At 41.9% G+C, this 143,613-nt stretch overlaps 2 protein-coding genes across 10 annotated transcripts in view; one reads left to right on the forward strand and one right to left on the reverse strand.

Moving 5' to 3' along the window:
• Positions 1-48,851: 48,851 nt before the first annotated feature.
• RMDN2 (regulator of microtubule dynamics 2) lies at positions 48,852-120,938 on the forward strand. Of its 9 annotated transcripts, none has more exons than XM_082745721.1 (13): positions 48,852-49,185; positions 50,987-51,101; positions 56,455-56,922; positions 78,471-78,645; positions 79,634-79,736; positions 83,415-83,475; positions 90,034-90,109; positions 91,157-91,234; positions 96,421-96,519; positions 101,447-101,500; positions 101,972-102,052; positions 112,532-112,581; positions 113,900-120,938. In XM_082745721.1, the coding sequence occupies exons 3-13, from the start codon at positions 56,471-56,473 to the stop codon at positions 113,931-113,933; spliced, it is 1,263 nt and encodes a 420-aa protein (XP_082601847.1). In that variant the 5' UTR covers positions 48,852-49,185; positions 50,987-51,101; positions 56,455-56,470; the 3' UTR covers positions 113,934-120,938. The 9 variants fall into 9 exon arrangements, with proteins under 9 accessions (XP_082601847.1, XP_082601853.1, XP_082601854.1 ...); XM_082745723.1 differs by lacking the exon at positions 48,852-49,185 and adding an exon at positions 49,253-49,418; XM_082745725.1 differs by lacking the exon at positions 48,852-49,185 and adding an exon at positions 49,261-49,430.
• Positions 120,939-142,457: 21,519 nt separating this feature from the next.
• Positions 142,458-143,613, reverse strand: part of CYP1B1 (cytochrome P450 family 1 subfamily B member 1) — a 9,001-nt gene continuing 7,845 nt past the window's right edge. The window contains exon 3 of the mRNA XM_082745718.1: positions 142,458-143,613. This exon is cut by the window's right edge and continues 2,679 nt beyond it. The gene's annotated coding sequence lies outside the window, so the exon portion shown is untranslated.

Raw genomic sequence — 143,613 nt, forward strand, 5'->3', positions numbered from 1 at the left:
GGAACAGAGAAGAGAGCCCAGATATGGACCCTCAACTTTATGGTCAACAAATCTTTGACAAAGGAAGAAAAAGTATACAGTGGAAAAAAGACAGTCTCTCCATTCCCATCTCAGATGAAAAGCCTCAAGTTTAGCAAGCTTAAGGAAATTGCCCAAATTATTTGTATGAGGCAATGCCAGGATTTAAGGCTAAGTCAGCTTGATATCCAAGCCAATACTTAAAGCCATGATGGTATACTATCAGTGGCTGGATTCTTTCTGATACACCGCAACCCAGCTAACATTTCAGCTGAGAGGAGATTAAGTGGGGAGGCTGACTTAAGGAGACCAAAGTAAAAATGGCTTCGGAAGAGTAGACCTTTGCTACTTACAGTGGCCCAAGACCAAGAGTATCACATCCTGATGCAGAGCTCAGGCCCACCCCGGACCTGCAGACTCAGAGTCAGCATATTGACAAGTTCCTGGGAGAGTCATGAGCATATCGAAGGGTAAGAAGAACTCAGTGATATCAGAGAAGCTCTAAATAAATTTTCTAGGAAAATTAGTCTATAGCTGTAATAGGGGGGAAATGTGAGATTGTAGAGGATAAGATGGTAGCTTATTTATTTTTTAATCACCAGTGCTTATAGAAAAGGAAGTACATGACGGATTTATTGAATAAATGAGTGGGTAAAACAAGGGATTAAGGCATTTCGTTGTAGACACATCACATGACATGCATTAGTAGGTCTGGGTTTGGGTCCTGGCCCTACCTCTTCCAATACTGGGCAGGTCACCATTGCTCTATGACTCACATTCTCCAATTAGAGGCAAAATATAACAAAAGCAAAATAAAACAATAGCTCTCCACAGGCCTAGGAAGACCTGGCCATGTAGCACAACGTGGGATAATCCGAAGGCCATTCTCACTCCAGAGCCTGTGTGGCCTGCTGAGGTCATCATCAGCCTGCATAGCAACATGACCTCCCCCTCTGGCCAGCCACTCCTGCTTCCTTCCTCTCCCTTCAACAGGTGTTTGTTCCAAAAACAAACTCCCAAATAAACATCCGGCATGTTAAATTTCATCGCAGAGTGTGCTTCACTGGGAATCCAAGCCATGACACCCATTAAAGGAAAAGGCAGTCATCATCCAAGCATCCAAGCACTTGCTGGGTTGGGGAAGAGCAGAAGCTTATATCCTCCAGCATTTATAATATAGCTTGAAATTGTGAACCATAACTTGTATATGCTGTAGCATTGTCATAAACTTACACATTCTCCCATATTGTGATACTATTCATAGTAGCTTGCTGTGGTGGTATTTTTTTATTTTTGCCATTTGGGGATTTTGGACCTTTGTTGTGTTTTAGCTCGAATTGGTGAAACCAAGACACAAAACAGTGGTGACTTGCTCAAGATTGGAAGAGGTAGAGTCAGAACTCAAGTGCAGGCCTCCTAATCATCCTGTATCTAGTGACATAGAATAGTGGGTAGGCAGGGGTAACTGGGGTGAATGTGGCTTCCTTAGCCTTCCACATGGAGAAGATGTACAAAACCTTGCTGTCAGCAGTTTAGAAAAAGATTCACCCTTGTGTCATCCAATTCTATCATAAGTCCTTGTTATCCAGGCAAAGGGTCATTGGAATAATTTGGTGGAGTTAACCTTGGTCATAAGATTGGTAGCCTAGGGGCAGTGCACCAAGAGTAAAGGGTAGCAAGCATTGATGACCCTGAACCACCAAGCCTCAAGACTCAAGGGCCCTTGAAAGAAGGCCCCATGCCCTTTAACCTTGTGCTTCCCCACTTTTGGTCAAGTTTGGTGAAGTTCATGCTGGGTAAATGTCTGCTTAATGTTTGGGCAGATAGGCAGGAGATCAGCGGTGACTACTTCCTGTCTTCGAGCCTACTAAATGATGATTCAAAAGAGGCAAAGGAATTGCATTTTGCTATAGACTGAAAACCCTCTAAGCACAGCTCCTGAGAGGCTCAGCCCTCCTGACCCCAAGAGGCTCATGACATTCCTGCCATGTCCCCGACCCCTTCCCATGCCTCTTATGACCATAGCAGCCTGCGCCATGTGGTTCAGAACTGAATTACAGAGAGCCTTATCCTGCTTACATCAGCATGCAAATCTTACGGCCAGGAGACGGCAACCCCAGGAATCCAGTTGGCCTGCTGTGGATTAGAGAGCTCTTGTCCATCCTGTGCCTCCTGCCTGGGAGGTGGGAGCAGCTGGGGGCTGTCCTTCTGGATCTCAGCTAGCTTTCCTTGGCAGGAACCATGCCTATTGTTGGAGCTGCTGGGCTGCTCAAGGGCAAGAGCCACAGAGGGAGCTCCCAAGGTTCACATTCGATGCCAAGGTCACGAGGGCTGGGAGAGTCAACCCCCAACTTGGACCCCAAAGCCGCATTTTCACCTGAACCTTCATTATACAAATGAGGTACCTTCTAGTCAAGTCTTGTGGGCCAAACTACAAAAGGAAGGGAAAGAAATAACGCAGTGGAGCAGACGGCCAGGAATGGTGTTTCAACTCTGGCCCGTGTTGTTCAGCACCTGCTGCTCCTGGGACATCTCCTGGACACATGGTGGGGTAGGATGGTGGGTAGCCTATCTGAGGGTGGGAGGCACAGAGAGGAAAATGTTCACCTTGGATCAAGGGACAGCAGATGGCACAGCCAGGGTAGCAAATATATTTCCTCCTTCAGAGTCTGAAACATAAAAACAAACCTGTTGGACAAAAACCCTCCATGTTTTCTAGACTCTGCTGTCAGGAACTTCCAGCCAACAGAGCACTGTGGAAGGCAGGTCAGGTGCTGCAGCTGGAAGGTCAGGATGGCCCATCAGCAAAGCTTTCCTTCCTCTGAGTCCACACTGCCAGCAAGGCCCTGCTGAGCCCTCGTCCTCTTGCTGCTCCCTCCCTGGGGGCCCAGCTTAATGTCCCCACCCCTGGACCACTGCTCTGCATGGACGCTGTGGAGAGAATTTATGGATAAGTCTTTACTTTCCCTGGAGCAGAGAGAGGTCCAGGTAAATTCAGGGACTTCGCCAAGTGCTGTGGTCAGGGGTTGCAAAGTCTGCCAGGAGACCCCAACAGCCACCTAAGCCATCAGGAGATGTACAGTTGCAGCAAAGGCTAGCCTGCCATCTTGGGCCCAGGGGGTCTAGGAAAGTTCCAACTCATTTCCTAAAATAAGAATGACATTTAGTAAGGCAGTCTGGGAATGGAAAACAAGTGGTGAGAACCTCCTCCCCACTTGTCCACAGGGAGTCTCTCAAAGCCTGGTGACCTACAGAGAGTAGGACAAGAACACAGCCCATAGGAAAACTGCTCTGCTCATCTCTCCACGTAGCCCTGTTCTTCCCCTCCTCTGCTCCAAACCCCCAACCCAGCCAGGCTCAGAGGAGGTCACAGGACACTTTTGACCATGATCCCAGCAATGGGAGTGATGGCCAGTCCCGGGAACACCTGGGAGGCCAACCTCAGACGTATGCAGAGGGGGTTAGGGCGAGCACAATGGCAGCTGCCTGGAGGCCAGTTTCTCCATGCGGTACTCTCTTCTAGGATTGCTGCACGTTCTTCCTATCTGGTCTGCTGGTCACCACTCCCATCTTCTCCAACCCCATCTCCACATCAGCCAGAAGGAGCATTTCCAGGTGCAAGTCCAACATTGCTACTCAGTTGAAACCTATGATGGTTTCCCAGAGTCCTCTGACTCAGCCTGAACCCCAGCTTGACTTTGAAACCCTCGTGCCCAATCCCCTAGCTCTCTCAGGTGTTCCTGCCCACAGCTGCCCCTCACACCCCAGGCTCCAGGCTCACCCAGCTCACTCAAGCTGCACACAGGAAGAAGGCTGGTGGGTGGGTTTGCAGTAGTTCAATCAAATTATGTGCTGGAAAATAGCCTGATGGGTCGTCCAGTGCGATGGACTGGAGCCAGCCAAGGTTTCCTCAAATTCTTTCAAGAGGTTGTGCTTCTTATCTCAGGGAAACAACCATTTCTTGGGAACCCAAGGAGACAGAGAAGAGAAACTGTGCTCCACACAAACATCCTCACAGAGCTTGGGGGCTGAGGCAGGGGGCTCACCCAGGACACCTGGCAAGACAGGAAGATGGCAGAAGAGATGAGAGGCATTTGCCAGGGGGGCTGTGATCCAACATACTGTGTCTCTTCCCAGTGGGCTTCAGGACAGATGGAGTATTGGTCTGCTTCCTGCCCCCCACCCTTCCTAACCTACTGATCACCATGAAACAAACCAGGACACCAGCACCTGTTTGTCTTTGAACCGCCATATAAAAATATGCATGTAGCTTGTTTTAAGACCAGACAGCTGATAATTGATTCACAAATCGAAATTCCACTTTAAATTCTACCACAAATGAAAATCACTGGCCAGTATTGCCTGAGCCTAGATCCCTGACACCAGATGAAAGCCTAACCCACCTTAATTTCCTTGTTGGCACCGATAACTTAAAAGACTCCTCTTTTATCGTAGACTATGAGATCAAATTAGAATTCATGAAGCTACACATGTCTTTTCCCAATGCTTTTAATAAAGATAAACACTCTCATTGTCAGAAATTAAACAAAATGAATTTTAGGGAATATAAGTCTGTCCTGCCTTTGAGGAGGGAGTGAGCAGAGGAATGAGCAGAGAGAGAACCTGCGGCTTTTCCTTTCCAGGCTGTGGGGCACGATCAGCTCAGCCAGTCCTTGGGCCATGCCTCTTGCTCGTCCTGCATTCCCCAGTTTCCAGGCTAGTGGGAATTCCTAATTTGGAAATCAGCACAGAGCAAACCCTGAAAGGACTTGGGTGTCCTGCCATGAACTCCCTGAGAGCCCGTGGCCGTGGTTACATAACACACACCTCATTTAACCCCTCCAAAAGCTTCCCAGAGCTCCCAAGCTGAGTGGGGAGATGAGGCTCCGGGCCCCCATTCACTGACACTGTAACACCCACACGCTGCCTTTCTGCAACGTAGACATTCCGTCCCAGGCCTGCCCTCTGAAGCCCTTTCCACCTTCCCCGAGCTCCCATCCGGAGGTGGTGTCTGGAATGTCACCTCCGGCCAGCCCTGGAAGGAAGGGGATTTCTTTGCCTTTGCTTTGACCCTGGTATCCACACAGGGCTACGCTCATCAAAGGTAGATAAGCAGTCTCTGGGTGAAGACAGAGAGTGAGCAAAGGAGAGACAAGGAGGTGGAGGAGAGCTGAAGAAAGGAAATTTGTAACTTATCTTGTGTTCATTTGGAACCCTTTCGGGGGCTCTCGAATCCCAGTGCAGGCAGGTCAGTGTCCATGGAGGGGTGACGAGTAACCCTCCCGGCTCCTGCCTGGGGATCTGACTTCATCCATCAGACATCTCCACCAGAAGTAGCAGGCGAGTAGTGGGGTTGTTGGTCACAGCAGACGTGATCCAAAATTTATTTTGTATTTACTTATAAATGCTGTTTTAACATTCACGGAAATTTTAAACAAGAGTATAAATCATTCCTGATCCCCAAAACACAACAGATTTTACTCTTGCCTAGTCCTTCTGATTGGCTTTGGTTTAAGTGTTTTATTTTGGGATTGGACTGAGGGCAGCAAATTCCTGTCCAAATCAACAGAGATTCTTGTGGCCAGGATGTGCTCATGTGTTATGATTTTCTACCTCTTTCAGCTGGAGAGCTCCTGGTGGGGATAGGGGACATAACTTCTACTTTGGTATCTCAGCATTTTGCCCCACACACTGTACTTACTTAGTAGGTGCTCACTAAATATTTGTTACATGAATGGGCACATTGCCTCAATACCATGACCTTGACAGAAGTGTACGTTTAAATCAGGAGAGGAGCAACTTATTATTATTATTTTAATCTTGAATAAATTAAATATTCTCTGAAAACAGAAAGCAGGGGCCAGAGTAGAGCATCAGAATGTCACCCAGAGGCACTAAGGTCAAAGTTAGAAGGGAACACAGTGTATTGAGTCTTATGGGAGGAATGACAGAAATGGGAAAATGAAACCAACAAGCTGAACACAAAAGCAGGACGGGGAGACAGGGGATTAATGCTCTGGGACAGGTAGCTGACAACCAGGTCAGTGAACTGACGGGGTCTGCCAGGGGCATCACTGTGTTGGCACCCCACATCCATTGTAGGGGATAAATGTGGAGGATTCTAGAAAGCTCACCAGGCTGAATAGTACCTGCTGCTCACACATCTCATGCCGCTTAAGTAGAAATTCTGCTTTTGAGGGTAGAGTCGTAGTTACCGATGGGGAAATTACTCTCTAGATAAGAGTAGCAATGACCATGGGCTCATGACATCATTACTTATGGATCACACAGACGAAAATCTTTCATCAAATGTGATGGAATTTCCATCCCATTCCACAAATTGGATAAAACTATGCCTCTTTCATTATCACTTATATTGCCTATTTTCCAAGATATCCTTACATTTATACCCCCAGTGTAGTCTAATTCCACACTGGAAATCTAAATGTCTTGATTGAAGCTTTGGAAAATTCTAAGAAGGGTGCTATTGACCACCAGATCAGGCACAGAATAACCATTTCTTTAGTGACAGGATTATGGTCTCCTTTTCTGGAGACATGAACCTCCTCCATAGGGCAGGGACCCCTTGCATGACACTGGAGTAATTCCTGGAGAAGGCACCTGGGCTTTGAGCTGGCCTGTGGCTTGAGCTGGCCTACAGAGCAGTACTGTCTGTCCTCCCCCTGGACAAACTGAGCTCATGCTTACCTCCCAGTCCTGAGCTTCTCTAGTAATCCTTGACCAAATCTGGATTTGGGAGTTCTGGGATTCTGTTAAATCTTGTTTAAGAAAAACAAACAAACAAATAAATAAATACATGGTATCATGATATAAAAACTTCTTTACAGGGTCAGGTAATCTGTCTGTGAAGACGTGTGGTATTAAGAGTCAATCCCACATGATGGATAAAGTGGAATGTGAATTTCCAGATTGTAAATGAGTTAGGTAATGACACTCAGGAAGTCATAAATATCTGTGGGTTCATTACAAAGTGCACATTTTGGAAACGCTTCCAACAAATCAACCTTGCTTAAATATCATCCATCTCTTAGAACTCTCTTATGCCATCAGCCTGATCCTGTGGAATACTTCTTCCTGCTATCTCTCACGCCCTTCTCTTCCTTGGCCCTCTGCCATTATCCTAGCTCAAGTCCTTATATCACCACACCGCTGGGTCATTGCAGCAACCTCCTCATCACTCTGCCTGGTCCCAGCTGCTCTCTGCCTCTCATCCATTCTGCACACCCGGCTCAGGGCTCAATTTCTCCTCACATCATCACTTTCAGCATGCTGTCGCTCTACTCAGAAATTTCTGACTGTTTCCTATGGCCTTCTGAGCGAAGGCTAGAGATCCATAGTTTGCTAGTCAAGGTCCTCCAGGTTCCAGCTGACCTGTCAGAAGTTCTCTCTCTCTAAAACCACCAGCCAGCGGGAGGTGCCCACTGTCTCTTCCCAGCAAGCCTGTGCCTCTCTGTGCTTTGGTCCCTGTGGCCAACCTCCACCCAGATTGTCCCTAGAGAGCCCTTTCCCTTCTTCTCTGCCTATTCAAACACAACTTTCTACAAACTTCCTACAATATAGGTGATAATGGAAAACCCAAACTATCTATAAACCCAAACTCCCTAAAGTTTTTCTCAACTTCTCCAGTCCATCTTGGTCTAATTGAGTAGCCTTCTTTCAATCCTTATTCTATTTAAATAGAAGCTTTCTAGAGATGCAGAGTAACTTGAATCAAAAGAGGGGGGAGAGGAATTTCAGGTCCCAATACCTATGGTAGCCGAGCTACTTTGGGTCAGAGGATCATATAGATGAACACACTCTCACCCTTCACTATGTCCACGTTGCCTCTTAGCTCAGAAAGGTGGCAAGGAAGCTTGTGCTGGCTGGTTCAATTTGGCCAAGGCCAGGAGACCCCCTCCCCGGCCCTGCTCCCTATAGATGGGGTCCACACTTGCCCTCTCCTTTGTTATGCTCCACTGGTTAATGTTAAAACCACATACTGTTCCTCACTTGTTTTGAGGCAAAGGAAAAGAAAGGAGATGGAAGCAGATCCAAAAGGAGATATTCATTTTTATTCATTTCTATTCCACTGTATCTGTGAAAGTCACTTCGGAAGACAGAAACCACTCTAGATACTTCAACTGGTGAACTGGTTACAGGTCCTAGAGATACTCACAGCTGCAGTAATCCAGGACCCCCACTAGAACTGGAGGATCAGCAGGACAGAGGCCATAACCAGGCCAGAAACCAGGGCTCCCTGGCTAGGACTGTTTGGTGGGAGCGGGGGCCATGGAGAGAGGTGCTTCCTTGGAGGACCAAGGGCCAGAGGGAGGGAAAAATGTGAGAAGTGGCCTCCAGTCTTCTCTTCCAACCCCCCTAGTCCCCCCCCCCCGACGGTGCCTCTGCTGGTCGAGACCGCCTGCAAACTGGAGGGTGGGGAGCCTGGGGAGAGTGGGGTGGACCTGAACACACTGGCAGCTGGGTGGCAACAGCTCTGCACGACCTCACCCCTCCACGACTCCACACTACCACACCACAGCCTCCACACCACGCTCCTCACACCTCCTCACACCTGTCAGTTCCACACTTCCCTACTGCGGGACACTCACTCCCTTCCAGATGATCCTCAGACATCTCTGTGATGCCCTTACAACTTTGACCTCTGCTGTCCCACCCCTGGCCTTGCCCCCACCTTCCCCACCCCTGGGCTCCTGCCTGCACTCCCCTGCTGAGCTCCAAGGGAAGAAATCCCGCAGAGTGGAGCTCACTGGAGCCACCAGACAGGGACCATGGAAGCTCCGCGTGGGTCTCATGGCTACTGGAGGCTCCTTTGAACCCCTTGCTTGGGTTGATTTCTGGCCTCTCTGATCTTGGTTTGCCCAAACCTTTCCCCAAGCCCCCAACCAAAGCTCTCTCCAGGCTTGCTTCCCACTTTCCTGAGACACCTGAAGCCATGAGTAGGACCTTTCTCTATGTCTCTCCCCTCAACTGTGCTCCATCTTCCTTTCTCCTTGGACCCACACCTTAGAAGGAGCTCTTGTCTGTCTCCACCCAAGCTCTTGACCCTGTTTCCTCCTGTCTCCTCTGCACTTGGCTTCAGGCATCGTCCCTTCTATTTTTCTGCTTTATATCTTCCTTCTCTCTGTCTGTAGGTCAGCACGGGTGCTTTCTTACAAAACAGCAACAAACACAGAGAGTCCTTTGACCCCTTTCATCCCTTCAAACAAATTTTCTAACTTTCTCTTTAACTTCAAATTTATTGAATGAGCAAGGTTAACCCATGATCTCTTTTTCATGTCTTCGAGATTGTCCATTCCTGTGGCTTTTATTCATCTTCTCCTCAGACTGCCTCAGCAGCACTGGGCTCCATTGACAATCTCCCTTACCCCCACCCTTTTCTAAAGTCCCTTCCCCTACTTTCTCTGAAGCTGCCCACGCTTTGCTCTCCTCCTCTCTCACTCTCTCTGACAAGTTTGTCTCACTCCTCCTGTACAAACATATGGGTGCTTGCTTGGTCTCTGTCCTCAGTTCCCATCATGCTTACCCTATCCTCTGCCCTTGGGTCATGTCCTCCCAGCTCCACTGCTGTCTTCAGATGGTTTTCAAATCAGTCTCTTGGGTCTAAATCTCTGGAACATAAGCTTGTCCCAGTTTTTCAACCATCTCTGCAAATCTGAATATCTTTGGCTGCCATAAACTCACTATGTCCCAAATTACTCTTATTTCTTCCTATAAGCCTTCAATCATCCCATTGACTTTACACTTTTCTCAATATTCTACCTCAACACTTTAATAAGGTCTTTGACTTACCCCTCCCCACACCCAGTCACCAAGCCAAGGAAATCCTATGCCTCTTTCATGTCTCTATCAGCCTTATCTTTGAACAAGCCCTTATATCTAAAAATATATATATTCTGAAACATTTCATACACATGAGCATAAGTGATGACTATTGTGTGCTGAGGTATCCAGAAGATCACGGTGAAATCACAGGAGAACCACTGTATATTTTAAATGTTTAAGAGACACCACATAATCCATTACTTTGAAGTTATTGGGACCTAACTACTTAAAAACAAAGCTATTAGGTATTTGGTTTTGTCTCAAGACACTGAAAAATTCAGTGAGACACTAAGAGTACTCTGAGCTGAGAGAATTTGTGAAACTCTAGTACCTAGGGTTTCAAAGAAAAATTGATTGACCAGCTATGTGCCTATAAAACAGCACAAGGCACAAAGCATTTAACTACTGTTTGAATGAGGCAAGGAGAGGAAACAAGATGGTGGCACAGGAGGCTCCTGGGCAACCTCCCCCAACAGATACACCGAATGTACAGCTGTATTTGGAGCAATTCTCTCTGACAGAAATCCAGAAACTAACTGAATGACTCCTACACACCACATGACAGAAAATGCCCACATCAAAATGGATAGGAGACACCAGCACATACCTTCACCACAAACCCAAACCCTGGCATATTGTCATATAATCAGGAGGATCCTCAACTCCTAGCTTCTCCCTGAGGGAGTAAAGGATTTGGACCCCACATCTAGTACCACATCTTTCAAGGTTCCCACCAGAGAGATGGGCCCCCAGACACCAATGAAAAGCCAATGGCGCTTGTATTCATGACACCCACAGGATCCTAGAAAACAAAGAAGCGTTTCTTCACAGGCACGTGAGCACTCGCTGAGGTTGTCAGCTCAGAGCCCAGCACTGAGGGAGCAGGCAAAAAAGCCTATTGCCCAATCTTTCCTTGTGAGGGGTTGATTGCCTGCTTTACAACCGATGATCTGAGGATCCAGTTTCTAATCCACATGCATCTCAGGGCGAGCTACAGCCCTCCCAGGAACCCAGGGAAGCCATTGGGCACTTCCTTCACCTTCTCTCTCTGCTCATCCCAACTGTAGCAACCAGATTGCCAACATTTCTCTGGCAAGCTCTTGCCCCGAGGCCCCTGCTTTTGTGGCTGCTCTTCAGGGATACTATATCGTATAATTATAATTTGCTAAGAGAGTTGAACTGAAGGGTTCTTGACGAAAAAGAGGAAGAAGGGAATATGTGAGATGCCTGATGTGCTAACACATCTGATGGTGGGAATCCTCTTGCAATGTATGTGTGTAGCAAATACCAGATTATGTTTTTTTAAAGATTACATACAGGTCTGTTTATTAATTATAACTCAATAAATTTGAAAAATAAAAATAAATAAATTAAATAAATTAAAAATAATAATAATAATAATAAAATTTAAAAATAAAACAAAATTAATAAATATATAAAATAAAATAAATACAGTTGAAGCCTAGTGGAACCTTGACTCTATGTCCTCCTCCCGTTTTTCTGTTCATCCTTCCTAGAAGTAACTACTTTCCTGAATTTTTGCACTTGTAATTACCTAGTTTTGCTTTGTCATTTTTATTGCAGATGATTGTGTTCCTAAAACACATACATATATGTGCATGTTGTTTAAATTTGCAGGTTAACCTTTAACATGTTTTCCACCAAATGCTAACTGATCTCCTCGCTGATTTTCCCACCTCTTCAGATTCCCTATTGCCATTCTTTGTACGTCTTCTTTTCTTTCCTTTCCTTTTTTTTTTTAAGGTTTATTTATTTATTTGAGAGAGAGAAAAAGAGTGTGTGTGTGCAAGGGGCAAAGGAAGAGGGAGGGACTCCCCTACCCCTACCCCTGCACCCGTGGCAGGGCTCAAACCCCAGGCCCTGAGGTCATGACCTGAGCTGCAATCAAGAGCTGGGTGCTTAACCGACTGAGCCACCTGGGGCCCCCGATGCTATGTACTTCTTTTCTTTAGTCTCTGACCAGTTCACGTCAGTGCTCAACAACCTTCAAAGACTCCCTCCTTCACCACCGAATCAATTCCCTTCCCAAACTTAATATACTGAGCTTTGCCAGTCACATAATTTCTCTGAGCCTCAGTTTCTTAATCTGTAAAATGGGAATGAAAATCCTTACCTTGCAGGGTTGTTCCAAAGACCCGATGAACCAGTTACGTAAAGCACAGCCCTGGGGCCTGACGCAGAGCCTGTAGGAGCACCATACACTGGAACTAATCTTTTTTTTATTACACCTCCCTGAGCTGTTCTTTTTTTTTTTTTTAATGATTATTATTATGCCTTTCTGAACAGTTCCCCCAAGCCATTGTACAGAGCCCCCCACATAGTGAACGCTCAGGAAATGGTTGTTGAATGTGAAATAAACCAGTCTCAGGCAACTCACACACAAGCTGATAATGCCCAGGGTGGTCAGGACTCCTCTTTTTATGGGTCGAGCTCCAACGGGAGGTTGGTATAGTCTACGCTGAGAGGAAGGAGGACGATGATGATTGCTCATGCTAAGCAGCGTAAATAAGATGTTACGAATCTTTAAAACATTTTCAGTAGCAGCCTGTGGGTATGAAGTTGGGCTGGGCTCCCCCCCACCCCCCGAGCTGGCTTTTGTCAAGCCTTAGTTGGCTGCCCTCAGAGCAGAGCTGCTGTCTTGGGAAGACCGCAGGATTAGCTCCTACCCCAGCTGAAGGGCGGGAACCCACTCCTCTGACGTGCACGGTTGCCTCAGGACCTGGAATCCATTCTTTGCTCAGTTGCCAAAGGACTATTTTAGGTCCTGTCGAGTTGGCAGGAGTCCCCGGTACGCCCATGTCTCTGTGTGTGAACTGCTGTCACTCGCCTCTTCCCCTCAGGATTTTCAAAGAGGATGGAAGAAATTAATGGCTATAAATGACGGAGGCCCTCTAGTTATGATTTTATTTACGCATAATTTTGACAGGTTGTCTCCTTATTGAGAAATGGCATGTTTTCTACCCTTTGAGGAAAATTTGTTCTCATTAATCTGAGAAATGGTACTATTCATGTTGCTGGTGTAGAGAAAGAGTAATCAGTCTTGGCAAAAAAACATCCCAAGAGGCCTGTGGTCCCTACAGAACCACCCATCTTTAATTTGGTTTGTTTCCCCGGAAGTCCTCAGCCTGGCCTCTCCATCAGCACTGCCTCACCTTCAGACTCGCAACAGAAAGTCACTATTTGTTTTCAAAGGAGAGCCATGTTTGAAAAACTGCACCTCCTGGAAAACAGAAAAGCTTGCATACACGTGCAGTTATTTGAACTTAACTGTATACAAATATATTTCTGTATATCCTAGCAACAAAACAGAACCGTGTTCTGTGAGAAAGAAAAAAAAAAAAAAGAGTAGTGTTCTGTGATGAGAAATGTATATTAACTACGCAAAAAATGATTAAAGTTTATCTGTCTTCTATCTTGGGTAGCACAGAGCAACTTACCAAATGTCAATGGTTATGCTAACATTTACTTTAGCAAAGAGATAATTACAAAGGCTGAAAAGCCTATTGAGCCCATCAGATTGTCCACACATCAGCCAGTTTTCATCCAAACCAGTTTATAATCTAAAACAGGGAAGTCTTTACTTTAGATGTAACCAAGGTCATGACCTTTTGTTTTTTGTTCTGACTGAAGGTTCTGCAGTCTGAGTGACCCCAAGCAAGCTTCGCTTGTCTCTGAGCTTTCGAATGCGTCTCTGCTGCTAATGTTAGCTGGGCGAAAGTAAGAGCCAACCGATGGTTCTAGTTGTAATTGCCACGAATGGGAAATGTCTCTGTGGGGGCAGACAGGGCCTCTGGTGCATTACAGCCCAGAGGAGTTGTAAAGGACATTTGCATGGCCAATTCACAGGGTCCTAAAGAGGTAGTCCCCATTTTTGTGTATCTTGTTTGAAAGTCCAAGTAACTCACAAAATGACCCTTTTCTTAGAGATCTTAGTTACGATCTGCGATTTGGCACTGGTTTGAAACTTCTTGCTTGCTGACTTCTGTGAAAAAGCAATTGTGTATCACACCGATGCATCTCAGCATACACAAGCGTGGAAAGGGTGGCAAGCCCAGCCACGTTCTCTTCCCAATGGCGCTCAGCTCGGAGGTGCTTTGTCTTAATTTCAGATAGAACCTCATTGGGCAGTGGTCTCTACCACCAACGCTTTGCCCTGCCCACTCTTGGATTACTAAGTAAATAATTGCCTACAGCAGCTGGACAGCTTCTTCTCTATAGCAATTTTTAAAGCAATTTTTTTAAATTTTAAAAATTTTTTTAAAGCAATTCTTTTGTATGACTAAAAATCCCATGTAAAATAATAGCTCCTACTCACCCATTCCATAATCTCCAACCTCATTGAAGCCTATCGAGAACATGACATAGGTTTGCTATGCAATCATGAGAAGTTTCAGGTTTGAATGCTCAGGCTTTCGGCCAAATCTTCCTTTCCAGACAGGGCAGGTGGTGGTCCCAACCTTCTTCTTTTCACCACTGCATCATTTATCCATTCACCTGACAATTATCAAGAGGCTCCTGTCTGCTGGACACCACACTGGGCTTTGTCAACCTCAAAATAAAAAAGACTCTCAAAGGACAAAGTGACTTGGCAAGCAAGTCATTGCCACAGAATCACATCAGGCACTCGGAGGAGGGACTCATCGCCTTGCTTGAAGGATCAAAGAAGGTTCCACAAGGAGGTGATGTTTGTGCTTGATTCTGCAATAGTTTGCCTAGAAAAAGAGAAGGAGGGAAGGACTTTGAAGTTAAAAAATATATCAGCATGAAAATGTAGGGGTAATATGAGGAGGATTTGGTGATATAAAGTGGGGAGTGACACATACACGCACGCGTATATAATCCACTGTCTACTATATACCAAGCATTGAGCCAAGTGCATTTGTATGCATTAGCTCATTTAATTATAAGACAACGCCATGAACTAGGACTTCTTAAATCTCCATTTTTACCAATGAAGAAGGTTAGTAATTGTTGTTACCCAAGGTCCTATGGCTCATCAGGTGTTGCTAACACCATAGCTTTTGCTCTTAGTGACCATCCAAGCAGGTTCAGACAAGGGGATAAAGGTCCTTCCGAGCCATATAAGGCCTAGGGTCTTTATCCCAATGGCAACCGGACACCATTAATGTGTTTACAATAGGGCATCAAAGTCCTGTGGCTAAGTTTCAGAAAGATAATGACACAGCAGGAATATGGAGGAAGGGGTGGAGTGGGAAGAGGCCAGAGACAGGGAAACCAATTAGGAAAGCATGAAAATGGTCTAGGTCAGGACTGGTGGAAACTTGAATGAAGGCAGGAGTGAGAGAGCAGCAGAGGTGGAGGTATGAGATCATTCAGAAATAAGAGCGAAAGGACAAATGTAGAGTGCTGGATGGCCAGGGTTACCAGATTCTTTGTTGCAAACCACAGAAGCTATGTATTTGGTCTGGTTTAAGAAAAAAATGAATTCGCTAAATCATAGAGCTGATGGAGTCTCTGGGAGGGTCAGAGAATCAGAGCTGCAAGTTTTGCAATGAGAAAGGCCCCTGAATTACATTAGACCACTCTCACAGAAACCCTGCTATCCTGCCACCACTGGGCTTAAGGACTTGGACATCTAGGTATCCGTTTCCTATTGCTGCCATAACCAATCGCCATACACGTGGTAGTTGAAGATGATGCACATTTTTTCTATTGCAGTTCTGGAAGTCAGAAGTCTGAAGCAGGTCTCACCGGGCTTAAATCAAGGCACTCGCATCCCCTTGGCTTATGTCACCATCTTCTATCTTCAAAGGCAGCAGAACCACGCCCGCAAGCCTGTCTCTCTCTCTCATTTCTGCTTCTATTGCCATATCTCCTTCCCTCACTCTGCTCTTGTCATCACATCGTCTTCTCTGACTCTGACCCTCCTGCCTCCTCCTTACGAGGACTCTACAGAGTACCTCAGGTCCACCCAGATAATCCAGGGTAACTCGCCATCTCAAGGTCCTGAGTCAGTCACACCTGCTGCATGGATTCATGCTCAGGCTCTAAAGATTCAGACGTGAACATCCTCAGAAGGCTGTTATCCTGCCTACTATAGCCGTTCATCTTTCAATTTCTGGGTTCTAGCAAAGGACCTCGTAAGCCCTGTCTGTGAAATGCTGGATATCACCGCATCTGCCCTTACCCAGAAGGCTTCAGTGCCGTCCTTCTTCCCGTCTGTAGGTCGCAAATCACAGTCGCCTGGGTTGTATGCGATCAGAGGGGTTTGGATCACATGCCCAAACCTTAGCTGCAGGGAGAGCTTACAAAGCAAGCTCTGACTTCCTCCTTAGGGATCATCAGGCTCCGAAGAGTGGGTGTCCTGAAGTTGCTGGGTGGTCATAAATTTGGCAGATAATGACTAAGCCTGGTCAGACCTCAGGCTGCGGCATGGGTTTTGTTGCCAGGATCACACAGAAGAGGAGCATCTGCAAAGGGGAACCAGGACAGTAGGGTTGGTGAGGGAGCCTGACACCATGACTCAGGAGTATTTGTAGACTTGGGGACATATGGAGAGTCTTCAAAGGCATGTGTGCCTGGGGTTTCCTAACAGTGAAGGAAGGGCTTGCACGGGAAAGAGAGATCAGACTTGTGTGTCTCCAAAAGGCTAGGACTACGGGGAGATACACTAGCAACGTGTTCTGCCTGTCAACCAGCACGCTCCAGAGACCTCGATGGGCAATGGGTTTGCTGCCACTTCAATTTTGAGGCAGAAGCGAGATGATAAGATTTGGGGGCACAAAGAGGGCATTCAAATATCAGATGAAAATTGCATTAGATAACTTCTAAGTTTTTATCATTTTGTTCTTACCCAATAACCCAGTTATTGGGGGGTAACTAAGGGTTAAATCATAATTTTACATGGAAATAGTATTTTTAAGAACAAAATGCTTGATTTTTAAACTCTCGCCCTTATATTTAATTTTCTGATTCCCAATTCCTCACTTTTTTTTTTTTTTAACAGTAAGTAACATTTTAAAACAGTATAGCTTGTTCCCACCCTGACTCCAAAGTCTGGTTTTTATCTCAGGCCTGCTGCCGTGTTGGAGGACTTGACATGCCTTTTGTGTTCTGTAATGTCTTCATCTGAACAACAGGCCTGCTAAGGTTGATCCCCCAGCACAGATGCCAAACGTTGACCGGTTAGAAGTTGATGAATGTACATAGGAACTAAGTGGTTCCAATCAGCTTTCTTTTTCTATGTATGCAATTCCCTGTCTGCATTCCAAGCTTGGTAGAGAAGCGCTGGTCAGCTGCCCCAGTTTATCACCTCCATGGAGAGATGGCGAGGCAGTCATTGGGCTGAGAGCAAAGGCCATCCTTCTTCCCAAATGGCTCACAGGGCCACACATGGCCACCCACCCACAAAATGTGTTTTTGGAAAGTTACTTTGCAAAACCGAATCTAAAGGAAGGAACCGCACACGTTTCTAAGCTACAAGTCAAGATGTTTTTGCTTGGATTTAACTTAACCTTCTTTTGTCCTAATCCAAACCCCACATTGCTTAATATGTCACAGATTTCCCCAGTGACCCAAGCACCATTAGTTGCAGACCCCCCCCTTTTTTTAAATAGTAAAAGCAAAATACCATAATGGGTAGGTTTGCAGATTACATGCTTCAGTTTCTGAATCTGTCATGGACCTAGTGTGCAAAGAGTAGGGTGTGTGTGTGTGTGTGTGTGCGCACGCGATGGTAATGAGAATAGAGAATGAGGATATAAGAAGCAGCAGAAATTTTTAAAAAAATTCTTAGTGCTTTGTTGGTCTTCTTCACCCTAAGTAACAGAAATTATGTGGCATATCTATAGGCATTTTCCTCCCTTTATTCTTAGAAAGCATTCCTTCTGGGTTGCTTTGTTTCAGTCCTGAGCAGGCAGCTATGCCAGAACAGGGGGAATCTTCAGGAGCAGGTGTTGCAATCAAATAAAATTTATAACAAAAGACTCTCTGGCAGATAGTCACGATATAGATAATACTTGCCTGCGCAGTGATTAGCTAGAAATGCTAAGCAGCGATTCTCCTAAATGACTGTAATTAGTAATCTTTTAACACAGCTAAACCAGCTCACACTGTCTCTTCTTAGCAGGTCTCTAGAATCTATAAATAGAACATAGGAAGCATTCCTTCGGAATCATATGTGGCCCGATTCAGCCTCAGAGAGCCCCTTCCTTTCCTCTTTCTCCCCTCCCCACTCCCTCTCTCTCTCCTCCCTCCACCCGTCCCTCTCTGGCAGATAGTCCAGCCCAGACGCCACTTTCACTATTGTTTTCTCTCTTTCTCTTTAAAAGAGAAAAATTTTGCCTCTCCCCCTCCCCCCACCACCAAATGCTGGAGTTCCATATGTCGGTGTCCTGGTCAGCAAAAAAGCGGTTTTGCTCCTGTGTGGGAAAAAACCCAGTTCTTCCCTACTGATGTTTCTTCCCTGCATGTCTCCCTGACTTTAACACAGAGAACACTTCATTTCTGGTCACCAAATGTGTGAAGGTTTTTTCCCCCACACCAGACAATTTGTGGCATCAGCTGGGTGTCCTACAATGTCACTCTGTTCTGATACTCTCTACCTACAAGTGTGGTTTCTAGCCACATCAGACTAGACTGGCTTGCTTTTGCTTTAGGAGCAAAGGAAGGAGAAACAGGCCAGAAGAGGGGGCCAGGAGCATCCACCACCAAGAAGAGGAATGATAACAAATAGACTGTTTAAACTTCATGATTGCCAACACTTTCAATATAGTATCTGATGTTCAGTCAATGCATATTAATGGAAGGCCACCTTTCTGCCTCCACTGTTCTGGACTCTCTGGAGAGAAGAAAGGGCAAAGTCCCTGACCTAGTAAAACTTCTATTCTAGCAAAGGAGATAAGCAATAGACAAATAAACACAGTAGAAAACCAGCTAATGCAAGAGTATGTCATCCTTTTTTGGCCACCCAGCATCTGAAACTCCATCTTATCTGGACATTCTTTTTTTTTTTAAGATTTTATTTATTTATTTGACAGACAGAGATCTCAAGTAGGTGGAGAGGCAGGCAGAGAGAGAGAAAGGAGGAAGCAGGCTCCCCACTGAGCAGAGAGCTTGATGTGGGGCTCTATCCCAGGACCCTGGGATCATGACCTGAGCAGAAAGCAGGGGCTTTAACCCACTGAGCCACCCAGGTGCCCCTATCTGGACATTCTGTACCTTATGGACTCTTGGGATGCAGAGCCCATGGCCTGCCACATAGAAAGAGAACTCTCCAGACAGTAGTTTGATCAGCCTCCCTTGTAAAAAGAGCTAAGACCCATGGTCAAGGCTTGGCCAATCAGACACACCAGCCCATACTTCAGGTCAGGAGTCAATGATTCAAGGACACAGGGCCTGCTGAAAATCCTCGCTGGTGGTGGCCCCATCTGCAGGAGGAGGAAGATTGCAGTGGGTGCAGCAGAGCTAGTGTCTGGGACAGTGGCGCTGGTGACATTCCTTTGGCAGCAGGGAGACGGAGTTCTAACAAACTGGTGTGACTTACGCATTGCTCTTGGCTGTGAACCACTCCGCCTTCCTAACCATTCCTTGAGCTTCTATTAACAAATCCTTCTTCTCCTTAAACTAGCTTTCACCTAAGGACAGGTAACTCCTAACACAAAGAGTCATAAGTGACAAAAGCAAAGGCAGATGAGGGACAGGGAGTGATGGGAAGCTATTTTACTTAAGGAGTCGAATGAGCCTCTCTGTACTTTTAAGACCAAAGTCATGTGAAGAACTGGGGAAAGAGAACCCCAGAGAGAGAACAGCAGGGCAAAGCTGAGGCAGTAACAAGGTTGTGAGTCTGAGGAATGACAAGAAGGTCAGCGTGACTAGAGCAAGATATGAACTGAAGTCAAAAGGCCACACAAGGGCCAGAGCCGGCAAAGCTGTCTAAAGCATTGCACGGAGTTTGAACTTTATTCCATGTGTGAGGGAAGCCCCTGAGAGTTCCGAGCAGAGGGGGGTGACATGACAGGTCAGTGTGCCTGCTGTAGAGAGAACTGCCTGTAGCAGGACATAAGTAGAAGCAAAAAGACAGCGACTGTCGAGGTCCAGGAGCAAGGTGGTAGGGCTAGGTGTCCATCGAGCCCAGAGTGTTTGAGGGCGGAGGGACAAGGTCAGAGGAGGGAGGCATTTTGAAGGTAGAGCTGACAGGCTTGTGGATTAGAGGCAGACTTTGAAGAAAAGAGAGGAGTCAAGGATGACTGCAAGGTTTTGGAACTGAGCCACTTACTGAAGTGGGCAAGATTACAAGAAAGGCCAGCTGGAGCACAGGGAGGGTGGGAACAAGAGTTCCGCTTTATGTTCTGTAATGTCATGTGTAATGCTACGTGGTCTCTTTAATTTTGGATGAACTATAGTTCATTTCTCCAGCCCCCTGTTGTTCATCCTTTGGGTTGTTTCCAGAAATTTCCCCATATCAAAATGCTGTTCTAGCAAAGCTTTTTATAATGAGTGTGATTATGTTTCTAGAAGTGAAATTTCTGGGTCAAAGGATGGCTTAAGGCTTTTGATACATATTGTCGGGTTGTCCTCAGGAAAATCACAGCTAGTTACATTCTATCAGCAACATATAAGTATGTCAGTTCCCTCACGTCTTATCAATGCTGACAATATTTTAGAAAAAAAGTTGTAATTTGACAAGGCCCAAATCACATTTTATTGTTGTAACTTGTATTTCTTTGATGGCAAATGAGGCCAAATGCTTTTAATAGACATATTGGCTATTCTTTCTTTTGTGAATCATTTGCCTTTGCAATTTTTAACTGAGATTCTGCTTTTTTGTTCTTTATTTGTAAATGCTATTTATATATTAGAGATAGGAAAATTTGATTTGTCATTTAATTGGAAATTGTTTTCCTGATTTGTCATTTGCTTTTAATTGTAGTTTATGGAGACGTCTGTGTGGCTCAGTCAGTTAATCATCTACCTTCAGCTCAGGTCATGATCCCAGTGTCCTGGGATCGAGTCCCACCTTGGGCTCCTTACTCAGCAGGGAGTCTGCTTCTCCCTCTGCAGACTCTGCCTGTTCTGCCTGTAGCTTTCCATGCTTCTGCTCTCTCTCTCTCTCTCTGACATATAAATAAATAAAATCTTAAAAAAATAAAAATCTTTTAAAAAATAAATAAATATAGTTTACGTTTAATTTTTAAAATGTACATGTCACACCTCTTTGAGAAGTTGATTCTAAGGTATTTTATATTTTATATTTATATTTTATATTTAAAACAAATGATGCCATAGATGGCACCTTTTTCATTATATTTTGAATTTTTTAGAACAAGTGCAGGGTTTCAATGTATGCATATTTATTTTCTAACTGACTCTTACCTGATGTCTCTTTCATATTATTTTCTTTTAGATTCTCTTTGGCTTGCAGTATTGACAATTATATCATCTACAAGTAATAATTTTCATCGTCTTTTCTTCTACCCTCTCCCTTCATTGTATTTAATCCGCTGGAACTTCCCCTTCATTGTCAAAATAGCATCACAATGGCTCCCTCCTTCCATTCTTTCTCACCTTCAACATAAAGGCCCCTATTTTTTCACTATTGCATAGGATGTCAACTGTTGGGTCTACATCAATGCTCCATTGCTCGTGAAAAGTAGTCTTCTAAAAAAGAGCGAGAGCTCAGCTTTAGATCCAGTTAGTGTGAAACATCTCGTAGGCATCCCAGTGGGACGTAGAGTCAGCCTTTAGCTATAAGACTCTGGAGGCCAGAGACAAAGTAGGAGCTGGAACGAAGCATGAAGGATTCCTCAGGACACAGAGGGAATTGTTGGCCATGAAACTCAGTGTCCTCATCCCAAGGTGAGTGTGGTGGGAGAGGAGAGTCCTCAGGACAGGTCTGGGGACCCACGGGGAAGAGACGACACAGAGGGAGCGGATCGAGCAAGGGGACTGTGAGAAAACAGGAAGAAAACCTAGACTGCGATATCCTGGAAGCCAGGAGAAGAAAAAGATTCACAAGGACTCTAGGGTGTTCTGGGGGATGCTCACAACCGGCAGGTAAAGGGACCGAGGCTCAGAGACCCTGGGCCACTCTGTTTCCGGGCTCCTTTTGGAGGCTCCGACTCCAGAACGTGCTTCAGTCTGCACAGGGCAGGAGCAGTGTGACCACACACCATGCCCGCCCCCTCTCGCTCTGAAAAGAGCCCTTTGTAACTTCTTTTAAGAAGGAAACACCTCCATCAGGGGAGGAACATTATTTGCTTCCTGTTAGAACAGACTCTTACTTAGGATCAAGTTCCATGCCAGCCCCATGCCCATGGGGAACAATGAAGCAAAGAGCAAGAAGGGACCCTTTGGGGGGGAGGTGGGCAGTTTAGCAGGGAAGGTTCTGGAGAATTCAGAGCATGGGGGAACTGGAGACCCTCAAACCCAGCCTCTCTTAACTAGAAATTCTCCCCTTGCCTCCACCAGTCCAAACTCTTGAAAAGCCTGAGAAGTGTCATAAATGCACTCAGTCTGGGTGTTCAGTGGGTGGGTTCCTTTGACTCTCAGCGGCTGCCAGCGCTCTTCAGGGAAGGTCAAAGTGGGTCGGTCTTTCACGCATTCAGCAGCTCCTTACTGAGCACCTATTTTGCGCTGGGCTCTGTGCCAAGCATGAGGACACAGCAGGACAAAAGACAGGCTCGAGTCACATCCCCCAAGAACTTTGAGTCTAGTGGAGGAAATAAAGAATCCCAGAAACAGCTTTCTAATCACAAATGCGGGAAGGTTCTACAAGAATATGACCCAGGGTGGGGAGTAAGATGGAGGCCAGGCAGGGAGTCCCTTCTGAGGAAGTGATAGAATCTGTAAAAGCAAGAACAATCTGCCCCCTGTGCTTTAGAAGCCAGCCAGACACTGTTTGCCCTTGGCCAGAATGCTTTGTGTCCCCAAAGCCCAGATAGAATAGTGGAGGTTGGAGATGGGGCACTTAACTCCTGGCAGGACCTGAGAGGCTGCATCTAGCCGCCAGGAGTCCCTGGTGTGGAGGATGTCTCTTCTAGGGAAAGCAGCTTGAGGCCCAGGAGCCAGGACCAAGAGATGCCCAGAGCTTCTGAAGCAGAAATGATAATACCATCATTCACAAATATCTGTGAACGTTTTGTTAAGAGAAGAACAAGAGGGGGACGCCTGGGTGGCTCAGTCAGTTAAGCATCTGACTCTTGATTTCGGCTCAGGTTGTGATCTCAGCCTCATGAGACAGAGGCCCCCATCATGCTCTCTTGTGCATTTTCTCAAATAAATAAATAAATCTTTAAAAAAAAAAAGGAACAAAGGATACTATGGTAATTTTATTTTTAATGTTTTCAGGAATCTCCATAGTATTTTCCATAATGGCTGCACTAATTTACATCCCTCCCAGCAGTGCGCACAGGGTCCCTTTTCTCCACATCCTTGACAACACATGCTATCTTTTCTCTTTGTGATCATAGCTACCCTGACAGGTGTGAGGGGATATCTCCTTGTGGTTTTTATTTGCATTTCTCTGATGATTAAAGACGCTGAGAACCTGTTAGCGATTTGAATTTCTTCTTTGAGAAGTGTCTATTTTTTTTTTATATGTCAAAGAATGTTCATTAAGCTATTTTTTTTAAGATTTTATTTATTTATTTTACAGAGATCACAAGTAGTCAGAGAGGCAGGCGCCGGGGGTTGGGGGGGAGCAGGCTCCCTGCTGAGCAGAGAGCCCGATGCAGGGCTTGATCCCAGGGCCCTGAGATCATGACCTGAGCCGAAGGCAGAGGCTTAACCACTGAACCACCCAGGTGCCCCTCATTGAGCTATTTTTAAAAAAGAAAAAGAGCAGAGGGAATGTCTATGCCTCATGTGAAAGTCGAGGGAGAAATCCCACATAGGCTTCTGTAGGGCTGTGATCTTCTCTACACCCCTGCTTTGCCTGTGCCCCACAAACATACATCTCACAGGCACACACACCCATTGCCTCCACACATGGGCACGTGTACACCTGCAGAGGGAAAGATAGTGAAAGTTGGGAGGAAAGTATAGACTATTCCAATAAACAGATATCCTTTGGATTCACAGTTCTTTCATTTAATTTTCTGGATCAATGAATATTAACCTAAACATTCCATTTATGGTTGAAAATACCTTAGCCCCTGGTCTTCCATGAATCTACATGGAAGTCTACTAAATTGTTCATGGACCAATGAGGAAATTCAACACTCAAGTCTTTTTTTTTTTTTTATTTATTTGACATTGAGATCACAAGTAGGCAGAGAGGCAAGCAGGAAGCAGGCTCCCCACTGAGCAAAGAGCCTGATGCAGGGCTCTAACCCAGGACCCGAGCCAAAAGCAGAGACTTTAACCCACTGAGCTACCCAAGCATCCCTCAAGTCTTTTATTCTACATTTCAGTGTCACTGTGTGAAGATGGTGCCTGTAGGAGGTTGGGTTGAGTGCACGGAAAAGATCAATGAAGGCTTATTGGGATATTGAACGTGATCATTCTCAAGGCGTTTACTGGCTTCCATCCAGTCAACTGTCCTGTGAATTAGATAAGAAATATTTCAGTTTTCAAGATGAGGAAACTTACGTCCAAGATGTTAACTTGCCTGCAGGTCATCTAATTAAATTGTCTTGTTTTGTTTTTCATCTTGACCACCGTATTCCTCTGTACTGTCTTCAGCACTCTGAAAGTCATATAAATATATATACATATACATACACATATACATATATATATATTTAACTGCATTTATAGTTGTCTTAATATTCATGTCTTCCTAAAATTATGGTGCAGACAATAAAATCTGACAAGTAACTCTAGATTTATTGTTTGTCTGGATAATTAAATTTTACTACATTTTGTTTTAATCCTGTTAATGAAATTTTGCAAGTAGCCATGGCCCCTAGAGTCCCAAATTAAATACACATGGATCACGTACACATTCAGCTCAGTTACATGGCAGTTCCAAATTCTTAATTTCAACCTTTCGTTGTTATGAAAATCTTAGTTTCTTTTTTTTATATTTTTATCTATATTTTTTATATTTTTTTATATTTTATATTTTTTAAATATGCCTTTCAGGTGTATAGATAGATAGATAGATAGATAGATAGATAGATAGATAGATAGATAGATATGCCTTTCAGGTTTTGTTTGTTTGTTTTGTTTTGTTTTAATGGCTAAGGAAGGGAGTGGGGGTGGCCGCATCTTGGTCTCTTTTGACAATCATCAGCGCCATCTACTGTCAAGAAATAAAATCACAAAAGGTTGCAACAACTTGTCCAGGAAAATAAGAGGTTGTTATGTAGTATGGGAAAGACAACTTTGTACCCTTGGGGACTTAACTAATATAAGGACCACATGTCCTCACAGCATTTTACTCAGACCTCTCTGTTACTATTAACTCACTGTGTTATCAAAGTTTTTTTTTTTTTACAAAGCTTCTTTCTTTCTGGGAGAGAAATCCTCAAAGGCAGAACTCAAGCTTGTTAAATGAATGAAGGGATGGAAGAAAAATGGTAACATATTATGTCTCCCAGGTCAAAGAGATGATGCCGCCACAAGGTCTTTGAGGACAGAGCCCTTAAGTTCTACCCACTCCAGCAACAGTGATCACTCACTTAGTTTACCGGCTTGAATTGAGTTGTCCTTAAAGGATGAACCACTGTAAAGTGCCATCCTTCCCCCTTTATGATAACAAAGTCCAGGCAGAGTTTCTTTTAATTCAAATGCCTTCTGCAGGGAAAGTGAGAGGATTTTACTGAGATTCAAACATACCAACAATTAGAAACCAATAAAATGCAGATATGAATCACAAAATTGTGTTGCTAAAGTTGCTTTTAAAGTTGCTTTTTAGTTCAGCCACTCGTGGGTTAAAAGAAGAAACCTACCACCCAGAAACTCTTTGAGTACTGAGTGAGATAACAGGCACAGAGCATCAGGGCAGTGCTTACTGGCTTCATCCTTTCTCCTACAAGTCCATTTCCTGAGTACCTACTATGTGTCTGATAAGACAATGTTAGGGGCACTGATGGTAGATGGTAAACAAAACAGGTAAAATCCTCCCTTCATGAAGCTGACACATGAGCTGAGGAAAAGGGTGCAGGGGGCGGGGAGCATAGCAAGCAGAGATTCTGACGAATAAGCAAACGATAGTGCCATGGAGCAAAGCAAAGGGGACAGGAAACAGCGAGCTGGGAAGGGCCGGTTCAGATGGAACAGCCACTGTAGGCCTCTCCAAGCTGTGACACTTGAGCAAAGAGCTGATGCAGTGAGAGAGGGCACCATGACAGTATCTGGGGAAAAGCGTTTCAGAGAGGACAGGAAGATAAAGGCTCCCCAAGCTGGAAGTGTGCCTGGCTCTGGAAATGCCAACAGGCGTTCTTTCCCACCTCCCATTCCACACCTGAGTCCTTTGGTTTTCCTGATGTGGCTCCCGTGATCCCACTGACCTAGGGTGCTAAGTATTGGCCATGTCTGGGTAGGGACACCATCGACACATACCCAGCCTTCATGGTGTGCCTCCAAGGCTGTAAAGAAAAGTAGCCAAGGTGAAGCTCTCTGTGGCAAGACCATTCCTGCTTCATGATTGTGTGATGTCGTAAAGGATGACTGGGTTTCCAGGCCAGACCACAGGACCCAACTAACATCTAAAGTGGATGGAATGTGGGGCCTCTGTAATGGAACACAGTGGAAAACAACTCTGTTAGCGGTGGATAACACAATGTTCTACATTCCATTTCAGCTCCAACAGTCTATAATTCTAACATATAAAAGGAGGAAAGGGAAAACTCATTACCTGTACTAGGGCTTGAGCGAGTCTTTGTGGGTTGACCTGGAGAACCACAAACACTTAAAACATTCTCTCTACAGAAAAATGAGTTCTGGGTTTCCAAGGCTAGGCTTCCGGACATTCCACACACAGACCATTCATGAAATGGAGACTCCCCCCAGGGCGGATGAGAGTGTCCCTGGAGGCAATGGGCAGGAAGAGGTTCCAGAACAAAGCCCAGAACCACGGTAGCTGCAGCATTATGGGATAACACTCAAGATGAACCCAAAGAGAGTCCTCGGAGGGGCACCAGCCGCAGCATTACATGGCTATGGGGTCACCATGGAAAACCAGGAAAATGGGGTCTGTAGAGTATGCAGCAAAAACTGGCCAACTCCTGGGGCTCTGTAAAGAACCCTAAAAATGTTAATGCACTTTTCTATGTTTTGGGGTATATGTGTCATTTTCTCTGGGCAACCTGAGGTATCATCTGTCTCTAAGATTAAAACTATTACAGCAGGAATGCAAAGTGGGGGGGAAATCCGATATTTTGAATAATAGCTTTTGTTATTCAAAATAGGATTTTGTAGCAACACACTAAGCTTAAAACCCAGGCTTACGTTGGAGAGAGAGAAAGTTTGTTCCTCATTCTTTTATTTCCTTCTTTGACATATGAAAACCCATATAGACCATAAAAGCCCATAAAAGGAAATAAAAAAGAGGTGAAAGGAAAGTCTGTCTCTAGACCCAGGCATGGGTGAGAAAGGGAAAGAAGCTGATCGATTAGGTTAGACAAGCTTCTTCATACTCACTTGGAACCAAGAAGCTTACACAAGTGATGGTGAATCAGTTGGTTCACTGCTTTATTCATCAAGGAAATCTTCAAAATCCTTAAAAATTGGGCTGAACTATGCAATATGCTTACTGGAGACCAGTAAAAACAGAATGACGTCCAGGTTTGGGACTTTCAGTTCAAATCATTCTCTTTATTAGGTGCTAATATGGATGCTGATCTTTAACAAGTACAATTGTTTCCTGATGAGGCGGGATGGTGGTGCAGGCAGGGGTGTGGGGAGAGCTCTACGGACTCTGGAATACTCGCCCTATGACAGGAGCTCATAGTGTTTCTGCAAGTAAGAAGCCACCTCAGTCCCAGCTTTTGTAGGTGTGAACCAGACAGTCATCTTGCTTATTTGTTTGACGTCTTCAATATTTTTTACAGTCACAATATTTCCATGCAGAGCTCCAAGCCCGCTCTTCCATGTTAGATAAGACCAAAGGGCACACGCACAAATTAGGGGCTTGCAATCCAGTTTCTACGTACTGTGGTGACATTATTTATTAGTGAGGTGACGATGGTCTTGGCATGGCCTCCCGAAGAAGTTAATACACTCCCTGTGTTCGGTAGAATGTTTTGAATTTTTCCACTGCAAAGAGGTCCTCACATAGGAAATCCATCGATATGGTAATCCATATCTGTCATCAAAGTGCTTTTAAATATTACACAGTTCAGAAGAAAGGAAATACTAGAATTTTTTTTCATTTTTAATTAAATGTACTCATATTTAATATTCAAAATATACATGGAAGGTACATATAATTCATAACTAAAATACCTATCCTGGGGGCATGGGCTCCAGCAGTTTGTGCTAATTGGGATGCACACTCCATAGTTTGGAGTCCACTGGATTACAAGATAAAAAGATCAGGCTATTTTAGCCTGATGCAATTAAACACCTGATTTCTTGAGTTCCCCCTTGTACTGATTCCTTGTGGTTATGTCCTGCCACAGATGGATATCTACATAGAAAGAGAATGCGGAAGATACAGACCAAATATTTTCAGACCAGTGACTGTGACTTCTTATGCTGAGGTACTAAAGTACTTTCTGAGTATGATTTAGTTTGCCATGTAGATTAATGACAGGGAAAAGAGGTCAAGAGTCCAGCCCATTGAAAACCCAGCTGCTGACATTTTGCTGTTCACTCCAGTCTCCGGAAGCTAGTCTCCCACCTGTGTTAATTTCTCAGAGCCGGAGGAATCTGAAGCCTTCCTTGTGGGGATCCTGGGATGAGGTGACCCAGGCACGAGAGATCCTGCAAGATCTTCCAGCCCCTAAAGGCCATCTTTTAAACCAATGGTTTCCATGCTGTGCTCCCAGAGCCCTGCCCTTCCCCATGCTCTCCATCCTACCCCACCCCCACCTCCCAGGTCTGCCCTAATCTATCGCATATTTTCAGCTCTGGCATAAGATCTACTCCTGAGAAAATCTGGAAAACTACTGCCCTACCCACCTGCCACCCTTTGTATCTGCTCTCAGTGCTGAGTTCCCTGGTTTCACCTAATTCCACCTGTAAATCTACAGACACCTCTTTTCTTCAATGAGTATGCCTTTACCAAGGCTCCATTTGTCTGTCTCCATTTCAGGCTGGGGCTCCCTGCTGCGGGTGCTCCCGGGGCCAAACCCTCCTGCCCTCCTCCCGACTCTGCCCCTTCAGAATTCCTGGATGCCTTCAGACAACACCTCTGTCCGCTCCCACCTGCAGCCTCCTAAAAGCCAGAGGCTCTCTGGTCCTCCAAATCTCCTGTAGAATCAAGCCCAATCGATACAGTAACAGCTTCATGAAGTCGCACTGATGTCAATTACTGATGAGGGAACAGGAGGAAGTATTAGGAAATCAAATCAAAGGCAACAGTAACAAGACTTTAATTGATTAGATAAAGGGTTGTCCCAGCATAGCATCTGGTTTCCAGTTGCCATGGAAACCAGGCACTCTGCAGTTAACCATGGGTTTTTTGTTTTTTGTTTTTGTTTTTGTGTTTATTTGACAGATCACAAGAGGCAGGCAGAGAGAGAGGAGGAAGCAGGCTCCCCACTGAGCAGAGAGCCCAATGTGGGGCTCGATTCCAGGACCCTGAGATCATGACCTGAGTGGAAGGCAGAGGCTTTAACCCACTGAGCCACCCAGGTGCCCCAGTCCTCCATGTTTTGAAGCCCAGAAGATTGGGGACGATTGGCTGGAGTGATTATATCAAAGAGACCATTGCTGGGAATGGTCTAGTTATTGAATTTGCTCATGGGGGAAGCCGAAGGGGTAGACTAGATGATGTCTCAATCGCTGGGCTGGTATTCAGCCTGTGTGTCCCTCTAAGAGCATTCCAGACCTTAATATGTTGAAATACCTTCCTACTGGTGGGTGGATGGCTGCTGGCGTCCTTCCCTGAAGGTTCCCCTGCCACCTCCCTACCCTAACTGTCCAGACCCTTCTGCCCTTTCTCATTCCTCCCAGATCTCCCATAACCTGGCAACAAAAGGCTAAAGCTTGACTCAGCAGGGGACTGCCAGACCCAACCCAGCCCTGGACACTTGGTAAGTCCCTGCCACGCGCACCCTGCTCAGGCCCCAGCCACCCGGCATCCAGCCTCCTGAGTTTCCATTCCATTGTGAAATGGAATATGGGGGTGCCTTCCATGGAGGGTTTGGCTGGATGGGAAGATAAAGGCTTGCTCAGGCCTGAAATTGCCCAAACTGTGTCTCGTTCTCTACACCGGTGCACTGCTCAGGCAAGGCCTGGCAAGGCCAGGGAAAGGCACTATCGGCAGGGACAGACATGGAGTCTGCAGCCGAGGAGAGGTGACCACATCCGATCTGGACAACTCATGGCTCGGTGAGATGTCCCTCTGTGAGGGCTGAGTTTAAGCTGCTTGCTCAGACGTAGCTGACCCTGGCCGCGGCCAGTGCATTGCAAACTACTGGAGATAAAGGAAAGGTTTGCATCAAAATTCAAGCTGCGAAAAGGGATTTGAAGCTTCAGTCCACAGAAACAAACCTGAAGACTCAGAGAATTAACTGGATGCACTTTTCCTTCCTTTTACATCCTCCTTGTGTTGATGGCTAAACCCTTGCTTGATTTCTCAATGTTGTACAACGCTTTGCAGTCTGCACACAACTCTCATGGGTACAACTGTATTCACGTCTTACAACAACCACACGCAGGGCCGTAATGATGATTACTCATCTTACAAACAAGGAAACCAAGGAATCTCAGAGACTTGCAATAACCTGCCCGCCCCCACTCCTTTTGAAGCCAGGCCTTCGGACTTTGAGTCCCATGTTTCCTGTTATAATGGGCTGTTTCTTAAAGTCCTTTGAAGACAGGACCCTCTTCTGTTTGACTTAGGGGGAAACTGCCCCATAAAGCTTAGTGATGTCTGTTCATCTCTTTCTTCCCTCTTTCCTCCCCTCCCTCTTACCTTCCTTTCTTTTCCTTTTTTCCTTCATCTTCCTTTCTTCCTTTATCTTCCTTCCTTCCTTTCTTTCTAGACCTTCTTCCTTTCTTTCCTTTCTAGACATTCTTCCTTCCTAGACTGACTTTCTTCCTTCCTTCCTTCCTTGCTTTACTTATTTGTCAGAGAGAGTGTGAGCACAAGCAGGGGGAGCAGCAGGCAGAGGGAGAAGCAGGCTCCCGGCCAGGCAAGGAGCTGGATGCGGGACTTGATCCCAGGACCCTGGGATCATGACCTGAGCTAAAGACAGACACTTAACCCACTGAACCACCCAGGCGTCCCTGTCTGTTCATTTCTCAGACAGCGAGAGGAAGTGGAGTTTGTAAGGAAATGTAAGAGAGTCTCAGGAGCTTGCTGCTTTTTCAGTCAAATGATACACAGACTTGTGAGATTCCTGATAAAAAATATGGGAATCCATCCTTCTTGTGTTGTAAGAACTTACTGATTTCTCTACAGATAAGTACAGTTCATTGCAATGTTGCCTTTTGAACAGCAAGTGAAATAAACACAAAACCCAGCAGTAGGAAATTCACCTGTTGGATGTGAACCCATAAACAAGGAGAAAGAGCAGGACGGCAGGTTTAGTTCATGGGGAAGAAGATTTGGAAGGAATGATTTGGAAAGAATGCAGAAGAATAGCATACTCTGATGGAAGCGTGGGGAGAGACAACAAATTCAGGTGACGCAAGTTTGCTAAGCCTGCTAAGGGAAGGAAGCAGGAGAAGCCTTCAGACATTCTCACATTTGTCCTCACCTGTCTGGGTTTTCTGTGTGGATTTTCTCCTGTAGAAGAAGAGACTGAATAACTTCTCGTGTAGTTTCATGGTTTTATGACCACTTTGCCTGCTGTATGTGTCAGGAGGTGGAGACATTTCTGTTCCTTCAGGGGCTGGTAGGTGAATTTCTCTTCACAGGAGGCCCATCCTTGTTGGGGAAATATTCAGTGCAGCCACTTGGAGCGGATGAGTCTGGGGTGGGTGTGGGGGGACTGGAGCCAAGGCCATGAGGCCACAGGGGAAGGGCAGGCAGTGAATGAGATGGGACTGTCTGCTCCCCAAAGAGGGAGGCAGGTGGAGTTAGGAAGTGGGGTGAGAGGAAGAGGAGAAATGAAGATATAGGCGATGTTAGGCTGTGGGCTATGGCATCCAATGACCCGCTTGACTTCTCTCTGACACCATTAACTTCTAGACATGATTGAGTAGAAGGACGAGTTACAGAATCCTCAAAGGGCTTGAGTTTCCAGGTTGAAGGAAGACAAAACAGAGGAACATTTGTGAATGTAGGAGCTCCACTAAACCCCCAGAGCAGAGGTGGTCCTAGCTGACAGCTGGGTTCCATAGTTCATCCCTTTAAGACATTTTTTTATGTATATCTGAACCAGTACACATTGTGTGCTTTGCTAGTTTTCAAATTTGGGGTGAGCTGGTACCAGGTATCTTTTTGGTTCTCCTCAACTCAAGGCACCATGATTCTTTTTATGCTCTAAATTATAGTTTCTGAGATTCTGGTCTTTGAAGGCCCTCCAGGTGGTCTGCGGTTGCCCAAATGCAATGAGTAGGTTTTGTTCGAAGAGTATTTTCTGCTAGAGATTTGAACTCTCTGTAAAAAGGGTATAGAAATAGATATTTGATGATTACAACCACAAAGATGGTCACTTGCTAAGCAGACACTTCATATGGTGCGGCTGTGGTGGTGGTGGTGGTGGTGGTGGTGGTGGTGGTGGTGGGATGTGTGTGTGTGTGTGTGTGTGTGTTCCATGGTTGCAAGCAGAATTTTTGAGGTGGGTGGTCCAAGGGATTCTTGCAATGTGGTTCATAGTCTAAAATCTCACTTTGGATGAAGTGAAGCCAAACACTTTTAAGACACCAAGAAATCAAACCACCTTGTTTGAGAATCTTTAAAATAGGTATTTGAAACTGATACTTCAACTGCGAAAATATCTTGACCCTAAACCTTTGAAATTTCATTTCTGACCATAATGGAGGGCTATCTTAGCCACAAAACCCTCATATCCAATTTTATTTCTAGTAGTATAAGTAGCTACTCAGCTTTGAAGTTTAGTGCCGAGCCATATTTTAGGGGATGGTTTGGGAAGAGATTGGCTAGGAAATCCAACCTCAGAAAAGGTCTTTTGCAAACCTTCATTAATCTTTACCTATCTTCCAGCTTCATTTAAAAGAATAGTATTCTACCCATGGGTTCAAAACCATGGCAAGAATACAGACCATTCAGACAGCAAGAACTAGTGGCAGTAGAGTTTTATTTAATACCCAGATCATAAAATAGAGACACAGCTATAAGGATGATGAAAGAAAAACACCAAGGACACCTTCAACAAACAAGGTGAAAAGGAATTCCCAGGATTCCATATCTTCAGGTGATGGCTGGGTGTGCCAAAACGTGAGACAGCAGCAAGGCTTGAGAGAGGGAAGAAAGATTAGAAAGATCTATGAGCCAGAGGATCTATAAATTACCAGTCTACCTCACCCTTGAAAGAAGGGAGCCACGCTAGGAGGACCTCAGTGAGCAAACTGAACATCATCCAGTAAAAAAGGCTCCAGTCAGTAAGATGGTGGCTGGGCTGGGCTAGGCAGGGCTGCCATGGTGGTCTGGATCACAACCCCACAGACACACCCATGTTCTGGTCCCTGGAACCTGTGAATGTGTTTCCTTACATGGCAAGAGTGATTTAGTAGATGTAATTAAGTTAAGGATCTTGCGACGGGGAGGTTTTCCCAAACTATGCAGGTGGGCACAATATAATCACAAGGGCCCTTATGGGAGGAAGGCAGGAGGATCACAGTCAGAAAGGAGGTATGACAACAGAAACAGAGGGTGGAGTGACACATTTTGAAGATGGAGGAAGGGACCACAAGTCAAGAAAGCAGGTCGCTTCTGGAGGCCCAAAAATGTAAGGAAGTGGACTCTCCCTCAGAGTCTCCAGAGGGAGTGGGGCAGTGCCAATACCTTGATTTTAAACAAGTGGAACATATTTTAGCTACTGGGTCACCTGGGTGGCTCAGTGGATTAAGCCTCTGCCTTTGGCTCAGGTCACGGTCTCAGGGTCCTGGGATCAAGCCCTGAATCAGGGTCTCTGCTCAGCAGGGAGCCTGCTTCCCCCTCCCCCTCTGCCTGCTTCTCTGCCTACTTGTGATCTCTCTTTCTCTGTGTCAAACAAATAAATAAAATCTTTTTTAAAAAAATTGTAAGCTACTAAGTTTGCACTATTAGCCACCAAGTTTATGGTGATCTGTTACAGCAGTAATAGGAAACTAATACAGTGGAAACCACGTCACCCGGAATCCCTGTTCCTGTGTGTCCCAGTTAGAGTTGGCCAAAGGAGAAACTTCGACAAGATTTGGGAAGTGGGAGCCATTTCTCTCTGACAGTCTTTGTGGTAGGGTACCCCGTAGGGTCCATCCAGGTTGGCCTCTCTCTCCTGTGCTACGTGTCTAGCTCTTCCAGATGACAGGCCCTGCTGAGCCAAGACAGCCCCAGGCCTCACACCAGATGCTTGGCTGTGAACCCACAGAGGCCATAGCTACACCGAAGCAAGAGCTTCCTAGAGAACCCCCTACCAGTTCCTCTTCATGGCCCCACTTCAGCATGGACCCCTGGTTTTTCCGATTCCATTGCATTCTCTTAATAATGTTGGTGTTGGATCTCCAAGTTATTCTACCACTTGCTCTGCAATGAGTGGATTTTTTTTATTGTCCTGCAGCCTCAACAATACTTAATACAGGCTGATTCATTCTGAACAATGTCCGTAAGCTATGGGCTGCTGTCTCCGTGTAACTTGACTTTGTATTTTCCTATTAACTAACGAGGTTGGGCCTCTTTCAGTATTTTTTTTTTAAAGATTTTATTTATTTATTTACAGACAGAGATCGCAAGTAGGCAGAGAGGCAGGCAGAGAGAGAAGAGGAAGCAGGTTCCCTGCTGAGCAGAGCGCCCCATGCGGGGCTCGATCCCAGGACCCTGAGATCATGACCTGAGCCGAAGGCAGAGGCTTTAACTCACTGAGCCACCCAGGCGCCCCCCTCTTTCAGTATTTTTAATGGCTTTCTGGATCTCCTTGTTTCTGAAGCATGTCTGACTTCGTTTTTCTATCAGGTTGTCTCCCTTTTTCTTAATGATTCATGGTACTTTGTATACTCTAGATATTAGTCCTTTATCGGTATTCCGGATTGCAAACATCTCCTCCCAGGATATGGTTTGCCTTTTCTCTATCTTTAAAGATGTATCAGTCTTTTTTTTTTTTTTAATGGTTGGTGCTTATTATGCACGCTTAAACCCAGCAATTCTACTTCTGGATCTATGCCCTAGAAAAACTCTCACACAATTCTCCAGGTACAGGAATATTCACAGAAATTTAGAGGGAGAAGCCCAGAAGCTCTGTAAGTGTCCATCAAGAGGATATATGGGGGCGCCTTGCTGGCTCAGTTGCTAGAGTGTGTGACTCTTGACCTGGGGTTGTTTGAGCCTCACACTAGGGGTAGAGTCAACCGGAGGGGGGGGGGGGCGGCAGAGAGAGAGAAGATGAATCCAGGTGCACGTGTCCGTACACAGTAATGAAGTACAAACCCATGTGTCCACATGGATTTGTCTCAAAATCCTACTGTTAACTGGGGAAAAAAAAATCCTTTTATTAAAAATTCAAAATCAGCCCAAGTTAAATAATATATTATTTAGGGGTTTAAAAAAAAAAATACCAGAAACCCAGAGGTGTTAAGCTCTAAAGAGAAGGAAGAGGGCGATTCCTACAAACCTCAGGATCATGGTTACCTCTGGAGGGAGGGAGGGAACGCGAGGTGAGACTGGCACACAGGGCTCTCTAAGGGGCTTACCCTACGTTTCAACCTACCTATGCAGTGTGGGCACAGCCCTTTCCCTTATTCTTCTTCGTTGAAATGAACATATGTTTTAGACCGTCATTGTTACGCGATCTATTTTCTCCATAAAACATTTGAACAGGTATGATTCTCCGAACAATCATATTTGTCGACCTGGATTAAGGTGGCTGAAGGTAAGAGAAGATTTGGGATCCTTTAAAATGCCACCAATGGGGGCGCCTGGGTGGCTCAGTGGGTTAAGCCGCTGCCTTCGGCTCAGGTCATGATCTCAGGGTCCTGGGATCGAGTCCCTCATCGGGCTCTCTGCTCGGCAGGGAGCCTGCTTCCCTCTCTCTCTCTGCCTGCCTCTCCGACTACTTGTGATTTCTCTCTGTCAAATAAATAAATAAAATCTTTAAAATGCCACCAATGGAGTTGCCTCATCAGAGTCAGGCGGGCCGCGCGTTAAAACTGCCACGTGCCACCTCCACCCCCACCCCCAGCTACTGAATCAAAGTGCCCAGTGTGAGGCGGAGGAATCTGTGTCCCTTTGCCCAGGTTTGGGAGCTCCCAGACCCTCCAACCTTTACGCAGCCTCAAGAGTGGCTCCCTACTGCCCTCTCGTGGCCAGTTTAACTAGATGCCAAAAACAGCATCTAGGACCCACTAGCTCTTCTAGTATTTCCATGTGAAGTCCCAGTGCTCTAGCCTGGCTCATTGCCTCGAACTTAATCCAGGCTCCTCCTGACAGAGAGGATCTCGTGGACCCAAAGACCCCTCCTGCCTGCTCCAGACCCTCTTGCGGCTTGGTCCTCCCTGCCCCGGGAGATGCCCCGACTCTGTAAACTGCCTCCTCACCGGGACTCACCACCTGCACACACCTGCCCAAAGGAGCGGCTCTCCTTTTCTGCCTGAACACACATCTGGTCTATCTAGACCACACCCTGATCCTGGACTCTCCTGCGCGATGCTGCCCTGCCCTTTGGCTGCCACAAGGGCAAAGCTATTAAGAGGATAAAAATCAAAAGCCACAGAGAAATGCAGCTCCGGCGCAGGTGAATGCTCTGAGGCTCCACTGAGCACTCTGGGGTGCTTGGGGCTTCTTCTCTGCCCCTGTCCGCCATCTTCCTTTTTCTCTCTTCCTTCCTCAGTCAGAGTTTCTGATTCCTGACATCAAGCTTGACATAGGCAGGTTCATTCAGAAAAATCACAGAACTGGTGTCATTCAAAGGAAGAGCCTGGCCCAGACCCCAGGAGGCAGGATCCAAGTGTGTAGAGTCCTTGGTGTAATGTAATGATTAAAAATGAATTTAGAATAGAAATTGGATTGGAATCTCTGCCTGCTTATATTCTTGGTAGTCTTGGGACATTGTTTTACCATCTCTAAACCTCAATTTCCTCTGCTGGATAAAAAGGATAATAATATTTAACTTGAAATTTGTTGTGATTATTGAAGGAGACAGAGTATGAAAAAAAAACGCTTATCTCTTTTTATACACAAGGAAGTACTAAAGAAATATACTCGTTGTTATTTATTATGAAGTCCAGGCCTGCTGGGACTCAAAGGGCTGTATCTTAGAAGCAGAGTTATTTGGAGCCTTTAGAAGCCTCTGTTGCCCAAAGGCTCCACTTGGAACAGCCTGGAAAAGGGTCCAGTGTGACTCTCCTGCTTATTTCCTCCAAACCCCATCAGGGCCCTGGCCCAGCCGCTGGATTCATGCCCTCAGCCCAGGGACTACTGGCCCTTCCTCTCCATCAGTCAGGTGGACCACAACCCTACTCCCTCGGGAGAAGGAACCCCCTTTCTCTCTGCTCTCCTGCTGGCTTGCTCCCTCCCCTTCCCGCCATCTCCTCACCAACGCTATCCCCACAGCCATCTGTTGTCATTCAGTCTGCTCCTTTGCCCCTCCCCTCCACCTCCCACCCCCCTCACGACCTCCAACCCCACTCCCCCAAGCCCCTACCCTCACCCCCACCTTGCTTACTCAGTGCTCTCTTCCCCCTGCCTCCCCCAGTCAGGTCTCTGGGGTGAGGAGCACTGGAGCCTCCTTGGGCTGCTCCTACTTAAAGGCTGCAGCCCCAGGTCTGTGAGATGGCCCATCCCTAGGGATGACAGAATTGACTAGAACGCACAGCCTAAGCAGCCTCTGCCTGGCTCACAGGGAATGTCTCCTTAAGTCATCCCTCTGTTCTCTAGGACACAGAGCTGGGCGTTTTACTGTGAACACCGTGAGCACACTCACCTTGCTTCTAACCACAAAATAAACTCTGTATTCACCGTTAGACATCGAGGACACCAGAACCTTCATGGCAACCACAAGCCCTGAGTTACGGGTCCAGCTTGGCACTTACGGGCTACGTGGGGCTGCTAAGTTACTTTCCCCTCCCTGGGTTCCTCACCTGACCAATGAGGGGGGTGGGCCGGATGGTCTCAGAGGCCGCTTCCAGCTCCAGTGGGTCGCAGCAGGCTCACCAAGGCACAGTTAGTCACACTTGCTCTTTCTGGGGCTCCATCCTTCTGAGAAGCTCCTGCATTCGGACCAGACGGTTCTGTCTGCTTTGGTCCTCCATGCAACTTCAAGGCTAGGTCATTGACTGACCGATGACACAGATCCTTTAAGGTGACTTGCTCGAAGCCACAAAGTAAATCGATGTTTGAGGCAGAACAGCCACTCAGCTCTCCCTCCCAGCTTTACCCCATCAAGCCAGCCCAAGGCTGCAAACAAGCCCTGCTGCCACCCCCCCCAAACTCCTCCTAGCTCTACATCCACACAAAACTTCTTTCTCACCTAAATCTTACCCTTCAGCATGGTGTGTATTTAACATAGATGAACACAGACGGTCATCATTCAAAACTCTTTCTTTAACCTGCATGAAAGAACATTTAGAAATTGTGAAACTGTATCCATCTGCTTTTTCTTTCTATGCTTTGTTTTTGAAAACACAAGAACTTCAGTTTCCATACACAGCCCCACGCCATTCAGGGCCTGGTGGCGCGGATTTGTTGGGGGGACTCGGTGTTCATTTCAGAAGCCGAATGCTTTATAGGCACAGGTCGCTGGTACAAAACCCCACACAGACTCAGCCGAGGATTAAATCCCCACAGAGACGTCAGGCTCCCAGGAAGAAAACCACTGAAACCAAACATTTTTTTTTTTCCCCAAGGCAACATTATCTTATCTCTGACTCTGTTCCCTTATCTAAGAAGAGAGGATCAAATTCTTCCTGCTTTCCCCCAGCAGTGCCTGCACTGTGGGAAGTAAGGCTGATTTCTCATTTTTCCTCTATGATAATGGCAGCAGGCACACTGTGCGAAGGGGAAGTTGGGATTTGGAAAATCTCGGGGTCAGGAACTCTCTCTTTAGATACCCGTGCTTTATCGTGTTACCACTATTTTTATGAAAAGACTGGTTTGTCTCAGAAAGTTCTGCGGCCCCACCCAGGTAGGAGGGAGGGCAGGGGTTTCTAAAACCCCCCCGAGGATGCAGTGCGGGGAGGTGGGGACCAGTGTGGTGGCAGGGCCAGAGAGCACGAAACACTTATGGTTGGGCTCCAAAAGAAACAAAATGCTAGACCTTGAAACCAAAGGCCAGGGACACCAGCAGCTGAAGGCGGAGCCTGCACTCAAGGATGGGGTGGAAGTAGGGTTTGGGGCGGGAGGGGGGGAACCAGCTCCCTGGCATAAGAAGCAAATGGGAACGGAGCATGGCCAGGCTGGTGAGCTGCCAGGATGACACATGAACCTTCCCAGGAGCTTAGCTCGCCCTCCGGGAGGAGGAGAGAAAGTGCATCAGAGTGGAAGATTCCCACACTTAAAATGTAGAAGTAGCTGAGTTACCTTGAATAGGCGATTTTGATCTCTTCCATGGCGTTGCTAGCCAGGACGAAAAGATCCTCCCCCAGAGTTCAACTACAAGTGCATTTCTGCATACATGAATCTTACAACTGAAAGTCTCATCTGCTCTATCAGCAACATTTTGTATTACTAAAGGATGTCATAGTAGATCTGTGTAAGAAGGCACTGACCCCTAACTCCCACACAGTTTGTGGAGGTAAAAGCCAGAATCTATTTTTCTCTTTTTAAAGGGCCATTAGACACAGAGCACCTCCCCAAATGTTTCACGTCCATCTGGAAATTTGTTTATATGGGTCCAAAGGAGAAACAGTAAAAGCTGTTTTTGTATGAATGCAAATATATTTAGACACAACAAAGCTGCCTCTTGATCTTCTATATTTTTAGACCTCCGTTTCTGGCAACATAACATGCTGGAACACATTCTCCTTTTCATACAGGCATTGATCCTTCAAATGTGAAAGCTCGTTAGCAGGAGAGCAGGCTCACGGTCAGGTGCCCTGTTCCCTAAAGTCAGTTAACTGGTCAGCATTACTCTCAGGAGATAGGGAATATCTGGGCCTGAGCCATTTTACTATAAAGCCAGGTTAGAAATCTGACTCATGGGGCACCTGGGTGGCTCAGTGGGTCAAGCCTCTGCCTTCGGCTCAGATCATGATCTTAGGGTCCTGGGATCAAGGCCCACCTCGGGCTCTCTGCTCATCGGGGAGCCTTCTTCCCCCTCTCTCTCTGCTTGCTGTTCTGCTTACCTGTGATCACTCTCTGTGTGTCAAATAAATAAATAAATAAATAAAAAGAGAGAAAGAAATCTGACTCACTTGTAGTGAAATGTCTAAAGAGAAACACAAGATATGTTCTTGAAGGAATTTTGTTTGCTCGCCCACAAGCTTCTTTGCACAATAGCTTTCCTATGTTGACTGTTTGATGGACTCCACCAGCCACAGCAGAGAGTAAATGGCAGTTACTTGTTTTTCTAAGGCAGCTCCCTTTCAGCAATGTCATGGGTATGAGCAGCTATCGCCATAAGACATGAGGAATATCTGGGGAAATTTTCCTTAATCATAAAAAGAAAGAGATGCAGGAGGATAGCCTCCTTCTTCCCTCCTGCGTTCAGAAGCAGTTGTGAGAGGGCATGATTCCTGGTGCTGTGGCAGCCATCTTGCCACCATGAGGATGCCAACCTAGGATGAAAGTCAATATGTTGTGGATTGCAGCCTGGAAATATGGAAAGTACCTGGCTCCTAATGATACTGTTGAAATGCTGAATCAGTCAGGCCTCCAGACTTTTTGAGATGTGGGATAAGCAAAACCTTAAGTGTTTAAGACACATCAAGTTGGTTTTCTATTACTTGCAGCCAAGCAAGACATTAAAAGTCATAGGAAAGAGAAATAATTTCCATAAGCTGCGAAAAGAGAATAAAAATATTTTAGTTTGTGTTCTAATTTTCCTGCTGTGATCCTCTGGATTTAGTATAAGAGTCCTCTTCCCATTCCCCTCCAAAGGGAAATGCTTCGTTCTCTCTGGGGGTCCACAAGCCCAACTCCCAGCTCCCCTGTCATCTCAGTACCAACCTCCTTAGTGCTTTGCCTCGCATTCTGGATCTGTTCTTGATGGAGTTTTCTCGGGCACTCTGTGGAGCTTTTAGGTGACTCTGGCATAGTGCCATGACAGACCAAAGAATGACTCCCTTGCTATCCTGGATATTTGGCTATTACAAACATACGTGAACATGAAGTGGAGAGCTTTGGTACTATTTTTTGTGACCTGTCTCCACCTAGATTTTCATTCTTTGTTTTCTTCTTCCTTCCACAACTTTTAAGCTGCCCATGTTTTCCCTTTAATGATCTAATTGATGATGTCAGAAAGTGAGTCTAAAAAGTGCCTTAAGCCATAGAGTACAGAATAAACAAAAAATACCAAGAGTTATATTCCCTATGAGTTGGAATCTTGAGAATGGTAACAAATGTGGACCTTTTTATCCTCTCTTCTCTTTGCACTCACTCTTTCTCTCACTCACAGGAGAAACTGTGAGAAGAACGTCTAATGAAGTATTCGATTTCCCAAATCTGAATTTCATTTGGTTTCTTTTGCATAAAACACCAAAAATGAATAAAGAACAGATTTAACAGCGGTTTCTCCAGTGTAAGGCTGCCTGACCTCATTTTTACTTTAGAAATTCAGCAGATCACCATCCCTACCGCTACAAGCAATGTTTCTCAAAGGGTGGTCCGTGGGACATCAGGTCAGAATAATATTTTGAAATGGAAATTCGTGGGTCCCATCTCAGAGCTAAGAATCTGAAGTTTTGATGGTCATAGAATCTATAAAATAAGCAAGCAACCCAGTTAGTATATATGCACATAAATATCCCAGTCTTTCAGTATAACATTTTAATTACAAATGCTACCTAAAAGATTGAGTGGCCTTTGCGAAGCAGAAACCAGGGACAGTAAACCTTGTTGAAGTATACATGTATTTAGAAAGAATTACAAACACTGGATAGTATAATTCTGATGAGAAAAGTAGTTTGATAAACAGAGTTAGTTTTAGGCAAAATCTGGGTCTCTGAGGTAAGGTAAAAAAAATTCCATTTAATTTTGAAAACTTGAGTTTTCCTTTCTCAGCATCCCTCCAATTCCATATTCCGCAACCAAATGGGTCTTTCTTTTCTGTAGCCCATCTTACCTGACATTAACCAATTAAAATAAAAAAAATTTTTAAAGCAATCATGTAGGCTGGGGACAAATGTGCAAACTTGTCAAAACTTCAGGTTGAAAAGTAAAGAATTCAGGGATGCCTGAGTGGCTCTGTTGGTTAAGCCACTACCTTCGGCTCAGGTCATGATCCTGGAATTTCGGGATCGAGTCCCACATCAGGCTCCTAGCCACTTGGGGAGTCTGCTTCTCCCCTCTCATGCTCTCTCTCCCTCTCTCAAATAAATAAATACAATCTTTAAAAAGAAAGAAAGAAAGAAAGAAAGAAAGAAAGAAAGAAAGAAAGAAAGAAAGAAAAGTAAAGAATTCAGATGTCGAGGTGTTTTAATGTATCCGTCAATCTATTCATTCAAGATGTATATTAGTGAATGTCAAATATTGAGGATAGAAAATGAATAAGACATGGCCCATTATTTTAAGAAAAATTATCTAAACTTAGAAATTAAGAAGTCCCATCACATTCTTTTGATGTTTGCCTGCCCATGGAGTATTTAATTCTTTGGGAAAATGTGCGTGTGTCTGACTGGGGCCACTCACTGTTAAGTGAGATTCCGTGATGGGTAACTTGTAGATCTACCAGCACCTGGTGGGTGGAGATTAGGAATATGCTGGAGAGCCTACAACAAATAATTCTCTAGTGCCAAAGGTCAGCAGGACTGAAGTTGAAAAACCCTGTTCCAAAGAGCTCCAACGGCAGTAATTTGGGACATCAGGAGACCTTTGTCCCCTTCGTGAGAGCAGTGTTAGGGTTTTCCTCGAGGGGCTGATAAATGGTTGGGGAAGCAGGAAGACAAGTCTGTGAATTTCTGGTTGTGCTGGGTGTGAGATAAGGCAGACACCAGCGGGTGGGCAGGATGAGGGCGTTATTTTAGGAAGGGTAATTGATGCTAGTCAAGTATTTAAAAATATTTGGATCAACTGAAATTTTCATTTTTCCTTTAGATATTTGATGCCTTTTAAGCCCTAACCTGGGCCACAGTGGCAATTACAGCATGTTGGTGAAAGATCTTCAGTTTTTACACATTAAAAAGGGGAGAAAATAATACTGCTTATTTTTGGTCATGTCTTCACAATCACAAATATTTAGCAAAGGTAAAAACTGTAAGTGCCTTTATGGCAAAAGTTAGATTCTCTCAGTTAAATTTATTTTTAATTGCTGTCACTCTGTAAAGCCATATTGCATTTTTCTATGTGACTATCTACATGATTAAAATTAGTTTAGCAGGATTTCATTTGTTAAATACAGACACCCTTTGAGTTACACTTTTTATACCATGAGTGACTAGTCAGTCATTACATCTAGAAGAAAAGTTCCTTCTGTCTGAGAAATGGGAGGTTTCCACTACAGAAAAAATAAATGTCATTACTGTTGGAATTGTCTTTTTATTTTATCTTATCTTGATTCTTTTTGAGGAGCATGGAATAGTTGTTTTGCCTCAGTTGAGAAACAAAGACTCCTTGGCTGAATGGACAGTTCTTTCCTTGCTAGAAAACTCAGCAGAGGCTGTGGAAGAATTATTTTTTTTTAATTAGTTGGTAAGCAGATGCCATAGCTGGAAGATGGGGTGTCTCTTTTCATTGGACAGCTATTAGCTGCTGCAATTGGCAGGGACAAGTCCTTTTTTTTTTTTTCTTTTACGCCCCTAAGTGGAAATAGCTAGGGCCAGAGCTAAAGGTGGGTGATATCCTGACATCAACAGTTCTGAGTGAAAATTCAGCTGAAACCATGTAGTATGTTTTCGTATTTTGTAGATTATGAAGGATTTTATGGGGTTACTTAAAAAACAAACCACAGGGGTGCCTAGGTGGGTCAGTGGGTTAAGCCTCTGCCTTTGGCTTCAGTCATGATCTCAGGGTCCTGGGATCAAGCCCCGCATCAGGCTCTCTGCTTACCAGGGAGCCTGCTTCCCCCTGCCTCTCTGCATACTTGTGATCTCTCTGCCAAATAAATAAATAAAATCTTTAAAAAAAAAAAAAAAGAGGAAAGAAAGAAAGAAAACAAACCACAATTTATAATGTGATTTTCATAAGATATATATTCCAAGTTCCAAACAAACCTCAATTATTTTAGATCCTAATACTTACGGGTTAGTCACTTGCTTTAGGAATCAAGCTTTCTTCTAAAATCATTACAGTGGTGAATTGCAATGTTCATCTTTGTCTAGATTCACTTTTGTATGTGTCTTAATTGTAATAATGAGAGTATAATCTTTATAAAATGGAAAAAGTTTTAACGATGGATGGTGAATTAATGTGTCTCTATTACGGCACAAGGGTGTTTTCTTCTTATAGATTTATTTGCATACAAGAGGCGGTCTCTACTGAACAATTTTTTGAAAGAGATCTGCTCCTAAGGAGAAACTACTTCTCTTTAAATAGTCTGAGGACAGTGGGTCTGGGAAACTGCTAACCTAAATTTTCCCAGCCTGAACCTTGTACAAAACCCAAGTTCAAAATGAAATCTTTTGTTCTACTTAAGTATAATTAAAACTATCCAGTTATTTTAGCTAGTTTGTATATACACGTATTGTAACAGTATTTTGCTTAACTGGTGAGCATTTGACTTTATTTTGAACGTGCCACAAGGAAAATGACCTTGGCTTGTGAAGTTGACAAATAGATCAAGAACGTCCCCTGAACATTTTCTCTCAAGATGAAGAAAACATGCAGAAGGGAGGGGCAAGATTCCTCTTTACGCTGTGAGTTCCATTTTCGAGTGTATCCATGGCTGTGCTTTAAACAGGCTGTCTACAGGAAACCACAGTAAGAATGTGACTTAGAAAGCCTCTGCAATTTCTGAAGAAACTTTATTCCTATCTTTAAGCGTCCCAGAAAAACTGCTGATCATCATCGAGCAAGGTTGGTATCAATCAGGCAAAGTATACGCTTTTCTGAAAATAACTGCTTCTTCATTGCACAAAAACTTAATGTTTCTAGACAAACGGGAAGTTTTGAATAAGAATTCCATATTTCAATGAGGTTGTCATATTTTTAACAAATGGTTCCAACATTGGATTGCTATGTAGTATTACATAAATATTGTTGCTAATTTTTCTTTCCTATGTACTTTTCTAAAATACCATTTTAAGTTTTATTCAGCACAGGAATATTGGATCAGCTATTTTATTGTATTTAAATGATTAACAGTTTATTACACTAATTACTTAGTCTTGTGGAAACAGTTAATAAACTTACTCTTGTGCCTTTTTCATAGAAAACATTTTCCCCTTGGAAGGTCCAATTTGGTTACAGTAATCTCAGAGTAATTTCATAGTCTGGGGGTCCCCTAAAATAAAAATGTCCCCCAAAAGCACTCCACTTGCATTGGACACAGTATTATTTTCCCTCTTTTCCCCAAGTCTATTCCTAGCCTAACCTGAACATACTAGATCCACCATAATTCTGTATGCAGCTGTGGCTTAGACATCATGGTTAACCCCACGAGAGAAGCTCCCCGTGGGGTAAAGTGCTCTGATCTGGAGATTCAGGCCCTCTTGTAAGAGGAGTAGTGAGAGCTGAACCCCATTATTAACTGACTAGGGAGATGAAGACAGGACAATATCACCTGCGAACTTCTGGGATGTGCTTATGAGAGGTGTTCTGATGAGCCTCGATCGAATGTTCTATCAGGCATCAGGATGGCGGGCCTCACTGGAGGTGGTTGAGAGGAAAGGCATTCACAAAAAGCTAGGTTTGATCATTGCCTCTAAAAATGACTGTGGGACTGGGGACAACTTTTTTCCCCTCTGCAAGCCCCTGCTTCCTCACCCATAACGTTACTTCTCCCACCAGATGGCTGGGACGATGGAATAAGACAATTCACCCGAAGAAGGAAGCAAGAATGGAGTGTAAGACGCAGTCAGTATTTTTGTTGTGGCTGTTGTTGCTGTTGGCTCTCTTCTGGCTCCCAGGTCTGATCTGGGAAACCTGGAGCTTCAGTGGCGCTGGCTGGCTCCTCCCGGCAGCTCTTTGTGCAGTCAGCCTTGGGCCGCTCTTTCTCTTCTTGGTTAGTGTGTCCTTAATTTTAGAATAATGTCTTCAGTTATTTAGCAACAAAACACTTCCTTGACCCCAGCCTGGAGAAGAAGGTAGATGTTGCTGTTTTGAGGTAGGGGTTGGGGGCATGGCCTGGGGGAGGGGGGTACTTATATTTACTGCTCAACCTGCAATTCACAGAAATTCAGGTTGTAAATTAGAATATTCCAAGAGCAAAAATATAATGGATTGGAATGTAAATGGCAATATCTGACCATCATAGGTTCCTGAGTCTTTAAGTAAAATCCAGATCAAATTTCTAGAATAAGAGTATAACTTCTCAAGGAAATGGAGGCAAAACCCTTGATTGCCTCCTAACTAAACAGTTTCTTTGCTCTTAATGGTCTGTTCCTTAAGTTGATAGGTGATAAAAAGATCTGGAAATAATTGCACAAGGAAGTATATGAATAATTAACCATAGAGTATATTGATAACTGTTACAGGGCTAAAACCAACTTGGTCATTCAATTGCTTCCTGGAAATAAAACCACTTAGATAAAACCCAAGAAATAAAACAAAACAAAATAAAAAACCCTGATAAACCCATAACGTGCGCTCTACGGCAGGAAGGGCTTCAAATGTCTTAATGCTTTTCTCTTGACCATACATACTACTTACAAATATTCTTTTTCAAAATATTTGACACTGAGTATGAGCACTGTGCCCCTGAGTATGTGAACTGGGGACACCAAGATAGATACATCCTTGCCTTGAAGAGCCCAATCTCAAGGACCCAACAGTCACTGGCCACGCAGTAACAAAACCGGGTACGAGAGAGAGGTGTCTGCAAGGCAGCGGGGAAGGGTTTTGTGATTGTTTGAGTCTTTATCCTTCCCCAAAAGTTTTGATGGGGGCACGAATGGGCACATCTTTTGGGGAGGAGAAAAATGTATAGAGGAGCTTCCCAAGAAAAGCAGATTAACTGGATGAATTGGTTTTTGACCAGCAGTGAATGGGAGGGTATTCTAGGCACAGAAAGCAGCCTGAAGAGCACACAGAGACTGGAAAATCTGTGGTAAGGCAGTTTGGCTATAGCTGAAGTATAGAATGATGTCTGGTAGGGAAAAGCTGGAGAAGCAGGTGAAGACAAACTGGGAAGGGTCAGATCATTGTAGCACTGTGCTAGTTTTGATGGAGAAAAGTGTCTCAATCAGTTCTAGCTGCTAGAACCAATTTCCATAGGCTGGGTGGCTTAAGTGACACTTATTTCTCATAGCCCCAGAGGCTGGCATCCAAGATCACAGTGCCAGTGTTGTTGGCTTTTGGGAAGAGTCGTTTTCCAGGTTGCAGACAGCAGGCTTCTCACTGTATCCTCACTTTGGAGAAAAAGAGATCTCTGGCCTCTCAGTCCTCTAATAAGAGCAGTAATCCTATTCACAGGGTTCCAACCTCATAACCAAGTTATGGGCCAAAGGCCACACCTCCAAATTACATCACTTTGGGGATTAGGGTTTAAATACATGAACTTTGGGGGAACACAAGTATTTGCCCATGGCCAACAGAAACTTTGAAACCCCTGTTGTTTCCCAAACCCCCCTTTAGTAGTTCCTTTGATGCTATACTTGAGGAAGGGTAGGGGAGTCATTCCTTCTTTTTTAGGTTATCCCTACAACAGTTCCTGGCAAGGGTATCTCTTCTCTATGCTGTTTAGTTTTAACTTAACCAAAGATCAATGGCTACCACTATCTCAGTTTCTACCACTCAAGATAATTTTTACTAAGCAAGGAACAGAATCAAAGATACTGGTGGCAGGCAGAGGAGCAGGTGTTAAGTAGGCAAACCAGAGTCTAGCGACTTGACCCTACTTGAAGAACAAGTCAGTACCAGCTGCCATCTTCCTCTTGAAGCAGAAAGTTGGTAAGGCCTTGTTCTCCACTCACACTCCATGTTTTTATTGAGGATCTCCTTTGTGCTGTGTACTGAGGACATAGCAGTGAACAACTCAGTGGGCTGCTTCTGGAAAAGCTTAAATTGCATGGTGCTTTAAGCTTCTTTTAAGTATTATAGAAGAGACAGTATAGTTTCTTTTGTACCCAAATCTTATTTAAAAAAACAAACAAACAAACAAACAAACAAAACCCTATTATCACTTTGCATAACAGGTTTACAATATATTGTATTCTGGAAAACAAAACAAATATTAGTATTGTATTGTGATATCCTTGCAAACCATAAAATGAGAAAGGGGTTTTTGGAATGGAGTGCTATTTTAGCTAGTTTCAAATCTTTGAAGTGTTAGCCTACTGCCTTCCAAAATATAACTTTGTTTCAATAAAATGACTGTGGTTATGGCTAGGCTTGCTTATTCTTTAATGCAGCTTGCTTAAAACTCAAAAAACACCTTAGAGTCTCCAGGATCCTAGAGAACCCCCATCAGTAAACAGCATTGTATAGATGATAAAACAAGCCTTTCCATTTTTCATAGAGCAAGATTTTTTTTTTTCCCTTAACAAATAGGAGTGACCTGTTTTTAATTCCATTCAGTGCATTGGTGGGGAATTTAGTAATCAAGACTAAGTTCTCTGCAAGCCTAAATCTGACGTCTGCCCCCCTACCCTGTAATGAAGATGGAACTTCAAGGTTATGCCTAGGAGGGGTAACAAAGAAGGGTATACTGGGGGGAGGCTGAGTTTGGGCGCGGGAGCCAGGTGCAGGCGGCTCTGGGGAGCGGCAGTGATGGGACAGACGCGCTGGGCCTGTCGCGGCTGGCCCAGAGCCAGGACCGGAGACCCGAGGGAGACAGGCTTGGAGGGGAGGCGGCATCCCGGCAACAATATGCGGTGCGGGCCGAGGCGCCGGCGGAGCGCATTCTCCTTCTGGAAAAGGTGTGCTGGCTGCCCGCCCGGGTAAGTCGAACCCCCCGCGGGAAGAGGCGGGAGCCGTAGAGCGAGCGGCCGCGGGCTCCTCCCCCGGCGCCTCCGCTATCTGGGTCAGGACGCGGCGGGCCGCGGGGCCGGACGGGGGGACCCGCGGGCTGCCGGCTGCTGTCCGCCCGGCCGCCGCTCCGCTCCCGTCCGCCCGGCCGCAGGTCCCGGGTCCCCGTTCTCCGACCGCGAAGAAGCCCGAGCGGCGAACTGAGGTGCGTGGGGAGGTGGGTAATGGGTGGCTCGCCTGGCGGAGGCCGGACGCGACCGCGGAGCGGAGGGCTTGAGGCGGCACTTCCGGCGGCCGCTGTGGCACTTCCGGGTCCCGCGGGGTCCCTGCCGCCGACGCCCCGCGGGGCATCCTTCCGCCGGCCGGCGCTGCGCCGCGTCCTCCCGCGGGCAGCCCCGGCGGGTGGTGGTTCTCCCCTTCCGGAGCAGCCGCGTCGAGCCGGCGTCTGGAAGCTGCAGTCCTGGAACTCGCCGGTGTTTCACGCAGGCCGCCCGTCGTGGGTGCGTGGGAAGCTGGCGGTGTGCTGCGCGCCCCGGTGGGTCCCTGCAAGCCGAAGGGGTTTCAGCCGGAGACGCCGGGTCGCCGCTCAGTCTCCGGCAAACATTTTTTGTTGTGTTTTGCTCAGACTCCGGTTCTCTACTTGACACAAAAGAAAGGCCAAATTTTCAGTGCCCCAAATATCTGCAAAGAAGCCAAACATCAGCGAGCCCTGAGTTTAAAAAAAAAATTATTAAATAGGAAAACTAATGAGAACCTGATGAAAAAGGAGTATTAGAATTCACTTGGAAATACTAGGTTAGCCAGGTCGCTGTGATTGCCAGTTCAAGGTCTCAGAGACAATCCTATGGGAATCCAACCTCAGGCCTGAGTGTAACCCATGGTATTTCTTTCCCCTTCTTGCAAAATTTTTCATACGTCCCTCCAAGTACCAGAGTTACATATTTTATGTAATTACCCCCTAAGATTCTACTGATGAATTAACTTAATATATGGTAGATATGGCTGAAAACATTGTAATTTGATAAAGCACAATTTCCATTTCTAAAAATTAATGTAAAAATTTCTTTAGCCTTAACATTTTGGTGATTTATTACTTCAGTAGGATTCTTGGTTCTCATCTGCAAATAATTATGTATTACCCATTAGCTTTATATGACAATATTTTGTATGAAAATAATGTGTCATTTTCTATTATTACTGGCACCTTACAAATCAAGACTTGTAAGGGGACTAATACTTAACATTTGATTATCTAGTCAATACATTTTTTAATTACTGTGTTTTTATACTAAAGGATAGTGTAAATACACTAATTGATAGACATATAGAAGTTACACAGATAATGTAATACAGCCTTTGAAATTATACTGCAGGTAAGCAAGTGTTCTGATTTATTACTTTGCTAGTTTTTTTTTATGATTTATTTATTTTTAAAGAGAGAGAATGAGTGCGAGGGACAGGAACAAGGAGAGGGAGAGTCTTAAGACTCAAAGGTGAGTCGGAGGAAGGGCTCGATCTCGGGACCTTGAGCTCATGATCTCAACAGAAACCAAGAGTCTGGCGCTTAAGCAACTGCACCACCCAGGTGCCCTTGCTAGTTACTATTTTTTAATGAGTGGCATTTTTCAGATTGGTGGCTTAGAACCAGGTTTATTTTATACTGGTAAAAAAACTCAAATATAGCTTGCACTATTAGTCTCTAACTGTGGTTATTTAAAAGCAATACCTGCTCCACTGATTGATTCTAGTTTTTCCCCCTGTTGATATTTATAGTTCTACAATCCTGTTTCAGCTGGGAACATCTCTGCCCAGGCAGCACCCTCCTTCATATCCTTATGGATGCTCTGTGAATCTTCCTCAGGCAGCCATTCGTCCAGGACTTATCAGGGTAATGGTTTTCCTGTCCTAGTCCCACGGCCCCTGGGTAAATGACTTAACAGCAGGCAGTATGCCTCAGTTTGCTTTCTGCAAAATAGAGATAATAACAGGACCTGCCTCCAAGATATAATTTGGAATTGGTGCGATTCCTAAAGGAAAGGTCAAACGAAAATTCATGCCCCTGGCCACTTATTTGAACCTGGGACAGTCTCAGGGATCAGATCGCCTTCCTAACTCCCATTTATTTACTTGATTAAATGAAAATAATTTCAAACTAGGCTACATTTTTCTCATGTAAAGTTCAAGGAAGGCCCATGAGCCAAGAAAGCAATCAGAATGGGAAGATTTCTTTTAATAGACTTCCGGATCAGCATAGGAACATTCTGCATTAATCTTTTTATTGACAAAAAGCCAAGAAGATGGAGTTTGATGCGTGGTTAGTAGACATAATGCAAATGGAAGTCATGGGCATGTAGTGACTTTTATTATTATCTGTTGCCTTTTTTGCAATAATCTTTCAAAATAATTTAGTTTGGTGATGTATTTTGTGTGCGTCCGTGTGTGTCTGTGTGTGTGTGTGTATGTGTATGTAAATAAGTGTACAGCTAATAATAATTACCCACAACTTTAGCTGAATTGATCCCAATCTACTGCTGACGTGTCTCCTGGACAGGATAGGAGAGGACGAAAGGCTAGACTTACAATTCCATCCTAACAGTTAGGTAAAAATGCTTGTTGAAAAATAAATTAATACCAGGAAAACTTCCCTGAGGTCAGGTAGGCCAGATTAAGCACTCAGCCTTTCTCCTAGAATCTTTGGCTTTAGAAGAAGGGAGTCTTAATTCTCTTGGATATAGTAATTTCTGAAAAGTTATTATTTTAAAATCCCAGTAATTTCTGAAAAGTTATTATTTTAAAATCCTTAGTCCTTCTCTTTTACACCGAGACCTGTGATGAAATGGAGCATCTAGCTAGGATCCTCCCTGCATTCAGTGCATATCATCTAGTCTATTACTTCAGGAATCCGAAAACACTTTCTCTTAGGCAGATTTCTTGGAGATAATCCTATTCACGCTCCAATGGGGGACCATTTGAAGCACCACATTTAGTTGCTCATTTAGAGGATAACAAACAATGCTTTATCCAAGTATATGTGATCATGAGCTATAGACTCTAGAAAGACACATTTCAGGTACACAACTGAATTCAGAATTCACATCTTTCCAGTGCGCCTTTCCCTGTCCTCACTCTCAGCTGTTTATTTGGTTTCCTAGTTCACTTAGAACAATGAAGCAACCACAGAGAACTTTCATAAGCTCCCACTGTCCCATCTACCCACCTTCCTGAATCTGCTCACATAATCTGCCTTTTCTTTCCTTCCTGTGAATGAACGGTTTGTGTTTCCATCAAAGGTCAAGGTCTGTGCCTGTGCCCTGCAGACCATCCATCCCTCTGCCTTCTCAAGTTTCGTGCTTCAGTGATTCCCAGATCTTTTACTTCATCATTTTATATTCCTTTTCTTAAAGAATTGGATCTTGTCCATGCCCAGATAGAAATGCTTTTATTTATCCCATCTTTTTGGCACCATTTTCCAATATAGTCATGACATCATTTCTTTTCTCCTTACTTGCTTTCTCTTTGCCCGTTCTTTTTTTCACCCTTTTCTGACCTCTTTTGGACTAACTGAATATCTTTAGTACTACATTTTTATCTCCACTCTTGGCTTATTATTTACACCTTTAAGGAGTTTTTTTAAACTGTTGCTGTTGTTTGTTTAGTTGTTTTGTTTTTTTGGTTTTTTATTTTAAGATTTTATTTGTTTATTTATTTATTTGACTGGCAGAGATCCTGAGGAGAGGCAGGCAGAGAGAGAAAGAGAGAGAGAGAGAGGAGGAAGCAGGCTTCCCGCTGAGGAGCAGGCTTCCCGATGCAGGGCTCGATCCCAGGACCCTGGGACCATGACCTGAGCCAAAGGCAGATGCTTAACCCACTGAGCCACCCAGGTGCCCCTGTTGTTTGTTTAGTTTTTAACCCTTGGATTTACAACAGTACATGTTTAACTTACTATAATGACACTGTGTTATAATCCAAGACCCTTACAACAGTATATTCTACTTTGTCCCCTCCCATACTTTGGGCTATTGTTGTCCTCATTTTTTTTTTTACTTCTACATATGTTATAAACCCTATAATTGGTTAATATCATTTTTGCTTTGATAAGCAAATATTTTATAAAGAAATCTTAAAGTGGGAAAAATGACTTTCATATTTACCCTCGTACTTGCCAGTCTTCTGTGTAGATTCAGGTTTCTATCTGTTATCATTTTCCTTCTGCCTGAAGAACCTCTGTTAGCATTTCTTTTAGTGCGTGTCTGATGGCAATGAATTCTCTCAACTTTCCTTTGTCTAAAAAAGTCTTTGTTTGGGATGCCTGCGTGGCTCAGTCTGTTAAGCGTCTGCTTTGGGGTCAGGTCATGATTCCAGAGTCCTGGGATCAAGTCCTACCTCTGGCTTCTTGCTCAGCAGGGAGCCTGCTTCCCCATCTCCCTGCCAGTCCTCCTGTTTGTGCTCATTCTCTCTCTCTCTCTGACAAATAAAATCTTAGGAAAAAAAACAAACACTTTAAAGAGTCTTTGTTTTACCCTCACTTTTAAAAAATATTTCACTGGGTATAGAATGTAAGTTGAGAGTTTCTTCCAGTACTTTAAAGATGTCACTTCATTGTTTTTTTGCCTGTTACTTTGTCTTCAGGTTTGCCGACTTTTTTCTCCTCAATGTTTTTTTCTTCCGTTAATCTCAATCAATAAAATTTTATTTCAGGGACGCCTGGGTGGCTCAGTTGGTTAAGCACCTGCCTTCGGCTCAGGTCATGATCCCAGCGTCCTGGGATCGAGTCCCACATCGGGCTCCTTGCTCAGCGGGGAGCCTGCTTCTCCCTCTGCCTGCCATTCTGTCTGCCTGTGCTCGCTCTCTCCCCCTCTCTCTCTGATAAATAAATAAAATCTTAAAAAAAAATTTTTTTATTTCAGATATTTTATTTTTCATCTCCAGAAGTTCTATTTGGTTTTGCTTAACACCTTCTATTTCTCTCCTCATCATGTTTGTTTTTCTGTAACATATATTTTTTTAAAGATTTATTTGACAAAGAGAGAGAGGGTGCATAAGCAGGGGGAGTGGGAGAGAGAAAAGCAGGCTCCCTAGTGAGCAAGGAGCCTAATGTGGGGCTCGATCCCAGGACTCTGGGATCATGACCTGAGCCGTTGGCAGATGCTTAACCAACTGAGCCACCCTGGTGCCCCTGTAACATATTCTTAATATTTATATTAAATAGTGAACATATTTGTAATCATTATTTTAACATCCTGTCTGCTAATTACATCATCTCCATTCTTTTCCTGCTTCTTTGTGTATCTAGTTATTTTCGATTGGATGATCAACATTGTGATTCTATGTCATTGTATTCTGAACTTTTTCAGTTTCTTTAAAGAGTTTTGGACTTTCTCTTGAAGGCAGTTAAATTATTTGTGAATTAGTTTGGTCCTTTGGAGGCTCATTTTTAATCTATTTGAGAACAAATCTAAATAGATCTTAATTCTAAGGTTAGTTTCCAAGGTATTAGCCTTCTGAAATCTCTACTGAAAGCCTCAGATATTTGATAAACACTTTGTGTAATCTTTAGGAATAATTAGGTTTATAATTTCCTGGACTTTGTTCATTTGCCTGGGCTGATGGGATTTGACTCTATGCAAATTCAGACTGGTATTCAGTTAAAGATTTAAGGAGACTCCTATGCATATTTCTAGAGCTCTTTCTCTATATACTTCCTTCATCTTTGCTACTGTGCCACACAAATTCTAGGTCCTTCAGATTCTCTGAACTCTGTTCTCTGTTCAACTCAGTAGACTACCAGGCTTTGTTTGGTTTTCCTGTTCCTGTGCCGTAGTCCAGAAATGCCTCAAATTAAAAACCCAGGGAGATCACAGGACTTATCTCATGTGTTTCCTTTCTCTTGGGGATCATAGGTGGCAGTGTTCTATTAATTTGCTCCTTGAGAAAGTGTCAAGAAGAATAAACCAAAAACTTTGTGAATTCAAATTCCTGTAACAGACAGCTTACCATTATTTTTAACATTTCTTTCAAATTGCTAACAAAATTTAATAAAGGTATATACAAAGTAGTGGCTATGGACGGGAAAATAATTTTGAGAACTTCAAAGTCTGTAAAGAAGCCTCACTATATTTTATTCTGAACACAGAAGTTTATTATAGTACTAATATACTTATTGCCATTTTAAAGTCTTGGGAGGAAAGGAACATTATACTATTATAAATATTATATTTTTTATTATATTTTATATGTTTACTTATATATTTAATATTAGATATGTTTGTTTAATAATATATTATTAATTATATTTTTGTTTTTCATTAATGGCCTTCTGATTTTAAGAACAGAAATAAGCAATAAAACTAGGAAGATGGGATATACCAAGAAAAAATTATGGTGCATTTAGTCAAAGTAGCTGAGTTTGTGTGGAATTAGGCAGGCAAACACTCGAGCCTTGGATGTAAAACAGTGAAAGTTCAGATGGAGAGAAGAGTCAAAGAAAGGACATTTTTGCTACTTTAAAAAAGAGGAAAATTCGAAAGAAAATAAAAACATTAAGACCTCAGAAATAGAAATGTAAGGAGCAGAGGCAGTCTGGATCAAAAGAAGAAAGGTGATGAAGCCTTCATGTGGTAGTGTTTTTGCTCTGCATGCTGAATAAAACAGAGATGAGGTGGGTTACAAACTTGCCAGGGCTCTCTGATATATTTTATATTCCAAATCCCTGGGCTTTGAAAATGCTTATTGCTCTAAGTATACATGTGAACTGGGTGCTAAGAAAAGCTCCTTGAACTTCCTTAAAGATTGGATAAGACTCAGAAATCAGCATACCAATTTTATACAGATAAAAGTTTCAAAAAGAGTTAAGCACAATTTGAATTCTTAAACAGCTTTTTTTTTTTCCAGAAATGAATAATGATGCTTTTACCACTATCATATTCTTTCAAAATATATGATAAAGAATACATTTCAGATCAGTCATGTAGAATACAAATTCTGAATTAAAATTGAAATTTTACACGGGACTTCAGTGATATCTTTAAAGTAAATATTTCTATTGGGCCACATACATTTTAGAAATAAATATATTATACTTACAGTGTATTTTAGTTTATGATTTTTCATGTGTGTGTCTGTGTGTATGTCTGTGTGTCTATGATGGGGACTTGACTTTTGTTGATTGAGAAAGCTTTAATATTTTTGTCTTGGGCAAAGACAGAAACAACATTTATTTACATTTATGCTTTCAATTTTAGAAATAAAACCCAAGAAATGCCTCATTCCACAAACAAAGAACTGATAGTTGGCATCATGGTGGGAACTACTGGAATCAGCTTGCTTCTTTTGTGGTACCACAAAGTTCGTAAATCAAGGACAACACTGAATTTACCTAAATTTCTTTCTCTGGGTAATAAGTTTGATTCCATGACTTTTCAAGATGAAATGTATAATGGCCAAGGAACAGCAGCAATCTTTCAAAGAAGGCAGCTTCAGATATTGGAGAAGTTAAATGAATTACTGATAAATATGGAAGAACTCAAAGAGGAAATCAGAGTTCTTAAAGAAACCATTCCAAAGCTGGAGGAATATATACAAGGTGAACTTGGAGGGCGGATAACTGTTCATAAGATAAGTCCTCAGCACAGAGCTAGAAAAAGAAGGCTTGCCACAGTTCAAAGTTCTGGAACAAGTAATAGTTCAGAGGAAGCAGAAAGTGAAGGAGGGTAAGTTTCTCCATGATGTTTCCCATGTGGAATTGATTATTTATTTCATTATTGCTATTATATTTAGGTATTTTCATTATGCATTTCCAGTTATGTATTCTGCTAGTAATAAGATTAAAAAAGAAATGATTATTTGGCATACATCATAATTAAAACTATATTCAATAGCGGTCTGTATTTAAGATTATTTAGACTGTACTGACAAAAAGAATATAAGTGACTTACTAGCACCAAGTTGCCATCATGAGTAATGAAAAAGTCATTAATTGTTTGCCAGAATGTGAAACCTGTTTTTATATGTGGCCATGTGTGACCCCTTATGTAAGAGCTGTCCAAGGAGAGCTCTCAGCTAGAACTTTCTGTGATGATGGAAATGGTCTAAGTCTATGCTGCCAGTATGGTAGTGATTAACCGTTTTAGCCATCAAGCACCTGCATTGTAGTTAGTGCAACTGAGAAACTGAATTCTTAATCTCATTTAATTGTAGTTAATTTAAATAACCAGGGGACTAGTGCAGACCTAAAATGATTTGAGAAGGTACAGGTAATTCAGTTTCATCCTCACTATCCACAGTGGTAAACCTTTGAATTCTAAAACCAAGAACATAAAAAACACTCTTCTAGAATAAAAACAAATGATTTATGATTAAAAACAAAAAACTGTCCCCAGCTAATATTTTTGAGGAGTAAAATAGGCAAGTAAATAAAGAATCACTAGAGGTTCTTTAGGGCAGGGACACTATGTTTATTTTATTATATTCTTTATTTAAAAAAAAGATTTTATTTATTTGACAAGGAGAGGTAGAGGGCACAAGGAGGAGGAGCAGCAAGCAGACTCCCGTCTGAGCAGGGAGCCTCCTGCGGGGCATGAGCCCAGAACCCTGGGATCATGACTCGAGCCGAAGGCAGATGCTTAACCAACTGAGCCACCCAGGTGCCCCTATTTTGTTATATTCTTAACATCTTGTTTTTGTACCTAGCACAGAGTAGATGCTGATAACTATTTCATGGATGAATGAGTGTTCTGCTACATCACCATGGAATTGGGAGAAGGGAGGAGAAAGAAGAGAGGAAACAGTGGGTCGGAGTAAAAGTGTGATTTTATAGGTAAAGAAATGTAAACAGTTGATCAGGTCTCTGACATCATGCTAGGACTGGAATTACTTAGCATTTTTATATATATGAACTCTATGAAAAATCAGATAGGGAAGAGCCACAAATGGTTGATCTAGAGAACAGGAAGGTTTTCAACATTTGTGTTCCTGAACAACAACAAGTTGTAAACTGATTTTAAAATTGGCAGTGGAGTGATTGAAAGGAATTGACAATAGTTCTAAATATTCCACAACTGTAACTCTGAAAAGGCGCTGTTAATTATTAAGGGTATAAAGAACAGCAGTTTTGTGCTCTAGTGAGGACAAAGATCCCAACACAGCCTTGGACACTGATGTGGCAAGCACATCTTCGAAAGGACATGTTGGAACGAAGGCCTGGCCAGAGAGGATCGACTGGGAGGAGTCCTAGTGAAGGAGCGGAGGCCAAAAGGCTGGGTAACCTTTCATCAAGAAAGACTTAGGTTAGATTGAGCACAGGCTTGTTCAAGAACTTCTAAGATTCTAGGAAGAGAGGCAGCCTCTCCTAAGTTTAAGGTTAAGTTTGGGATGATCAGAAAAAGACAGTTATATGGTTTCACTCATATGTGGAATATAAGTAAAGGCTCAGAGGATCTTAGAGGAAGGGAGGGAAAGCTGAAGGGGGGGTCATCAGAGAGGGCGATAAACCGTGAGAAACTCTTAACTACAGGAAACAAACTAGGGGAGGCAGATGGAGGAGGGATGGGGTAACGGGGTGATGGGCATTAAGGAGGGCACATTGTGTGATGAGTCCTGGGTGTTATGTGCAACTGATGAATTATTGAGTCCCTACATCTGAAACTAAAGATGTACCAAATGTTGGCTAATTAATTTAAATTTTTAAAAAGATAAGTTTAGACAAATGAAAACAAGGTAATCGTGGGACTTAATTAACTTCAAGTAATAGTGTAGGCACAAATTGTTTATGTGAATTCAAGAAGGATTTGTGAAATTTATGAATGACAGCCGCAGATGGCTAATAAAAACTTTTTAAGATTGATGTCAGGTAAGACATTCCTTCTTCTTGCTCGATCCTGGGGGCCTTTGTTAGCAACAGAATACTAGAGTAGAGGCAAGCCAGCCCTAATGACTTGGACTAGTATATAATTATAGATTATATACTTAATAAAGTAGAGAGAAACTTCTTCCTACTAGCTGTACTTCAGTAAAATAAGCGAAACAAGAAACAATTAACATGGATTTTTTTTGGAGAGAGGAATAAGATATAGAAAAATTTAATACCTTTCTAAATAAAAATGTAGAGACAAACTTTTTAAATAATGTACTTTTTAAAAACAAGGTCTTTATAAAGTGGATTTGTGTAAAATTAAGACTGCCTGTCCTGATAACCCTCCCACGGGACAGAAATGACTGGTCATGGTAAGAAAATAGCCCCATTAACATATTTAAGTTGAGATGTATCCTTGATACAGCAGTGTCCTTGACAGCAAAATTAAACATCAAATGATAATTGCATGTTCCATATGTAAAGTTTATCTTTTGCCAAAGGTTCCTGGAGCTTTTGACATCTTTTAGTAAAAAGGATGCCAGTCACAATTTGCTGACGCTGTTCTTTCTACACAAGAAGAGAGAAAAACCTAGTTATATCCTTAGGTGGTATCAAAAACTTGAATAGGTATATCAGTAGAAACCATTTTCTGCACATAGTATCTTCTGCATGCCTGTCTTCATACACAGTATCATTATAGACGTAGGGAGTTATGCCTTTGTAGGACTTAGCTAATTTCATCTACTTCACTGTGGAGGTGATCGTCCCAGAGGCTCGAATTCTCATAATGTGGCCATCAGAGGGCCTGTCAAGTTTCTTCCTTTTCCTTCTTAGCACTAGCGTGAACATCTTGGAAAGCATCTGTGCTTCTTGGTAATATTCTGTTTTTACTGATTTTGCTTTTGTCCCTGCTCCAAGACATGGAGTCAGCCACTGCCTTGGCAGCTTTGGTTCCTTTCAGGGACAAATTGTACTAGACAGCAGCAGCCGGGTGTGCAGATGCACCCTGTTTGTGGGCAGGATGATACCAGAGCTTGCTTGGGCCCATTTAGGGTCACACTAAAGAAAAATAGTTTTAAATATTTTCAAGGTCACGAGTTCACAGTAGTGTTTTCTGCTTAAACACAAGTCCTTCCTTATTTCTGAAAACTTTTTAGCTCATTTTCTTTTTCAAGCCTCTCACTGCTCCTTTTTCTGTCAACTTTTATCTGTAAAGGTTATATCAAACCATGGGTTTAAAAAGTTCTTTAAATCATAATGTTATGCAAAGCTTTAGAAACCTTTCTTTCAAAAGTTCCATCTTGTTCCAGTTTAGTTTAAAGTAATACCTCTAATAAACTGACAGTTCTTCATTTTAAGTGAACTTTACAAAGAATAGATGTGTTTCAGAGCACCTGGGTGGCTCAGTGGGTTAAGCATCTGCCTTCAGCTCAGGTCAGGATCCTGGGGTCCTTGGATGGAGCCCCATGGTTCTCCCTCTCCCTCTGCCCCTCTCCCTGGCTCATGCTTGCTCGTTCTCTCTCTCTCAAATGAATAAATAAAATCTTTTTTAAAAGAAAGAAAGGAGGGCTGCCTGTGTAACTCAGTTATTAAGCGTCTGCTTTCGGCTCAGGTTTTGATCCCGGGGTCCTGGGATTGAGCCCCACATCAGGCTCCCCACTTGGCAGGAAGCCTGCTTCTCCCTCTCCCATTTCCCCTGCTTGTGTTTCCTCTCTCGCTGTGTCTCTCTCTCTAAAATAAATTTTTAAAAATCTTTAAAAAAATAAAAATTAAAAAAGTAAATATTAGATGTGTTTCAAAATGAAACATTTCTGTTCGGGAAATCATGGTTATATAGTAATCCTACAGGCCTTCTTTCTCTTTTTCTTGATGTAGCTATTTTCCTTTTAGTGTTAAGTTCATATGATAGCTTCAGATGGTATCAACAGACACACAATTCTTTGAAAAGAAAAACCCTACAAATCTACCCCCAAAAGAACACCAAGCCATAATACAAGCCACAGTATGTAGTATCTGAGATATTACTCTACAAATAATAAAGGATGGTGATGCCAGCAAGACCACAGACAGAAAAGGCTTTTGAGATTTAAAAACTAGTTTTAAAAACTATCTAAATTTTCGGGGTGCCCATGGCTCAGTCAATTAAGTGTCCAACTCATGCTTTCAGTTCAGCTCATGATCTGTGGGTTGTGAGGTCGAACCCTGCCTTGGGCTTTATGCTCAGTGAGAGGCTGCTTGGGATTCGGTCTCTCCCTCTCCGTCTGCCCTTCCCCCTGCTCACTACTCATGCTTTCTCTAGAATAAACAGATACATGAATCTTTTTAAAAATCTTTGAATTTTCATTTCGTGAGCCAAAATATATAGTCTTTGCCTTTTGTTCATTTACATTTATTATTCTTACTATTATTTACTTCTGCCAAGACAGTTTTACTGTTGGACTTCAATTTCTCAAGGCCTTGAGAGAGAGACAATTTCATATTTTCATGATGTGGTGCTTCTGTATTCTTTCATGTTGAAAGAATGTAGAAGAGCATACTTGCACACACAAAAGTTGTTTTTTGATTAGGATTTTTAAAAATAAAGTATTGCCACATAAATGAAATCCTTTTTGTAGTCCTTTCTCTTGGAGGTAACCATTGTCTTAAAGTTGGTGCAGATTCTTCCTTTGAAAGTGCATGTTGCTCCTACATGTGCATGGTTACGTCAACAGTGAATAAATGGTGTTTGGTTCTCAAGATGTACATAAGTGGCATTATATATGTAACATTTTGTAACTCACTTTTGCATCAAATGTTTCTTTAAGATTTTTCCAGATTGATGTATGTAAATTTATTTCATTCTTTTCAGTTGCTATGCTGCATCCAGTTGTATGAATATGCCTTCACTTATTTCCCTGTGGATGGATGTTTGTTTTTGGTTCTTCCAAACAATGCTTTATTGAATACCTTCATATTTCCTTACGCACTGGTGGAATAATTTCAAAGTATATATTTTAGAAGTGGTTGCTGAGTTGTAGATCAAATAGAGTGTTATGCTGTATTACTAACCTATTCCTGAGAGTGTGCCAATATATGAGAATTCTTATTTTCCCATAAAAATTCTTACAGTTAGACTTTTTAATTTTAGGCAACTTGGTGGAGATGAAGTGGTAACTAATCATGATTTCAGCTTGCGTTTCCCCAAACACTATTAAGATTGGGCATCTCATCATAGTTTATTTATACTTCGGTCTTCTCATCTATGAATTTCTTTTAAAAATGGGACAATAAAGGAAGGTTGGTGTCCTCTTTATTGATTCTCTGGGAATGTCCACCCTGTGCCCAGCACCACGTAGGCTCCCCAGGTACATGAGAAAACAAAACAGAGTCTTCCAAGTCAAATACAGATCTTTTTGAAACAAGGTAACAGAATGTTAAAGAGAGATACTGTGCTCTAACTTTAACTAGAGCCCCAAAGGCCAAGAACAGAGCAGTAAGGGCCAAGTCCCCTTGCCTTCTAGACCCTCCTAGGCAGGACTGGGCAAAAGATGGAAGCCCCTGCCGGCATGAGCGTTCACCCGCCGGTAGCCTGTGAAAGGAAGCAGCTGAAGGTCTGAGAGAAGCATTCCTTCAGGGAAGGTCGTTCCTGTTCTGGCCATCCCACCAAGTATGATGCTGAATGCTGTAGGAATGAATGGCATTGCTCAGGCAGAATGTGTTACATGGGATAGAGCGAAGAGCGTAGAGTGCTGAGCCTTTTGGAACTAATACCAAGGAGTGGGCTGAAGTGGAAGAACATGCCTTTGGTGTTCTATCTAAAAAGTCATTGCCAGACCCAAATTTATCTAGGCTTTCTCCTGTGTTGTCTACTCAGAGTTTTATAGTTTTGCATTTTATATTTAGGGCTATGTTTCATTTTGATTTCGTGTTTGGGAAGGGTATAAGGTCTGCATGACCGACCACTCTTTGTCCAGGGCATGTGTCGGGACTGTGGGGAGAAACCTTGAGGAATGAAGTGATCTTCCCCTCCAGCACCAACAGCACAGTTAGCAGATTTGCTTACTGCTTGTGGTCAGTGTAGTGGGTTCCCTAAGCTCAGCGTTCCTTTCTTTGTAACACAAGTCAGAGCAAATGCAGGGGTCTCCAGGCCCTCTGCGTTGCCCTTGTGGGGGACCTGGGGTCTGGGAGAACCAGCACAAATATGCCAATGATCATACTGCTGGATTTGCTGTGTGTATTAAAGTCCTCTTCTTCTGACCCAAGACCTGTGTGTGAGACATTAACCGATGAGTGTATTAGCTTATGTGTAGGGTCAAATCAGATCACCAAACCGACAATTATATGATCAAAATGAGAGAGTGTTGGGCCTTTGAAAAGTAGTTTGTTGGAAGGTTTACCAAAGACCGGGACGCCTGGGTGGCTCAGTTGGTTAAGCTGCTGCCTTCGGCTCAGGTCTGGATCCCAGGGTCCTGGGATCGAGTCCCACATGGACACCTGCAGGAGCTTGCTTCTCTCGCTGCCTCTGCCTGCTTGTGTGTACCTCTCTCTCTCTCTCTCTGGCAAATAAAATCTTTTTTTTTTTAATTTTATTTATTTATTTGACAGAGATTACAAGTAGGCAGAGAGGCAGGCAGAGAGAGGAGGAAGCAGGCTCCCTGCTGAGCAGAGAGCCCGATGTGGGGCCCGATCCCAGGACCCTGGGATCATGACCTGAGCCGAAGGCAGAGGCTTTAACCCACTGAGCCACCCTGGCACACCAACGAATAAATAAAATCTTAAATTAAAAAAAAAAAAAGTTTTACCAAAGAAGATTGTTAAAAGGGGAAGAAAAATCAGAACGTGGCAGCCCAGTGTTCAGAATATTGAGACGTTGAAAAGTTTATATTCAAGGCACTGTTTTCTGTCATCACTGGCTTGACACACATACCTATTACACGGATGGGACTCCAAGTTGGTTTGGAAAAGGAAAGGACAGTATTTCTTCTCTGAGGACTCTGTTATCCTTGTCTTTAAATGGGTATAAGTTGTTTCAAGGAGTTAGAAGCAATAACACAGCAGATCTCTAATCTCTGAGTCTGGCCTGCACTATCAGATGGCGTGCTTTACTGCCCACATAGAGAAAGCTTATTTCATTCTCGGGGGGCAATGATGTTGGCTATTCAGGTTTTGGGGTTTTTTTTTCCTCTTCAGTATATCTTTGGACCAAAATCTGTAATGGTAATTTTCTGTATTACTGCAGGGGATAAAAACCTGGGGTGAAGAGTGTTCATGTGAAAGTAGAATGAATTAGTAAGCCAGGGGTGTGTAGGGCGGCTGTGAGAGAGACAGTCCCAAGCAAAAGATCGTGCAGACATTATACACGTTTCTGCCTTATCCTGTTTTCTCGTCTCTTGAGTTATTGGCTGACTCCTTGAACATGATGAAGTTAGAATACGCATTCCCCCATCACATGGATTGCAGCTTTTCAGAAAGGCAAGCCACAGAACAGTTTTATCTGAACCTGATGTCATGAGATTCTAGAGTCTGCTGTCATCACATTCTGTGTTATCGCCATGTTAATTCCACACACAGGTTAAGTGTTCAGTCTTCTGACCTGTTCCACCTACACAGGGCATTTTTATGGCTTAAGGATGATGGCTTAGGAAGGAAGGGAGAGATTTCCTTTGGATTAAATTCAATATGGGAAAATACTTAAGGTAAGCCTTTAAAAAGAAAAGAAAAACCCCCGTTGTTCCATATGCGTTCATGTGCTAAAGAACACTGACATGTTCATGAACCCAGCTTTAACGCTTCCTTTAGTTTCCCACAATAACTGAGTATGAGGGCTCTGGGTGCTTTATCTGAAGTATTCTCTCCAGAGACGTCCTGCTTCTTCCATGGTTACTATTTTAAAATGTACTAGTCAACAGGGCATACATTTATTCTACTTAACTCCTTTAAATGTGGTAGTTCAAGAATCTCAAACAGATAGTATGATTTACTATTTTTAAAAGAGGAAACCCTCTCCTTTCCTTCAGGGGATATTTTCGTTCTCGTGCCTTGTGGTATGTTTCCCCTGGTCTTTCTGCCTGTTTCCCTGATTCTTTCAACTGATCTTCCCAAGGTTTAACAGATTGGGCAGGTACTGTGCAAGTAGAGATAATCTTTTAGACTAGGTCATTTTGGGGGAGGGGGATACATCTGTGTGACCCTCAATTCAGCTGCCATAATTTTCTCATTCCCTATTGTTTCCATATCGATAAAGTAGATATCACTCTTCAGAAGGCTTGGCAGGTTTCCACCTCTGCTCCTTGTTTTTTGTTTTTGTTTTTTTCCCCTCATTTGACACTTTTCTCACTCTAGCCGCAGCAAACAGGACCAGAACTTGCGACCAAATTGTCCTGCAGATCAAGTTACTTCAGACCCCCTGCGGCATGAAGCTTCTTCTTTAACTCCTCGATCTCTTAATCCTAAAAGAACTCGTCTGTCTGCAATATGTAATGTCAATTCACGTAGAGGAAGTAAACATTTATCTTCTACTCACTCGTCTCTCTGTGGAAGAAGACATTCTTTACTTGCTAAACTTCAGAAAAGCAATATTTTCCCTGACCATCAACACAGTAGAGCTAACTTTGATTCTCAAGAAAAAAGAACCTCCCGTGATTTGAAATCTTCCTCAGACCATCTTAGCCTTAGATTACAAAGTTTTTTCTCTGCCCCTAAACTCAGTATAATTTCCTGTTATGAGAATGCTAGTTTTTTTGATCTTCAATCAAGTGGTCAAAGCATCTTTAATACAGATGAAATTGAAAGAGTTTCTAAAAACTCAAGTATTTCTGTTGCTGAAAAATATCTAAGCTCTTGTTCTTCTGAATTTAACCCTACACATTTTATGAGTTTGGGAATAAGAGCTAATCCTTCAGCCCATCTACACACTGTTGGTGGAAACACCTGTCAACCTAGCACATCAACCTTAGCTTCCCTTCGAGGTATTGTTTCCTACACCTGTCAACAAAACGAAACTGCCACCGATATTGAAGAAAGAGGCCAATCAAGGAAAGTTTCCCTTCATCCTGTTCTCGGAATCACCATACAGATCATTCTCCACCTGCATCCCTCTCAAAGAGTAACTTCCCCTGTTTTCTGTAATGTTGGATTTTCTTCACTTTGTAAAAAAAAAAAATGCTACTCGCTTTATCCCACCTCAGAAGGACATGGCTTTAGATTCCTTTGAAGATAAAAACATGGCCATTCCATGACGAAGACAGATCTTCAACTATTGCAATTCCTAAAATAACGTTGCCACATACTTTCCCCTCTCTTAGAAGAGTAGCTTAAATCAGACATTTTTCCACCAGGCACATTCTGTAGAAATCATGGCTCAGTTCTCCTAAAAGTCTATCTCACCAAGCTTCACTGCCTTTTCAGAAAAAAAAAGACCTCCACGTTGCAGTCTAAATTTAATTTTAATTGCTGTATGTCTTTGGAAAAATAGCTTATGACTTTATTGAAATTTAGAAGTCAAAAGTTATTAATCTGTTTAAGGCTTTTACCCGATTGACTGCTAATAGGTTGACCAGTCTCGGATTTCTGAATGATTATTGTAATATTTCTGTGATCTGAAAATAACCTCAAGCATTGATATATGTCTTCTAGATGTGTGACATTCTCTGAGAGTTTTAACATCATCTTTTATCCTATTTTAGTCATTACAGACAGTGTTTCTACCTATGTCATCTATAGAGCTATATTCAGCAATTCACAAATTTTCATTTGTATCAACATTGCTAGATAACATTTCTCATGCCAGATAGCCCAGAGACAGATGATATTTTTACTAATACAAGGATCAAGTTGTAAGTAAAAAATATGATAATGGAAATTATTGAATACTGAAACCAGGTATTTTAACTAAATAATTTTAATACACATTTGTGTGTGTGTCTGAGACTTTAGAGGACTCTGAGATCAAAGGTAATAAATGCATATTTTAGTCTCAATTTTTCTTTTTTTTTTTTTTTTAAGATTTTATTTATTTTTTTTACAGACAGAGATCACAAGTAGGCAGAGAGACAGGCAGAGAGAGAAGAAGGGAAACAGGCTCCCAACCAAGCAGAGAGCCCGATGTGGGGCTCAATCCCAGGACCCTGGGATCATGACCTGAGCCGAAGGCAGAGGCTTTAACCCACTGAGCCACCCAGGTGCCCCTAGTCTCAATTTTTCAAAATGAATATTTTTCAGATTTTTTCCAAAATTTTTACTTTAAAGATTTTTTTAAATAAAAATTTTATTTTAAAAAGTGCCTCCCAAAACTTTATTTTTGAGTAAATATCTTTCAGTTTTTTCCCACTATATTAAGGTCTATAGATATATTTATCAGAATAACTATTGAATAAAAAAAATGCATATAGACAATTAAAAATACTTAAGTTAGAATATAGTTACTCTTTGTAGAGGAAAGAAATTGGGATTGTGTTCAATTATTTATCATGATAAAATGCCCCCTAAACCTGCATCATTGGGCCAAGATATTACTTTTACTTTCATGTTTCTCCAAGTTTTAGCATTTCTTGTAAAAAAAAAATTTTCTACTTCATTTATTTAAATTGTGGTAAAATGCATGTCACATAAAATTTACTGTCTTAACCGTTTTTAAGTTTAATGGCATTAAATACATTCATATTGTTTTGCAATCATTATCACCATTTTTCTCCAGAGCTTTTTTCATCTTCCAAACTGAATTCTGGACCCATTAGAATCCCTCTCCCTTCATCCCCTAAGTCTCTGGCAACCACTTTTCTACTTTCTGGCTGTATGAATTTGATTCCTCTAGGCACCTTAAAGAAGTGGAATAATGTGGTATTTGTCTTCTTGTGATGGCTGTTTCACTCAGCATGTTCTCAAGGTTCATCTATGTTATAACATGTCAGATTTTCTTTAAGGTTGAACAGTGTTACTTTGTATGTACAGATCACATTTTACTTATTTATTCATCTGTTGATAGACACTTTTGTTGCTTCTACTTTTAGCCATTGTGAATAATGCTATGAACATGGGTGTACAAATATCTCTTCAAGACCCTGCTTTCCATTCTTTTTGATTGTCTATCCAGAAGTAGAATTACTGGATCATATGGCAATTCCATTTTTAATTTTTTTGAGGTACTGCCTAATTTTTTTCCATAGCAGCTGCACCATTTTATGTTCCTCCAAGAGTTCATAAGGATTACAGTTTCTTCACATCGACACCAACATTTCTCTGTTTTTTGACAGTAACCATCCTAATTGGTACAAGGTGGTATCCTATTGTGGTTTGCATTTCCCCCATGTTTAATGGTACTGCACATTTTTTCATGTGCTCATTGGCCTTTTGTACATCTTCTTTGGGAAAATGTCTTTTCAAGTCCTTCACCCATTTTTTAATTGGGTTGTTTGCTTTCTGTTGTTGAGTTGTACCCTTTATCAGATATATGATTACAAATCTTCTCTCCCATTGTGTGGGCTGCCTTTCACTCTGTTGATTATGTCCTTTGGTGGCCAAAATTTCATTTTCATTTTGATGTCTAATTTATCTATTTTAATTTTGGTGTCCATCTATTTTGCCTCTGTAACCAGTGCTTTCGTTGACATCCCCAAAATAGTAAATGATCCATTTTTTGAGTTAATTTTTAATTTTTACACAGAGCCCAATGTCATTCTTTTGCATATAAATACCCAGTTTTCCCAACACCATTTGTTTCTCCATTGATTGGTCTTAGGACCTGTCAAAAATCATTTGACTATATATGTGAGAGTTTATTTCTGGGCTTTCTATTCTAATGCACTGATATTATACATGACTTTATGTCAGTCCACATTATTTTGATTACTGAGCTTTGTAGTAAGTTTTAAAATCAGGAAGTGTGAGACCTCCACCCTTATTCTTTTTCAAGGTTGTTTTGGCTATTCAGGGTTCTTTGTGATTCCACATGAATTTTAGGATGGATTTTTCTATTTTTACAAAAAACATTGTTGGGATTTTTGAGGGGGATTGCACTGGTTCTATCAATTATTTTGGGTAATACTAACATCTTAACAATATTAGTCTCCAAATATATGGCATGGGGTTTCCAATTTTGTCTTTAAATCTCTGGCATGGGGTTTCCGATTTTGTCTTTAATTTTTTTTAAGCAATGTTTCATAGTTTTAAGTTTATAAATCTTTCATCTCCTTTTTTAAGTTTACTACTAAGTACTTTATTCTTTTCAATGCTATTATAGTCATTTCTATTTGCTTTTTAGATTGCTTCTTGTTAATGTGTAGAAACACATCTGATTTTTGCAAGTTGGTTTATATTGTGGAACTGCTGAATTTGTTTATAATTCTTACAGTTTGTGTGTGTGTGTGTGAAATATTTAGGATTTTCTACTTTTAAGATCATGTTATTTGCTAAGAGATTATTTTATTTCTTCCTATCTGATTTAGGTATCTTTTATTTCTTTTTCTTGCCTAATTGCTCTGGCTAGGACTCCCTAGTACTGTACTGAATAGTAGTGGCAAAAGGAGGCACTCTTGTCTTGTCCCTGATGTGAGAGGAAAAGCTTTTAGTCTTTCACCATTGAGTATGATGTTATCTTTGGGTTTGTCATATATGGCCTATATTATTTTGAGGTAGTTTCCTTCTATTGCTAGTTTGTTACACACTTTTTTTTTTAAGTAGGCTCCACACCCAGCATGGAGCCCAAGATGGGGCTTGAACACACAACCCTGGGATCAAGACCCAAGCTGAGACCAAGAGTCAGATGCTCAACGTACTGAGTCATGAAGGCACCCCAGTTTGTTACTCATTTTCATCATGAAAGTGTGTTGAATATTGTCAAGTGCTCTGCATTTTTCTGCACCAGCTGAGATGGTCAGATGTGTTTCCCCCTTTAATTCTGTTAATGTGTTATATCACATTGATTTTTCATATGTTAAACCATCCTTGCATTTCCACTTGGTCATGGTGTATAATTGCTTTCAAATCTTATTTGCTAGTATTTCTTTCAGGGTTTTTGCATCAGTATTCATCAAAGATATTAGTCTAATTTTCTCTTCTTATAGTGTATTTGTACAGCTTTATGATCAGGGTAGTAATGACCTAATGGAATGAGTTAGGAAATGTTCCTTTCTTTTCAAATTTTTTTTGGGAATTTGAAGAATACTAGTTAATTCCTTAAATATTTGGTAGAATTCATCAGTGAAGGCATGTGGTCCTTGGCTTTCTTTTGATAAGAATTTATTGATTACTAATTCAGTCTCTTTACTTGTTAGATCTGTTCAGATTTTCTGTTTCTTCCTAATTTAGTCTTGGTAGGTTCTGTGTTTCTAGGAATTTCTTTGTTTCATCTAAGTTATCCAATTTGTAGGCATGCTATCCTTCATTATATTCTCTTATAACCCTTTTTATTTCTGTAAAATTGATAGTGATTTTCCTCTTTCATTTCTGTATTTAGTTATTTGATTTTCTGTCCTTTATTCTTAGTCTAGCTAAAGTTTTGTGAGTGTTGTTGATCTTTTTGAAGAACCAACTCTTGGTTTCATTGATTTTCTTTTTTTTTTAAGTTCTGTATATGTTCATTTCTACTTTAATCTTTTTATTTCCTTTTGCTAGCTTTGGGTTTAGTTTGCTCTTCTTTTTCTAGTTTCCTAAGCTAGAGATTTATGTTGTCGATTTGATACCTTTTTAATAAAAGCATTTATAACTATAAATTTCCCCTTACCACTGCTTTCACTACACTCTGTACATTTTGGTATGCTGTGTTTTGCCTTCTTTTGATTCAAGATATTTTCTAATTTCCCTTGTGATCTATTCTTTGACTCATTTGTTGTTTAAGTGTGTTATTTATTTGCACATATTTATGATTTTCTAGTTTTCCTTCTGCCTTTGATTGACACTTTCATTGCAATCAGGAAAGATGCTTTGTGTGATTTTAATCTTTTAAAATTCATGAAGACTTGTCTTGTGGTGTAATATATGATGTGTGCTGGAGAATGTCCACATTCACTTGAGAAGAATATGTATTCCTCTGTTGTTGAGTGGAGTATTCTGTATATGTTAGGTCAAATTGGTCTCTAATGATATTTAAGTCCTCTGTTTGCTTATTGATCTTCTACCTGGCTATTCTATCCATTATTAAAAGTGAGATATTGAAGTCTCCTACTATTATTATGTTACTATCTGTTTCTACTTTCAATTCTATCAGTGTTTGCTTCAAATATTTAGAACCACTAATGTTTAATGCATATATGTTTGTTATTGTTACATACTTCTGGTGAATTGAGTCTTTTATAATTATATGATGTCCTTCTTTGACCCTTGTAAGTTTTGACTTAAAGTCACGTTGTTTGAGGTTAGTATAGCCAGTGTTGTTATTTACATGAAGCATCTTTTTGGTTTAATGTTAAGTTCTTCTTTCCATGGATATAATATCTTTGCCCATTTTTTAGATAGTCTTTAATTTCCTCAAATAATATTTTTTAGCTTTCTGTAGAAAAGTTTAAAAAATGTGAATATTTTTCCTAGGTGCTGTGTATTTTTCCTGTAAATGTTACATTTTATGAAATTACATTCTCTAGGAGTGTCTGGGTGGCTTAGTCAGTTAAGCATAAGTCTTTGGCTCAGGTCATGATTCCAAGTTCCTGGGATTGAGCCCCATGTCAGTCTCCCTGCTTGACAGGGAGCCTCTTCTCTCTCTGCCTGCTGCCCCTTGTGTGCTCTCTCTCTCTCTCTGACAAATAAATAAAAGCTTTAAAAAAAAAAAAAGAAAAGAAAAGAAAAAGAAATTACATTCTCTAACTTGTTATATATATATAAGGGCATGATTTATTTTCAAAAATTGATCGTAAATGTTGAATAGCTTTGTTTACTTATCTGTAAATTCTGCTAGCATTTTTATTCTACTGAATTAATTTCAAATAAAAGTAGTTCTATTTCTTCTTTCCCAATTCTTTTTATTTTATTTTATTTATTTATTTGACAGAGAGAGGGAGATCACAAGTAAGCAGAGAGGCAGGCAGAGAGAGGGGGAAGCAGGCTCCCTGCTGAGCAGAGAGCCCAATGCGGGCCTTGATCCCAGGACCCTGAGATCATGACCTGAGCCGAAGGCAGAGGCTTAACCCACTGAGCGACCCAGGTGTCCTTCTTTCCCAATTCTTATAATTTTTATTTGTTTTCTTTTAATATTGTGCTAACAGGACCTGCAGTACATTATTGAATAGAAGCAACAATATTGAACATCCTTTTCTATTTCTTACTTTAAGGAGAATGCTTTTAATGTTTCATCATTAAGTGTGAAATGTATATTATAGTTTTGGCATATAACCTTGTGTTCAGAAGTCCCCTTCTACTCCTTGTTCATGGGCCTGCTATTTCCTTATCCTAAAATGAATTTGAATTTATTGAGAAAAAATTGGTAATCACTGAAATGATCATCTAATTTTTCTCATTCTTTTTGTTGTGCTAAAAAGAAACATTCTAATGTTAAACTGTGCTTGTCATTCCTGGGAGAAATCCAGTTTGGCTATGATGCATTCTTTCATGTTTGTTACAGGTTTTTTTTGATATTTTTGATGTCTTTGATTGATATTTTGCATCTATATTTATGTGTGATATTCATCTATAATGTTCATTTCTTATACTATCCTTGTTTGATTTCAGTGTCAGTTTTACCAGCTTCAGAAAATGAGCTGAGAGGTGTTCCCTGTGTTAGAATTTCTTAGAAGAATTTGAGTTAATATAATTCTTTGGATATTTGGTGGAATTCCCCATGAGAGAAACTTCTTTTCTTTCCCAATCCCTGTCTCTGTCTCTCTCTTTCTGTGTGTGTATGTACGTGTGTGTGTGTGTGTGTTGAAATAGATATACAGATTCTAGCTTAATTTATTTGATAGCTATAGGAAGAGTCACATTTTTTCTTCTTTCTTATAAAAATAAAATCTTTATTGAGATATTCTTCATATGCTGTAAAACTCACCCCTTTAAAGTGTACAATTTGGTGGGGATTAGTTTATTCACACTTAGTTGTATAGCCATCACCACTATCTAATTACCAAACTTTCATCATTCAAAAAAAGGCCATGTACCCTATATCCACTCATTCTCTTATTCTCTGCATCTCCAGGCCCTATCAACCATTATTCCCACTTTCTGTTAACATGGCTTTACTTATCCTGTACATTTCATGAAGTGGAATCTTACAATATGTGGCCTTTCCCTTAGATGATGTGTTCAAGGTCCATTCATGTTGTATCACTCATTAGTACTTCATTCCTTTGTATTACCAAATAATATTCCATTGTTCACTCATTTTGTTTACCCATTCAGCAGATGAAGGGTATTTGGGTTGTTTTCATTCTTTGGCTATTATGCAATAAGTTTCTGTTTGGACATAGTCTTTCAGTTCCTCGGATGTGTACTTAGAAGTGTAATTGCTGAGTCATTTTGTAATTTGCTGAGTCAAATTTGTAATTTGCTGTTAAACATTTTGAGGAACTACTGTATTGTTTTCCAAACTTGATGCACCATTTTACAGTCTCATCAGCAGTGTAGGGGGTTCCCAGTTTTTCCACATCTTTGTCAATATTGTTATTGTCTATTTTATTTTAGCCATCCTAGAAGGTATAAATGAATGAATTATTGTGGTTTTGATTTGTATTTCACTTATGACTAATGATATGGAGCCATCTCTTCATGTGTTCTTTGGCCATTTTGTTATCATCTTTTGTTGAAATATTAAGTTCTTTTTCCATTTTTAAATTGAATTGTTTGTCTTTTTATTATTGAGTTGTAAATCTATTTGTGTACTCGTTAGATATACATCAGTATATTTGTCAGCATACTTGTTAGATATACATTAGTATATTTCATTTGTAAGTATTTTCTTCCATTTTTAAATTTTCTTTTCTTTTTCTTGATGAAGAAAATTTCTTTTAAGCACAAAAGTTTAAAATCTTATAAAATCTATTTTATCTACTTTTTCTTTCTAATATTTACTCCTGTATTTTCTTCTAAGAGTTTTATAATTTTAGCTCTTACATTTAGGTTTTTGATCCATTTTGAGTTAATGTTTATATATAGTGTGAGGCGAAGTTCCAACTTATTTCTTCTGCATGTGGATATCTATTTGTCCCTGTACCATTTGTTGAAAATAAAATTGTATCATCCACTAAGTTGTCTTGGTATTCTTGTTAAAACAAATTGACCATAAACATAAGGGTTTGTTTCTGGACCTGAATTCTTAATAGGTCCTTAATCCCTATACCATATGTCTATCTTCCTTATGCCAGTACCATCTTTACTACTGTGGCTTTATAGTAAAATTTGAAATCTGGAAGCATGAATTCTCTTTGTTTCTCTTTTACAACATTATTTTGACTATATTGGGTCCCTTGCATTTCCACGTGAAATTTAGGATCAGCTTGTCAATTTCTGGGGGGAAAATGTTGTCAGCTGAGTTTTAATAGAAATTACTTTGAATCTATAGATAAATTGGGGGAATCCTGCCATCACAACTAAATCTGATTCATGAGCACAAAACTTCTTTTCATGTACTTAGATCCTATTCTTTAATTTCAGCAATGTTTGATAGTTTACAGTATATAAGTCTTGCACATATTTTGTTAAATTCAATCCTAAGAATTTTATTCTTTTTTTAAAAGAGTATTTATTTATTTACTTATTTGAGAGAGAATTGGGGGACACACATGAGTGGGCAGTGGCAGAGAGAGAGAGTATCTCAAGTAGACTCCCTTTTGAGTGTAGGCCATAACCCAGGGGCTTGATCTCACCACCCATGAGATCATGACCTGAACCAAAATCATGAGTCTGACACCCAACTGACTGAGACACCCAGGTGCCCCAGAATTTTTTTTTTTTTTAATAATATTGTAAGTGAAATTGTTTTCCTCATTTTTGTTTTTGGGTTGTTCATTGCTAGTTGTATAGAAATACAATTGACTTTTATAAGTTGATCTTGTATTTTGCAATCTTGAACTTATTAGTTCTAATAGCTTTTTATGGATTTATTAGGATTTATATGAACAAGATGATGTCATCTGTGATTAGAGATAATTTTACTTCTTTCTTTCCAATCTGGAAACTTTTTATTTCATTTTCTGGACTAACTGGTTGATTTTCTCTTGAGCAGTTTTAGCCAGTTATATATTTCTAGGTGGTTGTCTTTCATTCCAAGTTTAAGTTTATTAGCCTAAAATTGCTCATGGTAGTCTGTTGTTTATTTATTTATTTATTTATTTATTTATTTTTAAAGATTCTATTTATTTATTTGACAGAGAGATCACAAGTAGGCAGAGAGGCAGGCACAGAGAGAGGAGGAAGCAGGCTCCTTGCTGAGCAGAGAGCCCAATGTGGGGCTTGATCCCAGGACCCTGGGATCATGAACTGAGCGGAAGGCAGAGGCTCAACCCACTAAGCCACCCAGGTGCCCTTGTAGTCTGTTATTTAAATCTATGCTCTGTAGTAACAATGTTTCATTCCTGATGCTGTTTATAATGACTTCTGCTTTTCTTTCTTTTCTTATATTCTCTTATGTATGAGATGTATCTTTTTAAAATTCTTTTTAAACTTTATGAAATACAGAGTGCATGCGGAAAAGCATACAAATAACAAACACCCAGACGGATTTTTCAAGCTGAATACAATGGTAAAGTCAGCACCCAGATTTAGAGACATAATATTTTTAGTACCTCAGATATTCCCAACATGCTCTCATCCAGTCACTCCTTGGCACCAACAGGATAACCCATCTTGATTTACAAATGCATACATCAGTTAAAATTATGTTTTTACTTTATCTAAATGAAATAATACACCATATGCCCATTTGTGTCTAGCTTCTCTCAGTTGATATTAGCTTGTGATACTCGTGCATATCGTTGTGCGTGGTTGAAGGCCATTTATCCTCACTGCTAAATACTCATCCATTGCGTTAATATGCCACAATATGTAAGCTCCCTATTCCTCATAGGCATTTGGTACTTTCCAGTTATGGACTATTATGACTGGATAAACATATGTACACATTTCTTTTGGGTATATACCTAGAAGTGAAATGACTGTGTCCATGGAGTATGTGTATACCAGCTTTAGGATATATTGCCAAACATATTTCCAAAGTGGTGGTTCTGATTTATGCTCCCATCAGCTATGTATAAGAGCTCCATTGGCTCCACATCCTCACCAACTCTTCTTGTTTTTTGTCTTTTCATTTTAGCCAGTGTAGTGGGCATGTAGATGGAAATGTTTCAATTATTTTTAAATTTGGAGGTTTTCTCACCTACTCTTTAGTGTTGATTTCTTACTTAGTTGCATTGTGAACAGAGAATATGGCCTACATAACAGATTGTTACCATTTGTGGCTTGCTTCGTGGCCTTGTGTATGTGGCTGTTTTCATAGATATTCCATATGACATTGTTTTCCTGGGGCTCAATGTCTAGTTTTATATATGCTAGTTGGATTTGAGCTTGTTAATTTTGGCACCTAAATTGTATCCTTACCTTTTCTTTATCAATTACTTAGACTGTTATGTTAAAAATCTCCTGTTCTGATAGTGGATTCAATTTCTCTTTGTAGATGTTAATTTATGTTTTCCATGTATCTGAGACTTGAGTTTTTAGATGCATAGATGTCTCAAACTGCTCTTTCTTTATCATAAATTGAACCATTTCGCTTCGGTGTCCCTCTTTCTAATGCTTTTTGCTCTAAAGAATATTATGTACTATATTAAACTAGTTACTTCCTTTTGGTTATCATTTTCTTATATCTCAGGTACATAGAATAGCTCTTGCAAACTCTAAGGACTAGTCCATGCATGTGTCACTTTTAGTCATTTAGTTAGTTATTGTGAATAATGTAAAAGCATCCATGAAACTACCTCCTAAAACAAAAGATGGGACCTAGACAATAATCTTCATCAAACCATTTGGCTCCCCTTGCCTTTCCTCATCTGAAGGTAACGATTACCCTGAATGTCTAAACTATATTGTTCATTCCTTCTTTTTTTTCATAATATCATTTCATTGCAGGTGTGTGTATGTTCCTTAAGATACACGTTTAATTTTTATTGTTTTTATGGAAAGGGGATTGTGTTGTATATAGTTTTAAGAGCTTATTTTTCCACTTAATAATAAGTTTGTCAAGATTCCTTCATATTTTGCTCATCACTGTATCTCTTTCATTTTGACTGTTGTATAATATTCATTCACTCTTTGATGGGCATTTAGGTTGTTTCCTGGTGTTCAAAAGTATTGCTCTCTATTATACATCTTTTTTTGCACATATGCAGGAGACCAGATTACTGGGTCCTAGGGCATGTGAAAAATTCATGATTACAAGATAACTCCAGAGTGCTTTCCCAGCTGGGTTCACCAGTTTGCATGCACATCGGATCCTATGGATTGACTTCATGCCCGACATTTGATATTATCAGACTTTTTACATAATATCTCCCTGTGGTCTTTATTTGTATTTCTCTGTTTGCTAGTGAACATTGAACATCATTTCTTATGTTTATTGACTGTATGTATTTTCTTATTTGGGAAAGTCTGTATCTAACAAGCATATTTCTATTGACTTCACTGCATCTTTTATTATCTAATTTTAGAAAAGCATTTATATGTTCTTGATATCAGTGTTCTCCACATATGTTGCAAAACATCTATTCCTGGTTTTTAATTTATGTTCTTATATTTTTGAAATTGTCTTTTGATTAGCAGCAGTTTTTTTCATTTTAATATAACTAAGCTGATTAGTCACTCATAATTAATCATTTATAGCTAATTCTTTCATATCTTGGTTAAGAACATTTTTTGCTTTGGGACACCTGGGTGACTCATTCGGTTAAATGTTGGCCTTAGGCTCAGGTCATGATCCCAGAGTCCTGGGTTCGGGTCCCATATTGGGCTCCTTGCTCCGCGGGGATCCTGTTCCTCCCTCTGTGTGCTGCTCCCCCTGCTTGTGTGCTCGCTCGCTCTCTGACAAATAAATAAATCTTTTAAAAAAAAAAAAAAAGGAAAAGAAAAGAAAACTTTTTACTTCTAAGACTGAGAGATATTTACCTATAATTTCTACTTAGAGTTTAGAAAATTATTTTTAACACTTAATTCCTTTTATCATCCAGAGTTAATTTTATAATATTATATTGTAGAGATTCAGTTTCATTGTTTTCCATAGGCATAGCCATTTTTTTTCCTGGCCCTTCCCTTCCTTTTCCAGTGATCTGACAGGCCAACTCTATCACGCACCACAGCTCCATATGTGTACCGATCTGTTTCATGCCTCTTTTATTTCATCAGTCACGCATCTGTTCTGGTATTCATAGCCTACTGGCTTATATTTTAAAAGAATCACTCTTGCTATTATAATATAACTTTCAAGAGATTTGATCATTATTTATTATTTCTGAATTTTAGGTATATTACAGCTAATACTGACACAGAAGAACAGAGTTTTCCAGTCGCTAAGGCATTTAACACACACATAGAGGAGTTAAATTTAGATGTCCTTCTTCAGAAGGCTGATAATTTACGTATGAATGAATGTAGCAAGTTGGAGAGTTTCGAACTACTTTGTGATCACAAAGAAAAGGTAAGAGATATGAGACAATAACGTTTGTATAATTTTGATTTTTGATTTTACCTGCAATCCCATTCCTGTTATGACTGTAACAATTGTGTTACCTAAATGGTTGATGCAAAATTTTTCTATAATCTAACTGAAACTTTTAAAAAGTAAATTATAAGAGTTTATGAGGCTCTAAGATCATGAAAATGAGAACCGGAGATAAGATTGTACACACCTATTTTTATTTGATTCTTATTAATTTGCCATATTTGATATGTACTTTATAACATAAAGAATATGACCTACTGCTTCTGTTGGGGCAGGAAAGCTACAATTTTAAGTTTTCTGTCTTAAGAGTTACTAGTGTAACAACCATCAGTTTCAACATGTTTCTACTAATGGACATTTTTCAATATTTAACGTTGGGCTGAATTGAAAAAGCCCTTTCCTCCTACTACTACCACCAAAGAGAAAGAAGGAAGGAAGGGAGGGAGGAGGGAGAGGAGGATGGAGGGAGGACGTCTTCTCTGTGAGCAGTTTTAGTCTCAAATCCTTTGTCTGAGGACTTAGCAACTCCAAGCACAAAGATTGTGATTGTATTTGTAGGCAATTTAGGTTAAAAATACGCCTGCTCTTTTGAGTATATGTGATTTGTAATGCTTTCTGGGGCATTATATTGAAGGTGGATAACTCAGAAAGAAAAATAAAAAGAGGATAGCTTCATCCCCGGAGAACTCACCGAGTCTGGCGCCTGGCCCTTCTCTCTCCCACGTTGGTGTAGAGCTAGTGTCTCCATAACCCTCCTTAGTTTTAAGATCCAAAGGCAACACTATATTAAATCACATTTTGTAGCCATGAATATTTGAATTGAAAATGTTGTATGCACATGAATAGATTCAGTCATCCATAAATGTCAGTTCACCTGCCTACTTTTTTAAAAGTTGCAGAGGAAAACATTTCTAGTCTTGTCGAGTTACTGAGTATAATCTAATATACAATTCTATCGTTTCAGTTTAGAGATGAAATAGAGTTTATATGGCGGTTAGCTCGTGCTTATGGAGACATGTATGAGCTATCTACTAACGCACAAGAGAAAAAACATTATGCTAATATCGGTAAGTATTTTGTAAAGATTGATTATCCTCAAATGACAGTCATTATCTATAATAACCCATTAATGAATGTTAATCAAATTTAAATCACCTAAGCTAGAACCAATATGTTTAATTTATTTTAATATATCCTAGTACTGAAAAATATACATAGTCTAAGGACAGAAAGGGTTTTTTTTTTTTTTTTAAGATTTTATTTATTTATTTGACAGAGATCACATGTAGGCAGAGAGGCAGGCAGAGAGAGAGAGAGAGAGGAGGAAACAGGCTCTCCGCTGAGCAGAGAGCCCCATGCAGGGCTTGATCCTAGGACCCTGAGATCATGACCTGAGCTGAAGGCAGAGGCTTTAACCCACTGAGCTACCCAGCCCTGACAGAAAGGGTTTTTTAAGGCTAAAGTATATATATTTTTTAAATGTTTGAGCATATTAGAATAGGCAACTGAAAAACTCAAATTTCAGATAATAAAGTTTATAAAATCACAGAAAGACAAAATGTTCAGAGGTAATATTTGAGGAGGAAAAGAGGCAGAGGATAGTTGTCTTCAGTACAATTAAAATAACCCTCCCTGATTACTGTAAGGTAGAGCTTCAGGTTTTTTTTTCAGTGCTCTTTTTACAAAGTTCATCTTGATAAAACAAGATTAGCCTTGAGTTGATCATCGTTTATGCTAAGGCATACAGTACCTGGTTGTTTATTATACTGTACTCTATACTTTTTTGCATATTTTTGAAATTTTCCATAGTAACAACAAAAGAAAAACAGCAGGGATGTCAAATATTTATATATATAAATAATAAATATATAAATAAAAGTATATAAATATATAGTATATGTAAATATACATAAATATATATTTAAATATATATAAATAACATAAATATATATATCTCACATTGACTCTCATTAAATATCAAAACCCTTTCTTGCAAAAAACCCTATAGTTGCCATTTCTCTGAGCTTCAGCATAGTAATCTGACATTAGAATTTCTTTAATTCTTCTTTTATTCCAAACCTCCTCTTTTCCAACCTTTCTTCCTCTAAGATAGCATAAGAAAGAAACAGCAAAGCATAATGATACCACAGACCTCATTCCAATCTCATTCACTGTCATTTTAATTTCTAAGAAGGTAGTATCTTCAAACTCCTTGTAATTTCATTCCTTCCACTTGTAGATTTCCTCCTCCAGTGACTTTTGCACAAAGAGAAAAAAACTTTTTTGTGTTTGTATCTACTGAGAAAGTCACAGGATATCCCATGTAAACTGTTTCAACATTCATCAGTATCAGATACTTTTTTATTTCCTGTATGCACTTGCCCTACCCTGGGCATTGAGATTCCTCCTGTGTTTGATAGGAGGTAGAAATGATAGCAAAATCACATGTTCTCAGACCCTAGGTGAGCCGATGGCTTTGTTGGGGAAGCAGTATTATTGAAATAACTGTACATAAAAGGAAACAGATGGAAAGCCATTGCGAGGAAAGAGAATGCAGGACTTTAAGAGTAATAACAGCAAGGATATGATGGCAGGGGCTGGGGGTCGAGGCAGGGAAGGCTTTCCTAGGGAAGTAAGAGTCTCTCATAGGTAAAATTACTTGGGATCTCTATTCTTAAATGTAGTAGAAGTTTAATTGAATTAATGAATGAGGTGGTAAAAATGGAAAAAGTAATGGGCTGGAGGAAATTGGGGAAAAAAATGGAACATAGATTGGAATAGGATCTATTTTAAAAAGAAACATTTATGATGTCATGGAAAAGGAGTGAATGCCTCAAATGCATTCATTCAGATACTGAAATTTATTAAAAAATAAATAATTCTTTTTCCTCTCCATTTAAGAAGTATTTATTGGAAATTACCGTGTCCAGGAACAATGTTAAAATGAGGGGTGGAGGGTGAGAGAGAAGGGAGAGAAGAGGGAGGTGAACGTGATTAAGGTGACGCTACATTAAGGAACTTGCTAGAAAGATCAACATCGAGGCAACAACCCATCATGTGAAGGGTTCAGGCAGTGAGTACCTGGGAAAGGCAATGACAAAAATAGGCTTGAGCTGAGACCAGCGTTGGAGGACACTGGAGCTCCGCATGAGGGAAGAGGAAGTACTGAATGTTATTCTCTATAATAGAGTAGTTAATTTTTTTTTAAAAAATGGTGCGGGAGGTGTTGCCTGACTTAGTCGGTTAAGAGTTTGCTTTTGGGTCAGATCATGATCCCAAGGTCCTGGAATCAAGTCTTGCACGGGACTCCTTGCTCAGTGGGGAGCCTGCTTCTCCCTCTCCCTCTTCCTGCCCCCACCCACCCCGCTTACTTGTGCTTTCTCCCTCTCTGTCAAATAAATAAATAAACACTTAAAAAGAAATAAAAAATAAAGTTGTTGTGCCAGGGGAAAATGTGATGGCCCAGGAGTGCAGAATTCTTTCCACACCCTCTCGCTGGGGTGGAGCCTTACACAAGCCTCTTTTGAAGTACTTTGATCATAATTTGTCTTCCAAACAAAATATGAATCTTTTATCTAAAGGAACATTATTATAATTGCCAGAATTAAAAGAGCAATGTAAGTGTCTCAAATAGATCACAAAGTATGATGTCCTAAGGAAAACAGCTTTCCTATCGGACTTCCGTTGGATCAGTGAGGCTGCAGAACCCTCCTGCCTACTACCGAGCGTCCTTTCCTAGTCTCAGGGTAAAGGACTCTATTTCAGGCTTGTGGTTGTGGACTCAAAGCTATTTTTGCTCATTTGGCCAAGGAGGTAAAATATTGATTTTGTTTCTAATATTTAAATGTACGTTTAAAACTGCTTTTCAATCATTTATTTAAAAATTACTCTTAATATATGTCTACGATTCAATGTCAGTATTAAAACACTTCACTTTGTAATTTTTTCTGGTTTTGGTAGATTTCTACACAGGATGGTTTTCTTCATGGATAGAGCTATCAAATACAGAGTGTACCACCTTAACATATTAACAAATAGAATGGTTTTAGAATAAAAGATCCTTATTTATAAAGATTAACTCAACCACTTATTTGGAAGAGCATTTCGCAGATCCCTGGATATTCTCTTCAAGGCGACAGCAAAAACATGGAGCAGGAGAAAAGGAGAAGGCACAAGACAAAGCAGCCCCTTTTAGAGAAGAATTTTCAGAATGTTCAGTTTTGTAACAAATGTTTTGACTTTTCAGGCCAATAGACAAACCTCGATCCAAAGTAATTATGACATTATGAAAAGTAATCCTAAAACTAAGGGAAATGATTTGGAATGATTATTTATATACAGAGCCTGTTCCCTGGGAAGCCTTCCCTTTAGATGGAGTTAGCACGCTGTCCTCTGCCTCGCTCTCTCTTTCTTCATCTTGCTTTTAGTTTCTGTATCCATTTTCTTTGCTTTCAAATAATGATCAAATGACTTTTCTTACACTTGGTTTCGTCACTTAGTCCAGTGGACCTAAACTTGAGCATACAGCAGAATCTCTCTAGAGGCTAGTTAAGACAGATTGCTGAGCCCAGACTTTGTTAGGGAATGAGTTCTCCCTTGTAGTCCCAGATTCACTTTTCTAACAAGTTCCCAGGCGATACTTCCAGTCTTGGGACCATATTTTCGGAACCACTGACGTAATTCAATATTCCACTCGTCCACCAGCTCATGTGAAAGTACTAACTGTAAGTACATTTGTCTTTCAGGAAAGACATTAGGGGAGAAAGCTATCACTAGAGCACCCACAAATGGACATTGTCATCTGTGGTAAGTACATAGAACTTCTATAGTCTTTTTAAACCTTCATATGCCTCTATGTAAGTAACAATTGATTTTTAAGATATTATTGACCTGTTTCACCTGTCCCATTCACTGAAAAATATATTTAGTAGATAGCACAGTAACTATTCTTATTCTCATGTATTTTATAGTATATATATTTTAATATATTCAAAGTAAACTTTCACTGAAGATTTCATAGATGAATCAACCAAGTGCAGTGCCTTTGAATGTGATAAATTCTAATTAAATATAATTTAATGTTTTGTTTGAAAATAAATATTGAATTGATACCATGTTTCTAAATGAAATGTAGGAAGAATGCTTCAAAGAATAAAAGACTGTCACTCATTTCCTTTACCTTAATGAGTCCATGTGTACAAATTCTACATGTCAAAGAGGAGCCATTTTTAATATAAGGAATATAAGAAAGCTCAAACAAAGGGAATTTAATTCATTGGGTAGGTGAATATCTTTGGGGAAACAAATTTATTCTTGAATGCAAGAATCCAAGAATTATTCTTGGATCCTTTGTATGTTTAGAATTATAAAACACAAATAATAAACATATTGTGTTAAATTAACACTCTTTGGTTGCATTTTTCTTTAAGATTTTATTTTTTTACTTATTTGGGAGAGAGAGAGAGAGAGCATGAGCAGGGTGAGGGGCAGAGGAAACTCCCTGATGAGCAGGGATCCCAGGACTCCAAGATTACAACTTGAACGGAAAGCAGATGCTTCACCCATCAAACCACCCAGGCACCCGTGTGGTTGCATTTTTACAACATCTTTTAGTTCCTTACAGCAATACAGGTACTTCAGGCGCTAGGAAGATAACAATAGTAAGTTAATTTACGATCCTTCTCTCAGACCTAGGTTTCCAGAAACCTACCGTTCTTCGGGATTATTTTTATTCTTCTGGAGCACTTTTAGGCAATATCTCTCTCACAATGGCTCCTTTTCTGCAGGTCCACATTTGTCCCACAGGAAATTCATTTTCATTCCACTGGCTAACTCTGAAATGCAGACCCATTTTCTCAAAGCAGAGCTGTTTCTTTACTCCGCCACCAGCAGGGGGAGCTCCACCCACACGCTCATCTTTAAGCTTCTCTGCTTAGGAGTCAAGGACATTTTTTTATGTCCCCTAAGGGACACAGGCCAAAGTAAAAACAGGTCTTTTGATCTGCTCTCACTTGGCTTAAGATGAGGTGCAAGCCTCCCTCCTGCCCCCTTCCATGAAAAGGTGGGAGTCAGAGCCCACTGTCCACCCATCTGCAAGAATCCTCCCTTATCTTCTCTTCTATAGCCTGGAGAAGGGCGCAAGGCTGAGCCCAGCAGAGCCTGTCAGTCATTTCCTTAAGGTGTCATGCACAGGCAGTAGAGCTTCTGGCTTTAGGAATTGGAGCACCTAAAGTGAAGTATTGTTCTATGCCCCTGGTCCCTCTGCCGCAACTCTAGCAGAAAGGCAGTTTTGCAGTTAACTTTCTGGTACATATCTTTAAGATCATTTTCCCAGTAAGTAAGGGCCCTGGCTATCATTTCTACAGCCAAACAGACCTTCTCATCTAATGTGCACATCAGTATTAATAAATGAACAAAGGAATGCATTGAGGTACTTCTGTTCTACCTTTAGTCGTAACTGTAATGAATTTGTATTGATCAAGACACACTCTTCATCTCCTTTGATACTGGAGGTTTGGGAGCTGGTTGACGAGGTTTAGATGAAGAAAGAACCCCGAAGCCCTACTTACTCTTAACTCTGAGCTGCTCCTCCTCTCCCTCCCGCTGCATTGCTCTTCCTCTGTTGTCCTTGTCCTTCTCCCACGTATAGATCTGCATCCATGAAAAATCACACTTAAAATATAGAGTGGATTTCAGTCCTCCACTTGAGGGCATTTATCTATGTAAGCTTCACATTTTCCTAGAGGAATTTTCATTAAGTCTTCCCTGGGGGCTACATAAGTACCTTGAAATCTGTCTTGTAAGAAGAAATTATCCGTAACTCTGCCCTCATAGTCTACCTGGTCTGCCGTACACTAGTCTGGCTTCTTTGCTTTTGTTCATCTTATTTCACTTTTTGTTGTGAACAGGTTGCCTTGTTTATAACTATGGTATTTGACTCCAAGTTTAAATCTTATACACACACACACACACACACACACTGAGTAGTCATCCAACTGTTTTGCACATGTCATGTTCAGTATCAGTTTTACATTTTTTAAAAAGTTAAAATCTAATCAGTTAGTAAAATTTGATAAATTCAAATGTCAATTGTATCTTAGTTCTTAGAATATATTATATTGTATGTAGTGAATACAAGAGTTTTCATTCAATTAAATAGTAGAGGCTTAGGGTAATGATAAAAGAAATTAAAAGTTTGACTTGAGAAGCAGTGGTTAAAATTTAGGTTAACTGATTCCATAATTAATTGTAATAAAAATATCATAAAAAGTCTTTTTTGGGGTGTTGAGACATTTTCTCATTCATTCAGTGTAAATGACAAAGTACATCCTGGGGCCGACTGCCTATTTTCGTAAATAGTTTGATTGGCTCACAGCTATACCTATGCATTTGTGCACAGCAATGAAGTTGAATAGTTGCAACCTTCACTGTCTGACCCCAAAGCCTAAAATGTTTGCTGCAAATTCTGTTGTTTTTGTTGTACCCAGTCTAAAATACTTCTAGAACCAAGAGAGTAAAATCACTGAGGATTTAGTTTGTTAGCCCAATAGGCCTGACCTTAATTACAACTAATGTCTTACATATTTGTTGTGCTCTACTGTTCACAAATTATATCCAAATGTTTACAGCACAGGAGTCACAGAGCAACCTGTTTCCACTTTATAGATAAGGAGGAGCCAGGTAGTGTGTTTAGGGGGACTGTTGTGGGGGGTATATGCTGATTAGTAAGCAAGAGTCACACAATAAATAAAAAAACAACAATCAGATCTCTTACTCCTAGATACTCAGTATTTTTTCCTTTTACATTATTTTTCTACTGCTTTCCTACAGTGTAAATAGCATTTGTGCTGATTAAGAAGTATGCAGGGAAACTAATGGGGTAATTTTAGTAGTTAAAGTAGGAATGTTGGTCATTTATTAAAGATATATTTGATATCAATGCAAAGAAAATCGAAAATTTTGTCAAAGTATTTACGGTGAGAATGACCTCTAGATGGAGGTAATGGACCATGTTGTGAATTACCGTTCTTCAGAGTTCCTGTCAACTTGAGACGGTTTAAATTACATGTTTAAAGATGAACAGCATAAAAGAACAAAAACACGCAGACACACAGAGACATAGTGGAACCGATTGCCAAAAAAAAAAGTGATGATCCTTTGAGGTCAGGTGAACTTTGAACTTAGAATATGTAGGAAGATAAGCAATATTTTAGACTTTGAAGAAACAGACTTCAAGGGGTACCTGGGTGGCTCAGTCAGTTAAGCATCCGATTCTTGATCTCAGCTCAGGGGGAAAAAAAGAAAGAAACAGACTTCATAAAAGATTATGAGAAGCATTAAGACTGATTATTTATAAGGGAAATGTGTATATTTCATATAATGGCGTTCATTATATGAAATATGCATATATACATTATATGAAATATGCATAAGTCATAGAGGGTTTTTTTCCCTTTTTTCCTCACTCAGAGTAGCTTGGAGAGAGCATACTGAGAAAGCAGTGTCGATGCCTAGGGCTGTGCATGGAGTTGTTCTGATGCTGACGTTTAACGGAATAGATGATTGATCCCAGCACTCTGGATCAGCGAACATAGATTCTTTTCTTTTGATTCCAGTGCAAATATTTGGGTTTTTCTATAAATCTCTGGATGAGAAAGTTCAAACAGATTTTTCTAAAAATGTGACATGATTTGTTTTTTATTTCTTTGCCAGCATATAGAGTAGGGAAATTGAGCTGGTACATCTGGATTTAAACAAGGCATTAATGTAAGTTTACTTATAATGTTCTTATGGACAAGATGCAGAAATGTGGGCAGGTCTCTGGGTTACCCACATAGAGAGAAGGGTTCAAGCCTCAGCTACTCAACAGAATAACTGTTGGCAACATCATTGTCAATCTGGAGGTGATTCTAGGGTTCCAGGTCTGTATCTTAGACACTGGTGTGTTCCATAATTTTGTCAGTGGGTAAAGATAGAACAGGTACATTTATAAAGTTGCAAGTAACACAAAACTAGAAGAGGATGTATGATGAGTGACGAAAGTAATTCAAAAGATTTTCACAGGTGTGAGTTAACAGGGATAAATGTGGAAGGAGGCATAGAGAGAAAAGTGTCAATATTTAACTTAGGGAAAAACATGAGAATCTGAATAAAGCTTGGAGTTTCGTTAATAATAATGTATTACTATTGGTACATTGTAAAAATTATGTATCAGTATTGCTTGACAGAATTAGTAGACTTGTGATAAATGTACTGTAATATGTAAACAGTACAAAATGTACAAAAAAAATTTCAAAAATGTAAAGTAATATGTAAACAGGAGAGAAAACAGAATATAGGTGTATGAGAATTCTCTGTACCATCTCTGCAACTTTCCTATAAATCTCAGGCTATTTTAAAATAAAAACTTATTTTTTTTTAAAGTGGCCTAAGGTTTTAAGTCCAAGTGAATGAGAAAATGATAATGCCCATAAAAAAATGGGAGCATTGGGAGAAATAGATGTATGGGATTCTGCTCCACTTTCTGGAACTCCCTGAACAAAATGACAGAGAGCATTTCAAAAGATGATGGTGAGGCTGGAGGTGACAGTAGCAGTTTTATTTTATTTTATTTTTTTAAGATTTTATTTATTTATTTGACAGAGAGAGATCACAAGTAGGCAGAGAGGCAGGCAGAGAGAGAGAGGAGGAAGCAGGCTCCCTGCTGAGCAGAGAGCCTGATGCGGGACTCGATATAAGGGAGAAAGAACAGCAGAACTAGGTGATGAAGGGATCTACTCCCCTGACGTTATTGTAATGGTTATAGGGAGCTGGAAGACAAACCCTGACCATTTATATTGAGCTATCAAAGCTACAGGCACATTATAGATTATGTACATGTACACTATCTGTTTTATTCACTCATCATGTTAAGTTTAAGCCTTCAATTGGATTCTACTTCTCCTGCCACATCAATATGCAAGAAATGTTAACTAATTAGTCCCTCGGGACCCCAAGATCATGACCTGAGCTGAAGGCAGCGGCTTAACCCACTGAGCCACCCAGGTGCCCACAGTAGCAGTTTTAAAAGGAAACTCTTGAGTCTTTCTCCGGTAAACTTTTCCTCCATGCTCGGTCTCTGGTGGGTGCAGAGAGCTATGTGTAATGTAGTCTGATGATAGAATTTGTGAGTAGTAGTATCTCCTAATCTAGTTAGGCTCTCAGATTACTTTTGATAGGTTGATTTAGTCATCATTCTTGTTTCTCCTATAGCAGATTTGGTTGATTATATAGAAACTGGAAATTCAGAGGTCAAACAAATCGTAACTGTAAAGTGACTGTTTTGTTGGTGTCATAACTTATGTGAATTATGTCATCTTTTGTGTTCAGGAAGGGTCTAACTGTTCCAAATTAAGAAAATTGTTCACTTCATTTTTATACTTGAAAGTTATGGTAATATACAGGAATGATCAAGATAAACACCCAAAATTACATATTTGATTTCGATTATGACAGTACAAGTAAAAATTAATATGTACTCTTGAAATATTTAGGTAAGTGAATATTTTGCCTTAGACAGAAACACTCTGAAATACTCTGGACACTTGAAATAGACAGAAACACTCTGATATAAAGAGTAATACATCCCCAGATTTCGGAGTGAGCAAATTGCTGAACAAGTATCACACCCAATTTATGTCAAATAATTATTGAAGTAACTTTTGTATTCCCAGTGGGAAAAAAAAGTAAACAATTCATGGGAAATGCTCTTCTAGTTTGCATTGTTTCCAAGGAAGGATCGAAGGACATGGGGAGTTTTTCGGAAAAGTGTACTCTGACACTACCTTTGATTTTGTTTTAGTCGTGGTATTTATTTTTGTTTTCAAATGACATTAAGGGAGGCTGTGAAATTTTTATTTTTATTTTTATTTTTATTAAGGAGGAGCAGGGATATGATGATACAATATATTTTTCAATTTATTACCTGTGTGACTAGACTTCTTCAGAGAGCCTCTTTGTGACTTTGAAGTTGGTGTTGGTAATAGCAGCAACTCCTGTTTCTCAGAACTCACTATGTGGCAGGTAGTATTCTAAGCAATTACGTGTTCGAGGTGTTGTGGCACATGTACGGGATGTGTGAGATGGTGTTATTTTCCCCTGCCTTAGGTGAGGAAACTGGCCTCATGTTCATGTCAAGTGTTTTTTTTTTAATTTTTCTTTTTTTTTTTTTCATTTCATTTTACTTTATTTTCATAAAGATGCCCTTGCATCTGTATGAATACTTCTGCCAAATATTAATAAATGCAAGAAATATTTTTAAAATGTTATATTTGATGGTATTTGGTTAAAAGTTCACACGCTCTCCACTGTTTTTATTCTTTTCAGGTATGCGGTTCTGTGTGGCTATGTATCTGAGTTTGAGGGCTTACAAAACAAAATCAACTATGGACATCGCTTCAAGGTATTTCTTGGTATTAAAAATATTTTAATGGACCTATCTGTTTCCTTAAAAGATATAAATCAAATTCAATGAATGAATCTCAAGGAATTTATCTTTTTTATTTAAATGAAGTAACAGTCTTTACATCATACCACACAAAAAAGAATGAAACTACTTGGGAATTTGAAGATTATTATTATTCTGGAACTTGAAAGTAGTCACATAGTAGACGAGTATTACTTGTTCAAAGACTGAGGATTAGTCTTTTGGTCATGAACGCACCAATATCATCAACATGATGGGGACTAATTAACATTTCTTGCATATTGATGTGGCCAATTGAAGTAGAATCCAATTGAAGGCTTAAACTTAACATGATGAGTGAATAAAACAGATAGTGTACATGTACATAATCTATAATGTGCCTGTAGCTTTGATAGCTCAATATAAATGGTCAGGGTTTGTCTTCCAGCTCCCTATAACCATTACAATAATGTCAGGGGAGTAGATCCCTTCATCACCTAGTTCTGCTGTTCTTTCTCCAGTTATATCCCCATTATTTGATATTTGCAAGGATGCTTCCCAATAGTAAGTACTAGCTCGGCAAGACATGGGCAGACAAAAATGTCACTTGGATGCTTTCTATTTTTATACTGACATTTGGCTTTAAATTACACATTGCTTAATTAAATCATAGTCACAGGTTTTTTTTTACTTTTTTTTAATTTTTATTTTTATTTTCAACATAACAGTATTCCTTGTTTTTGCACCACACCCAGTGCTCCATGCAATCTGTGCCCTCTTTAATACCCACCACCTGGTTCCCCCAACCTCCCACCCCCCGCCCCTTCAAAACCCTCAAGATTGTTTCAGAGTCACAGTCTTGTTCTAGTTGTGGGCAGTCATTCCTGAAAATTGAATTATTGGTAAGACTTACTTGTATTAATGCTAAGGATTGAGGAGGAGGACCAAACAACGCTGTAAAGCCCCTTTGAATTGACTAGGCACACTTCCATTCATCACTGCCTGAAATCTGAGAGATGGTATTTGTTTTGATTTTTCTTTCAGGAACATCTAGATAAAGCAATCCAATTTTTACCTGAAGAACCCTTTTTGTATTACCTCAAAGGAAGATACTGTTATACTGTGAGTCGAATGCTTCTATCTATAAGTCTTGTTTAAATATACTATGATTATGGGATATATTTCCAGTGACTTACTCTTCCTGTAAGTGTTTTACCTAGTGCCTACTATAGGGAAAATGATAAAATCAGTACCTATTTTATGAATTTATGATTGATTTGTTTGTATACTGTGGTACATACAGTATGTAATTTTTATATACATGTATATATCTGTGTTTTCCCCTGACCACCTCTCTGTTTCCCCCGGCATTAATCACATGGCCCCTTCATGCTCTCAGTTGTTGGTCAGCCTCCTATAGGCATGTGCTCTGTGTTGGTGTACTGCTCTTTGTTTTGCGAGAGGACTGTTTCATTTATCAGTGTGTTGAACATAAATTATGTGCCCACTGTTCTTGTCTTCAAAGAACTGAATTTAGAAAAACACTTGAAACATACAGAAATAAATCAAGACAGCTGGCGAGTCTAAGATCCAGTGTCTTAAATGACATTAGTTTATAGAAAATTAACAGAATGTGAAAATCTATCTTAAGAGATGCATGAAAAATTATGCTGAAGAGAAATGCTATTTCTGAATAAGGAAATTAGCATAAGCAAAAGAGGAAGCTTTTTAATTGTGGTTTGAGGATTAGGAATGGAGAAGGAAGCTCTTTTATTGAACACCTGCTATGTATCAAATGTGCAGTTTGTACTTTGTATTTCCTATCCCCTTTAATCCTTGAAACATCCCTGTAAGCAGTTTTTATTATACCAGTTTTAGATATTGAGAACCTGAGTCTTCATTAAGGTACAAGACTCCACAGGCTTAAAAATCATTGACCCAACCTCACATGAGTCTGGGCTTGAATGTACATTATTTGTTTAGCTTAAAAGAAAAAATCTGGGGGCACCTGGGTGGCTCAGTGGGTTAGGGCCTCTGCCTTCAGCTCAGGTCATGATCCCAGGGTCCTGGGATCGAGCCCTACATCGGGCTCTCTGCTCAGCAGGGAACCTGCTTCCCCTTTTCTCTGTCTCTGCCTGCCTCTCTGCCTACTTGTCATCTCTCTCTCTGTCAAATAAATAAATTTTAAAAATCTAAAAAAAAAAATAAAATAAAAAGGAAAAAATCTGGGAAGACCACATCTTCACAGAGGTTAAATAATATGCAACTAAACAATGAATGGATCAACCAAGAAATCAAAGAAGAAATTTAAAAATATATATATGGAGACAAATGAAAATGAAAACACAATGATTAAAAATCTTTGAGATGCAGCAAAAGTGATTGTAAGAGGGATGTGTATAGCAACACAGGCCTACCTCAAGAAGCAAGAAAAATTTCAAACAACCCAACCTTACACCTAAAAGAGTTGAAAAAGAAGAACAAGACCCAAATCCAGCAGAAGAAAGGAAATAATGATTAGAGAAGAAATAAATGATATTGAAACAAGAAAGAAAGAAAATAGAAGAGATCAATGAAACTAGGATTAACTCTGAACAGGTAAACAAAATTGATCAATCGCTGGCCAGACTCATAAAAAAAAAAAAACAAAAAAAAAGAACTCAAAATCAGAACGAAAAGAGAAGTAACTAATACCACAGAAATACAAAGGATTATAAGAGAATATTATGAAAAATTATATGCCAACAAGCTGGACAACCTAGAAGAGATGATAAATTCATAGACACATATAATCTACCAAAACTGAAAGAGGAAGAAATAGAAAATTTGAACATACCAATTACCAGCAATGAAATTGAATCAGTAATCAAAAAACTCCCAACCAAAAAAGTCCAGATGTCTTCACAGGTGATTCTATCATATATTTAGAGAAGAGCTAATACCTATTCTTCTCAAACTTTTCCAAAAAATAAAATAAGAAGTAACACTCCTGAATTCTTTCTAATAGGTCAGCATTATCCTGGTTCCAAAACTAGATAAAGACAAAACAACAAAAAGAACTACGGGCTAATATCTCTGGTGAACATAGATGCAAAAATCCTCAACAAAATATTAGCAAGACAAATCCATCAATACATTAAAAAATCATTCACTGTGATCAATGGGATTTATTTCTGGAATGCAAGGGTGGTTCAGTATTTGCAAATCAGTGTGATATATCACATTATTAAGAGAAAGGATAAAAACCATATGATCATTTCAATAGATGCAGAAAAACCATTTGACAGAGTACAATATCCATCTATGATAAAATCCTCAACAAAGTTGGTTTAGAGGGAAAATACCTCAACATAATAATGGCCTTATATGAAAAATCCACAGTTAACGTTATACTCATTGGTGAAAAACTGAGAGCTTTTCCCCTAAGATCAGAAACAAGACAAGATGTCCATTCTCACTACTTTTATTCAGCATAGTACTGGAAGTCCTAGCCATAGCAATCAGTTAAGAGGAAGAAATAAAGGGCTTCCAAATTGGTAAGGAAGAAGTAAAAGTTTCACTATTCACAGATGAGATGATACTATATATAGAAAACCTTAAGGACGACACCAAAAAACTACGAGACCTGATAAATGAATTCAGTAAACTCACCGAATAGAAAATCCCCATGTAGAGAAATCCATTGCATTTCTAAAAAGCAAAAAGAGAAATTAAGAAAACAATCCCATTTACAATTACAAAAATAGTAAAATACCTAGGAATAAACTTAATCAAAGAGGTAAAAGACCTGTATTCTGAAAACTATAAAAAAAAATTGTTGAAAGAATTAAAGATGATCTAAAAAAATGGTAAGACATTCCATGCTTATGGATTGAAAGAACAAATATTGTCAAACTGGCTCTACTACCCAAAGTCATCTGTGGACTTATTGTAATCCCTAGCCAAGTACCAACAGCATTTTTCACAGAACTAGAACAAACAATCCTTAACTTTGTATGGAACCACCCAAATAGCCAAAGCAATCTTGAAAAAGAAAAACAAAACTGGTGTTATCATAATTCCAGGTTTCAAGTTATATTACAAGTAATCAAAACAGTATGTTACTTACACAATAATAGACTTGTAGATCAATAGAGCAGAATAAAAAGCCTAGAAGTAAACCCACAATTACATGCTGTTATGGTCAGTGTCAGAGAAATTACTATCTATGCTTCCTTCTATGATTTTTATGGTTTCAGGCCTCAGGTCACTTAATCTTCAGCAAAGGAGACAAGAATATACAATGGGAAAAAGATAGTCTCTTCAACAAGTGGTGTTGGGAAAAGTGGATAGCTACATGCAAAAGAATGAAACTGGACCACTTTCTCACATCATATACCAAAAAACTCAAAATGGACTAAAGACCTAAATGTGAGGCCTGAAACCATAAAAATCATAGAAGGAAGCATAGATAGTAATTTCTCTGACACTGACCATAACAGCATCTTTCTAGATGTGTCTCCTGAGGCAAAGAAAACAGAAGCAAAAATAAACTATTGGGTCTACATCAAAATAAAACGTCTCTGCACAGCAAAGGAAACAACCAACAAAACTAGAGACAACCTAATGAATGGAAAAGATATTTGCAATTCATGTATCCAATAAAAGATTAGTGTCAAAATACATAAAAGAACTGATACAACTCAACACTCAAATAATCCAGTTTAAAAATGGGCAGAAGAGTGAACAGATACATCTCCAAAGAAGAAATACAGATGGCCAACAGACATTTGGAAAGATGCTCAACGTCACTCATTGTCAGGGAAATGTAAATCAACAATGAAATATAACCTCACATCTAGCAGAATGCCTAAAATTGAAAACACAAGAAATAACAAGTGTTGGTGAGGATGTAGAAAAATAGGTACCCTTGTGCACTGTTGGTGGGAATGGAAACTGGTGAACTACCCTATGATCAAGTAATCACACTGCTGGGTACCCAAAGAATACAAAACCTTTAATTCAAAGTGTGACATGGACCCCGATGTTCATTGTAACCTATTTTCAATAGCCAAATTATGGAAGCAACCTAAGTGTCCCTCAATAGATGAATAGATAAAGAAGTGGTATAGTATTCCATATAATAGAATATTATTCAGCCATAGAAAAGAATGAAGTCATGCCATTTGCAGCAACATGATTGGACCTAGACTATAATGTTAAGCAAAATAAGTCAGTCAGAGAAAGACAAACACCATATGCTTTCACTCATGTGTGGAATATAAGAAACAAAACAAATGAATAAGGGAACTAAAAAGAGACAAACAAAAAAAAGACTCTAAACTACAGAGAATAAATAGCTGGTTATCAGGGGTGAGGTGAGTCGAAAGACGAAGGGGACAAAGAGCACACTTCTCTTGTAGAACAGCGAGTGACATACGGAATTGTTGAATCAGTGTGTTGTACACCTGAGAAGAACAGAACACTGTATGTTAACTACATTGGAATTAAAATGGGGGGAAAGGAAGCAAAGAATAAATGATAATATGAATTTTGATTTTGGTGGTTATTGGTTAAAAAATTTTTCTCCTGAATTGTGAATATGTATCCTGGGCCCTCACTCTGTACTCCCTATGGGTTAAAGACCCTTCTTCTATTTACATTTCTGAGATGCTGTGTTCTGAGTTAGGTTGGCCGCAGGGAGTAGGAAGGAAGGAACCCAGGATGGAGACTGGTAGGTCCTGCACCCTGAAAAGAAACTCTGTGTGGTCATCTCAGAATCTTGAATCATATAAACAAACAGGATCAGCAGTATTCCCCATCCCTTTCTCTGTCTGAACACAAATCTTACCGCGAGTATTTCAGATTGATTTGGTAACCAGTGCTTTTAGAGCTCACGGTTTGTTAGAACTATAGAAAAGGGAAGATAAAATATTAATACCATAAAGATGATCTCTGTCATATATTTATTTTAGAATATATAAATATATATATATATTTATATATTCTATGCATATACATCCACATACACCTGGACATGCACGTCCGAGGAGAGACGATTCATTCAAAAGGTGATCAACTGGCCGCCTGGGTAGCTCAGTGGGTTAAGCCGCTGCCTTCGGCTCAGGTCATGATCTCAGGGTCCTGGGATCGAGTCCCGCATCGGGCTCTCTGCTCAGCAGGGAAGCCTGTTTCCTCCTCTCTCTCTCTCTCTGCCTGCCTCTCTTCCTACTTGTGATCTCTCTCTGTCAAATAAATAAATAAAATCTTTAAAAAAAGAAAAAAAGGTGATCAACTTTCTAAGAATGGTGTCGCCTCCCTGTTTGCAGGTCTCAAAACTGAGCTGGATCGAGAAAAAGATGGCCGCTACTCTGTTTGGAAAAATACCATCCTCAACTGTAGAAGAAGCTTTGCAAAATTTCCTTAAGGTATATTTTGTCTGTTATTTTAGTATCAAATTGGTTCCAACCTGCACCAATCCCTCCTACGCTTCTCCATGCATAGATCTCTAACAGAAGCTGTGGGTTGAATCCTAGTTTTGAGGTGTCCAGACTGCTTCCCAGAGCAGCTAGTTATGCCTTAGGTCCTAGGGGCACAGCCCTTGCTACCAAATCCAAGAGTTGCTCTCTGGGTACATACTCACACAAGTATGTACAAAAGCATTCATGCCCTGATTATTAGACTTGTTCCTAAATACTCCCAATTAGCCTAATACAGAAGCAATTTAATCTTGAAGAACTAAAAGATATCAAAGAGGAAAGTTATTATTTTCCATAAGTTGCAGACAGTTCTATGGAACACAGGGCATCAGATCAAACCAGTATTTTCATTCCTGTCTTAAAATGTATAATTGCAATGCTGATAAAACTCTAAACAGTAATAACGTGTGTGTGTGTATATACTCAAGTTCCTGGTGAGCTAATCCCTTTATCTTTCTCTGGGAGCAATTATAGAATCTTACAGACACTCAGATGCCTTTTCTTTCCTTATTTACCTTTTCAGATTTGTAGCAATGTAGACAAAAATCGGGCTCTAAACTGTATTGTCCAACATATTATACATGCTCATACTTGTTTGTTGTAGCTTAGGGTTTGATTTTGTAGAACGAAGAGGGGATTTAGAAAACATATATCCTAAGATCACAACAGATTTCATTGCACTTTCCATTTCTGACTGAATGGTTAGCAGCTACCTACAACGCCCTGTGGAAAAAATAAGTGTTCTGAGATCATGAGCCCGTTAGAAAGAGTGGAGTGTAGAAAAGCGCAGGGGCCAAATGTGTCTTCTTTTTTTTATTTAACGTGATCTTTTTCATTTTATAAAAAAGGAAAGCAAGGAACTTAATTTTTTCTACTGTCACACAGTGGCAGGCCAAAATACGCACGTAGTCTAAGGCTCGGTCATCCCCATTTCTTCACCTTTTTTATCTACCACTGAGAATTAGTTCTTTCATTTTATATTTTATAAGAATATAGATCATCGTATATTTAAGATAGGTCATAGAAGGTGCTAAGCTAATTAGGAAGAATGTCATTTGGACTTGAAACTCCTTTCTTCATAGTATCAGAGTTATAAATGGGGGCTCAGGTTTTCAGGACATTGCACAGCAGTTCTTCAGGTGCTAATGTACTCAAAATACTACCCAGATAAAATAAATGATCGGAGGCCCAATAATGTAGAGGTAAGGATTGCAGCCTTACCTCTGGTTAACCAGACCACCTGGTTAAATCTCAGTTCTGCCACTTACCAACTGATTAACGCTGGACTGGTTTCTTAACTTCTCTCTCCATTTAATCAATGACATGGAGATAATAGTACCTGACTCATAGCATTAATGTGAAGATTCAATAAGTTAATACAAGGAAATTGCTTAGAGAGTGCCTTGTACCTAGTAAGCCCAGTAAAGGTCATAGAGTTTTAACTCCATTAAATTGTATACAGCTTGGCCAACCATCTTGGGGACCTCACCATTCAGTCATGACTTAAATTCTGTCTGAAAATGCATTTTGTGGTATTTGTTGAGGGAGTGAGAAGGCATAAGGAAAGCTTCTCCCTGTGTCGACTGCCACAGCAAAGGGTTCTGAGGAGCCCAAGGTGCTAAGTTCGAAGGCTGTGGGGGGAAGTAAGAACACTGTGGGGTAGAGGGGAAAGAACTTTGATCCCATACCCAAGGGGAGTCCACAACCCTTGGTCCCAGCAGCAGGTTGGGGTTTTGGACCCCAGACTATAGAACTCCTGTTCCCAACTCTGTCCCCCCAAAGAGGGTTCACAGGGGTCAGGAATGTGTCCCCAGGCCATCCAGCTCAGTCCTGTAGAGATCTAGAGCACTGGCATTAGAATCAGACAGTTTGAGACCTAAGTCTTTTCCCGTCCATATGACCTAGCCATGTTTCTTTATTTCTCTTAATCTTAAATTCTTCATCTGTAAAGAAGGTATAGTAATACCCACTTTATATGGTTTTTGTGATGATACATAAAATAGTTCATATAAGTTTCTTAGCTCAGGATCTAGCACGTTAAGTTCTCTAACTGAAAGTAAATGTTAGCTGCTATTATTTTGCTCTTAGAACTGGTGAAGTCTGATCCTCCTCAGTGTCACAGCATCTCGGGAGGTGGTTGTAGACCAGGGCCATTATGAATAAAGCTTCTATGAACATTCATATGCAAGCTTTTAGCTAGAAATGTTTAAAATTTCTTTGCTACATTACCTTAGCAAAAGGAATGGACTTGGGTCATAAGGGAAGTATTTTAAAAGCTTGATCAGTGTTTTTAAAGCTCTCAGAGCTCTTCCTGTACAGCCCATGGCATGGTTGAGAACCCAGTGCCTTGAGTATATGTAATAGGATAGCAGGTGTAGCAATGTTGGGGAATCGGTGGCCCTGGTCTCCTCTGCTGTTTGCAACATAGATCTCTGGATCCCCCCTTAGTGGTTTTACCACCTGCAGAGCCTTCATCTGTGTCCTGATATGATGGAGGGCAGCTGCCTGAGGTTATGAGATGTTCTTAAAACACCACTAGTTTATTCAGTAATGTTTATTAAGCACATAGCTGGTAACAAATACAGAAATGATCAACACAGCTCCTGCCTCCAGGGAACTTGTACAGCCAAGACCAAGTTAACTACAATATTCTGTATTATTATTGAGTATTAGTATTATTGCATTATAGTATTATAGAGTATTTTGTTATTATATTACTGTATTATTGTAGAGTATTATTATAGAGTGTTCTAAAAGCCTAGCTAGAAACTGCTGCCTAACTAGAACATTCTACTGAGCAATACTACCTTCCTTGTTATTAGGTATGCCCTTTGGTAAAAAGTCAGAATCTGCTCCATTTTAGGAAGTTCGTGTTGTTTGTAACCTATGTTCCTTGGGCTGCATCTTTTTTTTTAACCATGAGCACAAAAAGAGATGTTCTAATTTATAGTTAGTATGGTTAATTAAACATAAGTGCTAAGGTGTGTATGTGGAATTAAAATGCCAACATTAGAAAAAGAAGAAACTGCATATGCGCATATGTTGGAGCAAGTTCTCCAGGCAGGATTTGGACAGAGCCTGGCAACTGTTGGACATAGAAGAAGGTACAGTTGAGCAAAGTTTAAGTGAGGTCTTATTAGAGTGATCTAAGAAATGCACTTAGAGTGCATTAATTAACTCTTACAAAGAGTAAGAGTTGAGATGAAAATAACTGGACAAGAGAGAAGCAACAGAACCAGAACCCAACAGCACTGTGGATGGTCCTGTGGGCTTTTCAAGGCTCTGACTAGGACTGCACTTGACAATGTCCTTCCATCTGGCGGCAGCCTTGCCGTCTCACTCGCAGGTTCTTGGCCAGATGCACACACTGTTCATCCATTTGGTCCTAAAGACTTACACCCAGTCTGGCTCCCCAGCCCAAAAGACTTTCTCTTCCTCCTCCTCCTCCTAGGACCCTTGCCTTTTGGATTTTATAGAAAGTAAATGTCCTTTACCAAGGATGTGCCCTCCTCAGCACAGGAGTGCCTCAGTCTCAGATTCCTCTCCATTAGCATCCGTCTTTAAAGTGTATGTGTCCTTTTACTCAGCAATTCAACCTCTAGGAATCTCTCTTACAGACATAATTCCACATGTGCACAAGCGTACAGGAGCAGATGTGTTCATCGGTCATTGTTAGCAAGAGTAAAAAAATGTCTAATAGAGGATTCTTAATTTAATTATGGCATATGTGTATTATAAAATACAGCTCTTAAGAAATAAATGAGGTAAATCTGTGTATGTTAACACAAAAATGTACCTGTGATATGTTGTGGAAGAAAAGTTTTGGACCAATACATAGAAATGACCCTATGTTAATTTTTTTTCAAAAGCGGATTTTTTTTTTAACTTGTATGTTCTTTTGAAAGGTCTGGTGGGATGCATGTCCAACTTTTGATAGTGGTTACCCCTGGGGAATGAGACTGGAATCGAAAATAAAATTAGAACAAAGAAATTTTCACATTTTAATTTTTTAAATGTCCATATTATTTGTATCTTAAAAAACAAGCATATCTTTGTAAATTTTTTTTAAAGTAACCTTCTTCTGTTGGGTTGTGTGTCTCTCTGGGTTGGGTTCCGAGGTCAGACCAGGGGCTTATATTTGCATGAGCCCTTGCAACTGCAGAAGGCGACACTGACTGAAAATTGACTTAGGTTCTAAGAAGTGCTTTCTAGTGGCCATGCCAGATGCCTGAAGAAATTCTTATTCACAGAGCTGTAGAAAGGGAACCGGTACGTAAGAGTTTAGTAGATGAAGAGTAAAGTGTCTCCATCATACCCACTTATTAAAACCTGCACGTAGGTCTGCCACTTGGACTAGTTGTTTCACGGGTCAGTCTTTGCTTTAAAAATACTTGATGCAAGGGTCTCCGGATAGGATTCAACTCATGGGATGTGTTGAAGTCCTAAGAAATCAAATACTAATGCAGTGGAGGCTTGTCATAGGATACCAGTCATCCTCTGCTTGGTTCCTAAATAGATTGTGAATTGTATAGGACTTGTCCTGGGAAAGTGTATCACCAATTGTTTTTGTTTTTGAAAGGAGAAAAAGAGAAAGGATAGGTTATACAAAGGAATCCCGAAACCTCAAAGTATCACATTATTTCGTTTGCTTTATGAACATAGTAATAACTTCATTTTAATGGATAATCTCAAAAGCTCTATTTCCACTCAAAAGGTACTTGAACTGATAAAATGATTCTGACGTAACACAATCAACCTAAATTTTTAGGACAGTTTGGTTAGTACTTGATTTATTGAAATATATCCTCTTTACTGGTGGTGATGGTTGTTTTAATATTATCCCATTATTCTCTTTTCTGTTTTCTCTTAAAATCAGGTTGAAGAACTACACCCTGGTTTTTCTAAGTCCAATTACTTGTTCTTGGCCAAGGTAAGGAAGAACACTATTTTGGGGTTTTTTGTTTGTTTGTTTGTTTTTAAATTTTATTTATTGGGGCGCCTGGGTGGTTCAGATGGTTGAGCACCTGCGTTTGGGTCAGTTCGTGATCTCCAGGTCCTGGGATTGAGCCCCACTTCAGGCTCCCAGTTCTGTGGGGAGCCTGCTTCTCCCTCTCCCTCTGCCTTTCCCCCTGCTTGTGCTCTCTCTCTCAAATGAATAAATAAAATATTTTTAATATTTTATTTATTTAATAAGGGAGAGAGAGAATCTCAAGCAGATCCTGCACTGAGAGCAGAGCCCTCCTTGGGGCTCAATCCCATGACCCTGAGGTCATGATTTGAGCCATAATCTAAAGTCAGATGCTTAACAGACTGAGCCACCCAAGCGCCCCTTCTAAGATCACTTTGAGTCCATTACATAAAACTGTGCTTGCCTTTCATATGGACCGTTTATCATTTCTAGTGTTACATCGATCTTGAACAAACAGACAACGCTGTGAAGTTTTGTAATTTGGCAGTGTTGCTTCCTTGTGTTACCAAAGAGGTAAGTCCCAACAGTGACAATGAGGACGGTTATTTTATTAGTCCTTTTCTGGCCTCAAATACGGCTTAGAAATGTCTGGATTTTTCTTCCATACTAACATGTAGTATGAAGTTTTAAAGTCTGCTGTAGTAGACCCCAGTACCTTTAAGGGACACACAAATCATGGGCTAGTAGTTAAAATATCCTAATGCCTGTTAAGTGTTAGACAGCAGAGAATAGGCTAAGCCCACTGGGGGAAGGAAGGAAAACAGCCTCATTCTGGGGAGCTGACGATGAAGCTGTGATAGGCAGCAGACAAGTAGGCTGGCTGCCCCCCTTGGAGCAAGAGGACTGTCCACGTGCCGGCCATCCTCAGTCCTCAGCTCACAGCAGGGGATGGCTATCCTCCAGCAGGAAGAAGATTAAATGTAATGTATTACCATTTTCTCGGTCTTTGGACACCTACCATTAATGAAGAAGAAACTATCATATTACTTCTTGCTGTTTTGTTTACTGATTTAGAACTATCATATTCTTGCCCTTTTGTCTACTGATTTAGCATTCTGGATGTGCTCTGGTTTAAGAATTTCAGAGTTAACCGTCCCGTCTGTGTTCCTGTGAGCCATATATTGGTATTGTGGGAACGAAAGAAAATAAATGTTTTCCTTCTTCCTTCCATACCAGCAAACATCATCCTCTGAATCACAGCTAAAAGAAATGCCTCAAGGGGCGCCCAGGGTGCTCAGTTGGTTGAGCGTCCAACTCTTGATCTCAGCTCAGGTCTTGATCTCAGGGTCATGAGTTCAAGCCCCATGCTGGGCTCTGCACTGGGTATGGAGCCTACATTTTTAAAAAGGGGTGGCGTGGGGAAATAAATACCTCGGAAATAAGCAGCCCTCTCCTTCTCTGTTGGAGCCACACTGGCTTTGATGTTTGTTGTAATCTCAAATATAGACTTGCAAGGCATGCCCACAGTCCTCTATAGCCTAGAATATAGGTTAGATAGCCAAATAAGGTAGCTCAGGGTGAAAAGCCCGAAGAGCTAAGAGAAGTACAAATAATTGGTTATGGAAATAGTGAAGATGGAAATTATTTTCACTAGAAGAGATCAAGGAGCATCAGAGGTGGGTTTTGATGACGTGGAGGTGTGAGAGAAGCACGTCGCAAGTCATGACCAAAGTCTCCGTGTGGAAAAGCGAAGATTTGTGTGCTTGGAGGGAAAGAGGTATTCAGGACAGTCATGGGAAATACGGATGATGAGGAAGTAGAACAAGAACTTTCTGGAGCTTCAGGGTTCGGGGATGCCCGTGTCTGTAGACGGGGCTGGCCAGCCCTCTCTGGGCCTTCCCAGCAATCACCTGCTCCAGGTCTCGGGTGGCTCCTAGGTTCGGGATTTCCTTCAGGGTTGGCTCTCCTTCTCTCTCTGACCCCTCAGTGGGTTCTTTTGGTCAACACTGAGCACACAGCACAGGCTCAGTAGCAACACTTCCCCCCAGAAGACATTTTATGGAATTTTGGGGGCAGAAAACAGATTTTGTCCCTCTGGTTGCCTGCCCCATATTGGTGATGGGAACCCTACCAACTTGCCCATTTCTCCTGAATGATGTCACTTAGGTTATATGCAGTCATCTTAAACTGGGTGTCTATGCGTTCTTATTAGAGTTTGAGATTTGGGTACAGTGTGATAATGAAGTATGATGCCTGGTGTGACATGCAACTGCTTGTGTGCACAGTTCAGCTCTCGTGCAAGGGCCAAGTATCAGTGACCCCCGAGGTTTGGTCCTTGGTCCCTAAGACTCCCCTCTCCTCTCATCTTTCCTCCTCCCTCCCCACAAACCTGCTGTCCATGACTTCTAAATGCTATCTCCCAGCCAGCAGTGCTCAAATTTGCATCTCTAGACCTCCCTTCTGAGCTCTCGACCTTTTCTGCTTCCCGTGGGACATCCCTACCTGCGTGTCTCGCAGACATCTCAAGCTCAGCTCGACCTCAGACCTTTGGATCTGCTCTTCTCCGTCTTCCCAGCTACTAAATGGCACGTTCATTCATCAGTCGGGAATGCTGGGAGTCATCCTGGACACCTCAGCCCCCAACCCAGACACCCACCCGGTCCCCAAGTTCTCAGACTCCCTCTTCTGAAACATGCCATGAGCCACGCAACAGCCCCTTTGCTCTGCTGCCCCCACTCCAAGCAGGAAAGCACCCCAGTTCACTTGAACTGTGGCGGGGGGGCATCCCACAGCCGCACGACTTTCTTCCTCCCTCCGGGTCGTTCTTAACTCTCCTTAGCAGCCAAGGTAGCAGATTAAGCAAACGTCAATCTGGCACCAGGGAGGGACCTTCCCTGTGTGGAAGTCCTAAATGGGTAACACAGCCTTCAGGGCTCTGGCGTATGTTCCCTGCTCTCTTCACTCTGCACCACGCTCTCCCCTGCCTCACACCCCACACCGTGTTGCTGCCTCTTCCCGAAACACTCCCACTCAGACCCTCACTCCCTTCACCACCTTTATTCCTACTCACCTTCCAGCCTCACCACAAATGTCCTTTCTTTAGGAAAGACTTCCTTGACGCTCCCAGGCAAGAAAGCACCTCGTGCTTTTCCTTCATATCATTTACAGAGCTACGGTAATGGGTGTGATTGTTCCAAGAGAGTCTCAGCCAGATGTGTTTCATTCGCCCCCGTGTTCCTAGTGCCAGGTGCCAGGCCTGGCATGTGACAAGCACTCAGGAGTCCGGGCAGGAAGAATCAGAAGACTAGTAGCGCGCAAACAAAAACACTAATGCTAGGGCGCCTGGGTGGCTCAGTGGGTTACGCCACTGCCTTCGGCTCAGGTCATGATCTCAGAGTCCTGAGATCGAGCCCCGCATCAGGCTCTCTGCTCAGCAGGGAGCCTGCTTCCTCCTCTCTCTCTGCCTGCCTCTCTGCTTACTTGTGATCTCTCTGTCAAATAAATACATAAAATCTTTTAAAAAAAAATACTAATGCTAGCAAGTGGGACTGAATATGAATGTAACTGAGAGAGCTGGGCACTGTGGAAATACTTGGGTAATAAGCAAAACAGCATTAGTAAATATTTCCCATGTTACTTTTTTATTTTTCCCAGTGATGTTTCTGTTTGCATTTTCTAGGAGGTTTGGTCTTTTGGGTTTTTTTTTCAAGGAGTTAAATGTACTGTGAGGAATGTCTCCGTTTCTTTTTCAATTAGCGAGTAGGCTGAGGAGAGTTGTCTGTAGTACCCCTGATCTCGGCAAGGTTTTCCTGACTGAAGTGCACCCCAGTAGTGATTCTGCTGACCAGTCTGTTCATTTGCAAAACGTCCAGCAGAGCCACGAATTACAGTGAAGGCCACCGGCCCCTGGCACGTTCTCCCTCACGTGACCTTGCGTGACCTGGGCACTGCTTTCTCGGGGTGCTTGTCACCTCTTCCCGGCGATGAGCATCTTCCGTCCCCTCCAGGGGGCTGCCCCTCATCACACAGCACTCGGTATCCGGACTGTCAGCCCCTGGGCTCTAGGGCCCAGATTCATGCACGTGAGCGACCTTGTATTCCCAGAACTTGAAACTACAGTATTTTATTATTCATGTGGACTTTTCTTGACCCCAGGAAGGTAATCTCAGGTTCTGAGAAACATTCCGTTTTTAAAATAAAAGGGATTCCTGTGTCTGAGGCGGCGTGACAATGCTGGATGAATGAAGTCGTGACCTCCCCAGCAGCCTGGGAGTTCTCTGCCTGGAAGAAGGGTCAAGTTACCGTCCTGGGCTGTGCTGCGAGCGCTCAGGGCACAAAGCAGGATGTGGTGTTGTGTGTCACGACGAGGGAAGCGCTGATCTGGGAAGGAAACAGACTGTTCTTCAACGGCTGTGCTATTTTGAAGTGGAATTAATTGCTCTTCTAAGACAAACTCTTAAAGGACAGTAAATAAAATACACGAGGAACAACTCAAGGAAGAAGAGGGCGCTGGGAGTGCTCCAAGTAAAAACACTAGTGTGTCCCGGCTACCAAGTTCTTGGAAATTACCTGTTGTTTAAAATCCTGGGCTGTATCTCCATGCTGTTATACAGATTCAGAATCATCCCTCTTACTAGTCACCACTCTTAGCAATAAAATCCTAATCCTGCTTTAATTTTCTGTCTTAATTAAGACCTCATGTTTGATTTTTTAATTATTATTATTTGTTATTATGATAGTCACCAGACAGTACATCATTAGTTTTTGATGCAGGGTTCCGAGAGTCATTGTTTACGTATAACACCCAGTGCTCCATGCAACCCGTGCCCGCCTTAATACCCATCAGCGGGCCAATTTTAATTAGGAAATTGGTTTCTCAGATAAGTTTATAAAATCAGAATCAGTCTACAGATGTTCACCCTGCCTTCCTGTTAAGGGAACACGACAGCTCCGAGGAATGAGTGGGTCACTTACTGAAACCCAGCAGTGCTGTCCAGGGTCTCATTTGTTAGAAATTCTGATTTGCCCTATTTCTTTCTAGTTTGGACTTATTTCTTATGGATTATCTCATCTGTGCCATCCAGGCCTGGAGAACTGATTCTTCCTGGTTCATTTTAAAAGAACTTAATAAGGCCACTCGCGGATGGACAGACTGTTCCAATTCTCTACACAGACATTTTCATGAGCTGCAGATGGGAGTGTGCTACCGCCCATTTCTACTCTCGCAGCTCTTGTATTGATCAGCATTCCGAAATACTGTATCCATTAAGTCTTCTTGATATATAATAGCGTTGGTTGCATTTTTAAAGTTGATCTTAAAAACACCTTCAAGAAGTTTCTCAAACCTCCCTCTAATAATTTTCTTAAAATAACTGATGACAGAGCATCAGTTTGAAATCAGTCATTCTTAAGCTGTAGCCAGTCTAGTCAAGTTGATGTTTGACGATCATTGCCAAATGCCAGGAGCATAGCAATGTAAGTGTAAGAGTAAGTATAAGAATAAGAATAAGTAAGAGAGAGACTTCCTTGTGCAAAGTGTTTGGTAGAGAGTATTAATATATTTTCCCATAAGTGCTTCTTCTTGTGGCACTTGTAATCTCTTCCTGGTGTGTGAGTTCTTTGTGACATGTCTTCTGTCCCTTTCAGGGAGCTCTAAGCTCATCACACTGCACTTGACATTGGCAATGTCAGCCCTTGGGATCTAGGGCCCAGATTCTTGTATGTCAACAACTTTATATGCCCGGAATTTAAAAGTACAGTGCTTTGAGGAGAGGAAGTGTGCTGTCTCAGCAGAAAGCTCTCATAGTTTGAATCTGGGGAGGCAAAAAATAACCTGAACTCAAAACATAACCGGAGTCCTCAGAAGATGCCATGTGCCCAGATATGGCCATATATATCGAGTGCCTGAAATGTAATGAAGACCTCAGAATTCATCAGATCGCTGTGCAGTTGACCTGCTACAGAGAGAAGAACTTCAGTATGGGAGAGTATCACACCCTGTGAGTGTAGCCAGCGCGGCGAAGACTTTCACTGGAGGTTATCACTGAAGGATCAGCACAGAATCCACATGTGGACAGATAAACTGATGAGCGATGTAGGCAGACCGTTAGCAGCCTCACCTCTCCCCCTTAGGAGCAGGGAGTTCACACTAGAGCAGAGCTCTTTGAATATAATGCAAATGGGGAAATAGCCACAGCTCTCCTGACTGTTCTGTGGTGCTGGAGAGAATCCCTACAAATGTAACAAATGTGGCAAACTCTTTGGCCACAGAGCTAACTTTTGTTTCTGTGAGAGAATTCACACCAGAGAACCCTTTGTAATTGGTGTGGAAATGCCACCAGTAACAACTTATCCTTCAAACAGCATGAGTGAGTTCGCACCACAGAGAAACTCTATGAATGCCATCTCCATGGTAAAGCCCTTAGCCCATGCTCTGACCTCAGCCATCATGAGAACACACGCTGGAAAGAAACCCCCATACCTGTAACGGATGTAGACGCTTCAGCCTCAGCATTAACCTTTCCATAAGAGTCCCCACAGGGGAGACACCCTACAGCCTTCAGCCAAAGCTCAAGCCTTGGAAGACACAGAACACTGAAGACACAGAACACAGAAATCAAGAAGGAAAATAGCAAATCTTTACCAGGAGGAGGAAGCCATTTGAGAAATACCAGATAACTCATGTTCGAGAAGCAATTCAGTGAAATAAACAGGAGAAACCCTTTCCTCACAGAGTAACATTCAAGGACACATGAGGATTCTCACTGTATTGAACACCCTCAGTATCACAAATGAAGGGAAGTCTTCAGTGATCACGCATACCTTAGTCAGTCTTCAAGTTCTTACAGTGGGGAGTCCCTCAGGCTTCAAGTCCAAGTACAAGTGCCTTTATCTGCAGCTTCTATAAGAAAACTCAGACTGGAGAACAAAACTATCAAGAACGCTTTAGAACACAATTCAACATATAATTTAGACTTTTGGCAAATGTTATGGCATTTAAAATAATGCAGTGTAAAAATGTAGAGCCAAAGCGCGTTCTTGGACATGTAGAAGGCAGAATCCGGTAACGTGCAATAGGCTATAAAATAATCCCTCCTCAGCAGATTAATAAAAGTTGATGATAAAAAATCTGATACATTGGTATTTGTCTTCAAAAAATCATGAAACGTGCTGAGTAATCAAGCCATTTTCCCTTTGTTACCTCACTGTAGAAAGCTGACCAATTTCTATTCTTTATGCAACTCTAAACATATTTACAAAGACATTTGTTCAATCAGAAAACAACTTTTTTTAAAATTTTTTATTTTTTATAAACATATATTTTTATCCCCAGGGGTACAGGTCTGTGAATCACCAGGTTTACACACTTCACAGCACTCAACTTTTAATGTAACTGAAAAATGGGGAACACAAAATAATGTGTTCTAAGGATTATATTAGTGTCGAAATATGTATGTACATGACAAAGGTGAATGGAAACATGGACCATAAACACACGATGTGGTTCACATGTCTCGGTTGGTACTGATGTGGGTGGCCCTACTTGATAAGACACTAAAAACAAATGCTTGGAATTGAGAAATATGCCGAAAAGCATTGAATCAAATGTACAATGTGGCTGAAATGTTGAGTACTAGAGGGAGGGAAGAGATGAGAACCCTGTGTACCTTTTTCTTAAAGGAGGGGGAACCCATTACAGCGTCTTAAGCAACAAGTAACCCAGTGAGATCCCGGGGAGTCCACACCATGCCATGTGGAGACTGACTTGGCTCAGAGGGGAGCAGAACTAGAAGAAGGGATACCATTTAGGGAATTCCTACACTAAAGCAGGCCTTAGCCGGTGACCCGGACTAAGGCAGTGGCAGTGAGGAGTGAGAAGAGAGCACAGGTGTAACGGATTTGGGGGCGGCGGTCTCTGCAAGACTCAGACTCTGAATTTCCAGGAGATAAAGGACTCAAGAATGAGATCTCAGTTTCTGCCTTTAGAAACTGACCAGCATAGATGGCGGTACCTTGAAGGATCTAGGGAACGTTGGAGAACCAGATTTGGTAGAGAAGGTGACTTCGGTTATGGACCTTTTGAATTTGTGTCTGTGAGGTTCTCCAGTCCATCAGATGATTGATATTTGTCATATAACGGATCTCTGAAGCTCCAGGATGGCAGAGATCACCCAGTTAAGTGAGAGTATTTGAAAGCCAACAGGTCAAGGATCAACTCTGAGAAACACCAACATAAGAGAAGGGGAGGTGGAAAAGGAAGCTGCAAGTGAGATGGAAACAAGTGGCCACAGGGGCCTCAGAAGCCAAAGGATGGTGGAAGTGGTCACCTCTGTCGGACACTCTGGAGAAGTCAGGACTGGAATGAGCTGAATTTAATGATGTGTGTTACTGGCGATCTTCACCCAGACTATTTCCATGGAACAGTAGGAGCAGAGACAGTGCCGAGCATCAGAGGTGAGGAAATGCAGTCAGTACATGGAGGCGCTCTTCCAATAATGTGATGGGGAAGAGAAGGGGATGGTCAGGCGGTGGTTAAGGTGGTGCTGGAGTTGAGAAATCATGTATTTTTGGATGGGAACTAGGGGAGCATATTTAAATGATGAGAAAGGGCCAGCAAAGAAGGCAGGGGTCGAGAAAGACTGGGGAGAGAGGAGATAATTGATAGAATAAGGTCCTGAGGAAGCCAGAGAGAGCACATCACGGTCCTCTTTTTTTTTTTTTTTTTTTTTGGTCATGGGCTCAGTAGAAAACTCAATGGGTTTGTAGACTTGTCAGTTGGTGGAGAGCCAGGGCAGGCACCACAGAGGGAGAACGGGTTTTGCGCTCTCGCTCATAGAGTAGCTGGACGTAGAACCTAATGTGGGTAGAAAATAAGTCAAAGCACCAGGACGCTGACAGAGAACAATAAGGAAATAATAAACTGTAGCAGTTGAAAAATTGGTGTTATTGAGAATAATCGGATAAAGGGCCCAATAAGATAGGCAGTTGTATTCAGAGAGCAGGCTGCGTGTGTCCGGAGTAGAGCGGTTCTAGGTCATGACGCAGCCCAGGGTGTGCTCATGGGGGTGGTGCGGGAGGACATTGGTGATGAGGGGACCAGGTCCTGGGGCTCTGGGATCCACGGGCCATGGGGACAAGGATGTTTCCAACAGTGGTGGCAGACAGTGTGGAGAGTGATCCAGATCCCGAAGTCATATAAAAATAAACGTAAAGGGAGAGTGACCAGGAGTTTAACAACTATAAGAGATGGTAGAGGGGAACCCGCCTCCCTCATTGGCTCCCCCCCCCCGCCAGTAATACCCCTCACCCTCTCCCCTTCCCCCCAGAATATATTCTCTCAGCAAATGCATTACGGGTGATGCAAAAGTGACTTCAAAACAAGTCCCCTAACAGGCGTGCTAGGGAGCTCTGTAGAAGCGTCCGAGAAAAGGGGGGGAAGTGGGAGGTTGAGTCAAGGAGGAGAATTCACAGGCGAGCGGCATCAGGGGAGCACCAACAAGGATTAGGGTGTAAAGGGCCTATATTTTGAATGATAACAAAGGGAAGCGTGATTGGAGGTGGTGGTTTTAGGTGGCTTTGGGGACCAAAAAGCCCTACCAGTGTCCTCTGTACATAAAAAAATAAAGAGAATATTTGAATGGAAGCCCTGGGCAAGAGTGAAAGGGAGGGATGGTGTGTGTGTGTGTGTGTGTGTGTGTGTGTGTGTACATTCGCCGCCAGTTGAATTGGGGTGGAAGTTGGAGGATCTCTTCTTTGTGGGGCATGAGTGTAAATATTGCTGCTCTGTGACCTTCATTTTAAATCTTTCATTGTGGTTTGTGCATTTTCATTTCTTTAGGCATCTAATTGAAATAATTCTCTCATTCATGTCATTATTCTGTAAGAAATGGATTCCTAGGAATTGATCAATGGGAAGTGTTACTGTATGTTCTAGCATCAGACCCCTAATAGCAGGCATCCATTCAGGACTCCTAGGGGCCAAGCACTCAGCTAGCCAGAGGGTTACAGAGATCAACAGGGATTACAGCTTATTTTTTATAAGTTCTTTTAAATAATACATTCATACACTAATCTGTTAATCATATTTTCTCACAAGCTTCAACAAATATTGATTTGGTAGAAGTAGACATCCTGTTGATCAGACACTACATTATGATTAAAACTATTGAAGAACTTCAGGGTTTTTTTTTTTGTTTGTTTGTTTGTTTTTTAATGCTAACAGCTACTTCCAAATATTACTTTGTTTATTTTTCCTCATCTGTTCATTTTAATTTGTTACATCCCTTAAATTTTTTCCATTAGGTGCTCAATAAATGTTTGGGGTTTTTTTTGTTTTTTTTTCAAGATTTTATTTATTTGAGAGAGAGAGAGAACAGGAGCAGAGGGAGGGGCAGTGGAGAAACAGACTCCTTGCTGAGCATGGAGTCCGACTGGGGGCTTGATCCCAGGACCCTAGATCATGACCCAAGCCTAACCAACTGAGCCACCCAGGCGTCCCTCAATAAATGTTTGTTAAATGCAAAAATGTAGAGGCGTACCTGCCATCTGAATGTATCACCTCTCTTTCTAACCTCCATACCCGTTTTAAAGAAATAGCAACACATGTGCAGTACTAGAAAACATATTACATGGTTTTTCATCTTACATATAAACTACTTGTTAAAGTCAATAATGAGAGGCGTATTTGCTAGCCTGGATCTTGCAGTGGAACCTCAGATTTCTTCAAATCCTGCTGCTAGGGCTGGGACTTCTTCCACATGGTACAGCTGAAAAAGAAAACAGTGAGAGCAAGTGTGTCCACTTACACAGAAGGCTCTCTTTTTCCCTGCATTCCCACTACTCCAGACCTGGTGGGGGGAACCCTGGAACTAGCTCTCCACATGACACATCTTCTCAGAGATCTGAATACTACCTGGATCTAAGAAATCTGTAATTTCCTTATAATGGTCCTTCAGAAAGTACCGCCTCACTCCACCAAAGTTTGCTTTGAAACACCCAGGGTAGCAGCATCACTGTGTGAAATTTCATTGTGTACTTGTATTTTCTTTATAGGATACAGATGCGCAGAGAGAAGTGAAAAAAATAACCAGTTCCTTGAAGAGGTAAATAAAAGAACTTACTCTTCAACAAATCAGATGTTGTCTACTAAAATTTAAACTCATCCAAGTTGCGTTTTTTTATTATCCTTTTTTTTTTCTTTTTTTGATGTAAGGGTATTGTGCTCAGATCTGAAGGTAAAACCACATTTCTGCAGAATGCATTCCAATAGTCGCACTACAAAACTAATCATGTTATTTGGAGAAATCAAGTTCCCATAAATGTCAGTACAAAATTTAAACATGTATGATTCATATTTTTCCTATCAATAAACTATAGTCTTCAGAATATTACTTTAAATAAAATACTTACATCAATTCAACAAAGTGAACTCTAGTAAGTGTTTTATTGCTGCTTCAATGGAGACTTTACAAAACAAAATTTCATTAATGTAGATAATAAATGGGAAAAATGGGCAAAGGTCATGAACAAGTTGTTGACAGAAGAGGAAAAACAGGAGAGCAAATACATGGTAACTAGTAATCAGAAATGTGAATAAAATTACAGTAAGATACTGTTTTCTCATCAAATTAGCAAGGATTTTTTTCTTTCAAGAGATGCTCAGTGCTGGTCATGATGCCAGGAGTTGGAACATTCTCAACCACAGCTGGAGGAAGGGTATTTTGACACCAGCATTTGGTAAAATGTATCCTGAGCCTTAAAAATGTAGTAACTCCTAAGCTTTGTAATGTCATTTCAGGGGACTAGTGCTAAAGAGGGAAAGTACAATTATTTATCCACAAATGTTTATAACAGCATTCTTTACTACAGCAGAACACTACGTCCAACAATAAAAAAGCAGTTAACTGTATTAGAATCTAACCATGTAAGAATATAACTACAACAGGTTATTACTTTGACATTGAAAAAATTACCAGAACTGTGAAATGCACAAAGCATCTTAAGGACAACTTACAAGGCAGTGTACCTATTTGTATATGTATACGTAGTGTATACCTGTCATCTCATATACACATATACATGGCGTCTCGGCTGTATGAAAATGTGTGCAGAAGAGCATCAGTTGGAAAGACACGAATCTGGTAGCAGTTCCTATTTCTGTGGAGTTGTGTTTCTTTTTTTCCTGTATTTTCAATTTTTTAATAAACTACAAGGGGTTTTTTTTTTTTTTTTCATTGAACTTAGCGATCTATAAAGATTCCTCACTACACCTGAACCAGCCTCATCCTGGAAATCAGGTCAGAAGTTGAATTTCCTGCTTGCTATCCCAAAGACACGCATACATTTGTACATTCAAAACTTCGAGCCCTGACCTACCGATGCCATTTAATCAAACTGAGCCAAATCCTCCCTCTTTTACAGTGACCCATCGAGATACCCAGATCGGTTCGACTGATTCTTGCCCAAACTCTGACACCCGGTCTCACATTGACACTGCTGGCTGGAAGGGACAGGAGTCTCAGTAGGTCCCTGCACAGAGCCCTGGTGTCCACAGGCTAGGATGCCTCTGGCTCTCTAAACAGCTCCAGGAATGTGCCAGTTGAGGCGGTGATTGCCACTAGCAACAAATGACAGAATCAACCACGTTGTGGGAGCAGCTCATCCCAGCAGAGAGCAGTGCAGAGACTTCTGCTAGGAATTATGAGGGACATCTAAGCGATCTCCGTGTGTTTTAACAAAATTCCTGTTGAGTCCCTGGAGTCAATATGCCTTCAGGGGACAAATTGATGTCCCTTGGTTAAGTGATCCTGTTTCTGGATAAGGACCCCATTGCGAATATAACACTTCTAAAAGTTACTTGAACCTTTAAAGCATTCAGAATTGTTGACACACTTAACAATTTCTTCAGTAGGATGTTAGCAGAGGAAACCTCCCCCTCGCCATGTTATACTGGATCCCCTTCATGCCGTCCGGGTCATGACGGAACAGTCTCCACGTTCAGCCTGCCCCCGTGAAAAGTGGAGTCTTTTTCTCAGCGGGCAGCACTGTTTTACTTCTGCGGTGAACTTCGCACGAAGGGAGTCATGTGAACTGGCTGTCGCTTTCTTTCTATGGTTACTTCACTCCACTCGTGCTGCTGACCTGGGAGAAGACAGAATCGCTCCAGAGCCCTTTCGGAATGATTTCTCCCCGGGGGTCGCTAAGGCCAAGCTAGTGACGCGTCGGCCACCACAAGGAAAACACGCAGACTCCTAAACTCCATGCAATTTGCAAAGTTATCTTTCTTACTGAATAATGAATGATCTTTGCTGGAACATGAAAAACTCCATTGTGCCTAATGGTTGTCAAAAAGCTGCTCATTTGATAATATTTGTATGATTTAGAATGATAAAAAGCAGTGTTAACAGCTGCATGTGACCATGGAGACAGTCTTCTAGACCAACCTTCTCATTTTCCCTTCTCATTTAGATCAGAGTCTAAGCTCATAAATCACATGGAAGGGGTCAGGGAGCTGGGGACTGGCCGAGACAGGACTGGGTTCCAGCTCTCGGAATCTTGTGCTTTCTGTGGTCTTCTCTGAGCCCAGGACTTTTTACATTTAACTGATTGGAGCCCAGCCTGTCAGTGGTAGATTAGGGAGCGGCTCTAGGAATGGTAACACTGCAGGGTATTAACCCATGGTTCTGCCTAGTTCAAGTGCTTTACCTACCACAGTGGCCCGATGAGAAGGAACATTTGGTATTACCCTATTTACAGATGGGGGGGCAGCTAAAGCAGGAGGCATTAAATACCATACGGAGCACGGGATGAGATTTGAACTTGGGCAGTCTGCTCCAGTCCGTGCTATAGTCGGAACCACTGTGCAATCCTGCCAGCAAATGGGGGTCAAGGGGATGTGGGGGTAAAAGACAGAAGGTAGAAGGAAAAAAGGAGAAAAAAAGGACAGGAAAGGAAGAAAGGGTTTAGTAAGAAAGGAATGGGAGAGAGAGATGGTAAGGAAAGAGAACAAAGGTGAAAAAATCTTTCTTTGTAGTTTTTGGATATTGATACCCATTTTCTGGTTTCCTATGTTTCCAGCAACCTGTTGTGTATCTTCCCTTATATTAAGTCTGTTTTCACATTCGCCGCCTTCTCCTTTCCCAAGATAAGGAAGGAGGGAAAAAGGAGGTGGTGAAACCTGCTTTCAGTGACTCGTTCACCTCGATCTGTGTCGTGGGACAGCCTCAGTGGAGACTTTACGACCTGTTGTTGGGCAGTTAACAACAATATTTCATTTCCCAATTAAAGACAAGTCACATTTTAGAACCAAATATTGTTCATATCTTGCTGTTTCGTGACTTCTGTAGCTCCCAAACCAGGATTTTGCTCTGGGTGCCCGAAGTCGCATACTAAGCTTTTTAAAAATAACTTTATTGGGGTGTAATTGGCATTCCACAATGCACATATTTCAGGTGGATAACTTGATGTGTTTTGATCGATCCATCTCTCTATATAAATCCCTGAAACCATCACCACAAGATAACAGACATTTGCATCACCCCAAAAGTTTCTTCACACCCGCTTGCAACCCCCCAACTCTCCCTGCACCTCCCATCCCCAAACAACCTGCCTTCTGACACGACAGATTTTATTTTCTAGACTTTTGTATAATTAAGATTGTACATTAATTGTGTTTTCTCTTTTCTTGTCTGATTTCTTTCAACAAAATTATTTTGAGATTTGTTCATCTCATCATGTGCACTAAAAGTTCATTCCTTTTTATTACCGGGGGATTTTTATTGCATGGATATACCACAGTTGTTTCTCCCCATTCATCTGTTGAACATATGGGGAGTTTCCAGTATTTGATTATTACAAACGAATCTATGAATAGTCATATAAATTTTTTAAGTGGACATATGCTTTCATTTCTCTTTGATAAATACATAGGAGTAGAATGGCTGAATCATGTGATAGATCTCTGTTTAGCATTTTAAAAAATGGTTAGACTGTTTTCCAAAGTGGTTATCCCTTTTTATAGTCCCACCAGCAATGAATCAGAGTTCCACTTCCACCACCTTATTAACAACTAGGTATCGTCATTCTCCATAATTTTAACTACTGTTCTGTGTGCAGCGATTAGGATTTAATTGGGTCTATTTGGGGTTTTAGTTTGCATTTCCCTAATAGCAAATTACACTGAGCATTTTTTCATGTGCTTATTTGCCATTCATGTATCTTTGGTGAAATATCTATTCAAATTTTTTGTCCATTATTTTAATTGAGATACTTGTTTTCTTTTTTATTGAATTTTGAGAATTCTTTATATATTAAGTATGATAGAAGTTCTTTATTAGATAATTTGTCACTGTTTTCTGTATGTCTGTGGCTTGTCTTTTAATTTCCTTAACACTGTCTTTGACAAAAGTTTTTCATTTTGATGAATCAATTTATACTTTAATGTATGTTGTTTTCGGTGGTATATATAAATATCTTTGCTTAATATGAGGTCATAAAAATTTTCTCCTATATTTTCTTCTAAAAAGCTTATATTTGAGGTTTTACATTTAAATCTGTGATCCATTCTGGGTTAACTCTTGTATACAGTGTGAGGTACGGATTGAAATTCATTCATTGTGTATGTGGATACAGAATTGTTCTAGCACCATCTGTTGAAAAGACTGTTGTTCTCCCACCAAGTTGCCTTTGCACTTTTGTCAAAAATCCATTTTCCACACATGTACGTACTTTCTATTTTGTTCCATTGATCTATTCCATTGAGTATTAATGCCAACACCACACTGTTGACTACTGTAGTTTTATATTCCCTTGAAATCAGATATTATTATTCCTCCAGCTTTGTTTCTTCTCAAACTTGTTTTGGCTATTCTAGCTTCTTTGCATTTCCATCGAAATTTTAGAATCAGTTGTTTAATTTCTTTAAAAAAAAAAAAAAAGGTAAGATTTTGATGGGCATTTTGTTGTTCAGTTTGTCTCCTCAACTCAGGGAGATTGTGGGACTCCTTTCAGGCTCCCCCTCTGTTCATGGTCTCCTGGAAGCTCTCTCAAAGCAATAACCCTGGGCAGATGCAGTGCTTATCCTGTCTGTTACAATCTCTCAGGGGTTACTGTCCTTTCTTTCCTACTCCAGGAAAACCATAGATTCATACATTTTGTCCATAGTTTGGATTTTGAAGAAGAGAAATTGTAACTTCAGGAACACTTGTCACTCTGGAACACTTTCCAGTCCTCCAAGCCATTCTATTGTACAGCAAACTTAAGCATATTAAATTGTTTCTTAAAACAAATTTCTATAATATTCAAATGTATCCATTCTATAATATAAAACAAGTTGAGCAATTGTACTATGAAATTAATTATTTAATTAGACTTTGGTTTCTAACTCAGATAATTTGTTTTTAAACAGCATTTTTACACTTTGGCAAATAAAGTTTGCATGTGAAGAATTAAATTATACCTTTCTTCCTCCTTCAGTACTTTAGATTTACACAACCCTACTAATTTAAATTTGGGAAACTTGACTGGGAAAAGAATCTGCTGAAAATTACAAGTAGAAACATCATTTAGAATTATTAATGTCACTCAGCTGTGCTGTTCATGGACCCCTCAGTGGGCAACCACTTCCTGTCAGGTAGACTAGTCACACCATGCTGTGTATGGAATCATCTGGAACCCAACATTGGTTGTCCTAATTTTTTAAAAGGTCCCAGTCAGGAGTGTCTGGGTGGCTTAATTGGTTAAGTGTCCAACTTTTGGTTTCAGCTCAGGTGGTGACCTCAGGGTCCTACAGTTGAGCCCCACACTGCAAACATCTCTATCCCCAGTCTAGGCCTGGCTCAAGTGACAGAAGCTCCATCATAAATCCTTCCTGATCCACATTTCTAGATGTGCTCTCTCCTTCCTCAAAATAGCAAGGCACTTCTTGTGTCCTTTGTCAGCCTGACCAGCCATCAGATCTTCAGCAAGGTGAGGACAAGGACCATCTATTAGTCACTTTTCTGTTACCTATCTGGCTGTCTGCTCTCAATTAACACGTGTTCAACTAACCCAAACAACTCAAGAAACACAAAAGCACTTCACAGCTCCTAGGGTTCCTAAAAGAGGAAATTAAGGGTCACTTCTACCCTCAGGAGATGACGTGACAGGAAGCAAGCAGAGGGAAGGAGGGGAGAGCAGGGCAGGAAATGGATCCACCCTGTAGCTCAAGGGCTAGGCCAGAGGCAGTAAGCAAGCTCAAGGCAATGCCAAGACCAGTCCTTGACTTCAAATTCCTAGGACTCTCTTATTCCCCTAAAAACAACACAGACACGGGGACATTCCTTTTCTTTTCTTTTCTTTTCTTTTCTTTTCTTTTTTTTTTAACTATAGCCTGCATTGAATGGAATGTGGACTGTATTCTAGACTTAACCATGGTGGCATTTCTAAGACCCAGTTGCTATTTTTTTTCTTTTTGAAATTTTAATTCATATTCCATTTCCAGGCTTCAGTTTGCAGTCTCTTGGTTTAGTAATAAAGTGACTCCTGCCATACCCCAGTGTGGAACTTAACATGGTTTAGAATGGTGGTGACAGAGGACTGTTCCTAACAGCCACCTGGTGAGAGCGAGCGCTGCTCTCGGAGGACACTTAGCCCTTGGTGCTTCCTGCTAACAGATTGGTAAATTTTTGAATGAGGTGATTTTTATTGCTTTCAGAACCAGTCCCATAGCATGTACATCTACTGATACGACATATACTATGTTTATAACATTGTAAAAGTTGTCTTGGGAATGTGAAAAAAAACAAAAAAACGCTCCTTTGTATTCATATCAAACTTTCACTTTTTCAAAGTGTTAGCACCAGATGTAACATTTCGTTGCAAGCCTTTTACTTGCTGAGGTTGGCAAGGACATGGTGCCATCTTAACTTGACCATGAGGAAACCGGAACGAGGTTAGATTTTCTGGAAGTCACATACCTAGCTAATGAGACAGTGGACACCGGACCCTGGGGCCCTGACTCCCAGCCCTGGTGTGTGCAGTAAGGGAGGAAATCATATTCAGATCCATACAATCAGCTTTAAACCATTTTAGATTTAATGTACTTAGGAACTCTTTTTCCTTTGTTTTTATTTACCTAAAAACTGCCTGTGGCCGTCTATCTTTTCTCAACACAAAGAATTCTTGAAATTCATATAATTGTTAACTTAGCCAACCACACAAGTATCTCCCACAGTGGGAGAAATGGTTCATTGGAAAGGAAAACAGTAATTAAGATGGGCTTTGGATAGGGAGTTCAGTGTCCATAGAATATAAATTCATAGGAATGTCCTGGAAAGGTGCCGTACTCTACTCAGGGAACAATTTCCGTATATCTGGTGGCGGTAATTTCTCTAAAAGATGCTGCTCACAGTCATACTTTGTTTATATTTTAATTTCGATGTAATTATGTGAATCATCACTGTTCCATAACCATAATTTACATTTCAGTACATACTTAGTGGAGATTATGATCTATCTCGAAGTCACAACTCCCTCCTCCCCAAATCTAGACTGTTCCAATGTGGCTCACTGAGTTGGCCGAGAAGCTTGGGGATGAGGGGAAGTTTATTTAGATTTTCCCAAACTTAGTAATGCGCTATGAACCCCCTGGTTTCTTTTCAAAGAGGATAACTTGCTGGGGGCACCCAAGCAAAAGCTGCCCATCACCTTCTGACCTTGTCTCGAACTGGAAATGCTCTCAGAGCAGGGACCACCTTCGGGATGCACAGGGCCCAGGAGGAATGCTTTCCCAAACCACAGTTAGCTAGACCCCAATTAAGTGTCTTGTTCAAGAGAGGAGCCAGTGAACTGAGTTGGGTCTCAAAAGAAACATCCAACCAAGCACACCACACCATGGCTGCCAGGCTAGACTCAGCCGCCATCTTTGTACAGCACTAGGGCAGATGTGGGGCTGAGTTGCTCTCTGTCCGTCATCCCCCAGGCCTTTCTCAGAAGCGAGTGATATTTCTCACTGGTTCACCTGTCCTGAAAGTCCATTTATCAGAAGGGCCTCCTCCTTCTCTTCTTACTTCTTGTAAACGTTACATACAACCAAATGCATTCATGTGAAGCATACAGGGTGATGAGTCAGGACAAATGTATACATCAAGTTAAACCCTACCACAATCGAGATATAAATATGTGCATCACTCCAGAAGGTTCCCTTGTGTCCCTCTAGCCCGCACCCCAGCCTCAGGCAACCATAAATCTGCTTTCTGTTACTATAGGTTGTTTTTGAGAACATCACATAAATGGAATCATTCCTTCTCCAAGCACATTTTTGAGATTCATCTGTGTTTTCGGGTGTATCAATAAATAGTTCATTCCATTTTGTTGCTGTGTAATACTCATAATTTGAATGTCATAAATCGTTTGTCAATGCACCTATCTGGGGTTGTTTGCAGTTTGGGGTTATTATGAATGAAGCTGATGTGAACATTCATTCACTAGTCTTTCAAGGACATGTTTTTATTTGGAAGGAGGAGGCAAAACCTAGGCATGGAATTGTCACATGGTAAGCCTATGTTTGCTTTACAAGAAACCGCCATGTTGCTTTTCCGATGGCAGCGCCCTACTGCATTCCCCTCAGAAATGAATGAGAGTTCCCGTTGTTCCACATCCTCACCAGCACTCAGCACGGTCAGCCTGTCTTCAGTTTTAGCCATTCTAATGACGCATGATGGCATTGCATTGTGCTTTTAATTTCCACTTCACTGACTGATGACTGAGCATCTTTTCATGGGCTCGTTGTCTATCTTCTTCCTTGCCTCAGTTGCTCTAACTAGCAGATGGCACTAAACTCAAAAATCCTACAGCCAAAAACATCCTTCTCACTTGCGGGTAGCTTGTCATTTTTTCCTTCTTGCCTTAACACTGGCAGCACATAAGGAGGCTGACAGGAGCTCTGATTTGCCTCCTGCCCCAGGATGAGGTCGTCAGAACAGACCTTCAGATGAGCAAGTAGATGGATGCTGTGACATTGGAACAATGCTAGGAGAAGGAAGAGAAATCCTAGGTCCTCCTTCCCCGCTTTGCTCCGCTGTACTTACAGACACCCCACTGACAGAATCCCAACAATCAGTCATGAGTTTTCTGACCTCTTATAACACAGTCCGTGTTATTTTGTTATTCAATTGTGAGGTTTCTTTAAGATTTTATTTATTTATTTGAAAGTAAAAGCAGGAGAGATCACAGAGAGAGGAGAAACAGACTCACTGCTGAGTGGAGAGCCTGATGCAGGGCTCGATCCCAGGACCCGGCTCAGGCCATGAGCTGAACGCAGACGCTTAACCTACTGAGCCACCCAGTTGCTCCACAATTCTGTACTTCTTTGAATTGTTAGTCACTCCATATGCACATGTATTCGCTCCTTAAATAGATTAAAAGGCACTCCCTCTTATCCTGCTTCTGTGTTCCCGTGGTACTCAATGAGTGCTTTTTATTTTTATTTTTTTAAGATTTATTTATTTATTTATTTGACAGAGAGAGATCCCAGGAGACAGAGAGGCAGGCAGAGAGAGAGAGAGAGGGAAGCAGGCTCCCCGCTGAGCAGAGAGCCCGATGCAGGACCCGATCCCAGGACCCTGAGATCATGACCTGAGCCAAAGGCAGCGGCCCAACCCATTGAGCCACCCAGGCACCCCTCAATGAGTGCTTTTTAAAAGGTTGAATTAAATTTGCCATTTCAACATATATGTTTCTTTTATACACACACACACACACACACACACACACATATAAACATATATGTGTGTGTATATATTTAGAGAGAAAGGAAAAGAGAAAGAGAGAAAAAAGAAGGGAGAGAGGAAGCGAGAGAGAGAGATGGAGGGGCGGCGGGAGGCCGAGATTGAATTGATCTAGATTATAGTCACTCCATGTGGACTCAAGCTTTTCATCTCCAGGACTTTACAAAATTCCTCCCCCAGCTCCCTACTCTTGTTGACAATGTAGAACAAACCACAGTTAGCCTGGGAATTATCTTTATGGAATAAATCAGCATATTGCTTTGAGTTTTTGTACTGCATGTATTAATTTTAAAAAGAACACATGTCTTGGTTCAGAAAAAAAATTTGCAGAAAACCAGACATCCCATAAAAAGTATTTGTTGTTTGAGATGTTTATCCCTCTAGCCATCTTTTCCTTTTTCTATGACTACAAAGAATACTTGTGTTTCTTTACTTGTCAGAATCACTCAAGACTTCCGGCAGTGGCCCTGACAGGAAGTCCCACTGTGCTGAAGCCATGAGTCATTATGAAGTCTGGTTCTCTCCCATCCTTTGAGTGGTCTGCACATAGGTGTGTCACTACCTTGCCTCTGCCAGAAAGAGCATCTTTCAACGAGGACACACTCTTTGTCCAAGGTGTGCTTCAGAGAGGCAGGACCCAGGCCACACAGGGCCCCCCCCCCATCCTTCCTCTGTCATATTATGATGCCTCCACACTTGGGGGTGTGACCAGGGAAACCCAGCATGTTGCTGCTTCCCTGAAACCATCCGATGTAGAGGAAGACATTCAGAGGGGCAAAGAAATCAGACTTTTTCAGAGATGAACTAAGACCTTCTAATGATCGATGCTTAGTTAGCCAATCTTCCATCAACTGATAAGATAAACAACATCCGTTACGATAAAACTAAAGCTTTCAAGATCTTTAAGTGTCTTCTGCATTTGAAAAAAAACAAAAAGTTAAATTATATGTGGTAAATGTTAGTATTTTAATATAGTAATTTTATTACGATCTTACAAGCCCATTGTCTCCAAGCTTCTTTGATTACATGCCTGAGGCGATCAGTTTGTCAAAGCTGGCATCCCCAACATCTTTACATTCATTTATTTATAAATTACAAATATTAAAACTCTATTAACATATTTATGATAAAACACACACACATATAGAACCTTTCAAAGTATAGGATTGCCTCCTTGCTTGATTAAAAAAGAAATTCTTTAAAAAAAAAGACACTCTCAAAATGATAAAAAGATATTTATCTGAGTCTATCATGCTACAACACAGAATTTAGAAACCTTTGTACTGAAGTCAGGGACAAGACAAGAATGATGTTATCAGTATTATCACTTAATATTGTTCTGGAGGCACTGGCACTAGTTTTTTTTTAAAGATTTTATTTACTGGGGCTCCTGAGTGGCTCAGTCGGTTAAGCGTCTGCTGTTGGCTCAAGTGATGATCCCAGGGTCCTGCTCCCTGCTCAGCGGGGGGCTGGCTCTTCCCTCTGCCCCTCCCTCCCCCAGTTCATGTGCTCGTGCTCTCTCTCTCTCTTTCACTTGCTCTTTCTCAAATAAATAAGTAAAATATTTTTTTTAAAAATATTTTAATTAATTTATTTAGAGAAGCTGAGCAGGGGAGAGGCAGAGGGAGGAGGAGAGAGACTCTCAGGCAGACTCCTGGCTGAGTGCAAAGCCCTGCGGGGCTCGATCTCACCACCCCCAACATCATGACCTGAGTGGAAATTCAGAGTCAGACGCTTCACCGACTGAACCATCTGGTACTAGCCCTGGTAGTAGCTCTGATTTAAAAAGACAAATAAATTCCAGAGTCCATTTGGAAGTACTATATTAACAGAATATAATAAATATTGTTATTTATGTAGGTAAATCAACCTGTATGCACAAAAAACCTGAGAGAAGTAGCTAAAAACCTATTTTCAAACATAAGAGAGTTTACTAAGACAGTGCAGTGTGTGGAGATCAACAGCCATCCCCGGTACGAACAGTCGGTCGGAGAGGTAATGGAAGCTAAGCCCTTATCAACTGTGACCACCAGACAGAGTCAAATCCCTAGCAGTAAAGTAAGAAAGTGCCTGATGCACAGTGGAAATCTAAAGTCCTCAAGGGTTTGAACAAGTAGAAAGACCTACTGCATTCTGACTAGAAGACAGCATCCTGGAGTTACCAAAGCTTCCTCAGTAGATCTACAAATTTAGTGTAATTCCCATTAAAATGCCAACAAGATCCTTTCCTTATCCTAAGAGTCATATAGAAAAACAACAAGAAGAATAGTTGGGAAGACCCTGAAAAAGTCGAGGAAGGAAGGGCAAACAGATAGGAAGCAGATATTCCTACCAGATAGGAAAAAATGGAGCCTAAAGCTCTAAGAATGAAAGCAGTTTTGTGAATGAATCGATGACCCATCAGTGTGGAGAGGCTGTAAGTACACGCAGATACACGGGCCAATTTAATACAAATCAAGGGGGCACGTAAAAGGGATTGTGCAGTAAAGGAGTCCTTAAGGAAAAAAAAAAAAGGGTCAGAGAGATGGACAAGAGACCCACCCCCCAACCGTGGCACGGTGGCTCACTCTGGGCATCACCCGGGTCACAGGGACCCCTTCACCCACCCAATTCCAAGCATCACCGGGTCAGGAGCTACAAGAACATGTGGAAAAAGAGCTTCCCTGGGCACACATGCAGGGGACCCTTGTTGATGGGCCCAACCTGAGGATAAAGACAGAGGTGCCTGTGATGGAGAATCACGGAGATCTCATCACAAAGAGATGGAGGTGTCACCTGGGGACAGCCACCACCTGCAGGACAGTCTTACCAGGAGCCCAGAGGTAGGGCTCCGTACGCCCAGCAAGCCAAGTACGCGTAGTCGGGCTGCTGTGCCCAGCTCCCGGGCTTCCCTCAAGGAGAGCATGAAATGACAAACACGAGTACACTTTGCAAACTCTGGTCACACACAAGTGTTCACTTTGCCTTGAGTCTGGCTTGTAACAAGCAGGCCCCTCGCCGTTGCCCCCTATCCTTTCTGAAGGAGCCACAGGATTTGTAGACCCAGCAAGAATCCAGATTCCCTTCCCTGAAGAAAGCTAAGGTTGGAAGCCAGGGAATAATCAGCGCCCTGCCCCAAACTCAGGGCCCCGAGCAGGCGCGTCGCCCCCCCCCCCGCCCCACCCCGGCACCGTCCTGCTTCATTGGCCTTCCTCTTGGCAAGCAGCAAGGTGTCGTGAGGAACTTGATGAAAACACAGAGCTCCAGCCGGGGCAGGGGAGCAGGAGGCTTTCCTGGAGGCGGATCCAACATCAAAGCCCTCTTCCTCCGAGCGGACATGTGTAACTCTTTAGCTGGTCTGATAACACATACAGAGACAGACCCTCGGGTTCCTGCAGGGAGAAATCAGAGCCAGAGATGTGCTGGACCAGGCTGGCAGATATGCAGAAGTCTGATGAGAAGCAACTGGGCCAAAAATCCACAAGGCTGGTGGCCACGGCCACTTCGGGGGTCCTGGTGGCCAGAGAGTAGGAAGGGGGGTGCAGAGCAAAGTGCATAGGAAAATGTGCCGCCTTATCCCCGGATAGCATTGATTTTCCATCAGTCGAGGCTTCCGGGGAAAGGTGGCATGATATAAAAGAGAAACCAGTACAATGTTCAGAATCCGATTCCGATCCAGACCGGCCCTCACTCCATGCACAAAGTTGCACCAGTGACTTAACCTCAGTGAGCCTTGGCTTCCCCCTTCATAAAATGGTGCTAAACATTCTGACGATGCAAGATTTTGTGAGAAAGTTTAAATAAACGCAAGGAAAATAATTGGCATTGGGACATGGAGAGGATTTCTCAGCTTCCCTATCTTCCCAAGATGTTCCCACATTGCTTTTTATCCCCATAACCCTGTCCTCTCCCTGGAGTGCTTGTCGACTCGGCCTCTAGATTCTGGTTGTTGAGCGAATGTCTGCAGAGACGGGCCCGACCACGAGCTCATGGCCTCGCAGCCCAGAGCGAGGGCCGGACAGCGTCCATGGACTCTGTGCGAGTCCTGGGGGAAGACAGCCCGCTGCTGCCACTACTGCCACATGCACACCCGCTGGGCAATCCGCATCAGTGCCCTTGACTTAACAGAGTCTCCAAATGAGTTCAGAATCCTGGTGTGTCTTTCCCGAACTTGCGTATTGTGTTCAATCACGTTTTCGGGTTCTCCTTAGTGGCTGAGAGCTTGAAAGAAACTCAAGGCAGGAAACTCACAAACTGCTCACGGAAGACACTGTGTGAAATGCTTTACACCCTCTGGCTCTTGTCCCCCACCCCCCACAAGGCCATCATAGGTGATAAAACACAAGCTCCCCGAGTCTCAATAACTCCCACAGTGTGACAGACTTTAGTGCCAGCCTGGGCTGGGAGTCATTCCCAGAAAGACCAGAAAGAGAGGTGAGGGAATGAGAATTGCAGGAAAAGATTAAATGCAATACTTTGGAGTGTTTTGTAAGCCTGTAGAGCTCTGGAACCTAGGGGTATTTTTTTTGTTTTTTGTTTTTTGGTTTTTTTTAAGATTTTATTTATTTGACAGACAGAGATCACAAGTAGGCAGAGAGAGACTCCCTGCTGAGTGGAGAGCCCAATGCGGGACTCGATCCCAGGACATGACCCGAGCCGAAGGCAGAGGCTTTAACCCACTGAGCCACCCAGGCGCCCCGGAACCTAGGAGTTTTGCCTTCACTTGCAAGTTGGGCGTCCAGAATGCTGGCTGTCTTCTGTCTCTTGTCTCCTCTTTATTCTCCCTGTTCCCTTCTTTTTTTCCATTTCTTCCCTCAGTTAGACCACGGAAGGCACTTACTGCCTCCGGTTACCCAGCAGAAATCTCCCGATCCCCGAGGGAGCCCTTCGCGGACTTTTTACTTGAGGGCCTCAGCCTGGCCTTTCGGGGAACCCGGGGGCGGCCTGGTCCCCGGGGCGTGCTGGGAGCCGTGGGCAAGGCCGCCGCTAGCTGCCGGTCTCTCTGCACCAGGCGCTTGGGCCTTCCTTCCCTTGGGGAGGTTTTGGTTTTTCCCAACAATCAAATAAGCCGAGTGTTCTGTGTAACTCGTTCGGTTATCTTGGTCCATGGGGGAAGGAGCCGAGGAAAACTGATACTCCTTGTTGTGTAAGCTGTTTTCTGGGAAATTCAGCACTGTCTCCTGCGTGGCTCAGGGCTCCGGCCCGCTGTCTGCAGCCTGTGCTGGGCGGCTGTCTGTGTCTGCAGGCGAGGGGCCCCCGCACTGGGGGGGGCATGGTCTGCCGGTTCCTTCCGACTTCCTGAGCTGAGGTTCAAGCACGCGCCTTCAGTCTCTGTACCCACAGCTTCTAGAATGAACCCTGCCCCACAGCAGGCACCCAGGGCAAGCCTTTTGAAATCAAAAGGAAATGTGGGTTGATGACACTGGGACCTTGTCAGAACCCCACAGGGTTGAGACTAACAGGTAGACCTTGGGACAGGTAGAGACAGACACTTTGGTCTCACAGACCCGATTGTGGAGTCCGTATCGAGGACCCGCATCAGGTCTTAGCCTTGACCAGGCCAGCCCTGCCCTGAGAGGTTCTGCCCCCTCAGCACTAGGAGGGTCAGGCCTGTGCTTCTGGGCCAGTATGTCCCCTAGAAGCCAAGCTGGAAGTGTAGGGGTTTTTTGCACCCAACCTTGATTTGAAATTTTTAAATGATGATGAAAATACAGTAATGGTTTTCTTAAAGCAATGGTTAAAAGCCAGATGCTATTCAACGGTCCATAATACACGTAATTCATATATATGTGTGTGATTTTAATGCACATGATTGTCCTGGAAAAGTCAGTCTTCATTTTGGGATTGTCCTTTAGGGTTTTACTCATTTGGGATTGGTTTCATTTCACAAATGCAAAAACTATTGTCCAGAGAGGTTAACCTGCCTAAGGTCATAAAACTAGTGAGTCACAAAACTCAGAGCTGCCTGGTTCCTAAATCTGCAAGTCAGCTGTGCTGTCGATGGCAAGTGACAAGGCCTCGGAGCATCGCCAGGCACTCGTGTTTTTCACTTCTTTCTCAGAAGCAGTGACTTCCTTTACATGAGGGGCACAGTCTCTCCTATGTCACCCCTGCTCCTCTGAGACATCGTTTCTGTGTTGATGGAACAGTCCCCCTTTTCACTCCTGCTGTTAACCAGAAGGCCCCACTTCCACAAAGGGAGGAATCAGGTTTGCTGACAGATGAGGGAAGACCCCTCTTCCTCCCCTGCCACAAAATCTTCCACTGTCTGAGGCTGAACTGTGTGTTCCCTGAGGAGTCAGGAAGGATAGTAGGGAAGGACATGAGCTGGCCCTGCCCTCCCAAGAACCTAATGTCTCCTGTTTCACTCCCGGCCCCCAGATGCCAAGGATCAGACCCTGCTTCGAGGAATCAAGCAGACAAGGAAAGGGAATGTGCCCAGCGCCATGTCTGACAAAGCCACAGCAAGCCCTGCTGGTCTCCTTCCCACCTCCCGGTAGCCCCTCCTCTCCTCAGGCTGTCCCGCCAGGCCACCCTCCCAGCGGGGCGCCCCGCACTTCCGGCTCAGTCCACAGTCGTGTCCCAGGCAGGTGAAGACCCTCGCCCTCTGGCACCTGCCGGACAAGCAGGGATCCGCAGGTTCAAGTTGGGGGAAGGCCAGCGTCGGGAGGACAGAGAAATGCCAGGAGGTAAGTTGTGGAAAGACTGAGGATGTAAATCTTTCTTCACAGATGAGTGATTTCCTACCCAAGTGTGTGCGTGCATGCGTGTGTGTGTGTGTGAGACTCAAGGGTAGCAATTTATTTTTTTATTTTTTATTTTTTTAAAGATTTTATTTATTTATTTGACAGAGAACACAAGTAGGCAGAGAGGCAGGCAGAGAGAGAGAGAGAGAGAAGCAGGCTCTGCACTGAGCGAAGAGCCCGATGTGGGGCTCGATCCCAGGACCTGAGATCATGACCTGGGCTGAAGGCAGAGGCTTTAACCCGCTGAGCCACCCAGGCGCCCCACAAGGGTAGCAATTTAAATCTGAGATCTTATTCCCTCCATTTTACGCATGAGGGAATGGCTACTTAAAGAGATTAACTTGCACAAATTCACACATTTCTACAAACTGACAGAGACTAGATTTGAACTCATGATTCGACACAAACGCTCAGCCCCACATTACAGGAGCTCCGTGTCCCTGGCCCAGTGTCCCCACGAGCTGTGCGTCCCACATTCCACTGCCTTCTGAGGGTCCTCACTCCTACAACCGGCTCCCTTCTGTCCTGCCTCACCCCCTCTTCTCTCTAGGATCATGGGGTCCAGCATACACACCTGCCTAAGCATGACTTACTCTAAGTATGACCCTTGACTGTACATTTCCTTCCTCACATCCCCACTTACAGCCTGAATTTCTCTGATTCTCCTCTTGTGTTCATGAAAAGGCAAGCAACATCACCAGTCCATTACATTGTTTGCAGCTTTCAGATGTTCTGGTGGAGTCTTTAAAAGCCCATGGGAGGGGCGCCTAGGTGGCTCAGTGGGTTAAAGCCTCTGCCTTCGGCTCAGGTCATGATCCCAGGATTCTGGAATCGAGCCCCGAGTCGGGCTCTCTGCTTGGCCAGGAGCCTGCTTCCCTTCTTTCTGACTACTTGTGATCTCTGTCAAATAAATAAATGAAATCTTTAAATAAATAAAATAAAAGCCCACAGGACCTCTGTTCTGGCTGAGGGGGAGGCGATCTAGTTTTTAATTGGGCAGAACAGCTGCCCTGAATATCCTACCATGGTTCAATTTCTAATAGAGCTCCTGGTCACCCCATTATGAACTTGGAACCAAGAGAAGACATGACCCTGAGTGAAGGGCACATGGATTTCTTAAAGATCAGAGGGCCATTCACTACGTGGTTTTGAGTGATGACCATAACCTCTGCATCCACTGTATTGGAATAATCACATGTTGTTCTGTTGAATTATTGTGATTTGTGTTGTTATCTATAGGATCTATACAAATAAAAAGCCAGGGATGCCTGGGTGGCTCAGTTGGTTGGGCGGCTGCCTTCGGCTCGGGTCATGATCCCAGCGTCCTGGGATCGAGTCCCACGTCGGGCTCCTTGCTTGGTGGGGAGCCTACTTCTCCCTCTGCCTCTTCCTGCCATTCTGTCTGCCTGTGCTCGCTCGCTCTCTCTCTCTCTCTCTGACAAATAAATAAAATCTTAAAAAAAAAAAAAAAAAAAAAAGCCAGGCCGTCACTATAAAAAGACCCTAAAAAGTTGGGACCACTCTGAGAGCAAGCTGCTCCTTGAAAGACATGAATTTAAGAAATCTTATTTAATTTTGGAAGATTAGGCTTAGGATTGTTATTTATGGTTTCCCCCCCACACATGCTTAATCGAAGCATCATAATTTGAAGTCAAATAGCAACTCTTAATCTGAGTCTAGTTTCCCAGCTGTGAAAAAGATTCGCCCAACTTCAAAACTCAAGTTGGATAACCTCCCACCATGGTTGATGTCTAAGTATCAGAGGGAAATGAGAGAGGGAGCGGCGTCCAAAGAAGGCTCACGGGTAATCCTGTGCTTTTGCGAATCTTCCACCTGGAAGAATTACCTCGAAAGTATCACGAAGGGTGTGTTGTTTTTAAGGGCCAGAATCAGAGAGGCAGAGAGGGAGAGCAAGTTAGAACACAGCCTCGTGGGGCTGGCTGTACCCCGGGGAGCGAGCCTCTTCATGAAAGACATCCCCAAGCCCAGTGACAAGGACTAAGATGTCCTTCAGGGCATGAAACCTCATTAGCTCAGGCTTCATCAGTCTGGAATTTATTCAATTAGACCAAGTCTGGTTTGATGTTTATCTTCGATTTGCCAACCGTTTCCTTCAAAGGTCATGCAGAGTCGTAGCAAAACCAAATTGCCAGGGGAGGGTTGAAGATATAGTTGACCCCTGGCGGTCAGGTGGGATGTGTCTGGAGGTGTTTGTGAATGGCAGCAGTTTCACATGCCCTCTGTACAATGCAGTCAGGTGGAAATGGAAATTCTGAATGACCTTCATATCCTTAATGATTCTCCATAAGCATTGATGAGCCCGGCTAAGGATCCTTCTTTGTCTGATGACCTCTCTGTCTTATTTTCATCACCAGAAATTATTGTTTGTCCTGGGGACATGTTCTACAAACTTTTTCTCTTAATCAGTTTCCAAGAATTTGAGGACCCTGAAGTCAAGTAGAAAATATTAACGCTATTTTGACATAAGCAGGTGGGCAGTGGGCTGGGTTCACCAGCTAATGGATTCCCTGCCATCCCCCAGCCTAACTGGCCATGGGATTCAAATCTGTGTCTCAGAAAAATCACCATATAGAACAGATCCTTGGTCACTAACTCCATGACTGCCCAATCCATAAATGTCAAGGCTCTTTGTAGTACAAAGCACTGGTTCTCAATCCGCGTTGTTATATCTTAATCACCGTGAGATTGAAAGGCATTTGTTGATAAAAAATAAAGTACCAATAAGTACAAATACTAATGTCCCTTAAATATAAATGAGTGAGGGGCGCCTGGGTAGCTCAGGCAGTTAAGCATCCGACTCTTGATTTTGGCTCGAGTCATGATCTCAAGGCCGTGAGATCGAGTCCCAAATTTGGCTCCCAGCTGAGCATGGATCCTGCTTGGAATGCTCTCTCTCCCTCTGCCCCTCCCTGGCATGCTCTAAAGAAATAAATAAACAAAACAGTGGATTTAAAATTGTTCCTACCATAATACATCTTTTTCACTTGGCTCATGATGTGATTTTTTGAGTGAGAGAAATAGTGCACAGCCCCCTCTCAAAACCTTAAGACCAAACAGCCCGCAGGTGGCTGTTACTGGTGTATTGTTAACAGCTGAGTATCTCAGCACTTTTAGCTGAAATGTCCTGGGCAGTGCAGGAGGTTTCACGGGAGTTCTGAGAGTACACAATGTCGAACCCATAGGCCAGAGCAGGAGAAAGCTTCAGCAATGCTGCTGAAGAGAGAATGCAAGCAGTTTCCAGGCCCTCCGAGACTAGTATTTATTTATTCACAGATGCATGAAAAATCAAGATAAAAGTCAGTCTCATCGCTGAAATGGTTCCTAAATAGCACATTACTAACCATACAAACAAGTGCCCACTCCATGTGGATTATCACAATCCACAAACATGCCAGATTCATTCATCCAACAGGTATTTACTGAGCAAGGACAAGGCACCATTCTAAGCCCTGGGGACCCAGCAGGGAACCAGACAGACCACCAGGCCCTTCCACAGCTCAGCGCCCAGCCAGGATCTTTTCAGCCCTCTTTCCCAGTATCCCGTCTCTCTGGTCAACCCTGAGCATCTTCCCAGGCCCAGCTCACAGCGAACTCCTCTGCAGAGCCATTCCCGACCCTCGCCTCCCCACAGTCCTTAGGTGAATCCGGTATTTTCTGATCTCTATTCCCCCTGCACCTCATACAAAACCATTGCTGCATCCATCCCACTGCTCGCGTGTGTCTCCTCGAACAAAGAATAAACACCCCTGGGGGTGCCTGGGTGGCTCAGTGGGTTAAGCCTCTGCCTTCGGCTCAGGTCATTATCCCAGGGTCCTGGGATGGAGCCCCACATCGGGCTCTCTGCTCAGTAGGGTGCCTGCTTCCCCCTCTCTCTCTGCCTGCCTCTTGCCTACTTGTGATCTCTGTCTGTCAAATAAATAAATAAAATCTTAAAAAAAAAAAGAATAAACACCCCTGAAACAGGAAATGTGTTTGCTTTTTCAGTAGTTTTCTCTTATCACAAAATCTAACAGTGTTTAACAATGCTTAGAGGCATAAGTTGGATGTGAATAAATGATCTGAATGTACTAAAATGACATTTGATTTACTCCACTCTGCATGGAAGATCCTATGAGAGTTGCTCAAAAACACACTTCAGAGTGTCCCCTGTGACCATATAAGACAAAGAATTTTGTTTATCGGATTGGTCGCCTTAGCTCAGGCTATGCCTAATAATTGTGAAGGGCACTCTTTCAGATGATACAAGCTTACAGACACCAAATCCTTCGGGAAGAGGAAAATATGTAAGAACTTCAAGTGCTGACACACAATCTATTTCTTTGATTCTGTTTCAGCGATGTTACCGCACCACGTGCGTGGATCTGAATGTTGCCTGAACGTAACCGCTGTGCTCTCTAGTCTGTCATCAGATGCCTACATTTTCAAACAGCCTGGAATATTGCCTCAGTAAAAAAAATGCCTGGCACCCGTTTCTGCTCTCGAATGACCTCACCTGGGGTGATGGCTTTGTGGGTTCATGTCTGTCTGTGAAGCAGCCACAGCCTGCTAGAACCTGCCGGACGGAGGCCAGGACAGTTGGAGACAGGGGAAAGTGGCGCCCGGGAAAGTGTCCTGTCAGCCACAGTGGGCTGGTGGATGTTGAGGAAGTTATTATCAATATTCGCTGGTGCCTCGAGGCGTCAATGGTATAGACCAGGAAGGGCACCCATTTCCTGTTAGGGCCAGAGAATAAATACTGTCGGCTTTGCAGGCTTCATGATCCCCATCACTTCTCAACTCTGCCTCTGGGGAAGGAAAGCAGCATAGACAAAAAGCAAATAAATGGATGTCTTTGTGTAAATCAAGCATAACTTGATTTACGGACACGGAATTTTGAGTTTCATGAAATGTGCATGTGTCACTAAATACTATTCTTCTCTTGATATTTGCCAACCATTAGAAAATGTAGAAATAAGTCATAGCTCACAAGCTAGAAGAAAAAAAAGTCATGGGCTGGATGCGGTCCGTGGGTTGCAGTTTGCTGACCTCTGGTGTGAAGCACAGAAGGTGGCATCTGTCTAGACAGCAGGTGATCAGTGGAGCCCGCTGAGGCTATGCTAGTGGTGTTAGAAGAAGCATTCCAGAAATAATTCAAATCATATTAGCGGCGTTAGAGAGCTACATCAAGTGTTTGAAATTTAACTGTTTTCTGTGGAAATAATTGTGCTCCTCACGTGCCTTGTTCCTTTGCCCTGAGTTGAGTTTTCCACTGGGAGCATGAGGTTCCCCACCTGTGAGAGAAGGCCAGGCTGATACCAGTCAGCATCTACGGGCTCCGGGAAGAGGGTAAACGAGCCAGGTGGAGAGTCTCAGAGAGCCACAAATCACAGTCAGTCACTCCTCATCCTGCAATAGAGCTCTTCAGGTCAAGACTTAGCTTTGTTCTGCAAGGGGAAATGGGATTAGGAGAAGATTCTCCCTGCATTGCGACCCCCAAACAGAGGAGAAAAATCAGAGAAGGAACCATTCAAGTGTCGTTAGTTTCTACCTGCTTCCCCAGTTCCGAACAAGCAGAGGACGTCAGGACCAGAAGTCTTTGTTTCCAGGGGACTCGTTGTCCCAAGGCAGAGGTGAGGGAGAAGTAAAAGCAGAACTTCAAAGCTATGGGAACGATCATTGTTAATCTCCTTGTGTGGAGCTAAGTTTCCCACCAGGTTATCACTGTATCAGGTCCTCTCCTCTAGTTTTCTCAAGATGTTGAGTGTTTTGTGCTTTCAGACTGAAGTACTGGACAGTTTTCTGTTTCAGATCCACCTCCTCCAAGAAGTCTTCCTTGATTTCCTACCCTGAACTGGAAAATATAAATATTTCCTTCCTTTGAATTCCTGTAGTAATTTATCTGTATCAACGTCAAGGTTTTTGATACATGTTTTTCATATTATATTTATCTTCAGACCCACTTGCTGAAAGAAGCAAGTTCTCTGAATCCTCCCTGGGCAACATGCATTTCTTATCAGGGCACCTTACTTCAATTAGACACTAAATGGATAGCTACCACTTGGATAAAAGAAAAAAAATCCAACACGTTGACAAAATAATTCACCTATAGCAGCGCAGTTCAATAGAACTTTCTGCTGTGATGGAAGTGTTTTATATCTGTGCTGTCCACGGCAGTAGCCACTAGCCACACGTGGCTACAGACCACCTAAAATATGACTAGCATGACTAGGGAGATGAAGCTCAATTTTTTCCATCTTAATTACTTTAGATTTAAATAGACACATGTAACTCATAGCTATTTTATTGGACAGCAGGTCTATACAACAATAATTAACCAATTGTGTGTGTGTGTGTGTGTGTGTTACTTATTTGGGGCAGTGATCAGATCCCACAGACATTGTGTAGAAAACCTAGTGGGATGATTGGATGTCCTACTTCCCAAGGAACATAAAGATGCCCATCCTTACATTCTGTGGAGTGAGGTCCATTAGAGACAGACGTTAAGCCATAAACAAAGAGGAAAGGTTAGGTTTGTGTTATATTAGCAGGAAACATGTGCTGTGAAAAAGAAAAAAAAAAAGAAACACAGAAAAGGTAGAATGAGATAAGGTGAGCTGAGAGTGTCTGGTGGGTGGTGAAAGTAGGCTGCATCAAGAAGGTGAGATCTGGGGCTCTTGGGTGGCTCAGTCGGTTAAGCATCTGCCTTTGGCTCAGATCATGGTCCCAGGGTTCCTGAGATGGAGTCCTGCATTGGGCTCCTTACTCAGCAGGGACTCTGCTCCCTCTGCTTGTGGGCTCTCCCTCTCTCTCTCTGACAAATAAATAAAATCCTTAAAAAAGAAAAAAATTGAGGTCTGAACTCTGACTACAGGAAGGAGCAAAGTGACAAAGGAATTGAACCCTGCAGAGCCCAGTGGTGGTTCTGATTCATGGACTGAACCCCTGCCACATGATCACAGAGAAAATGAGCCTGGAGGGGCCCTGAGGAGGGAGGACAGTTTTTGGTGGGTTTTGTGAACATAGCTTTGATTGGTATTTCCAGAACCATCTTGTGAAGTTAAAAATGAAAACTAAGTGGCAAGCAGCCTTGTTCTGCTCTTTACCACAATGAGTTTCTGGAAACCACACTGGAAAACAACAGTAAAAAACCAACCTTATTCCTCCACCTCTTTGTCCAGCCTGTGTTTCCCAACTCTTTCCCTCGGTGTCAATGCCAAGTGCTAGGGAAAACCGCGTGCCAACTGGATTTGCTTGGAGGCTGCGGAAACTGCAGAAGCAGAGTCTGAAGTTAAAATGAAGAGTGCTGAGAAGGGCAGGAGGAGAGCCGAGGTGCCCCGTGGCCCCCTGAGGTGGGGCAGCAGTGAAATGGGGGGTCGGAGGGGAGCACCCAAGGCGGCATCAGAAGGACCAGCACAGAGCCTGCCAGCCCCAAGGGAACTGTGGAAGTCTCAGCGCTGGGTGTGACCTGTGCTCTGGTGTCCCAGCACCTGGACAAAAGCCAGAGCTGACAGACACAACCACAAGGCAAGGCCCGTAGAGAAAGCCTAACCAGCCGCACAGTACAAGCCCGGGGATGCGAGACCCAGGACACTGTAACCCAGACTGCTTGCTCTTCCCCACAAGCCCACGGAAATCAGGGTGGAAATCCTTTTCAATCAAATACAGTAAGAGTTTCATTCAAGGGCCAGAGGTAGAGTCTGTGAAATATTCCAGAAGAAGATCCATTAAGTGCTCCGAAGCATCAAGTTGAAATACTTTGCTGCTTAGAAAGTGGGAGAATCCGCAGACCATTCGAACTTGGAGTTTTCAAAGCACCGTTGTCGAGTATGTTAGCGCCGACATCCTTAGGCATGTAGAGGGCCTGCTCGCTGGTGATTCTCCGGGAGCTGTTTCTGTGCTCCCAGGGGAAGACGATGGAGTCTGGGAGTCAGAGGCAGGAAACGGTCTGGACCATACCGATGCCATGTGGCAAAACCAAAAGCCAAAGCTGCATAAGGACTTGCCTGCAACATCTGTCATTGGGCGTGTTGAAGTGATTTTATTTCCAGCTGTGGCCTGTGACTCATTAGTGACCACAGAATCAATTTAATGAGTTGTAACCAGCCTTTTTTTTTTTTTTTAGATAACTGATTTATTGTCTGAAAATTGTGTCGGTTATTTCCTTCACATAGGCTGGGAGGAAGAGGATGCTTGTCCTTAATTCTGCTCCTTGCCACCTCCTCCAGAAAGGCCTCCCTGACTACGTATAGAGTTCCCCCACATGCACATACAAACACATGCACTTACACACCCACACACGGACACACACACTCCACTCTGTTCCATTGGCTTTACAGCACTGGGACACTTACTACTAACTGAAGTTTCCTTCCTTCCTTTCTTTCTTTCTCTCTATCTTTCTTTCTTTCTTTCCTTTCTATCTTTCCTCTCTCCAGGTCTACCCCACTAGAATATCAGCCCCAAAAGCTCAGAGCCAAGTATCTCGATCGCTGTCTTATTGTCAGTGCCCAGAACAGAGCCTGCCACACTGTAGATGCTCAGTTAACTCTGATTTCAATCGCACCGAGCGGCAGGCTCCCACTCTTGACTTGTAGCTGCTGTTGTTCATCGGAAATGCTGGCGTCCTACTTCCCGGTTCTGCTCTGAGGGCCTGCTGCCTCAGCCAACAAGGACTCAACTCGGGCTGTGACCCGGCTTCACACACCTGGACTTGGCCTTTGTTCAGTGCTTCTCTGTCTTCCAGCAGCTGCTGTCGTCTCTGCCAACCACCCATCAGCTTTGCTGAAACTCATTTGCACCAACTCTCCTGCAAAAATATTTTTCAGCCTATTTTAATGTAGAGCTTAATAAGCTTTAACACCGAAGCTATATTGCCACAGTCAGAAACCCCCCAAAACTCCACCATGTTCTGTAGCCCCAGCCCCCTCTGCCCCTAACCCTCAGCAACCTGTGGTCTGCTCTCCATCACTTTAATTTTGTCTTTTGGAAGACTGTCGCAAAACTGGATTCATACAGTGTATGACCTTTTGAGGATGGCTTCTTTGACTCAATGGTTTTCCCTCGAGATTCCTCCAAGCTGGTACGTAGATCTGCGGAGTTCATTGCTTTTTTACTGCTGAGTGTCGTTCCTCTGTACGGGTGTACCAAGGTTTGTTTAGCCGATCACCTGTGAAGCACACTTAGGTTGTTTCCGGTTTGGGGTGATTATGAATAAAGCTGCTATAAATATTAATGTAAAGCTTCTATGTGAATGAATTTTCATCTGTCTAGGATAAATATCTAGGAGTAAGATTGTTGATCACACCGTACCATTTTGCACTCTCCAGCAGCAATGTTTGAATGCTCTAATAGCTTCACATTATCTCTAACACTTACTATGTGTTTGTTTTTTAATTTAGTTTCTATCAAAAGTTTGTGGTATCTCATTACAGTGTATTTTAAATGAAAAATAATAAAGTAGATTTGAAAGAAATTGCATCACAGAAAACAATGCTAAATACTATTTTTTAGAAGATTTTATTTATTTGACACTAAGAGAGAGAGAAAGAGAGAGCACAAGCAGGGGGAGCAGCAAACAGAGAGGGAGAAGCAGACTCCCCACTGAGCAGGGATTCCCGACTTGGGGCTCGATCCCAGGACCATGACCTGAGCCAAAGGCAGACTCTTAACCGACTGAGCCACCCAGGCGCCCCAGTGAAAGGGTCTGCTACTTTTATATCAGTATGTAAGTGCACAGTTACACGCATAGGTATGTACTAAGTTATGGTGCAAAATGTATTTTATACTACAGATTATGGTAAAAAAAAAACAATGTTTAAAAGCCACTATTCCTACCAGAGGAGGAAGACCCAGGATTGGCATTTCTGCTTGCCAATCTGCTTGCTGGAGTGAGTTAGGGAGAACCTCAAAACCTTAACTAAGCTCAACTCTACAGCAGGGAGAAGAAACTGAGGTCAGACTTCAAGGGCACAGATTGAGAAAGGAGTCAGGGAAAGATGGTCTCCTTAGTGCTGAGAAGCAGATTTACCAGAACTCACTCCTTTGTTCATTGATAAGTGTATGTGCAAACTACCATTCAGTAGCAAAGTGCCGGCACCCAGTCCCTGCTTTTAATGAAGGTACCATCGAAAAGAGATTGATAGAACCACAGATATATCTATAGGACATGTTGAAAAATGAGGGTGGATGTCTCTTTTGAAAAAAATCTATTTAATGCAATGCTTACTCCCTAAGCAATGTATTTCATGTAAAAAATAATGAGGCCATTTCCATGTGTTGGTAGGGACAACGGTGTAGAGGGACCAGACTGACGGAAGTGTGGCTAGCTGGCATCCTGGAGAACGTGTTTACAGTCCCTAAGTCAGGTAGACGCAGACTGGAGAACCTGACTGTTCTGATCACGGGTGTATATTACAAAATTCTCATAAATCCTCAATGAAACATGTACAAAAATGTTCCTTGCAGCATTATATGGGGACACATGAAATCAGACACCATTTGGGTGCCCATTCCCAAGACTTGGATAAAGAAAATGCAGTGGATGAACGCCTAAAAGCACGAGAGAGCGAGCAGAAGCCATAGGATTCGACAATGTCTGAAGTATGGTATACAGAGAAGACCAAGCAGTCGGATGGAATACAGCAAGCACTTACAATAAATTAAAACCACATGTATACAAAACAATAATACAAATTTTGCTGGAACACACACAAACAAAAAGTACCCATTAAGCATCAAGAGAGGGAGAGAAACAAAAATCAGCGGGTAGGAATAAAAAACAGAATGAAAAATTTTTGGAAAGCCTAGAAGGTTTTCCAGGCTGGTGGTGTGATTCTCTGACCTGAAGGACTCTCAGTGGCTGTTGGGTTTGTGTTGTTATATTGTGCAATTTATGTAATATCGTGCTGTTTGTTTAGTATAACCCTTATGTAGCTAGTTTATTGAGCCTATCACCTAAAAGGACCTCAAGTAGCCCAGTATCCGTTCCAGCAGCTCCCAGAAGTTGTTCTCAAAGGAGGCTTCCCATCAACATGCCTGTCTCATTCATGCCTTGGTTTTGCAGGCGCGTGCTCTCTCTCTCTCTGGAGAATGTTCTGTGTTCACCCTACTCAAAGTCGACGAAAGCAGGAAAGGTTCTGATGGGTCACCTGAGCCAAGATCCAGTGTGGTGTCCCCTGCCAGAGAGAATTCTTCAATGAGGCCCCTTCATAGGCCACTGGTCCTCCCTATGGATGGATGGCCTTTGGCTCAGGCAAGGATCTTTAACCTAAACAGATTACAGGATAGAAGTTTTAGGATTATAAAACAAACCATGACCTTTCCTTCTTTGTCTGTCTTTCTCTTTTTCTTTTCTTTCTTTCTCTCTCTTTTCTTTCTTCTCACTCTCTCCCTCCCTCCCTGCCCCCTTCCACCTTTCCCTCCTTTTGTTTTTTTTTTTAAGATTTTATTTATTTATTCAACAGAGATAGATCACAAGTAGGCAGAGCAGCAGGCAGAGAGAGAGGGGAAAGCAGGATCCCCACTGAGCAAGGAGCCTGATGTGGGCTGGATCCCAGGCTCCTGAGATAGTAACCTGAGCTGAAGGCAGAGGTTTAACCCACTGAGCCACCCAGGCGCCGCCCCCCCCACCCGCCACTTTCTTCCTTTTCAATAAGGAAGTTCGAGGATGCTTTTCTCAGGAGAGAGGAGTGTTGTGAGTCTTCCTGGCACTTCACAATGTCAAACCAGACTGCCGTGTGGAACGTTCCCTAGACAGGTTTGGCACATGGCTGTGAAACCCAAGGATCAGAGGGATTGGACCGTAGATGGACTAGACTGTCCCCCGACACATGGCCAGGTCGGAAGGTAACTCACTACAGCATGAGGACAATGGGCTGTGGAGTCAGTTTCTGTCTAGGGAGTGTCCAGACACTGCCAACTTCTCAGTGTTTAGCAGGCCCCGTGACGGCCCCCCGCAGGGGATGCTTGTGCAGTTACGCGAGGTGCGACGTGCGGTGCTTCTGACACAATACGCGCCCCACACGGTCTGGGGGCGTGGCTTCCTCCCGTACCTGCCGCGTGTTGGACGTGTATGCACGGAGCACGCAGCCTGGGTGCAAGTGCACCAGCAGCTCCAGGCATCAGCTCTTGTCTGCCTGCGGCTCACCCAAACCTATTTAAACCAGATTTTCTCCACTCTTTCCCATCAAAAATAATTGCTTCTGAGTGTATTCTTTTTTTTTTTTTCTTCCCTTCTCTTGAGAATTATAGCTAGTGGGTCAGAACTGGAAAGCAGAGAGCATGGGAGTCACTGAGGCGAAGGGAGGGAGTGTCAACAGCCAAACTTCTGCAGAAAAATGGACTGGATTCAAGGTCAGAGAAATGACCTCTATGTGTTTGCAGCAATCATGCCTGTCTTTTGTCTAAAGCTAAGTCCGTTTCCCACCCTGCACTCCAGCCTTATATTTTAGTGGATCGGTTGGGTAGAATTCAACTCTGCTTGACATTATTGCAAACGCCTGACCCCACTTACAATTTTGTCAAAATTTCTCCTGTGGAAAAATGTATTTCACTGGTCCTAAAACTGTATGATCATTCTGAAAACCCTAGGTTAGCACCTTTGGAAACCAGGTGGATCTTCTCTTAAACCAATTTATAGGCATACCCTTTACTTGCTGAAATGATGTCATTGAGCCAAGGCATCAATAACACTGTGTGTGTCCAATTTATTTTCCTGTTTTCACAGTAATGGGAGCTTCGGTCTGGAAGAAATGAGAGCCCTTGGCACTGCAGAGCCTGAGATCTGTGTGCGTGGGGTGGTGAGAGCCTGGAGAGTTCCACCAGAGTCTCTGGGAAGTCACATCCTTCACCCAGTAAAAAGGTTAGCAGAAAACATTTCCACAGAGTATGGGACAGAATGTTCTCCTCTATTCTATTTTTATTGGACATGAATTGCATTTATTATTTAAGGCACATATACCTTAAAAATGAATGAAAAAATGTGTATCAACTGAATTGAAAACAAAAGCTTTCACCACACACACACACACACACACACACACACAAAAGGTTTTGTGACAAAAGGAAACAAAATGAATGAATGAAATACTAAAGGAAAAGACTGGCTTGTTACTGAGGGTGGAAGTGTATCCTGCATTTTGTAGGTGAAACAGAAATAAAAGACCAGAGTCTTAAAAAATCTACTCTAGTCCATCTTTCAAAATTAAAAATCAACTCGCACTTTGCTAGGTGTTTGCCACTGAAATTTAACTTCTGTGTTGGTGCTCATAAACTGAAAAATATGGAGATCAGAAATTTGGTAGGAAACTGAATGCTGAACACCTACTTAAAAAAAAAAAAAAAAGGCAAGCAGCCTAAAATGTCAAATGACCAAGTAAAATGTTTACAAGGCAACATTTTAATTCAAGTACTTGTAAGTCGGAGTTGAAATGAGTGGATGCATGTTGAAAAAAAGGTAGCAGATTCGCTACAACAGAAAGTAAAACTTCATAACAAGACTAGAAAGTGATTTTTATTATTTTGGTAATGGTGTCAGGTTATAGGTAATTACAGATACAGAATGTTTTTAACCTGGTCAATCACACACTAAAAGATATATCTTAACCCTGTGTCGCCAAAATGTATTCAGTCACAAGCATGTACAACAGTAGCTCTCTAAATGTTAAAAGCATCGGTGATAAAATACAAAAATAGGAAAAGGTTAAATAAAAAGTTATCATTGAGCTATAAACATCTACTAAAATACCACACAATGTGTCATAGCTAAAAACATACAAATTCATATAAACGCCATGCAACTATTTGATCTAATATAGATCTAATACGGAAATATTAAGGCCGTAATAGCATTTCACAGGTGAAGGCTAAGTTCTGAGACGTGAAAGCTTTTAGAGGGAGGGGAGAAAAAAAAGCTTTCAGATAACCCACAAAACAAACCTGAGACATCTTTTTGTTTGGAAAAAAAGTCATCTTCTTGCAAAGTCAAAGCTTCAGTTTATAAAGGAATTATTTAAGGAACAATATACTTTAACTGTTACCATAACCTGGAGAGTAGATATTCCAACTACAATAGCGACCAGCAAATACATTCTCTGTCTGGAAGAAATATAGTAAGGTTTTCTGATTAGACCAGTAAGTAGCTGGATTACTGTAGCCTCCAAGTTTGGTTATTTGTATTTGTTTGTTTTGGGTTTCGTTTTCCTTCCTTTAACTAGATTATAAAACAGAGAATAACCAAGTTGCATTTAAATAAGCCAGGTAGCCTCCCGGAACCCACCTCTCTTTGTCCTTCTCCATTGCCAGAAGTCTCAGCCGAACTGAGCCTACATCTGTACAAACAGATTATAGCACATCTGGACTTGGTTGACTTAATGAGGCATCCAGATTGGTACATGCTTGCTCTTGTACCACACATGTCTCAGAGTAAGTGGGCTAGGGCAACCTAAAATCACTGTCTTGGCCCTGCTTAGGGGTAGGGGGTAACCACGTTTTAGCATAGTGGGTGACAAAAAAATTTAAATGTAGTGAGTAAGCCTGATTTCTACAGTTGGCTTTAGTGCCTTTAAAAATACTGTCATGGGTCTCCATCCTCAAGAGGTAGAGCTATGAGATTTTATTGATTAAAAGCATACAAAATGTTTATTCA

Source organism: Mustela nivalis, assembly GCF_964662115.1.
Source record: "Mustela nivalis genome assembly, chromosome: 8".
NCBI lineage: Eukaryota > Metazoa > Chordata > Mammalia > Carnivora > Mustelidae > Mustela > Mustela nivalis.

Coding starts and splice junctions, on each gene's coding strand:
- RMDN2 (XM_082745721.1), top strand. CDS start 56,471: ATGCCTCATTCCACAAACAAAGAACTGATAGTTGGCATCATGGTGGGA. Junction 79,737..83,414: donor AAAACATTATGCTAATATCG/GTAAGTATTTTG, acceptor TTTGTCTTTCAG/GAAAGACATTAGGGGAGAAA. Junction 101,501..101,971: donor ATTACTTGTTCTTGGCCAAG/GTAAGGAAGAAC, acceptor TATCATTTCTAG/TGTTACATCGATCTTGAACA.